Source organism: Haemaphysalis longicornis, unplaced genomic scaffold, assembly GCF_048455015.1.
Source record: "Haemaphysalis longicornis isolate Haplotype H1 unplaced genomic scaffold, Haemaphysalis longicornis Haplotype H1 scaffold_9, whole genome shotgun sequence".
Lineage (NCBI taxonomy): Eukaryota > Metazoa > Arthropoda > Arachnida > Ixodida > Ixodidae > Haemaphysalis > Haemaphysalis longicornis.
The window spans coordinates 24,933,055-25,077,233 of NW_027526460.1; the positions used below are offsets into that span (position 1 = coordinate 24,933,055).

General features: G+C 46.7%; 1 protein-coding gene across 1 annotated transcript; it reads left to right on the forward strand.

The window, feature by feature from the left end:
- The first annotated feature begins 14,333 nt into the window (after nucleotides 1–14,333).
- LOC144151842 (beta-1,4-N-acetylgalactosaminyltransferase bre-4-like) lies at nucleotides 14,334–80,170 on the forward strand. Its single transcript, XM_077683006.1, has 6 exons — nucleotides 14,334–15,346; nucleotides 68,562–68,860; nucleotides 71,043–71,230; nucleotides 76,186–76,308; nucleotides 76,969–77,070; nucleotides 79,129–80,170. Exons 1-6 carry the CDS (start codon nucleotides 14,620–14,622, stop codon nucleotides 79,301–79,303), a joined length of 1,614 nt encoding a protein of 537 aa, XP_077539132.1. The 5' UTR covers nucleotides 14,334–14,619; the 3' UTR covers nucleotides 79,304–80,170.
- Nucleotides 80,171–144,179: the final 64,009 nt, after the last annotated feature.

Sequence of the window (144,179 nt, forward strand, 5' to 3'; positions counted from 1 at the left end):
CGCCCATTTTCTGTGGCGTTTTCGTGTGATATCAGGAGGAAATGACTTGGCTTGACTGCGCTACTGCATGGCTCGCCGACCTTCTGACAGAGTCAGTCGGCCCAGCGTTTAGTCCGCCGGCCCAGCGTTTAGTCCGCCGGCCGCCAACGGGTCGTCGCAACTCGTTCGCTCAGTTGAAAGTAAGCACGACATGTTTGTGAATGGAAGAATGTGCCTTTGTTTACTTTGTTTGTACACTGCATCAAGCTCCAAGTCCAGGTCGCTCCACACAAGGGCTGCACAAGCTCACATACGACGCTTCGCTGACTGGTACCCTAGTAGGAAAATCTAAGGCCACTTGAAGGCGGGAGAAGAGTCAGCGAAGTCAATATAGGTACTAAGGAAATAAAATTAACTGAAACATTTACCGTACAGCGTAAATGGGAGCAGGAAGCACTTATATGCGCTGGGTGAACAAGCACAGCGGTTAGCACCACGACCACACATCTGCGAACGCTTTTCCGTCTAAGAAACGCAATTGCTAGACGTCAAAATCTACCTGCCTCTGGTTTGCTCACCAAGTAGGACATTTCCCTCATCAAGAAATGAGTAGACGGCCACCAAGAATGGGAGCTTTACTGAAACATCAGTAGACCTGGCAATTCTGCTGGTTATCATCATCATCAGCATAACCAGCCTATCTACGCCCACTGCAGGGCAAATGCCTCTCCCATTAATATCCAATTACCCCGGTCCTGTGCTAACTGCGACCACTTTATCCACGCAAACTTGATCTCATCTGCCCATCTAACTTTCTGCCGCCCCCTGCAACGCTTGCCTTCTCTGGGGATCCACTCTGTTACCCTTAAAGGAGCCATGAAGACAAAATACACGTTTGTTTTATTCGAAAGATTTCGTGTTTTAAAGTGTCGCCAGCACTTGCGCGGCAGCAAATGATGCCGTATTCCCCGAAATATTCATGAATTTAGGTTAAAAGTTTGATTCTCACTAAAATTGTGCAAGCAATAATAACGAGCAGAATTACGTATGGAACGCCATATCTAGCTCTGAAAGATTACGAAAAAAAAACTCAATCTCTTGATCCAAAAAGCCTACAAGTTTTCTCTCGGTTTTCCCCTCACTGCTTCTAATTATTGCAATTAGGCCTGCACAACACTTGGGAGGAATTGGCTGAAGACCACAAAACTAGCCAATCGAAATGCCTAAAAGTCACTAAGACGGGAAGAAACACCCTACGAAAACTGGGTTACGAAGTCCAGAAAGAAAATAGCGCTAAACAACGCATTCTTCTACATGTTAGAGAGAACATCACTGTGGCCCCGGTACCAAGATCTATGCATCCGATCCCCAACGAAGTACGACGCAAGGCAAGAGTTCAAGCTCTTCGAACTGCATACGGGAAACGGCCTGACGTTAGGTACGCAGACCCATCACTATACGCCAGTCGACGAGCCCACGCCATCAGCAAAGTCAATAATCAGGAACTGGAGCTAGCTTCAGCTTCAATACCTATTAAGGACATCGACACCACCGAAGATGCAGCCATTTCTCTTGCAGCTCCCACTGGCAAAGATAATGTCACCATCCTCTCAGACACCCAGACGGCGTGTCGAAACTTTCAAATTGGACGCATTTCATAAACAGCAGCAAAAATTTTACCAGCCCACCCTGATTTACCCGAAATTTTCATCATATGGTCATCACTGCAAGGAAAGGAGGTGGCTCATGCCGCAGCCCGAGCTTATACTCACTTGGCGCCTCCTTCTGGGATGTCAGCCAGTCCTTCCATAAGCCCAACCAGAGAAATAATCCCCAGAAGGTACAGTGACATCCTGGCCCACTACCGCTTGGGACGAAGAACCTTTCCACCTCCACATCTCAACATGTCTCGCGAAGACACGGTCATCTACAGACAGCTACAAACTAACACATTTCCACATGGTACATTACTACACTCAATGCATCCTACATTGTACACATACACTTGTAAATTCTGCATGGAGCAATGCACTCTCTACCACATGGTATGGGAGTGCCGCCACACACCGTCCCTTGCCCCAAATCCAAATCCCTCATTTGAGCAGTGGGAGGGTCGGTTGACCAGCTCTACCCGGATCACCAACAACATCTGGTAGACCAGGCGAGACAGGCCGCCAATACCTAGGGCTTCCTGGACTAAGGAGGTCCCCCACCTGTCGGTCAACCCGACAACATTTACTGCTCAATTAAATGTTTATTCTCCTCCTCTTCCGCAAAACGTGTGTTTTGGTGACGTCTACAGTGAAGTCATAACGGCGAGTATACAAAAGAACTTCCACTGCGCATTTCGGCTCTGCAGCCTTGCTTGCCATCAAACCTCCCAGATGGCGCTAGCATACGCAGCACTCCGCCGTTGCTTTGTTTTTGACCGTATTTCCCCTTTGCTTGTTTTTGTTGCGCTAGAGAGTAATCGCTTCGTGAAACATGGGGTATGCTTGACAAACAGGGCGACAGTAGGCAACGTCGCTTACACCAATCGGCCAGCGTCGCATAAGACAACTCCAAAGCGTCGGACTGCTGTGCAGTTAAAACAAGCATGGTGCGCCCAGTACCAACAGCAGTGTGCATCGGTACTTCTATGTTTACGTGTATTTTCGTAACTTTTGCTGTTTACTGCACCATTCTTACTGCTGTAAAATGGATATGCATTGCATTTAGGCGCAAATAGCTCGTTCGACAAGCGTATAAGCTCTGCTTAATTCGCGTTTGCTTTTTTCCGGCCTCTGCCTATCGCAGATCAGGCTGGTATGACATCATAGGTTCTGCTGCGGGAAATGAGCTAGTGGGTCGCATGGCTATTTCATTTTTTCCTAATTATATAGCTTGTTTGAGCGAAGTTTAAGTTAAAAGTGGACTCATTATGATTCTAACGAGGCAATCTTTTGAATGAACCAAACTAGTGTTTTGTCTTCATGGCTCCTTTAATGACCACCGGTTATCATGCCTTCGCATTACATGCCCTGCCCACGTTCATTTCTTTTTCTTAATTTCTACTGATATGTCCTTAACATGTGTTTGTTCCCTGACCCACTCCGCTCTCTTATTGTCCCTTAATGTTACACCTATCATCATACGTTCCATTGCTCGCTGAGTCGTCCTCAGTTTAAGTTGAATCCACTTAGTGAGCCTCCAAGTTTAATCCCCGTAGGTGAGTACCGGTAAGATGCAGCTGTGATGCACTTTTTCTTCAGGGACAATGGTAGGCTGCCATTCATTATCTGAGAATGCCTGCCGTATGAACTCCACCCCATTCTTATCCTTCTAATTATCTCTGCCTCATGGTTGGGATCCGGGGTCCCAACTTGGCCTAAGTAGATATATTCGCTTACCACTTCCACTGCCTCGCCACCTATCTCAAACCACTGTGCTGTCCCGAGGTTATTGATCATTACTTTAGTTTTCTGCATATTAATTTTCAGGCCCACGGTTCTACTCTGTTTGTCCAGTGCGGAAAGCATGTTTTGCAATTCGTCCCCAGAAGTACTTAGTAAGGCAACTTCATCAGCAAATCTGAGGTTACTGAGGTATTCTCCATTAATCCTAACTCCCATCTGTTCCCAATCTAATGTTCTGAATGCCTCTCATAGACATACTGTGAATAACATTGGAGAAATTGTGTTTCCTTGTCTGACGCCCTTCCTTATAAGTATTTTACTGTTCTCCTTATGGTAGCTGTGGACCCATTGTAAATATCCTCTAGTATTCTTATATAATGCTCATCTACACCCTGGTTCCGTAATGCCTAAATAACTGCTGAGGTTTCGACCGAGTCGAATGTTTTGTCATAATCTATGAAGGCTATATATAGGGGTTCATTATACTCAGCGCACTTCTCTATCACCTGATGGATCGTGTGAATATGGTCCGTTGTTGAATAGCCTTTACGGAACCCTGCTTGTTCTTTAGGTTGACTGAAATCTAGGGTGGCAGAAATTCTGTTAGCGATTACCTTGGTAAGTAACTTGTAGACGACTGACAGTAAGCTGATCGGCCTGTAATTTTTCAAGTCCTTCATGTCACCTTTCTTATGGATTAGGATGATGTTCGCGTTCTTCCAAGATTCCGGTACACTCGCGGTCATTAGGCATTGCGTATTCAGGTTTGCCAGTTTTTGAAGTAGAATGGCTTCGCCATCCTTCAAGAGGTCTGCTGTTATCTGATCCTCACCAGGTGCTTTGCCCCCTTTCATTTCTTTCAAAGCCTTCCTTACTTCTTCTGTCGTTACTGGTGGGATGTCTATATCCTCCGAAATACTTTCTCGTTCGGCATTATCCTGGATGTCCCGGCTACTGTACAGATCTCTATAGAACTCCTGGGCTAGTATGACTATTTTATTCCTATTTGTGATGACATTGCCTTGCTTGTCTTTAAGTGCATACATCTGATTTTTCCCCACGCCAAGACGCCACTTAGTGCTTTCAGGCTGCCTCCGTTCTTTACAGCATTTTCGATCCTTTCCATATTACACTTCCGTATGTCAGCTGTCTTACGCTTATCGATTAACTTCGAAAGGTCCGCTAGTTCTATTCTGTCAGCTGGGGTGAAAATTGTCATGGATTGCCGTTTCCTAATTAGATCTTTCGCCTCCTGTGAAAATTTACCATTATCCTGTCTAGCCATCGTGCCCCCGATTTCTACTGCACACTCCGGGATAATGCGCGTAAGATTGTCGCTGGCTTCATATGTCGTAAACTCTGCTTTCTCGGTAAGCGCTGAATATCGGTTCTGCAGCGCGATCCTGAATTCTTCTACTTTACATCTTACTTTTAGCTCATTAATCGGCATCTTTCGCACTAGCTTTTTACGGTCCCTCCTCAAATCTAGCCTAAATCGAGATCTTCCATATGGTTGTCACTACACCTTACCCTTCCGAGCACTTCCTCATTCTGCACGACGATTGTTGCAGTGGTGCCGTAGAGGTAGAGCTTCCGCCTCGCGTGCAGAATGACCGTGGTTCGAATGCCGGTGCCGGACAATTCCTACCGAATTTTAAAAAAATCCGCGTATTAAATGGAACTGCAGAAGGAGGCTTGGGGTGCGGCCTGACCCCGTCGACCATTGCCGGTAACACACTCCCTCACCAGAGCAGGATTTGCCACCCTAGTGTAGTAACGGCCGCAACATCCCATGAATACGCCAATTAACCCACGACCCTCAGTCTCCAGTGGATGCGAAGCAACTGACCACGGTGGCGGTCAGACCTGTGACGCACTAGAGGGTGCTAAGAATCCCTGGAGCCGGACAGGTCGCCATTGGAATTTGAACCTGGCAACGTTTAACGCGAGGACCTTATCTAGCGAATCGAGTCTAGAGGTGTTGTTCGAAGAATTAAAAGGCATTAAATGGGATGTCATAGGGCTCAGTGAGGTAAGGAGGACAGGTGAAGCCTTTATGGTGCTGAAAACTGGACGCGTCCTATGTTACCGTGGTCTAGTGGACGAAAGAGAACTGGGAGTGGGATTTCTAGTCAATAAAAGCATAGCTAGCAACATATAACAATACTATAGCATTAACGAAAGGGTAGCAGGTCTTTTAATTAGGCTCAATAAGAGGTACAAACTCAAGGTGGTACAGGGCTACGCGCCCACATCCAGCGACGACGGCCAACTAGTTGAACGCTTGTATGAAGATGTGGAATCGGCAATGGCTAAAGTAAAAACACAGTATACTGTAGTTTGGGAGACTTCAATGCTAAAATAGGGAAGAATCAGGCTGGAGACAAGGTACTTGGGAACTATGGTCTGGTCTGTAGAAATAGCAGGGGGGACCTACTAGTCGAGTTCGCAGAACGGAATAACCTACGCATAATGAATACCTTCTTCTGCAAACGGGAGAGCCTTAGGACGTGGAGGAGCCCGAATTGGGAGCATAAAAATGAAATAGACTTCATATTATGCGATAACCCTGGCAAGGTGTATGATGCCCCAAAAGCAACGTGATACAGTGTAGCTTGAGAAAGGATGTGCTGTGTATTCCGGTTGGCCGCATTTGGGACAGGAAGAGTCCTTGGTTACTGTCCCGCGAAATAATCTGTCTTTTGTGTGAAGAATTCACCAAGATTTTTGCTACTGGATGTTTTTGGCGTTATCGGGGGCCTGATTGAAGTCAGACGCACTGAGGGAAAATCTATTGGATCTATTTTTGAACACGGCCTGGAAGGTATAGTTCATTCACAATATCAATATAGGCATGCAGTGCACGAATTTCTTTAACTAATAATGACCGTCAAGTGTCCCTATGGGATAGTTGCACAGGAGTGCAGGTTGCTGACCATAGTTGGACAAAGAATCCGTCTAAAGGGATTGAGAAAGTAGAGAACCAAAGGTCTGCCAGCACCTTCTACACCTCTGAATATTGAATAGACGGTTCTGAGGGCCAATAACTGGATCATGAGGTCGATGCAAAGATTATACCCCCGAGCGGCGTGGTAGGAGCAGGGCAACTCTCGCTAAACGCTCGGTGCTTTCATACCAAGAGAAAGAAAAAAAATGTCGCGGGGTATTTTGTGCGTAGCAGGATAGGGAGGCAGCATAATCCTCGAGACAAAGAAGAATTTAGCAAAAAAACGCATTTAATCAGATACGATTTCTCGGAGAAAGAGAAGTTGAAAGTTTTAGCTTTGACGACATTCCTTTGAATGTCTTCAAAATAGCTCGGGCCACATGCCTTGTGAAACAAACGCCTTCTTCGGTGAATTTGAGGCCGAGTATCTTCAATTCCTGAACTCTTTAAAGACGATAGTCTTTCTTGGACTACTTAAACCCAGAAATTTTGGTCTGTCTGTATGTCTGTCTGTCTGTCTGTGACTCGATTCAGCCACCCGGCCAAACTAAAACAATGCCTGCGCAATAGTCTTATATAGTCACAGCTAAATCTACCCGTCTAAGTCGGGTGTAATGTTCATACTTGTCAAGACTGTTGAAGAAGAACAAGACATTACGCAAATATAAGGCAACAAATTAATAAAGAAGTGATATTTGCAGTGTTCCTTTATAAAAAAATTATACACGCTTGACTTTTGCGAGATTAAATACTTCATAAACTGCAGAAAAAAATTCCCTCCGCCATCGCCTGCTGTCGCCCGCGCCACTATAGCTTCTGGCGCCATTTTAAGAAATCAACCGGCAACAGTTACGAAAGGTTCCACTAGATAGGTTCCACGTTCTGCTTGCAACGCACGTGGCGTAGGGAAACGTGGTTCTATAAACATTGAAGTAGGCCGCCTCGATTCACGCGCGTTTTCGCCGTACGGCAGCGTTGGCATCGAGACACCCGGTTCGGAGCAGTGGAACGCGAGAAATTTAAAATGATTTAAGCAAACATTTGGCGTCTTTACCTTGGGAGGAGCGCGACGCAAGAGGAACAACATGAGAGGTGAGCGGGAAAGCGAAGGGAGGCATTTACTTGGCAAAAGGCGATAAAGATGTCGTCTTTTGACGACATTTGCAACGAAAGGAGCAGATATGCGGTCAATTTTTTAACTTATGATTTGGGGTGAGTGTTGCATTTCCCAGAGGAAGGTCTCGATTCAGCTGGTCGGGCAATAGGTAAAAGAATGTTGGAACGAGACGTTTGTATAGGCAAATCATTTCTAATCTACCAAATCGGGTGGCAATGCTCGTACTTGCCAACATTGCTGAGAAGAATGAAAGCATTGGGCATATTTAAGGCAAGACATCAATACTTACGTGATATTTGCATTGGTATCTTTATTAAAAACATTTGGCTGCTTGATTTTTGCGACAGTAAATAAAAATACCGCTTGAAAAAAAAATGTTTCGACGTCAAAATTAGGAAAGCGCTCGCGGCGTCCCCTCGTGGTAGTGTTTCAAGTTAGAAGTAGCCCAAGGTTCCAGTAGATGGCGCGAGCAGTGGAACGCGCAAAAATTGAATTTAGTTCAGCCCACCTCCACTGCGTTTATGGTGGGAGGAATGAAACGGGAGCGGAAGAGCGGGATAGGTGGGCAGGAAAGAGTAGAGGTATTTACGTGGCCAAGGTGGCAGAAGACCATTTTCTTTGGACGACATCTGCAGTGCAGATACGCGGCCAGATTTTTTTAAACACGAAAGTGTTTTATTCCCGGATACACGAAGATTTCGCTGACGTCATATCCGTCACGGAAGTGACGCCAGTACAACGAAGCAAGCGGCCTGTAAAGAGTTCACCCCCGCACACAAGGTCTTCTTGCGGGGAAGCAACCGTTAGTACTAAAGAGTACTTTATACTTAGGGTTGTTCGTTTTCGGGTTTTATGTTTTAACACAAAAGTGTTTTACGCCGGCATACACCAAGATTTCGCTGACGTCATATCCGTCACGGAAATGACGGCAGTACACCTTTGCCGATGTGACCCGCCAGCAGGACGCCGCTCCCCAAGCACACCCACAAGACAGCCGCCGACCCGGAAATCATGCTCAGCTGCAGATTTCGCGCCACATTTCACTTTCGTGTTTTACCGATTCCTATAACAGAGGAATCAACCACAGTTTTTTGTGTAGCAATTGCTATTAGCTTTTCATTCCATCGTTTATTCGCAGGAGGTCCTACCACAAAGTCGCGATGCTATACCTCTTCATGCACTATTATTTTATGGACGGCACATATATTACCAGCAATAACAAACAGAAACCCAGACAATTTTTGTTTATTAATTACGTGTAATGCCTTTTTTTCTCGCTGAGGTTATTTTGCAGCAAATGACTTACGCGTTCAAATTCTCACTGGCACCAACATTGTCCCATTCGTCGCCAGTTAACCATTGAACAAGAACACGCCAGTTGCCTTTGGTATATATGTAGGCATCGACTATTGTAGTATTCTTCGAGCGCCAGCTGTAATTCCTTTTCTCCACACTATCGTGTTTTCTCATTTAAGCTGCTCAGAGAAACGATACCCCGTCATCTGCGCATGGTTCATACTCAACTACAGCATTCTTGACTTGTGGCGAGACAAATGCATAACTTTTAAGGGTTACTTTCGTAAAGACACATTGCCCGGACAACGTGCGCGTCGTCACTATCACAGCACGCTCTGTGGGTCCCTATGTGGTAGGTGCCGGGAAAGCCCCTCAAGCTCGACGACAACATGCAAATGCAGCCATAGCGCTGGGTAGCTTGAGAGGTTTGGGCGGCCAGCTGTTGCTCTAGTTGAGCAACTCCAACAGGTTGCCATAATTTCTTTTTCCCGTTTTTTGTCAATCGTGTGGTAGCGAAGAATCGAAAATTTAGAGGTGTCGACAGTAATTTTCACGGTACTCCGCCTCACCTTTAACCTCGCCTCTCTTCCGTGTCCGCGCGAGAATTAAGAAGACGCCCCTGTCAGCACGCTTTCCCGCGAAACCGAGCGTTTGTTCCATCGTGACAGCTACGCCTTCCGCCAGCGCCCGGCGAAAGAAATCATGGGCGTAAATTTCTTTTTCTTTTGTTATGCCCGACAGGACTCGTTAATTAAAGTGTCCCAGCCAGCGTCTCAAAAGCTTAACAAGCTGTTTGGCTCGGGGCTAATTAGAAGCTGTCGCCGGAGCTTTTTTTTTCCTCTTTGCGTCTTTATCGCGCTTTCCGCGTATTTCCCGCGACCTGCACCGCGACGCAACTGTAAATATAACAAAGCAAGCAAGGAGGTCTTACGCGACTTCCAAGGTATGGGAATCCTAAGAAACCGTAGCCTCGTGAAAGGAAACCTGAAAAATTAGAACAATGTGTGCAGCTCCAAATTTATCTTGAAAAGGTCTGAGTAGCGCCTTATGGGAATACACTCTTGCGGCTTGTGATTGTTTGTAAGGTTTTACACGCTTCTTCAGGTGTCTTTAGTAAAGTGTAGGATGCCAATTTACATTTTGAACTTAAGAAATCTGTGTTATTAAACAGCTACAACTGCCGCGAGTGCGAGCTTTTATGTTTGGAATGGCAATAAAGTGACATAAGCTAATTTTCACTTATATTTTATAGCACTTTTACTCAACGTTTATTACTGAGTTCTGCAAGCTAAAAAGGTAAATTGGTAAATACAGTGCGCTGGAACGTGTTTGTTTATTTCCCTCGCCATCTGAGCTAAATAAGAGGCTGGTCGTAGGCGGAAGGAGAGAGAATTGGTCGTCACCTCAAGGCAAGGGTCGCTGCTCGTCTAATATTATGCAAAGCACCATACGTAAGAGAAAATCTTAAGTCGATATAAAAAAGATAAAAATTTACCCAATCTGCCGTTATGGCCGGAATAAACTCCCCGTACTCAGGTTAAGTAGCACAATGCATTAGCCACTGACCCACAGTGGCGGGAGCAACGATGCCGGCGAGACAGTAAATGCCTTAATGGCACAAAGGCTTCACCACTAGGCTCATTGCGAAATTTCTTTGACATCGGCCCGGCCCAAGACTATAGGCATATGCGCCTGAAGACACGGCTTGTTATGTCAGCCGAGTGCTCAGCGACACTTGAAGACTGCGCCAACTCTTTGGAGTAAACGAGTCCACAGTAAGAATAAACGAAAAAAATGACAATGGCTCCCGGCAGTTCGCCAAGAAGTGTAAGAGCGAGCCTTTTCTCCAGAACCGAGTAGCTCGCTTGTTCCACAGTAACACCTCTCAGAGTGAGACCTACGTACCACTTCTTTGGCCTCGCGAGCTGTGTGGGAGCTCTCTTGGTCCGCAAGATATTTATGAACACATGGTTCCGCCATGTGTCCACCATCCTCTTGTGGGAGGACCGCTGGCATATTAAGGCCTAGCCTCCCTTTTTGCCTCAATTCTCTAGGTCCTAAACAAGCTGATCCAACCCGATCTTCTCCCTTACATTAATTGGCCGGTAATGGTTGCCTGTTTGCCTGGCTTGAGAATCGCCCCGATCCGGGAGATCTTCCAGCGAGCCTCAAGACGTCGGATCTGCCAGGATTGGCTGCACAGGGAAAGCAACTGCTGTAGAGCCTTGTGTGGCCCAAGTGGCGTAAAGCTAAACGCGTGATTCCATCAGCGCCAGTAGAGGAAGACAAGTTGAGATTTCCCAACGCTCTGGTGAACTCTTCAATGGTGAATGGTTCATTCATCGACGTCGCGTTCATGGTGGAGTAGCAGAACGCGGACACCTCGGAGATTACCATGTTACTAAGTTCAGGAGAGGACGTAGCAGTGTAGAAAACATCCTTTCCTTAGTGTCAGATATCGCCCGACAAGAAGCATCTGGAAACACCGCTATAACTGTCGTCTTTGACCTCAAGGCAGAATTTGACAGCGTCGCCCACGAAGCCATCCGACGAGAGATGACATGCATAGGTCGTCGAGGACGCATGTTGAAGTGGCTATGTGAATACTCACAAGAGCGATACGTCCGAATGGGCACCAGTCATGGCGAAACAACCAAACATACCGTTACAGAAGGCGACGTCTTGGACCCGACGCTTTTTAGCATGTGTCTCATGCGCTTCCCAAAAGCCCTGCCCAAAAATGCAACATTGAACTCTACGCAGACGACATCTGTGTCTGGTCTTCAGGCAGGAACCGTCTAAACATTCGTGCGACACTCCAGAAGGCCATTCTGAAGGTGAGAAAATATTTCAGAGGCTGCGTTCTGACATTTCCCCCTGGAAGTGTGCTGCGATGAGCAATGATGCGGCATGCCGTTTTGCGTTATACCCTCACCGTACAAGGTACTCCAATACCTTATGTCAAGTCCCACAACTTTCTCGGTGTCACGCTCCACAGCTCTATGTCATGGGATCCACATGTTTGGCGAGACAGCGGAAATTCCTCGGGCTGCTCTGTATCCTCACTCTTTTGCAATATAAAGACCTTTTGTCGGCCTCTTGCGTTACAGCCTACCGGCCTTCAATCAGCTATCGCCTACTAACCTGAAAGTCAGACTGAGCGATGGTAAAAAACTATGCCCACCTGCCTGGGTCTACCTAGATGCACATCGACGGTTAGAACTCTATGCGATGCACGGTGCTTTTCCGGCACAGTGCTACAACGCCAAGAGGTTCTTCGAACGTCTGTGCGCCCTTTGACTCGGTGTCATGGGCATCCTTTTGCAGACATCTCTACACAGGAAGTAATACTTCTGCTTCCAGTGAATTTTCATAGACCTCTCAAAAGTTGATATGAGCACTGTGTTTACTGCCGTCGTAGAGAATATGCATCACAATTCCCGGAATCAGCCAAAATTCTACTATGCCCATGGCCATGCTGAAGTTCTTCACACTCGAGTATATCGAGTATATATATCGAGTATATCGAGTACATGCATCTGTAAGGGCTGCACTTCATTACATCGGCGGACGTCATGCCCAGCAATGGGTAATATTTCTCGACTTGTGTAACACCTTACAAGCCCTCCGAAAGCTTTATAACAACCGCAGTCAGCTTGTATGCGAAATTTGCGAAATTCACACAATGGAAGTGCGCGAAGGTCCTGACATCATTTTTCAGTGGCTGCCTGATCACTCGGGTATACAAGGCAACATTAGATCCGACGCAGCCGCCAGCGCAGACCACTATCTGCGCAACACGACTTAGTTTCCTTTCTCCCCAGAGGACATTAACGCCCTTATCCTGCACAGTGGATTGACTGCACAAATGCTGGAGTGGCAGGAACCTCACCGCAGGTATCCATTTCTGCAGGGTATTGGCCCGCACTGTGACTTCCACTTTTTTACTTCCAACAGGCGGTGTGAAGGAGTACTGCACCGAATGCGCCTGAACGTAGCGTTTAGTCGAAGTTTGAAGTTTAAGATAGGTTGGGACAATTTACCCTCCCTCCCGACTACCACTTCTCTTCCTTCATTATATTTATTTTCTTAAGGCAAGTGTAGCGCAGCTACACTTTATTTCGCATGCAAATCCAGGTGCTATTTTGCTATTTATAAAATTCTTAGCTTGCCATGCTGTCAAAAAACGGTGTTTTGCACTTAAAAAAAACACTCCCTAACGCGAAATTTGTGCCCAGCGCGAACTGCAGTCTTCGCTGTCACGGCGCACATTTGCTGCGTCTCAGGAAGTGACCGTGTGCTCAGCGAACGCACGGCGGCGCGCGCTCCTCTGCTGTTATGTCGCAGCGCGTCGCCGCCGACGGTGAGCATGTTGTTGCAAATTGTGTTTAAACCTCCCGCGCAAACGTCACGTGGTTCGGATGAGCCACGCATGGAAGCGCAGCGCCTGGCAAAAGTGTCAGGGGGAGGCAGTGAGAAATATGATTCCATAGCAGCGCGTGCCGCCCTCCCCTCACACTTTCCCCAGAGCTCCGACGACCGTCTCGTGCAGGCCCAGCATACTGCCTTTCCCCTCCCACTTTCACCACACCTTCTCCAGCGTTTTCTTTCTGTCTTTGCTCGCTCGATTACAACGCCGTTGAGGTCACCATCGCCGCCACCAAACCAAAAGCTGCGTTTACATTAATGCGATAGAATGCGACAGTAGCGCGTCACATTTTCTAGCGCATCATGAGTAATGCGATGCGCTAGCGTTTACCCCGGGTGCGATGGTGGCGCCATACGGTGTCGCACATCGAAGGCAAAGCAGTGTTTCTGGTGCTTTCGGTGACTCCGGCACGGCTGGTTCGCGTTAATTCTCCTCAAATCGCATGGTTTGGCGTCTCACACCCGAGTAAGACGTTTTTAAATGCACAGGTGCGTTTGCATGTCTTATTGATGTTGTCGACATAATTCCTAATATGATGCGCTTGCGTTTACATGCACTTCAAAAGTCGACTTACGCGTCTAAATCCACCCCTGTCTGGCGAATTAATGCGACGCGCTCTCCTAGCGCATTAGCCCCGTTTACATGGATGCGATGCGCTAGAAAGTTGATGCGATGCGATGCGCCAATTGTCGCATTCTTGTAAACGCGGGCAGTAACGTCGCCAAAGTGCTGGCTCACTAAAATTTGCGTTTGGTCAACCTCACCTGGGAGCCACCACGTGAATACCGCCATGCGACTACCATAGAAGAAATTTTGGGCAAGGAAGCTCCGCTGCTTTTATTCCTTCTAAAAGCTCTTAAGTACAAATATTTACTCTATTTGCTTTGTCATTAAGGCGCCATCAGCTAGTCAATCTTCACTGAAGAAAACATCGTAGCGATTCAGCTGCTACAAAAGATATCTCACAAAGTTTCGCGGCCATGGGGCCAACTCACATTTTAATTCGCCTTTATACCGTGACAACGACAGTGTAAACAGGCATTTTCATACCAACTAAGTCCCCGTTGGGGATCGCAATTAGCCCAAGGCAGGTCGATCCAACTGCTTCGCGTTCAACGAACCGCAAGGGACCAGTCGCGCGAACGCAGTCCGATGCTTCCCCCTGGCGGCCGGCCCCGGAGACGGCGTCATTCAGACTCGGTGGTCGGCGTGGGACGGGCCACGCCGGGATGCTGATCTCCAAGGCAACGCTAAGGCAATTGGGTGGCAGCCCCGAGCTGTGGCAGCCGGTGGCGTTCGCCCCCTTTCCTCCTCGCATCGATCGGCCCACAGAGAAGGGGACACGACTCCGCGCAACGTGGCTCCACAAGACTCAGAAGGCGACAGGGATGCGGCGGTCGCGCACGCTGCCCTCCGCTGCCCGGAGCAGCAGGAGCGTCGTCCTCCCAACGCCGTCATGGTCCGCGTGGCAGCGCCTCACCACGTGGTCTACCCCGCCGTCTGCTGCTCCGTGAAGCGGGTCGTGCGCCTGCTCCCGTCCGCGCTGCTGCTCATCTTCGTGCTCTCGCTCATTCTCGTCACACTCGTCCAGATCGCAGTCGTCCACTCGCAGAGGCGAGCCATCTACATACAGAGACGCCTCTCGAGCGCCCCGTCCCGGACTCCCACTGCCCCGGCGAGTCTGCAAGCCGCCGTAGTTGCGGTAGCTTCTGGACAGTTACAGTCTGCAACTTCCGACGCGTCCGGATCGCCGACGTCAAACTTTCACGCCTGGTCGGCGACACACCGGGCGAGGGAGTCGCAAAAAAAGCCGAACGCGAGCCACAACCGGGCGCAGTCCAAGCTACGCCCCAATGCGCTTCACGTCGAGGCGCTTCTCGACCGCAACGCACCCACGGTAGAAAATAATATCAAGATCCTTACTGGACTCGCAAACGCTGCCAGGATACGCGATATTTTTGCGGGTGCCCGGAACGTGTCGAGGACACTGGAGAGGAGTCGTGCGCTGTTTTCGGCTGCGCCTGTGAGAACGTTGGGGAATTTGAGGTCTCATAGTGAGGGTGATGTTCCACAGGAACTGGTGAGCGATGATGTTTACCGAAGAGCGGGCAGTGGTGCGTTGGCCGCTTCCCAGGATATCGCACAACGCACGCCGCTTTGTCCCGAAGTGCCTCCCGGACTCGGTGAGTTATTTTTGAATCACGTAGGAGTGAGGATCGCCAACGCTTTTCTCCAGTACTCGGCCACATTTCTTAGCCATTGTTTTTTCTAGAGACTCCTTTGGCACGTTCGGGAACACGATTTTGCAGAATAAGAATGTAAGAATTTTAATGTATCTTTCAAAGTCCTACAGTTGCCAATGCTTCAGATTTTTTGTCAAGGCGCTTCGAAGATGAGTTTCCGCACTTAAGTGCACAAAATGTTATGATGAAACTTAATTAAAACGCTGTTCTATCTTTTTCCTTCTAACAGCTGAGCTATTTAAGCCTCAACTTAGTGCGGTGGCGTTAGCAAAAAAAAAACAAACGAAGAAAAAACCGCGCAGCCTGTAAAGGGTGCACCACCACGGATAGGCTATTATACCAGTAAATGCGACTTTCGCGTCTGCTCGACTGTGAGCACAAGGGGAATATGCATATGCGCACCCCTTACTATACCATTTTAAAAGTGATAGTCAATCCTGGGCTACTAAAACGCAAAAATATGGGCGCATCTTGCCTTAGTGCTGCAAGGTTGTAGAAACAGCAGAGCTGGGGGGTCGACCTAGCTTCTTCTCCATGGGATCCGCTGTCAGTAAGAGGAACCAACCGCAACGGCCTTGCAAATTTTGGCTATTGGCCCTGCTCCAAGCACTTATTCTATCCCATCAAGAAGATCGGACAATGTAACAAAACTTAGCAGGGCCTAGCAAAACCTAGCAAACCGCCGCGGTGCCTCAGTGGCTATGGCGTTTTGCTGCTGAGCCCAAGGACGCAGGTTCGATTCCCGACCGCAGCGGCCGCTTTTCTGGAAGAGGAGAAAAGCAAAAACGCCCGTATGTTCAATATTTCGGCGCGCGTTAAAGATCCCCGAGGGGTCAAAATTATTCCTCAGCCCTCCGCTACGGCGTGTCTCAGAACCTGTGTAGTGTCGGCACGTTAAATCGCATATTCATTCAAAATCAGCAAAACTTAGCAAAACTTAACAAGAACCAAAAGAAGCTAGGTCGACCTCAAGCTCCGCAGTTTCTCCATCCTTGCACCCTTAGTGCAAGCTGTGCCACTTTCTTTATCATCTTTAGGGATAGTGGTCCGAGTACGTGCCTGTGACTGCAATAGCGGGAGCAATGGTCATTTGTCTTGACTAGTCTTCGGGTTTCAAGCAAACAACCCAGTCCCTGGATCATATAAGAGCCCCGGAACATGCTACACTTCGGTTAAAAATCATCCTTCGAATTCCCCGCTTTCTTTTCGTTTATTATGAGACACGTGCGAAATTGATTTGTAGGATTCACGCCCGTGTGAAGACCGGTTCCACATCCATGATTCATGAGCAAGAGTAATCTGGAATGCGGAATTTATTCCAGCCGGAGTGAACCCCGTCGTTAGGGCCATGCGAATGAATCGACGGTCATAATTCTAGGCTAAAAAAGTTGATTACCGGCGCCGCATTACACGATCTTGCCCCGCTTTTTCCTCTGTAAACAAAGCGGTTTCCCACCAAAATGCGCGTTAAGTTATCCGTTGTCAAGACAGGGAATATTTTATTTTGTCACAACGTTCCAAATTAGACGACATACATTGTGGCATGTGACTTGTAGGCTTGCTGCCCCTTCAAAGCACGCAAAACAAACCCACCTATTTTGACAGACTCAACGTTATCAGTATTGCACCCTACAACCAAAATTTTCACAATGATTCAAAGAATTTCACCATAACTTCGCATCCTTGTAACCAAGGGCGACATTCCAATAGCGCACTCGCATGCATTGATCAAACTGATTGTTACCTCAACATTAAAATATATTTTATTATTTTATACCGCTCTCGGCCATCGCATTAGCGGTGGTGCACGCCCCGACGTCCAACATTACCGTGCTTACAGACAAACAGCCTGCCGACGGTTTGCAACGGGGAACATCACCGGCCTTGGAGCTTCCGTCCTCCCAAAACGACGAGAACTGCCAGAGACCCGCATTGTATGAACCAGCCCATACGTCCCTAACCGGGAATGAAGTGTCGCATGCCACTGCTCGCGACCTTACCCACCGGGCATTCCCAGAAGGGGAAGAAGACGACCCACTTAGCGGCCCTCCGGTCTTGCACCCACTCCCACAGAACTACTCCGACATCCTTAATCACTACAGAGCTTCCCGCAGGGTTTCACCGCCCCCACATCCTTCCCTAGGTGTGGCCGACGCACACATTTGGCGACGACTCCAGACCGATACTTACCACAACCACACTTTCCCCCAGCGGATTTCCCCAACCGCATCGCATACTTCTCCCCCCCCCCCCCCCCCCAACTGCCCATATTGCCCCGGGGCACCCGAAATACAACTCATTTGGTTTGGATGTGCCCTGCTACCCCCCCCCCCCCCTTCCCCCACAACCACACACACCCTTGAGAAGTGGGGGAGCTTGCTGTGCAGTGGCCAGCTCACGGATCAGGAGTTTCTTGTGACGCGCGCCCGGGCCGCCGCAGCACAGCGTGGACTACCAGACTAGGATAACCACCCACCGCCCAAGGTAGCACTCAATGCGATAATAAAAAAACGTTTTCCACTCCACTCCACTGACACAAAGATTTCGGAATTAGGAGAAAGGAAATACAGCAAGTACATCGGCTGCTCGCAATCTTTCACATCACATAAGCGGCCTGGGTACATAAAACAAGAGAGAGCGCCAACGCGGTGACTAGAATTTCCTTCCATGCTTGGTCGTTTACTTAACCGTCTGTGGCCTTCAGACAAACGCGAAGCGAACCTTTTTGTTTACTGCCGCACGGCTAGTTAAACAAGCATTGTGGACTCACGCATCCAAGCGCATGTTCTTAGACGATTAAGCTTGTTCTTCAAGCGAGTTCCGCGGGCACGCAAAAGATTATCAGACCTGCCGGTCAGGGAAGCGCCGTGTGTGAAGGAAGTAAAACGGGTTGTAAATTTGCAGATATTCTAAACAAGCGCTTTTGTTAAATACGCGAAAACTGATGGTTATCCTGCCAACTAGCAATTACCTTGAGGTGCACCGGTTGTGAACGCGTGGGTGATATTTGTTCTGTTTATTCGCATAACTGATAACCAATCTTGCGAAGAAGAATCTTGCGAAGCAATCTTGCGTGTGTAGATTAGCCCAAGGAGAGTGAAGTAGTTCGGAACAGGCAGGTACCGGTAGACTCCCAGCATTACTAAACCCTCTAACTTTCGGGACTTACAGCGGTGTAGCTGATTCCACTCTTAAGTATAACATTCTTTAAAACACTTTTTGGATGTAGAACGATATAAGCGATGTGAAATGTAGTGTAAGTGTTAAAGTTTACATGCCGTCGAAGTCACTTTTCCAACCTCGCTATATGCACTAACTTTTGGGAATTAGAACGGTACAACCAATTCCACCTTTAAGTATAAATTTTTATAATACTTTTGGAAATTTGGGAGCTGTGACCTGTGAAAAACCTAGTCTAAGTTTGTCGAGTTCATATCATGATGAGATCATTTATTTCGTAATTGAGACATGACAAAACGTATGTCCCTGGAAAGCCACGTAGGGCTGAAAGTGGCAGAGCCTGGCAATCAAAGAAACCAAAGACGGTAAGAAACTACATGGCAAAAAAAAAGCAGATAAGGGAACAACAAAGTTGGGCAATCTAAGTGTAGATAAAGATACGTGGAAAGTACACACAGAGGGTAAAGCTGGCAGTGCATTTTGTATGCCATTGTAATTACTCGGTGTAACACAGGTCTGCGCACACACGAGAATTCGCGTTAAAAATACACTTCCGAAGTGAAACTGCCAGGCGTGTGAATTTTATGGTATTGCAGAAGTGAAATGGCAGCTTTCACTACTTCACGCGCAGTTGTTCTCTCATCAAGAGCGCGCTACCGAACACAGCCTCTTCGGCACTAGATAAACTAAAAGAAATCAGGGGCACACTTAGAACCAGTTTGTCGTAAAAACGTTTTTCCGAATGGGTACAAAATGCCCCAAACATGCTTAGGGTACTGTAACAGCACCTGCCACTGCACTCTTTTTCTACTATAATTTTTTCAGGCGGAGGCAACTTTAATAATGTACAAATTTCAGAATTTTCACATGACTTATGTCGATTTTCATTGGCTGATTGTTGGATTTTTTTGGCGCAAGGTCAGCTAGGGCAAAGAGCGCTAGCTGATTTATGTCATTAAGAAGTCAAGTGAGTGAAATAATAATGCATCATGTTTGATATACCTCAACTGGAGCCAGAAAATGCAAAAATACAGGCCGTGGCTTGATGAAAGTACAGGTTCGTCTATAGCGTCGTAAAACTGGCGCTAGCCCTATCCTAAACTACATAGCCACCTGGCTGGTTGGCATAGAAATGGTCGAAGTAATGTGGTTGCTCGCAGTCTGCCTAGCGACCAAATTACCTCGACCATCCCTACGCCAACCCCCCGCGTGGTTATGTAGTTTAGTTTGGAGGCCAGGCAGATTGCGAGGCGAGAGCTGGCGTAAGGAAGACAAAACGGCCGCGTGTAGTCTAGCGCAATGAAAAGGACAAGCGGCTGGCATGCCGCATTCCCATGTGTGGGGGATTGGCCAATAACAAATAAACGCTTCAAGCAATTCACTCGAAGTGCCGGTGTCCTCCTTGCTTGCTCAGTTGCTCTATGTCATAAAAGTGAAGTGCCTTTGTCTTGTGAGAGCTGAAAGCCACGGCCCGTAGTGCAAAGGCGGTCTTGTGTCTGTGAATAGCTGCGCATTGAAGCGCTTTCACTAGAACGCCTTCGGCGGGAGCACTAGACTAGTAAAAATGACCAAAATCTAGTGGCACGTCTGCGGGGCAAACACGGGCAGAAATTCAACCCCATCCGCCCACTGGTTCATTTCCCTTCTCTTCGTCCCGTTTCCCTGCACGAGGCATTCGGCCTCTCCCTTCTAAACGAAGTCATTCATTCAGGACGTCTACTCAGACAAATGCAGAGCCCGAAGCCCCTTTCGGACTCATTTCCTGGGAAAACAGCTCTTGCACAACTTGGTGGGAAACCACGTTTAGTGGCACGAACTTATTTCGTGGCTTGAAACAGGGTTAGGCAAACGCAAACCATTGTGTTCTCTCTATGTGACGAAAATTGCATTCTGCCGGCCGCGGTCAGACGAAAATGAATCGGAGGGGCACAATAGCGAATCGCCTGGAAAAACGAAGTAGTGAGGCAGCAGAAACGGGATGTAAAACATTGCATACATAGTCAATAGGGAACGTAAAGTTGGTGTTAAGGCAATTTTTTTCCCTGTTTATCTTCCGCGCGATGTCTTGTTACCAGTCTTCTTGAAGCGGAGGTGCCCTTACGGGTCTCCTGACGGTCCGTTAGTGTGTGTCTCCGCTTGTTAGCACAGCCAATAGGGTTTTTTTTGCGCTCGCAATTTCATTTTTCGCTTTTCGTGCTGTTCTCCGTCCTTCTAGGGAAATCCCGCGACAAGAGCGGAGGCTACTTACAAGCTTGGGCCTTGCTCTTTAACGAAGCCTTATCGGCCTACTTTCCACCCTTAGGGGAAACTCCGTTTCTTTTGTGTTCGATCTTGCTCTTTTTACTTGTTTTTGAAAAGGAAAAGAAAAAAGTTCCAAAGTCTTTCATGCTTCGAGAAGCGAATGTCCCACATATTCGAATCTTCTGCCTGCAACCGTGTCCCCCTTGCTTGGTGCCTTTAATGTAGCTGGAATGTAATAATAAGCGTAGCGGAAGGGGAACGGAGCTTTTGCCATGACCCAATGAACGTTAATGATATGCGGCAATATTTCTCAGCAGGATGAACCCATGGGATTCCCGTTTCTTGATCTTTCTCAATAATTCAGGCCGCGCAGATGATTTCCTGTTCTTTAAATGCGGCCTCCGTGGCATAAAATATCCCATATGAGACGAGGCAAAAAACGTTGACTTCGAAGTAGGCCTTCGCCTTTCACTACTTTTTTTTGCGTGTGCTTCAATCGTTTATTTCAGGAAGGTGATTTCATTTGTAGTTTGCACTTTTTACGGGACAAGCTTTCTCGGTAAAAGTTACGAGGATCTTAGACTCATCAGGTCGAGAGAGAAATTCACATCTCTTCCAAAAAAGAAATTAAAGATCGCTATAGATTGCCATGGGCTGTACAAGTACTCAATAGCGGGAAGGGGAACTAGAGGGAAGCCGTTACCAGCAATTGCAATTTTTAAACAGCGCAACATGCATAAAAATGCATAATTTCTTGTTACTTGAGCGAAAGACAGATTTCTATGTTTTACTGTGTAAACCACTTTGGTGGTACATGAAAACGGATCGCAAGCAGAGGACGTGCAGAGAAAGGGAAACAGAAACGCCTTAGCAGGGTTTTGAGAAAGGAGGACGGACCGTAGAACGATCTAGACGCGGCTTAAGTACGACGCCCCGTGGGCTCGGAGATTCACACCACATCGGTATAAAGGACGACGCACCAAGCGTGACGAGTGGGGAAGAGCGAGAAAGAAAGTACGGCACGGAGGAAGAGGCTAAAGCAGCTGGAGATGCCCCTCGTGGTATACCCGGCGTCGGGAGGAAGCCGCTATGGCACCGGCCTGATGGCAGCAACATGGAAGTTCAGCAGAAAGTTCCACAAACGAAGACTCATGACATCACCTACGGGAAGGGACCAGGTTGTGTTGCCTTTCTCAGTTCGCTTTCACTGCGCATAGATGCCGCTAAGCAACAACTCAGCCCATACATAATCGCGTGGACGTAAAATGTGGCTGCACCTTTTTTTTACCCTACTCTTGGGCAGTTTCCGTGACAGAAATACAGAAAAAAGCGCGGATGTTGTCTTGCTCCAACATTTTTTTCTAACCGTTTATTCTACAACGATTAACTGATATCTTTACCTTAGGCAAAACTTTAGCAAGCGGCGTGAGCTGTTTAACCTGTTCCGTGCATGGTTCGAGGTTTTTTACGAGGCATGCACCAAAAATTGTCTAGTTCTGAAGCTCTTTGGCTCAAACGTTTTATAAATGTAAATATAAAAATAATACTCCCAGTAGTTCTGGACAAAGCTGCGTACCTCTTTTGTTCCCGTTTTTCACGGACCTTATTTAGTGCTATCAGTTCCATCCGTAAACGTGAACAACCACAACAAAAGAGAACGCCGTTCATCACACGTGAGGACACATCCTTCGGAGGAGAGCGTTACGACACAGCTGGCTCCGATATGGGCACACACCCACACGTAAAAAAAAAAATGCGCCATTTCTTCTGTCGATATTGTTCACCACTAAAGTAGCCGCGGAAAGAACGTGATGGAAAATAGAGCGCAGAGGAAACAAAACTTCTGCCACACTTGGTCGTTTGGAATAAATATATCCCAAGCCAAGGCAATGATGAAAACACCAGAACGCAGCTGCGTGTTATAGGCGGCCCTCCCGGCGTACCATCTGGCCATTACAAGCGGCGCTAGGCCTGGCGATTCTCACAGTGTTTTCGTACCGCCGTACTAGCTCCAAGCTGTTGAGGGGAACGATACAATTCCTGTGAGCAGTTTTCGCGCTGAAGTAACGAAACAAAACTTGTTACAATACCTCCCGCTACTTTCCTGAGCTCGTAAAACCGTGGTGACGCCAGGCGGCGATTACTTGGTAAGCGACATTTGTAAAGAAAGAGAAAAAAGAAAGCAAAAGCCTGGTTACGAAGGCACTAAGAAAGAGTAAGGTCGACTTCATTTCGCTTTTTTTCAGCTCCCCTGAAAACGGTATATCGGAATGATGATGTGGTGCTTTACGGAGGAACATCGTTTCATCGCCAAATAAAGTAAAATTTGTCGTCGAAATTGCGCCGAACCCCTCCCAAGTAAAAACTAGCCTCATTCAATCTGCTGAAAGCAATAACGGGAGCGGGAAAAATTGCTACTTTTGTTCACTCTCTGTCAACAAAGTGTTTGAACAAACGTTCAAGACATCATATACTAGGTTTTTTTAACCTGTTTTGGCTTTATTGGTTTTGTTTTTAACGTCATAAGCCGCATGTGAGGACGCAGTGCGTGGTTTTGGGTGTTAAATTTCTGCATTTGACTTGCCTTTCTTTTCTTGGTTGGTGTTATTATCCGATAAATGCTTCAGTTATATACTAATGTTGTGTTTCTACTTAACATAAATGTCACTGATGCTAAGAGAAGCATGCACACGGTAAACAAGGTCAATATCTGCACCTGCCTCGGAGGCATATCGCCAGGCATTTTGCCACCATCCACAAACTTGGTTATTGAAAGCAATGCTGGCTATTTTTCGGCAGTATGTCGAAAATGAGTACACAGGCTTGCTTGGCATTGCGCCCGTAATAATGAATACCAGGCAGTGTCAATTGTACCAGTTCTCCCCACAACTCGTTGACACCTCAATGCCCAGGTGCAGATCGCCGGCTCAAATCTCGAATCACAAGCCGGAATTTTGATAGTCAGCCAGTCACAGTCAGCCATGCACAGGGAAAAGCGGCACAAGCTGCCGAACAGGGCGGAGTAGCTCAAAATTTCTTAAAGGAACGCTGAAGGCAACCAGCAAGTTGGTTTCAAACGGAAGTCCGACCTTTCCGTAACCACTTGACCGTTAATTCAGTGCCAAAGATGCCCTAACTGCTGAGAAATCGCTCATAAAACACTGACCAAACATGACGCAAACAGCGCCAAACGCGAAGCAAGCGAGACAGCGGTGATGTGTAGCGGTATAGAAGCATCTGAATACAATGCTACCACGTACCGAGTGGTTTGATCAGCTTCGGTCAAATCAGTCGTGCCTTCACGAACTCTCACATCCACTACAGCTCCGGACCCCTATGTTCCTTGTTCCTTCTGTGAGCCGAGTTCAGTATTCACGCTTTGTTGAAGAAAAACATTGCGCTTTTGAGGTCCCGCATATGTTGGTGTCGAACCAACCGCTCGTGCGTAGCTCGCACGCTTCCTCGAAAAGCGGCACGCCGCCTAAAGTACGGACGAGTAGTGCCATCCAGCGGCAGCCAGGAAAGACGTTTCGCAGGCCAGACGTTTTCACTACTTCGTTTTCAGTACTTCACTACTTCGGCTGCAAGTTGCGTGGTACGGCCAGTTACGGCGGCACCTGTCTTCACATTTTCTCTCTTTTCTACCTTATTTTAAGACAAAGGTATGCGTAAGAGTAATATATTTGTGTTCTCGCTGAGCTAATCTAGCATTCTAAAGAAACCTGCATTCTCCTTTAATTCGAGGACTTTCTCACGGCTCCCTTTACACTCACTTTTAATAACCACGCGGCTGATGGCATACTTATGTAACAAATTCTGCTTACTCAATTACTTACTACACAGCCTACTAGTTGTAGTTTGCGTGCCGTCGTTTCGAAACATACTATAGAATTTTTATCTCTACTGTTTAGACACACGCAGACCAAAATTGCAAGCTTGCAAGAAATATTTTTGTATAGGATATGGCTTCTCTATCTCTCGGTAACTACACGTTTTTCTGCCGGTGTGAAGAGCAAGAAATAATATTTTGCGGCAAAAAAGGAACGCACGAAATTCCACGCAAATGGCCTCGTAGCGGGGATAGCCGTTCAGTCGAGGAATAGGACAGTAACCGCGAGATAGGAATTTCACTCGGCCGCCTGACTCGGCGCATATTTTTTCCTATTCGAGAAGATTTAGCAATCTGGGGTTTTGCAAGTGTGCCACTTTTAACTTTCAGGGAGCACGGATCTCATATTTGGGCAAAAAAGGTAAAAAAATAAAATAAAACAGAACACTACGTGACGCTGGAGACGCTATCAGCGACATTAAAGGGCCATGCAGACAAAACACGTTTAGTTCATTCGAAAGATTGCCTCGTTAGAATCATACTGATAAGACTTCTAACGTAAACTTCGCTGGCTATGCGACACACTAGCTCATTTCCCGCAAGAGAACCTATGATGTTATACGCCCAGTTGTGCGATTGGCTGAGGCCGGCAAAAGCACACACAAATTAGGCAGTGCTTATAAGCTTGCCGAACGAGCTATTTGTGCTTAAACTTAGGGCACATCCTTTATATAGCAGTAATATTGTGGCGTGAACAGTGGGAGTTACGAACGAACATGTAAACATCGAAGCAGTTAGTGCGGCACCTAACACAGCCTAACACAGCTGTCGGACGCGTTAGACTTGTCTGACACAACGCTGACCAACTGACGTTAGCGGCACGCTCAGTTACATGGCCATGTTTGTCGAGCCATAGCTTACCTTTTAGGAAATGATTAGTATGAACCGTAATAAAAATACCGCAGGTATAGTAGTGCAGGTATAGAAGCTAAATGCGAACACTGGCACTTCAGCGGTATTGCAGTGAAATCTATGAAAGTTGGCGATAAACAAGATACCCAAACGGCCGTTTGTGAGCTTGTAGCAGCCCGGGTTAGCAGGCTATATTTAGTTTTAAGGCCCTGGTCTGGATACGTTGTTGTCTAACTCACGAAAACACACGATTTAGCGGGAGATTTGAAATTCAGCCTTAAAATGTTTAATTTCTCAGTGAAGAAAGCATCGCTTGCTGCCGGACAAGCGTTGAGGGCATAATAAAACACTAAACCTTTCGCATAAAACACACTTGCATTTTATCTGCATGGCCCCTTAGGCTTTTTAGCCTCGTACTATAATACACGCACGAAATAAGAAAAGTGCACGCACACACACGCACACACACACACACACACACACACACACACATACGCACGCACTTGCACACATACACACGCGACCACAAACACAGTCACACACGCAAGCACATGCACACCCAAAGGCGCGCACGCAAACACGCACACACGCGCGCACGCACCAACACGCACACACGCACTCACGCACACATAATTTGATGCTAAAGATTTCGATAAGGAGTACAAAATGACGAGGACGGCTACACTATGCACGCTCGCCATCGCATCACGCAGTGACGGTCATTCCTGGAAATGCGACGGCCTGTAAACGTTCCATCGAGATGTGCGAAATTGTGTCCACGGACAGTATGTCCTACAATGTGATACTCAACGCAAGTTGGCTGGATGGGAATGCCGGAAGCGTCGCGTACGGCAGGAAAAGGGCTCCCATTGGTACGCTTTATATCACCCAGTCGAACCGAAGGAGGCAAATGGGCGCTCGAGCAGGTATCAGAATGCACCGCCCTATGCGATTGGAATGCGTCTAGCTGGAACACGCAAAGCGCAAGATACAATAAAAGACATACTAGGGCAAGGAGTGATGGAAATTCTTTCGGACAGGGAGTCGCTTTCCTACGTTTATTGAGCCAGGTATGTGAAGGGGTGATCTAAGACAGAATTCAATCACTCAACGCACAGCACCACCTTGCAGGAAGTGCAGGCAAAGCATGCCTGCAACTTGCCTGCTCTCAATATGAACCTCGTGGTAGTATACGACAGGACCATGCCTTTCGTGTGTTAATTTTTTTTCTGGGGGGGGGGGGGGGGGGGGGAGGGAGAGTTAGGGGGGGGCGGGGTCGGAAGGGGGGGGGGGGATGGAGGGTTAGAAGAAATCAACGAGTTGCCTGAAGCAGATCAAATCTGTTCCAATGTCTGTCAGGGATATTATGTCTTTGTGAATTGATACATCCAGTTCTTCCTTTGCTTACTAGAAGAAAAGGGGTAGTCTAAATTCTGTTGTTGTCCGCATATTTTTTTTCGATGCTTTTTGGGGTTTTAGCAAGAAATTTCTAAAATTATTTAATTTGTAGTATTATCTTTTCAACCTAAAAACGACATTTCCCACCAAATTGAGACACTGGGCACAGATGTCTTTCGGCACATGGTGACTAATGCATGGCAAAAAAAGAACCCATTTGGCAATTTTCTTTTGATGCTTTCGCATGCATCACATCATAAGGAATGCTTGGGTGTCTGTGTTATAACTGATGACCTGGGCTGGACAATCAGGTCAATAGCGAAACTTTGTTGTATCTCCCTTATGCAAAGCGTGATTTGTTCATTGAAAAGAGATCTTGTAGATTTTCTTTCAAAGCTGAGAATGTTGGCGAATCGCCTTTTTCTGCCATGCTCATTTCCCGTTTACAGCGGAGCTATAGTGGCTACAGTAACATGAAATTGTCGTGTCCTTGGGCAAAAACTCCCGTAGGTATATTTTAAAAGCAGGTCATTGTTGTTGGTTGCATGTCATCCATCACCAGGCTTTCACAGCTGTCAGCGTTCTGCGAGCGGCGAGCTCATTGATGGACGTCACGGCGTCGATTTCCTGCTCAATGCCGTCTTGAGAGAGATACCTCTGTTGTGTCTCCCAGAAACGTGGATAGGTGCACTGTTTTAAGTCAATGACCACCGTGTGATCATTTGCGACAAGCGCGCGTACTCGCTATGGGGTGACATCACTGTATACATAAAGGACAGAGCGTGTGCGCGTCCGTGTGCCAAAGACTTGCAAAACAATGAGGACATTGAACTCGGTGATGTCTGCAGCAGTGAGAGCCATTGTCGAATTGTGATATCCACGGCGAACTTTTAACCAGACAACTTCATGCGTTATGTTGAGAGGTTCGATGACTCCACTATTTGCGTGCGTCGCTCGTTACGACACCACCCCTGTTGTGGTTGTAAGAGATTTCAATGTAGATATTTCGGGACCGCAGAGAAGATGGCTCACGTCATTCGGGCTGGAGGAGTTTGGTTTACGATCTTACACTCGAGCCAATCAACAACACAGCGGCAGTCGTGCATAGACCTGACCTTGCCAAAGATTGTGTCATTAGTAATCATCACGGCGTTATTTCCAGAGGGACGCTGACCTGCTTGCTGCAAGTTATCTGATACTCTCGAAACGTAAAACGGAAAGTTCAGCTACTATATAATATGAAAGTACCCATTAGTAGTTGGGCTACAAAGTAGTCCGCCCTAATCCCTAATTGTACGTCAGATCAAATTACTTATAAGCGATTTCACTGAACTTTTGCTGTACACGCTTGGCATTTTTCTCGTCCAACGGAGCCTAAACTCTCTCGGTGATTCAAAATTATACTTTACCACTGGGTGTTAGGATAAATGGCGCGAGAGGAGTGAGAAAATTGTTCAACAAATGGCACGGGGGCTGGAGTTGCGTTTCCACCGTACGCGCCAACATAAAACGGACGTGCCGCCGCCTGCGCACCGCTGTTGAGCCGGCGGCACGAGTCAGCAGCCGGGAAAGCCATTTCGCCACCGTAATAGGTGGCGCCATTTCACACGTGCGCAATGGGCCATTTAGTATGCAATGTCGTAAATGGTGCCACTGTGCGGCTCCAAAGAAACTGCTCTGCACGGTCGACTTCCTTGAAGAAGTCCCGCTATAGCTTAGACTGTCACAGGGTGGCGAACCATGAAGCTCGCAGGATGGCGCATGCTTTAGCTCGCGCCTGTAAAGCGATCTAAAAGTCTGCACGGACAAGTGAGAGTCTTTTTACGGCCAGCACTTTGAGCTGGTTCTGCTTTAGTGATTTCACCCACTAGGGATTGCCGTTGTCTGCCTGCCATGCTCTTTTGTTGGTTGATATAAGTGTGCTTGTTTGTTGCACTTGAAAAGTTTTTTTCAGCTCCTCGTATGCTTACGAAAACTGTGTTGTGCACCTTAGTCCCGTGCGAGTTATTTGTTAGTATGCACCCATGGTTTTTTGTTAGGCCACCAGACTGGGCTGAGCTTCAAACGGACAAACGGCTTTTATATGGCACTTTGTATGGGATGCACACGCCCCTCACATCAAACAATCCCCGCAGACAAAAAAATGTAACTTAAGTTATCTATGAAGTAATCAACTTCCCTTCCTCCACGCTTCCTGGTCTCTCCAATTAGGCGCCACTCCTACTATATTGTTTTCGGCCTACAGTTTACGTTTCCTTGTTGCATTTTCTATTGGGACGTAACAATTTGAGAAATACGACTTTATCAATACAGCAAGTAAAAACCTTCAAGGATGATTGAAGGTAACGAACAATTCATCTTGTATTCTTATTGAGGAATTTGTTTCGAAAAAATTTGTGTATTTTAACGAGCGCATCACGCTGAATATCTCCAATTATATGTTGCACATAGTTTACGCACCCATATTGCCATTTGTAATTCCCCATACGATGTGCTGATAACTAAATGATATCACGTTAACAAGCGGGTCTGCGCTTCAAATTAGACGCCACCCCTCTCCGCCATCATACGAAGCCTGAATAAATGACGTCCCACTAATTATCCTCCGTTCTTTGAAGCCCATTATTCGAGGAGGGAAGATCACTTTAAATGACTGGTTATTGTGCGAGCAGCACGCCTGAATTATATTCTACGTTAACGCCCCAATGGGGAGACGAGTCCTCTCAACTTTTTACCTTACGCTACGCGTTAATAAGGATTTTTTTTTCTGGACTGCACCGTTTTAGAGTGACAGCTTTAAAAGGTTTAATTCGTGAAGTGCAGTATCTTGATAAACTAGAACCGGGGAGGACTGTTTGCAGGTTCATTAACAGCAACACGCGCTCAAAAAGGCTTAATACAATGCAACCTAACCCAACCTAACCTAACGAAAAGCTACTCTTACATACCTTAACCCAACGTAACAGTAACTTAAACCTTACCTAATATTATTTGATGTCAGTAGAGTTTCCTCAAGTTCACTTCACTTTAAACAGTGTTATAGTGCGGAACGATCTGCAAAAAGGTCGGTCCGCAGGTGAATATGGAATTCGCGTGACCTGTGACGTTATGTGCACGCACACCCGCACACGCAACTGCATACGCACGAACGTCTTAAAAAGAAACAGAAGGCAGGTCGATTTTAGTCTCCACAATCTACCTATCCAATTTACCACCTGCCACGTGCACGTCTTTCTTTGATGACTGCATACTTACGACATCTCTGACAAAAGAGGCCTCAGTAAGTATATGAAAGGAAACAGTTTTAAATATGCATTGTTTTCCCTAGCCTAATTTCTGATGCTCTTCTGCCTTCGTTGACGCACCTGCAGCCTCTGGTTTTAATTCAACCACACACAACCCACCTAACAAAGCAACGACACAAAATGAGAGCTAAACATTTCCTTGCTTGCGGTCTTACAGTCCTGAAACAAAATATTTTAAGTAGAGTGTACCCGGACCGGTCATCCTGGAAGGCTATAAAAACAGCGGGTTCAATTAAAACAAATACATTTCCAGCGAAACTGCTGCGAAACATACAAAAGGTGAAGCAGCGTTGATGCAGCCACGCGTAAATCACCTGTAATACGCAGTTACAAGAGGAGTGTCTTCTTTCAACGTTACATCACATAGAAAAGCAACCAACTGAAACATCAGTGCGTGTATACCTACCCCAAACCTCTGTAGGGACGGCGTTTAAGAGGCGGAAAATTGCTCGGGCCGGGTAAGAGCTCCGATGAGCCGCTGCCTCCCGTGGCACTTACCTGAAAAGCCCCCGCGTTTATCCTCGTTACGCTGAAAGCTGCTTCCGCGCAACTCCCTCCAGCTCTCTGCTACCGGCGTGTCGCGGTTTAACCCCGCTGTTCGCTCTGCTCCCTAGAGGCCCCCCTCGTGCACACCGCCGCGCAGTTGGAGCGCCATCAGTGACACCAAGCAAGTGTGTGTATGTGTATATATATTGTAGCGTTGATTATGGACGCAATTGATGTAATTGTTACAGGCGTTCATGCAAGGACAATTCCCCGTTGGAGATATTCGGCTTGGTGCACACCCGACGACGAGAAGGCAGAAACATCGCTTGGCGCACGGGCCGATCGAGTATCGCGTCGGACATAGCTTGCTTAGCACGAAGAACCTCAGCTTCTCCGTAGCTCTAACTGCTCGTTAGTGGTCCAACAAACCACACTTCAGTTTGGTGCAGTGTGCGGGTTCGTTCCCAGCGTGACCCCGCCTTGGCACCGCAAGACTCCGATACCCCATCATGGAGTGACGAAGCAGACGGCTACAGCCCGTAATGCAGCTGAACACCGGTCGGGACATGGCACCATCCTCGCCGCCGCCCATCATGTGTTCGGGCGCGCTTCGCCAGCGAGACCCCCCTAACTTCGACGGAACGGATGACAACGACCTGGAGGAGTGGCTGTCGCAGCACGAACGAGTGAGCACGCACAACAGATGGGACAATCGCATGAAGCTTAATGACGTTGAGTTTCATTTGGACCACCTAGCCAAGAAGTGGTTCCACAACAACGCAGCCACCATGCTACCTTGGCTGAATTCAAAAACCGTATTGTCGAGGTCTTCGGCCGTCCCGCCGTGAGGAAGCTTCTTGCTGAGCAGCGTCTCCGCACCCGAGCACAGCGTCCTGGAGAGACCTTCACAAGTTATATCGAGGATGTTGTACACCTATGCAACCGTGTTGATTCAGCTATGGTGGAAGCAGAGAAAATTAGGCACCTGATGAAAGGAATCGATGATGATGTTTTCCAGATGCTGTTAGTGAAAGATCTGCGCAGCGTTGCTGACATCATCACCCAGTCCCGAAGCTACGAAGAACTCCTCAGGCAGAGGGCGCTTACCCGGGGCTCTTTTGTCCAGGGAGAGCGGCTGTCTAGCTTGGCAGAAGCGGGGGCCGACGCATCCTTGATGCGGCAGCTTCAACAGTTTGTTCGCGAAGAAGTCGCTCGGCAAGTGTCACTTCTTACCCTGGAGCCTGGATCAACGATGCCACCGTCTGTTCCTGGGCCATCTCCACGATGCTGAGTGCCTCCGCAGCCTGCGAAAGTGACTCCTTCCGTTGTCTCGGCGACACTTCCAGCGCTTCGCCACATAATCAAGGAACAGGTGGCTGTCACCCACTCTGTATTATGTACCCCTCACGTATGCCGAAGCCATGGGGAGACCGGTACAGCCAGCTGGGACGTCTTTTCGGGCCATGCCGCCAACCCCGCCACGCTCTGCGGTACACAGGAATCCACCACCTGGGAATCCGTGGCGCACGGCTGATAATCGCCCCATCTGTTTCGCCTGCCGACTTGCAGGCCATGTGGCCCGAAGCGGGTGCATTAGCCCTTCTCACGCCCGATTCTTGGCCAATCGCCCTAAGTAGGTATGTGCTAAAGAAATTAGGAACTCTTCTTGGCCAATCGCCCTAAGTGGGTATGTGGTGCGGACGGACGGACGGCGGTGGACGCGTGATTCAGATTACTTGGCCAATCGCGCTAAGTGGGTATGTGCTGAAGAAATTAGGAACTCTTCTTGGCCAATCGCCCTAAGTGGGTATGTGGTGCGGACGGACGGACGGTGGTGGACGCGTGATTCAGGGTCGCTTAAGAAGTGCATTCGCACTTAAAAAAAAACAATTAGTTCTGCTCACTGTGAAAGCTGACGGAGGTGCGGAGCAGTGATTCGCCATAATGGGCTATGGAGCCATTATCCGATGAGTGCTGCCACCCATCACGCTTTTCTCCGCCCTGTCTCACTCCTCTTCTGATGAATTGAATGGAGGTTTGTCCAATGCATTTCAAATTTCCCGGCTTCGCAGTGCTTGCACGCCCCCTGCCCGAAACAGCGTTAGCGGGAGTATTTTTTGTGTGTATGTGTGTGTGCTTGCTTTTCATTCCGGACGTGCCGACGCCTTACTGCGCAGTTTGGAACGCGCCATTTTTTTCTTGCACTGCCGATTTTTCCAGCTTACTATCGTAAAAACCAACCCAAAGAGCGCTCCTGACTAAATGAACGTGATGGCTGCCGGTTAGTTGCAGGCATTTTGCCTCACTTGTACCTGCAGTTTTCTTTTTGTTTGCGCTAAAGAACGAGGAGATGTATGACAAGCACCAGCGGTTCACGAGTTTCGAGTGGTTATGACTATATAAACCGATTGTTTTTCGAAGCTTCTGTGGGACGCCGTGACGACGGTACGCCGTAGGGCGAGACATGACGATGAGGGGAGCCTCTTAAGTGCTCTGCACTTAAAAATATGGGTTAATAAAACGTATGAAATCTGGGCAGAATTGCGCTAAATCAAACCTTCCTCCAGCTACTCGGGGGTGGTCGTCGTTTGTTCAGTTATTTTGCCACGTCGTCCCTTCAGTTATTCGTGCCTTTCCCTTGTTTAAACTCGAGCATTGTTAGACAGACTCAATACGTGCTACTTCTTATTCGCACGTTGATAGAATTACTTAAGACGGAGCATCGCAAGGGCAGTGTCCATCGCGTTTGCTTCTTCTTTCTTCCAACTGAGTTAGCTTGCACGAATGCAGAACTCAAATCTGGGGTTCGTAGACAGATCGTTGGTCTGACATTTATTTCGTCCATTTTTTGTTCAATCATTTCGCCCGGCATCTAACTCGTTCACTTCGGGACAATTCCAATATTCCTGTTGCATTCAGGGCTAAGGGCGGGGGTGCTTCCTTTGTTTATTTGAAGATGTTATTTTTCTTTTTTTTTTTTTGCCCAAAAACTCTATTTTCACGAAGAAAGACTACTAAGGGTACGGGAGCAAAAGGTACACATAAGTACCTGACTGGGTCCCCGCTCCCTTTGCACTTTGCTCCCTTTAATTCTGGACACTTTGTAAATGGACGATTGAGTGCAAACGTCAGCTTCGCTTTGTCTGGTGATTGTGAATAGCAGCGTTGAAGCGTGAGGAACGCCGCAGGGCTGTTCTGGGTTAACCACAACAGCAAATTTCTCCAAGAAATACGGGGCTGCGACTGCGGTGTCGCGGGTATTGGCCGTATCTAATCTCGAGCACATCACAAGAGTCACGTCTAAAACTCTCGCGCGAATTCCCGTCATATCTCCGGGGGTCTCCTAACCTGATGAAACTTGTCTTAACTATCAAGGAGAACGGCAAGGTCAGGAACGTATTTGCCAGAAAAGTAGGTGCGCCTTCGTCTTTCTTTCTTAGTCACCATTGCTTCGCTAAGAATGACTGCGTATTGGATGGGCTTTTCCGCTTTTGAGCTGAAAGAGCTACTATCTATACCTACAAAAATTTCAATACTTCGCATGTATTAATAATCATTTAAAATATTATTAGCGATAAAGTATCCGATGCTCTGCGTTAACGTAAACGACTATTGTATGTTTCCTCGTTATGATGGAAGCGGAATCAAAAAACGCCGTGTGTACGAAATTTCGGCACACGTTTAATATACCCAGGTAGTCAAAATTAATCTTGAGCCCACTACTACGGCGTGCCTCATCGCCTGCGTTGCGTCGGCGCGTTAAACCCTACAATCAATCCATGTTTGCTCGCTAGTGAAGTGATTTTTTTTTTTTTCATTTTGAAGATTGGTTAAGCAGGAAACTGCGCATAGGGTCATCATTTAAAAGGACGGAGCATCGCCCGAAGCCATGCGAAAGATTACACAGAGGAGAGTTTGAAGCACGATTCGTCGGGGATCCAGATGAACAAAACAATCCACCAGTGTCAGCTTAGTTGAAGCGACAAATACTCTGAAACAAAAAACTGGTTATCGCAGGTGGCTCCATGTCACGCATTGTCTCTCCTCCCGTCGTCGACTACTCGCGCACATTCTTGTTCACTGCGTTTAAGGAGGGACTAACGTCTATCTGCGGATGAACTTCCAGCCTCGAGAAGTGGCGGTGGTTCATTCCTTTAAAACAAGGCGAAAAGAGGTTAAATAGGAAAAAAATGCACAGGAACCATTTTTTCTGCGTGCACTCTATTTTCTGTCCCTTGCATGTTTGTTTTTTCACTCTTTGAATGGTATTTATGCGTGTTAGCTTATCTAAGCAGCGTACCATGCCGCATACCAGCACTACGATTTTGTCTCCGTACCGAGATGAACAAATTCGAAAAGACAAAAAGTACATAAATGGCAATGCTTCAAATGGAAGACTCCAGTGGCACGTCCAGCCAATCAGATGCAGCCATCAGCGTGGAACACTTTCGCGCTTTCAGGCCGGACCCATTTCCGGAACGATCGGCTCGCGGGCGTATCCAAACATCCATAGAAACGGCGCAAGGGCTTTCGATGGCAGCAGATGTGACTTTTTGCTATATTTGCTTCGTATGTGGCAAGCTACCAGCGTAACACGCTCAACGACGAAGTTGTCAAAAAATAACAAGCAACCCTAACCGTTGCTACTTATCGGCGACGACGATTCGGAGCCCGTCGTTGGGAGGGGAAAAATTCAGCGTGCCAGGCAATGGACCCTGATGGTCCGTTCCCTAATGTTCCCTCTTAAAGTATGCTCTTAGGAAGGGCTCTCGCGTTTATCCTTATTACGCCGAAAGCCAGGCGCCCTGACATGTCTCCCTCGGATTCAAACCACCGGCGTGTCGTGGTTGAACCGACCCTCCCGTGCTCCTTAAAATTCCACTTTTTATGCGATGCGCCGAAAAAGATCGCGGTGTTTAGCCTTTACCCCGGATACATTCTTCTCGTTAGATGGGGAAACAGGCCCCCGGTTTAATTCCCAGGACTTTTTTTTTCAGCTTCATTATGTTACTTTGAGTCTCTTTACGCCATCAGCCATTTCTTCTGCCATCTCTCCGTCGTGGCAACGGAAGGATTTCGGCCTAGCAAGTCAACTGAAGTTATCAAATTAGAGAAAAAAAAGCTTCACTGTTGAGTTTTTCTACGCAGCTTCGACCTGACCTAAAATAATTTTATATTATCGCCACAATGTAACAAAACACTGCTGTTTAGCACAATGGTCTACAAGACTTCTCAGAATTTAGTTGTAGTCCCTAGCAAGCGCTGACTGCGTACCCGGTATAGAAATATTATAGGTCTGCACGCCCATGAACACTGGGGCGGGGTAACGTTGAAGGATCTAGGTGTTTCGGTACCCGAAACGTCTCTGTGTTCTTACGTCTCTTGGTCAGTGACCGTATCTTCGTCCTCTTCAATCAATATTGTACGCAAATGGACAGATATCAAAGTATAAAAAATCCCAGACCCCTTATTAACACGTTAACAAACAGGAGCGGAGTGAACGCGATGAGCTGTAATGTTATCGTGTGGTTGTGCCAGTAACAATAAACTTTCTTATCAGCTTCGGCCTGAAGGTGCTGTTGCCCAGGTATGAGGTCCCAGATATGAGGCAGAGACGAGAACATATTATTCCAATAATATAGAAACAATAAAAACAATAAAAAGTTCGTGAGTTAGTGACGGGGGAGATGGTTCTTTATCTCCGAAGTTCTGAAATAGTCCACTAGGCAGCTTTAAATTGCTCCCGGTCGATGCTCCCACGATCACCTTCAAATTAATCGGCACTGTACGTCAAGCTACCGTGGCCCGTTCACGTCGCTAAGGCTCGTAGCGTAACGTTAGGCCAAAGGCCCGGCCGCATACCCTCATCCCACTCCCTCTGCTGCGAATGCACTAAAGAAAAAAAATTATTCGTGCACCCGTTGGTCAACACACTCATCTGCAAGAATGTTCTGGTCTGCGGGTTGATTATGAAAATTTCGGGTCCCGCACAGGCGAAATAAAAAAAATTCGGCCTCCTTCGTATAACTGGGAGGTGAAGGCTGAGAAAACAGCGGGGCTCGTAGTCTTAACTATCTTTAACTTGCTTTTTTCTATAGCTTTACTTTTCATCTTTATAGCTGTTAACTTGGGTTTTCTTTGCTGTTAACTGCCTCTTCTTATCTTTATATTAGCTGTTCGCTAGCTTTAACTTGCCTCTTGTGTATCGTAAAAATTGGCTGTCTAGTAGCTTCCCCCACACCCATCACAACTATATCCATTTCTTCTAGTAAGGCTGGTGGTATTGCTGGTTGCAAAGACCACCAGCTCCGCTGTTTCCTCACTCTTCGCATCTCAATTTTATTAGCTTTTTATTTTATTTAGCTTCGGAAGCCTTCACCCGGAATTGCAGATCTTCTCGACCCCGCTTGACAAGCTCACGGTCGGCTTCCCGCTTCCTTCACACACGTTCCTCTTCTTCCTCGGCCGGGAGCGCTTTCTTTGCTCTGCCCATCTTATTGGTAGATCGGACACTGACGTCGCCTAGCGCACGCCGCCTCTTTCAACTAGGAGAACACTTGCATGTCAGAGCTCACGTCATAACTAGGAGCATCCAATCCCTGACGCGCGCATTCCCACCCGAACATCTGCGCCGTGACGTGCACTCCCCACACCTGCTCGTCCGCTCGTTGGCTCATCGGCACTACCACTCACGCTTCTCTCCACTTTGCTGCGCCGGTTTTTGAGCGACGCCCGGCACGGCTGGAACACAAGCTTCAACAGATTCGCACTTAAAAATACCGGGGAGTGGGTGACACGCCTCTTACGCGCTCAGAAATTGAAACCTGCATACAATCAATGATTTTTCCAGTTGCGTTGGCCAACATGAATGCGAATCGTTTGAAACTTTGAGGGGCTTCGTTAGAAAAAAAAAACTAAACCTCCACCGAAACCATTAATACGCTTAGCATCCCCCTCCCCTTCGTGTTCCGACTCACTCCTTGACACTCCCTTGCAGTTGTTGGCAATATAAGTGGCCCGCTCGGCAAATAATGCTTTTAGTTACATTACCTCATTTATGATAGCGGAAACTTCGAGGCGTCCAGCGAGATTGAGCTCCTTAATACGAAGTTTAGAAAATTCGGAATGATAGCAGCGACGGTAGCGTTCCCCCAGCCTGTTTAAAACAGGCTTTCTCTGTTGGAAACCCCGAAAGAAAGATTTCGCTTTCTTCAAAACGATAATAGCGGTTTGCCGCTTTTGCAATAACCGTAAAAGCAATGTATTCCTTTTCCCCTCTCGCTCGCTGTGGGAAGGCATGAGCGCCGACTGCGCCATTTGCATGGGTCGGCGGTAGTGTAAAGGGATTTTCATCTCGTGCTTTTAGTCTTGGACACCAGCCAAATTGTCGCAACGGCGAAAAAGTTTCCATCGTGTCCTTACGAGGCGCCTTCCCTGGGCGCTATACAAAGCTCAAGGAAAACATTGAAAGAATACGAACACCCCATTAGAGTTTGGTGTGCGCTCAAGATTTCTTCCCCCTTTGGCAAGCGCTGTTTGGCCATTCCCTTGGCGATAAGACGAAAGTAAAATAGAGGAAACGCGCTGTTTCGTGTCTTCTGGTGGCCTCTCCAAAGCATGATAAATAAAGGCAGCCCTGCAGGCGTATATCATCGCGCATTTGAAACTTTGCACTGGCGTGGATCGAGTGCATTGTGTCGTGTCTCCGGACGCACCAGAGGATCTTCGTTACAGAAACAGACACTTTGTTGCAGCAACGTGAAAATCGTTTTGAGCGCACCCGGTAAATAAAGTAAACGGCATTGTAAAGACGTAAGGTCTAGAAGAAAGGGAAGGCCGTCAACACGATGGAGGGACGAAATAGGGAATTTCGGGGGTAAACAGTGGACTCAATTAGCACAGACAAGAGTGGTTGGAGATTAATGGAAGACGCCTTCGTCCTGCAGTGGACCTGAACAGGTTGATGATGAAGGTAAACCTCTGTGCATAGTAGGATTGGCATTCGGCCAGTGTTGGCGGGAACCTAATACGTTTTAGTGTGTCACGCGTGCGCTTACGCAGCACTAATATAGAGGCGTGACCCCAACGATTACGCTCGTAGTAGATTTTGTCGATCTCCGCAATCAGTTAACTACAAGAAACAAAAACAACGGGCACTCAACACACCGAAGCTATATGACTTGCTTGGGATCCGGGATTTAGTTGATACATTCACAGTAGTTTAGACTAATTAATTTCTGTCTTTAACTGTAGTGCCCTCGGGCATTGCGATATCTCACTTGTGTCGAAAGTATATCTCACTCGGGAGGGATGCGCATCAATGCCGTCATGCGATGCAATAGAGTCTCCGTGATGAATGAAATCAAGACCGAAATAGTCCCAATGCTGAATTAAGAGCGGAAATCCCTGTTGCGCTAATTGGCTACGGAGTTATAGAGAGACGTGGGGAATAACAGTACTGTATAATTTTTGCTACCGGTACCTCGTTAGCCTTGGCGCTCTTTGTGGCCAATCGTAGATACACATTAGGTTTTAAATAGCTACGGCAAGAGAGACGGGCCTCCTCGAGAGGCTGCTTTCCCTTTCCCTGCTACAGCTCCCACTTTTCTGCCAGCGTGGGTTTCTTTTACAATAAAACATTTTACAACAACAAATGTTTTCCGGGCAGAATTGATATACATTACATTTGTACATTTCGCTTGTTTATTACAATAAGGACGCAAAGCGTACGTATTTCAGTAATTCACGCTTACTCTGAGTCATTGTGGGTGGGGTTACAAACAGATATGTGGCTTTGAATACGTAATTTAAGTGAGATAAACGTAGGCCAAGGTTTTTACATAACATTACATCTACATTTCATATGTGAAAGTTCTGGCAGTGCTTATCGTAATGTGTCCTTTTAGTGCCAACAGCGCAGTTTTCTTTTTCATGGCTGCTGTTACCCACAAGATTTAAAAAAAAAAAACATTTCTGTATTTTGTTCACGCTTTTTTTGTTCGATTGCCGGCGCCTAACTTACATTTTCATAGTAAAAATTTGAACGTGGTTTTGGTCTTTAAACCTTGATTTAAAAGTGGAAGGGCCAAGATACCATATCCCGAGGATTAACGATGTCAAAATCAAAACGGGCTCTTCAAAACCGTGAGCCGAATGCAAGTTGACATAAGTGCTGCCCCTCAGCCTGCCTCAACAGCCTTACATTACTCGAGACCCTTCTGGTACTTCGAGAAAATACAAACAGCTACAAACTCTCTTTCCTGCGTGGAAATATAATTTGGCTCGGCGCTTCGGAGAATTCCCTCCCGGTTCATTCCAAAAAAAGCCGCACTCCATAGTTTGGATTTGCCGGCTCCTCAAAGTTGGGAAATCTACAAACACTGACGCAATCCGCATAAATAGGGGCCGTTAAAACGATTCGAGTGCACACTTTAAACAAAGTTCGAGATTTTTATGGCATGCACTCAAGCTTGATGCTAAAACCCGAAGGAATATTCATAACTGCAGTTTTCGTCTCGAAACAGGCTGAGAGTGGTGTTGCACAATTTAATTAGGACTGAGCATTGCAGCGTGGCTTTTTTCATGCCACGAAGTATATGTACCTGGCCCTTACAAACTGGCTCGCAATTTGCGAGCTTGTTAAGTGCCCCCCACCTAGTTTGCACGAGAGGGCTTGGGAGGACCTGAGGCAGAAACTTTGCTTTCATCTCGCACTCTACTTCCATTCGCACACCACACACCGTTTGTCAAAACTTCGCCAAATGGAAGCAGCGAGTAACAAGAGATGTTCTTCGTTTCGCGATGCTCGTGACGGGGAAGTAAAATAGAGCCGTCCGCACAAATATTCAATGACGTGCTCTTCAGAATGGTAGTGCCTCCGGCGCGGCTCAATTCACCGTTGGCTGCGTTGGTATTTGTTGGTGAAAATGGAGCACCACGACGTTGATAACTGCATCACGGAGTTGTAAATATCTGGATGTTATAGATCACTTGAGACTATGCGACATTTTTTTTACGTCTAGCATGTGTACCACTCTTTTCGACTTTTTTGTAAACTCTGTCTAGTTGCCGTGTTTTTCCATAGCTCCATTCCTGTTTATATTATCAGCAGACTTGGCAAAATTAGCAGTACTAATCACCTTGTCGACTAGCCAGATGTGGGAAAGTTGATTGATTGATTGATTGATTGATTGATTGATTGATTGATTGATTGATTGATTGATTGATTGATTGATTGATTGATTGATTGATTGATTGATTGATTGATTGATTGATTGATTGTAGGGTTTAACGCGCCGACGCCACGCAGGCGATGAGGCGCGCCGTAGTGGAGGGTTCCGGATTAATTGTGACCACCTGGGTATCTTTAACGTGCGCCGGAATCTCGTGCACACGGGCGTTTTTTGCAGATGTGGAAAAGTAATCGTTCTGGCTAGAAAAAGACAATGCGCACATTCTAAGCAAAGAACAAAGGTAGTTGTCACACTTCAGTAAAAAATTATCGCGACAGTTAACTCGCTTTAACTCATCCTTAGACTTGTCCATAGGTAATGATTAGCGGAAAAGCAGGTTAATAGAGAACAAGCGAAATTTCTTTGTCGTTATCTGTCTCACAAATTCTGGTACAAAATGTCACCAGTGGATGGCAAAAGGCGTCGAAAAGAAAATAGTCTAATGGCATTCCCTGGCACGGCTATTTGTTTGCTGCGTTAAACGCTGCAGATAGTAAACCTCAATTCGCTCACACAAGGAGTGCCTCATTCGTGGGTTAGAGACATCGCGAATGGCCCCTACAACAATCTTTCTTAAGAAGTAGAGTATACTAGTCATTAATAATTGAGATGTCTAGGCGTGCAGGGAAAATACCTTTATTAGACCATATCCTGCGTTATGCATTTCGGCATAAAGTTGCTTTGACAGCGCGCAACCCTTCCTAGAATGTTTGCGTGTGCGCTTGCGCGTGGGAGCGTACGTGAAGACTTTGACGCTTGACATCGCCGCACCCTACTTTCAGCCGAACTCTTAATCAAAATTCACTGGTCAGTGCTAGGGATAAAATTCAGTCTCACGGGTTTTGAAGCGAAAATCACAGCAACTGGGAAAAAGAACGCTATTTGCAGTAAGAGAAATTTGGGGGTTTTGTTAATATAGTTATGACTCATGAGGAAGTGTTTGAAGGAAAAGGAGGAGGAAGAGGAGGAGGAGGAGGAGGAGGAGTAAACGTTATTCAGGCGAGCCATAGGTGCTCATGTCCGGGCACCCGCCTGGTGGGGGTTTCCTCTAGTCCGGATAGCCTGGCTTGCGTTGGCCACCCAGGCCCCCTCCACCAGGCTACGCCGGGAGGAGAGGTCGGAGCTGGTCAGCTTCAGCCATGCCCCCACAGCTCGAATGTAGGTTGGGGATTCTGAGTAAGGGACGGGGTTTGTTGACACCCCTAACTGATCGTACAGGGGGCAACAAAAAATTTGTCGTGGTTTTTATAATACGCCGTACAACCAGAAACGGCGAAAATGCGGACCTTTGCTAGATCTCTCCCCAGGTTTCCCTGACCTAAAAACAAACCAAAGACTGCCCGAGGATTACGGCACACAACTACGCGAACGATTAGGCAACGGGTTTGACCAAGGCCAACTGCATGCTGGACAGGTTTGAATGTTGGTTTAGTGTGGAGAAGACAGAACTGCACCCAGTCATATAGTTATCCGAGTATGCGCTTGCTTGCTTGCTCGCATGCTATCTCGCTCAGTAATGGGGATCCTTTCCTCAGATCATGTACTCAAGTGCTTTCCTGAGAAAAGGCCGACTGTCTTCCTTTTTCAACTAAAAAAATGTACGCAAGTGGCAGTAAGTAGAGAGTAGATACATGATGTAGTGGTTGACATGCGTGACATACACATATTTAGGCACGGAGGGAAAACGTTCTTTGTTCGCACTTGTACGTACATAGAAATGGCGTCTTCTGGACAAATATCGACTTTTGGCTAAATATAGAAACCTATTCAGATGGTGGGGGCCGTGGTTCTAATTGAAGCTCGACTCAGATCACACTACACCGCTACCATCCAACCGACGGCAAGACCAATAGCTTCTTTTCCTCATTTGGGGAGCGATCTCGCTGAAGCGCGAGACCGGGGACCAATTCGGAGCTATTTTTAGCAACAGCGTTCAGAGGATCACGCTGAGCGCACACCTCATTTGCTTCTTCCTTTTAATACAAGCAGCGTTTCGTCCCTAAACGCTCTTTTCACTTTTCTTTAGTTCCTTCGCAGTGCCTGAGAGTGTAATTATCTTTTTTTTTCGCTTTGAGCCTATTTCCTTCGCCATAGAACTTCCCGCTTTTCAGTCTTTTTCCCGTGGACGGAAATCAGTTCCAGCGCCGTAATAACCGATTCAGGGGCTCCTTTTGAGCCCATCATTTGCTCAGAAGCAAGAAGACTTCATTAGAAGACGACTTTGTGCGCGCATTGTGCTTGCTCTGGCACAAATGGAACTGAATCATATAGCGACGGTTGGCCCCCAGCAGTGTTCGAAGCTTTTTGGGGCTCTCGCGTAACGGCCCCAAATTTGAACACGCCCATAACATTCCGCAAATGCCCGCATCGTTGCGCCTGTGATGCGTTTTGAAAGACTCTAGAATTTCAATGCATGCTCGTTACTGGCATGAATGGGATGGTCATACAAGCGCTAAAAGTAATATAATCTCCGTTAATCCAAAAATACTGCTACAACAGGAAATTGTGTATTCTGTGCAATATCAATTAGAAGTCTACGAGAAGTCTTACCCGTGCACTCAGATACGTTGAAAGATCATGGTGGTGGTGATGATCATAATGAGTGTGGCTTCCTTCCTGCCACGTCTCTGTATTGTAGTTGACACGCAGTTATCGAAACATGAAGGAGGATCAGGCTATCTTAACAATAAGGGTACCTAAGTGTGCCATGAATTATACCCGATTTGACAATCAGCGTAGACTTGCTGTGGCAAGAAATAAATGCAGCAAATAACGAAGAGTCATGCTTGCATCTAAAGTGAAATGACTGAACGTTCAGGTATTTTCTAAGCTTTCTTTTTTCAGGAATGTAAGCAAAGCGATGACAAAAAGCGAAAAGCGTTCGTACTACTATTTTTTACAGATTTTGTAGAGCAACACAAAACTAGGGCGTAAGGCCGAGTAAAAGAGAGGCATCTGTTTGGTCCGTTGTGACACATTACAGTTACAGATTTGGCCAACAAAATACGCGTTGAAGGTAACTTTGCGGGTCATTAAAGTGGTCAACTGGTCAACTGGAGGGAGCGAATCTACAATTTAAATTTCGGTGGTTTAGCGCGCCGAAGCTACATCTCGGCTATGAGGGTCTGCGTACTGGACGGCTCCAGTATAATTTTTGCTCACCTGGGCATCCTAAGCGGTGCGCCGAAATCTCGACACACGGGCTTTTCTCGTTTATTTTGACTGTATTACGGGTCAGCCTACAAAATAAAGTTACACAGACATCAAAAGCGGCTACGCAGAGGGCTTACACACAACAAGTCGCTTTTGTTGCCTGTGTAACGTTATTTTGTATGATAACCGCTAAAATGTTCAATATGAACCAACAAGCTCAGGTTATGCCTATTCTGCTTCTTTTTTCTTTTTTCTTTTCTCTACCTAAAAGGAAGCCACCGCGACCGCGAACCAAGCCCGTGTTCTTGGGCTGAGCGTCAATTTCCGGGTGAAATAAGCTAAACCGGCTCCTGGTTGGGAAGGAACCGGTCTGAAGCATTCTAAAGGCTGCTGACTGTGGGTGTGTGAGAGCAGGGTGGGCCAGCGGGAGTGTTCTTCGCGTAAGTTGGTAGTGTGTGACTACCTCGTTGAACGTGAGTAATGCGTCTCGGAACTCTCTGGGGGCCTCGGGAGCTCGGCCTGTTCGATCGCCGCGGCAGACGGTTTCTCGCGCGCGGTCGTGAGCGAACTCGTTGGCGTTGGGGAAGGTGTCGTGGACTCCGTGGCCCATGTGGGCCGGGAACCATGTGATGTTATGGAACGTCTCTTGTTTTCTTCCCTCTAGAATCCTGGCTGCCTCTTTGGCAATAGTTCCTTTGAGGAAGGCTCTTGCCGCCGAGCGGGAGTCCGTGTAGATGTGCTTAAACCGGGTTTCCGTCATGGCGATAGATAAGGCGATTTGTTCGGCCGTAGTGGCCTTTGGTGCATAGAAGGACGCCGAGGTGACGAGGTTTCCTTTGACATCCACCGCTGCCATGCCAAACCTGCCCGAGCGGCCGTACTGGGCGACATCCACGAACAGAGCTTTGGCCGATCCTGTATTTGCGAGCTGTAAGATGGTTCGGGCCCTGGCTCGCCTTCTCCCCTCGTTATATTGGGGATGTACATTCCTCGGTAACGGGTCTACCTGGAACGTTTCCCTCACCGTTGCGGGGATCTGTGCAGTGTGATCCACAAAATCTTCGTTCAGGTAGCCGATGTCTCCAAGAATCTTCCTGCCGGCCTTGGTGGAAAGCAGCCTCTGTTCTTGCGCGGTTCTTTGCGCTTCTGCGATTTCGACCTGTCCTCTCTGCGACGCAGCTTACTGTAACTTAGACCATATGCTATGGCAGTGCCCGGCGTTACAAGAGGACGCCGAACTCATCACAGAGGAAGAATGGACCATGGCGCTCCACAGCGAAGATTACTACACACAACTCCGAGCTGTCCAGAAGGCCTGCGTTAGGGCGGAGGTCCTAAACCTCCCGCCACCCGCGCAGGTGCGGCCCGCGTCTACTCTAGACGGTCCTCTGGGCCGCTAGGTTTGACCTTCCGGACCTAATAAAGTTCAATGTCTATCTGTCTGTCTTGGGCTGAGCCACACAACGTCTTATCCACTGAGCCACCATTGCGAGTCATGTGACCAGACCTGCTTCACTGGTTAGAGTATACTTGAGCCGCTGGCCGGGGTGGTTGAGTGATAGCTCTTCTACAGGGAAGGAAACACGAGCAGTGTTGCGCAACCGGTACAATGGCTCGCGGCCCCACGTCTACGAATGCTGTCGGGAGATCGGCATCACGCCACTTCCGGAAAACAGAAAAGTGGTTTGATTGATGGGCGTATTGAAAATAGTGTGACGTGGATGAGCACAACAGACGAGCCTTTCAACCATGTGCGTTGTACCGTTGTCCAGAGCGAAGGAGGTCCGAATGGTGTTATCTAAGAACGTCGTCCATTCCGAGTCGGTACTTCACTAGAAATAAGCAACATGCACTAGCAAGACGCAGAGTCAGCCATAAGTTGAACCGAATAGACTGGCCCAATTCTACAGAGCAGTCGAGATGTGTACTTGCGCAGCAAGTTCTTCCTGTACGGCTTCAACAACCTTTCAGTCGATTGCGAGCGATTCCCTGCGCTGGTTAAGTCCCTCCTATATTTGGTGAAGAGGTAATCGCTCGCTACCTGCCAGACAGTCTTCCATAGTTACCGAGAGAATGAGACCTTCCCTCTCCAGATGTACAGATCTTGACTAAGAGCGAGACTATTAACATTTAAAAGGAGCAAGCACACCTAAAAAAAAAAAAAAAAAGAAGAGAAACAAGGAAAGGGCGTGTAACTACCCTGAAGGAGCAGCCCACTCAATCGAAACAATTTCATCGCCGAAGGTAGGGTAGCAAAGAATGGGCAGCCGACGAAACATACGTTTTTGAGGGCCAGATGTAAGAGAAAGTGACCCTAAATGGCGCTGAGTGGGCGGTCTGGTAATCGTGCCCATAAGGTTATACCCGGGGCGAGCCAACGGGCCGCCGCTCATGGGATTAGTGCCAAGACCGTGTTCGCTGTCGCCGGTGGTCGATCGGAGCAGGTGGGATATGGCTTGAAGGACTGGCTGTCTATGTAGCTCATGTCAAGATTTCATTTGTTTTTTTTTTATGCGGGTTCTATAGCAGAGGCGGAAAAAAAGGCGCCGGCAGCGGGCTTGCAAAAAAGGATTCGGGTGTATAAATTGCCCGTCGCGTTTCAAGAGAGAGAGAAATAACTTTTATTTGTCCAATTTGTGGAGGAGAGCTAGACCTCCACCCTAGGCGTCAGCCAGGAGCCCTTGGGTCCTAGCAGCGTCTTCGGCTCACTGGACAGCCCAGACTTGAAATCAGAATCTCTTAGAATCAAATGCCAGAATCACAAGCACGAATTTTCCGGAAATAATTGCAAAGAACCATCAAAGCAACTATGTGACGGAGAAGACAATCGAAGGCAGGAAGGTAAAACAATGGACCCCGGATATCTCTTCCTTACAAAAATATGTGCAAACCTGACATTTCTAAGTTAACGGAGTGTAAACAGCTGAAAGTTTAAATTTTTTGTTGTAGTGACATAATCCTTGAAAATCGGCCTTCAAGAAGCGAGACTGTCAACGCACCACTGAACCGAACTTCTATTTCCAGAGGCGACGTCCGTTGCTCGAAGAGGCGGAACCGGCCCTCGTTACTGCCAAAGCATTAAGGATTGCGCAGCCTCTACGCAAGAGCGACTGCGCGACAGGAGAGGGCTCTCACTTACAAGAGCCCATTCGTCTTACTAGGTTACGAAATATAGCTTCTCAGGTCGCTTACCAGACTCGGCTTTTCGAAAGCCGTGATACGTAATATGGTGAAAGCATTCATTGCCGAGTACCTTAACCGCTAAAAAGATGAACGCCTTGCGCCTGTACAAAATTGTAAAAAGGTGAAGTAAATATATTTAATTGTCGTGAAAGTGTAATTGTAGTTTATTTGTCCCAGAAAAACAATAGAAAAACTTCAATTTATTACGACACCGTAAGGGCCTATTAAACCCACCGAACTCGCGAGTAAGATATAAAAGGAACGAGAAAATACATAAACGGGAAAATACCTCGTATTTTCGGAAAAATCCCAAATCGTAAAGTTAAAACATTCATTCGCTCTAAAAGCAAATGTAGAATGTTGATAAAGAGAGGCAGAGAAACTAAACCAAAGTACGAGGAAAGGAATCAAGATTTGGCCAATGCAGCCAAATATTGCCAAACGGTAAATAAAAACAGCGAAATGTTGTGGGCTTGGGTTACTTATAGCCTAACCTGGATGCGAAAAAGCGCAATAAAAAATAAAATCAGAGAGGTTTACGCAGTCTAGCTCCATAACCCGAACAGCGAAAGAAAAGTGACGGGATGCCACCAAGGAACCAGAAAGTTTGTTAACAGGGAAGCGTGGATCGATTGATCGATGGATCGATTGAACGATCGACTGATCGATCAATTGATCGACTGACTGACTGACTGACTGACTGACTGATAATGGCCGCCCGTTTGTAGCAAGGTGACGTCATCTCAACGATGAAGCTTATTCGTCGGAAAGTACCTCTAAAGAGTACTTCGCCGCTACAAGTTGGTTGCTGAAGCTGATCTTTCTATTGCCTTTTCTATGCGAAAGAACTCAAAGCAAGGCTCTGTGGATTTCTTTGCAAACTCGCGATGCTGCTTCTCGAACCCTCAATCATAAAGCCGCATATGTGCACCCTCGCGGTTTTTCCTTCATGCAACGTCGTCAACTGGTATCCGCACCTTGACGAACGATGACAGCACGTTGCTGGGCATGTCGTTAAGCTAAACGTTAGGTTATCTATTGTTAAGACAAAATATTCGACGTCAGGCCTAGCGTCACGCTTTAGGTTCGAACGTCGTCAAGGTTACCCATTGGAACAGTACACAGTTCACCCTTAGTGCTGAAGCTGCCAGTCGAAGTCGTAAGGCCACAAGCGTCACGTTATGCCTTAGCTCCTAAACTCCGGCGCATACCCTACAGTTGATGCTGTTAGTCTAGCGAAGTGGTGTTATATACCCGCAGTGGCCATCGCTTCATAAAAAAAAAAATGCGAGCGCGCTCTGAATACTCTGCGCGGGAGACAAGCTTGTCTTGATGTTTAAGGCGATAAAGAAGATGGGGGTTAGGGGACGCCGTATTACCCAGAACTTTGCTTTCACTGAAGCATACATACTAATATTTGATGTACATTTTCTAAAGGGATGTTCAGGCTATTCGATACAAGAAATGATTCGGAATATTCAAGTTCGATATAACCGCGTTCAGCCGTTTAAAAGCAAGTCATGAGTCGGTTTGCTTGCCTTTTCGAATGCTTCCTTAATTGGCGCTTGCTGAGCAAGATTTCCTCTGTGTACTGTTGGTGCTTTTTATGTCGCGAAAAAATGTACCAAGCTACGTAATGTTTGTCATTAAAAAACAATAATGTTTGTTATTAAAAAACAAAAACGGAAAAGTTCCGGGTTTTTTTCTTTTACATAAGTGTGTGAATGCTACCAGTCTAGATTGTCCTGGACACTCGTACGTTTTAAGCGCATTTTTGTGGGGAGAGGAAGCGGTGCAACCACGCGAGAAGCTCTAGATTGGGATAAATGTCTTTGCGCAAAGCGAGAATGCCGAACAATGGCATTGCATCAGCAGCTGGCTCACCCACTAACGGATGCGGGCATCTCACAGTACCTGGCCTGACCAGCGGACGAGACCCCAACGAGGACTGTTGTATCCGATTTCGAAATGAATGAATGAGTGTGGACCGGAATAACCTTTTATGGATATTAATGGCCGCCTTGGTCAAATTAGGGCAACTGGACAGAACAAACAGCCCCACACACATGTGAACGAACGTAGTACGCGTACACACAGACGCAAACCGACCCACGCACACACGCATACACGCACAAACAAGGGGATAGGAAGAAATACGAACAACGAAGCGCATGCCCTTCGATACATGCTGCTCCATCTAGTGCTCGATTTAGAAGCTGCGGTTATGCGCAGGTTTTCAGAGTGGCTGAGAATACGGCAAACTTCTAATTAGAATGCCTGCCAAATGATGTGACGTTTCATAGTTATTTCGTTGCACCTTGGAGGCCCTTGAAAGGCGCCGTGTGTGTCTGTCCTCACTTCGTCCGTGTCCCCCTTTTTGGCGCAATTTATTTTTAACAATGACCGAGGAAAGCCGGAAGGAGGCAGCCACCCCAAAAGAGTGGCAGACGAGGTCGACCAAAGGGAGTGGTGAGGCCACGTCCGGAGTAAAGGTGCCAAAAGCCGGGAAGACGTCATGGCTGCGCAACGGTGACGCCTTCCTTACGCGGGAGGGCTAATCGTTCGGCAGGCATTCTTAAAGAAGTTGCTTCGCTCGCTCACTCGCTCGCACTTTTTCACCACTGCCTGTCCAAGCGAAACTCGGCCTGCAGAATGCATCCAGTCAAATGGGTTCTTTTTAATTACGAACGTTTTATTGGTATTTAAGAGAGGAAAAAACATCAACTATAGCCTTGCGCTCAGCTTCATATTCCGCTTCGGAGTAAACGTGCATCAGCATGGTAACATTCATTCGGGGCTCTTATCGATAACGTAGAAACCGTCCTGTATTTCGCCCTTGAATAATGGACGTTGTCAGGTGGGAAATGTTGGGATCACAACTTGCTTCTTGCTCAGCTGCGCATTGGTGTTGAAATGTGCTACTAAATAAATATGCAGCGTCGGGGTAAAGAGCAGGCATGCGATCTAGTGGCAGCCAGCGCATGTGCAGAGCTTTCGAACCTGGCAGCCAGATGGCGCTGCTTGTACCGGAGACTTTTTGAGGCTAGAGAAAGTTGCCTGCGAACTAACAGCTTTGTGAGGAAGTATACACAAAATGATGAGGCATGCGTGGTCTGCGGAAAAGAAAGAGCAACTATGCGGCACATAGTGTTAGAATGTGAGGGTATCCATCCAAATCTAGAGGGAAATATCCGGCTTCCATAAGACCTAGGATTTAAGGGTAGCACAAAAACAATTAACTTCAAGTCTGTGAATGCGGGAAAAGGAGATTAGAATGCTGGTCAACGAAACCCAGAGAGGGGGATACTGCGTCGGACAGCTACCACCTGTATCAGAAAAAATAAGGGTTTTGTGCCTACTAAGTTTTTTTGTGCCTGCCCTAACAGAAGCGCTAGTATTAAAAGAAGAGTTTAAAACATACGTGTATTAGTTTCGTTTTAGTTTTTATGATAAGATGACGCGTCATCACCCCGCTAAAAAATGGATACCACAATCAATCATCATCCACAGAAGCAGCTGCACGCTCCGCTGTTCGCGTTTCGTTGTATCCACCTTGTGCACACACTCGCACGCACGGACGCATGTAATCCGCAAGTGGCCAATTAGCTACAGTTGAACCTCGTTATAACGAACACTGATATAGCGAATTAGCGGCTATAGCGAACCAAATACAAACTTTGGTTGGTCACGCTTTATTTTAATGACACTTATTCTTTTATAACAAAACTGTTCCCTTAAAATCGCTCGCGGTATCGGATGTAACGAATAAATACTTGACCAGGAGGCTAACAAGCTACTTGAAAAAAAAAAAAGAAACACCGCAGTTGGAAACTGCAGAAGTATAAAGGCCCTTTTGTTCGTAGACGCAGTTTAAATAAAACTTCATCCTGCTTAATGCTGCGAGTAGCCGTCAGACGAAGATCGCATCGTTCATCAAAAAAAAAAAAAAGGACGTAGGCCTGTTTTGTGAAGTGAACTATGTTCTGTTATAATTTCACGTACTCATGTTCCGGTTCATTTAGGTTGTAATGCAACAAAAAAAAAAACGTAAGGGTCACGTTCTTTACAGTGGATTCGAAGCCTAAAAATGCATTTCTATGTCAAGTATTTTTGCGCGAACCAGATTTTCGATTTGTTAAAGCCGATTTTTACGTCTACTGTTACAACGGATATCGGATATAACTAACTAATTTGCTGACCCAATACTTCTTCGTTATAATGAGGTTCGACTGTATCACAACGCGTGCTTTTGATGAGGCTTGCGGTAATCCTTTCGTAACATGTTTTAACCATTTGAAGCCCCATTTCGCACAAAATAATTTTTATACTTCAGACACTTTCTTTTCAGGTCTCTATTATTTGGTAATCTTTAAACATTCACGAACAGATCATCCGGTACATTCCCATGCGAAAGTGCGCACCGTCTACAAGAGGCGAAGTGAAGTAGCGCATCATGACGCTAATAACGCTAATGAGCGCCGACAGTTGGCGCCTCGATGCCGGTGCCTTCGTGTACGGGGAACGCGCGTGAATTAAGCCCCCCACCCCCTTCCCCCTTTTTTTTTTTTTTTGTTTGTTGCGTGTCGGTGCCACTTCGTCTGGCGGGGTCAGGCTCGCGAACCCTTCGCACAAGAAGGAAATTCCTTTAACATTCAACAGGCCCCTCTCACTTTCGTGTTTTGGCGATTCCTGTGAAAGAGGGATCAACCACATTTATTTTTTTTATCATGTTCATGAGACCTACCTTAATGCATGCTTTCCTTTTATGTGCTCAGAAGGTATTCGCGAAAAATTTACCCCACGTAATTAACGAACCCCTAAATTTGCATCAAATGTTTTGGAAAAAAAGTCGGATCGTTACGCGAGTAAATACGGTATTTTAGGTGGCACACTATTCGAGAAGAATAAACGCAATGTTTTTATACCACGCTAAGGCGTTTAAGTAAGTTAACCTACTTTGTGGGTGACTACACTGGTGATATCTTTGAGGAGCGGGAAACACCAAGCTAAAAGAACCCTGGGGGAATAATTGGCCGCGTATCTGCTCCTTTCGTTGCAAATGTCCGCGAAAGAAAGCATTTCGTCGACGTTTGCTAAGTAAATGCTTCCTTTCGCTTTCCCGCTAACCTCTCATGCTGTTTTTCTTCCGTCACGCTCCTCCAAAGGTAAACACACTAAAGGTTTGCTCAAGTCAATTTAAACTTACTGCGTCCCACTGCTCCAGGCGGGGTTCTTCGATGCCAGCGCTGCCGTACGGCGGAGACGCCCGTGAATCTACGCACCCTACTTCAACGTTTATAGAACGATGTGCGTTCCAAGCGGAACTGGGAACCTATCTAGCGGAAACTTTCGTAACTGTTCCCGTTTGATTTCATAAAATGCCGCCAGAAGCTATAATGGCGCGGGCGACAGCAGGCGACAGAGTGAAAGCATTTGATGTAGTATTTCATTTGCTATTGCCGAAATCAAGCATCCATAAATTTTTGATAAAGGAACACTGCAAATATCACTTACGTATTTATTTTATGCTTCATATTTGCGTAATGACTAGTTCTCATTCAACCATTCTGACAAGTATAAATATTGACACCGGACTTAGACGTTTAGATTTGGCTGTTAGTATATAGGACTATTGCGCAGATAATGGTTCACTTTTGCTGGGTGGATGAATAGAGTCACAGACAGACGCACATACAGACAGACAGACAGACAGACAGACAGACAGACAGACAGACAGACAGACAGACAGACAGACAGACAGACAGACAGACAGACAGACAGACAGACAGACAGACAGACAGACAGACAGACAGACAGACAAAATTTCTGCGCATAAGTAGCCCAAGACAGACTATCGTCTGTGCTTGACCGCGCAATAATTTTGTCAGGCACATATCCCCCTGTTCAGATGTATACGGTGTGGCCACACTCCTGGGTAGCCCGACATTCATCCCATCTAAGGCTTAGCTTAGTTAATTAAAGTGCTCTTGTACTTAAAATGTCCTATTTTTCCTACTGCTCACTCGGGACTGCAGCCACATTTCAATATATTTTAAAGTTTATTACTTCAACGCAATTGCTTTTATAAAAGCTACACTTTTTAGCGCAATCTCAAAGAGATTGAGTGCGTGTTTTGAAAGTTACATTGTAACCATTTCATAAAGGTTAAAGCAGTACAAAACAATTGTGTTGTGCCTAGTCTTCGAGGGTTCCCAATGTTCGTTTGGTTACAAATTCTATCAGTCTACTTGTGCAGATGACATTTCATTTTCTTATAGAGGAGCTAAATCCTGGATGTAAAATCAGCATCTATTCTCGCTTCAAACCCTCTAAAACTATTCTGGTTCCAAACCACATTACCACATGCACCAAAAAACAGGGTATAAAGACACGATAACAGTGGGTAGACCATTTGCCCCTGACCTACAATGTCACAATTCTCAAAAAGGTTTTATTTTCCGTTTTATGGCTGACCTTGTGCAGGAGCTTGAGCGCGAACTCGAGTGCAGCTCTAGTTTTATGTTCGTCCCTAACGTCACCGTTTTCGGCTGGAAGGTCTTCATAGTGCGTCGTTCCTTCTCCGAAAATGCTCGGGGTCGGCGCCCCAAAAAGGCATTAAAACTAAAAGTTGCGGCTTACATATTATCTGCTTAGCACTCGAACGTACTTAATAGCCTTCAGGCGGGTCCTAGAGGTCATTCGCAGGCAGTAAATCTTCTTATAAGGCCATCAATGCATCAGGGGCATTAACCTCCTTGCACAATGACTATGACTCAGAAATAAAACGAAACAAAGGTGATTCCAGTAAAATTTATCTCCAGAACAAAGAAGTTGCGCGAAGACAAAACGAACGCAACAAAAGCGAATTTTTTGTTGCCTGGGTTTCCAGACATCATAATTGGGGGATAAAAGGAAAGAACCGAGGTGACTGGTTCAGAGTCAAGTGCAAGGTAAGGCCATAAAAATAAATCTTCGGCGGTACGAAAGCCGCGCCTTAATCCGGTGCACGCCGGGGACGCAGTCATTTTGTACTTGCAACGCCGCTTTTACCTGAGAATGAGGTTCTAATGGACGCCGTTCTATGTATTTCTTTGTTTTAGTGTCTTCATTTCCTTCTACGAAGACAATGAATAAAAAGCAGTAGCGCCGTAGGGTAATTCGGAAGCAAGGGGGCTGTCTATTGCAGGGAGTTTAGTCTGGCTATGCTGCGGGACAGTGCATGTTGTGTGCAGAAGGCCTAAAGGCTCAGCAAGGATGCTTTTATGTACTTTTACTTTGCGTTATGGCCTTTATGAAGACTTTGAAGGAGCACTGACACCAATTTTCGGCGTTAATATTATTGCACAGTTCGCTACCTTCACTCAACAGAATACCCTGGGTGAAATATGAGCGGCCTGCGACACGAAGAACATAGTTTAATTGGATCTCATTTATCGCGCCGACGGAGCAGCGCGCGGAGCGGCACTCAGCAAATGGACATCAGCGTGACATCATCCAGTGAGAGCCAAAAGAAGTGACGCGGCAGCGCTCGTCAAAATCTCGTGACGTCACTTCATGCGCGCGGCCCCACGAGCGGCGAGCGGGCGCAACACCCTCTCAAGCGGGCGCCAGTGACGTCCGCACAAAGCGGTGAGGTCAGGCAGGGAGTCTGTCATATGCGCCGTACGGGAGGAAAGCGGGGGAATTTGAAACAAACAATTTTCAGGCCGTTCAATGTAATTAACTATCGCGCGCTGAAGTATTTGAAGTGTTGTTTCAGGTTCGCCACCCCATTAAGTATCAATAAAAGCAATAAAAGTGTAACATAAATTTTCGTGTCAGTGCTCCTTTAAATTTACGCTAACTTAGTGTTGTTCTAGCTGCGCCTGTCCGAGAAGCCCATACTTACTCTGCGGTATAGCATAGAGAAAATGGCATCATTCATAATTCACATCGCTTGAATTATGTTATTTCCAACTGTGGCTGCGATTACCGGTGTTCCGTGGCAGCACAGATCGTGTAAGACGGCGCTCCGCTGACTTCATACAACGGCAGAATAGTCGAAGCACAAACTCTACGGACCACTCAGCCTCATTCAGTTGGACTGTACTAATGCCATCGCATTCACAACTCACAACTGCGTAGGTGTCCCCGCAGGTTTCATTTTTTTCCTGACAATGGCTGATTATTAAAGACGATAGTCTTTCTTGGGCTACTTAAACGCAGAAATTTTGGTCTGTCTGTATGTTTGTCTGTCGTCTGACTCGATTCAGCCACCAGTCCAAAGTGAAACAGAGCCTGCGCAATACCCACAGCCAAATCCGAATGCCTAAGTAGGGTGGTAATGTTCATACTTGTAAACACTGTTGAACAAGAATAAGACATTACGCAAATATAATGCAGGAAATCAATGCATGAGGGATATTTGCAGTGTTCCTTCATTAAAAATTCACGGATGCTTGGTTTTTGCGATAGCAAATAAAATACTACTTCAACTGCAGAAAACCATCGCCAGCTGTTGCCCGCACTACCTGGCGGCCTCTAAAAAAAACTCCCCCAACCTCCCCGAAGGGGATCGTGCGGAAATGCGAATGCATTGGGTGCACCGATGAGTGCGCTGCGGCAAGCAGTAACGGAGAGAGGCGTGCTCTCCACTGCATTTATATACATTTTCCGAGCGCAGCGAGCGGAGAGAGGGTGCGCGGAGAGGAGAGAGAGACCCGCGCAACACGCCCGCCCCGCGCGCGAGCTCTCTCTCCCGCCGAGCTCCGCGATGCGAGCGCCCTCACACGCCCGAGCGCACTCCTCCTCTCCACTCACTCTCCGCTACTCCGCCCGAGCTCCGCGATGCGAGCGCCCTCACACGCCCGAGCGCGCTCCTCCTCTCCCCTTGCCCTCCGCTACTCCCGCCCGAGCTACCACCTGCTCCGGTTGCTAGGCGCGCCACAGCTGTTGCTAAGGGCGAGGAGGAGCACGGAGAGATAACACCTGCGGGCGCATGCCGACGGAGCACGACAACCCCAGACTAAGAAATGCATTCGCATTTACGACGACGACGACGACGACGACGAAGGCAGAACTACGAGGCGCGCGCTCACGTGCGCTCGCGCTGAGGAATGCAGGCGCACGCCGACGGAGCACGACAACCCCAGACTAAGAAATGCATTCGCATTTAAAATAAACCGGCAACGGCCGCGAAAAGTTCCACTAGATAGGTTCTACGTCCCGCTTGGAACGCTCGTGGAGTAGGGTAACATGGTTCTATAAACGTTATAGTGGATTGCCTTGATTCACGTGCGTCTCCGCCGTACGGCAGCGCTGGCATCGAGGCACCCGATTTGGAGAAGTAGAACACGGTAAATTTAAATTGACTTGAGCAAACCTCCAGCGAGTTACCTTGAGAGTAACGAGACTGAAGAGTAACAGCATGAAGGGTGATCGGGAAAGAGAAGGGAGGCATTTACTTGCCAGGGGCGCCAGTCGACAATCGTCTTTCGCCGACATTTGCAACGAAAGGAGCTGATACGCGGCCTTTTTTTTGCACTTCAGATGTTTTAGTTCCTGTTTACAATATCCGCGAGGATCGGAAACCGAAACCGCGGATCAAAAATCGGCGTATGCTGAGAAATTGAGATGGCTGGCAGCAGTTGTGATGAACTGGTCGTGAAATTGTCACTCCTTTATCGGTGCCCTAGCGTGCACTACAGGCATCTTTGTTAGTAAAAGAGGGGCTCTAGAGTGGTCTCTGTCTGGTGCAAGGGGCCCTGCGGCGTTCCGAGCCAACGGCCTACGGGGCTTACACTTAGACAAGGCGTAAATAAAAACAACCGTGATGAATGACCGACCGTTTTTTTTTACTTCGTACTTTTGCCATGCAGCATAAGAAAGGTGTAAAGATGACAAGAGCCTAGTGAAGGATGAAATCAGGAGAAAGATAAAGCAGGAAAGCAAGGGAGAGAAAGGGCACAAAAATCACATGGAGCCAGGAAACCGATAACAGTGGTCATTTCTACAAGTAAGCATGCATCCGGTTTCATGTAGAAAGTTCATCGACTTGCAGTAGCGGTCTTCTTCCACCCACCGGTTGAAGCCACCCGGTTTCTCCCACCAAAGATCAACCAACCATTCTGAGCGCATTGTCCCGAGCTCTCCTTTTTCCTGTGATATCCACAAGAGATACTTGACATCAGCTTAAGCCGCCGCAGCCGGACACTTGAGACACGTTACAGGAATTCACCGGTTCCTCCTTGCCATTTTTGCTGTCTACATCCTTACTCCTCTGCTATAATATTAGCGACTAACGTCTTGCCATCTGCGCGACCCACATAAACTGCTCGCTCACCTCGGCTTTTGTTATGACGTTAGCCAAGTTTCCCTGCTTGAATGGACACGCGTGGCTTCACTCGTGATAATTATGGCTGTTGGTATCTCTGGCAGGATGTCGACATTTACGTATATTCGATATTACAAACAGAGTCTGTGCCTAGCCTGTGCCTAGCCTAACCACAATAAAAGACGCCTTCAAACCACCATGGTATGGCCGGTATTCAATGGCGGGGAAAGTATGCAGGCAACCATGCGAGTGCGCCGCCATATCTGTGGCCAAGCGTCTGTTGCTAGGCGACGTTGTGCGCACGGCCCCCAGATCAAGCACCCCCCTTCTCCTCCATGCAACTGTGTGAGTGCGCCGTCACTCGTTACGTCGGGCTCCGCGGGATGGCGTTACTTGTCCATGTCCGTGGCGCATCGGCCATGTCTGTGGCCGTTTCCAGTGTTACCAAGCGAAGAAATTTACCGCTAAACTTTTCAACGAATACCATCTATAGGGAAAAGTTTGGGCCGCAAACATTCGTGCAATGTGCCTTACAGGAAGCATATTCACTAACCATATCCAGTAGGGGCCCGCGCCGGCTTGGAGCTCGTTTGACAGCAGAAACCTGCCTAAGGAAGATAAAACGCGTCTTACGTTAAATACTAACAGGCAAAACGAACCTAAACGGACAAAACAACCACAATGTTAGGAAATACAATCCTGAAACACAAGCATGTTCATACAGTTAGGGTTGCTGGCCTCCCCTCAGCTAGCTACGGGACAGTTGAAACTGACTGTAGGGGTCATAACCACCCATATTAAAAAAAAAAAACGTCGGTACCCAGGCCTAGCTAACCACGGATGCAATCATACTAATCTCGAAAAACGTTACCATCCCTTCCTAAAGAAAGCTGGGGGTAAGCACAAAAGCTTGCTCACACAAAACTGCGTCAAAAGTGCGACCAATCTTCGCTAAAAGTACGTCCAAGCGGTCGTCGAACCTTCAAAGTCCCAAATCGCAAACGAAGCATGAAACCATATGCGACGATTTTTCGCGCAATAAGTAAACGCATCTACAAACGGTCTAAGTGTATTCCGGTACGTGGTTTATGAGACAGAGGTATACCATTGTACTCCTTCTTAATAATAAATGCGTTTAGTTTGTTATGCAGGAACGTTTCTTCTTCTCGATTTTCCATTGTCTGTTTTGACACAATGGAAGCCCCGTTTCACGCATGCGCCATGCGTCCAGAGATCTTACTCGAGCTATTCGGTCGACCAACCGGTATTTGGGGAAATGCATTCGTTTTTTGACGGGAAACATTTGTCCCACGACGAAAGGTTTCGCTTTAAAATACTCAAGAAAAGTAGCCGAAACTGACATGGAAGAGACCAAGCCAGTGAAACGTACAAAACACTGAGGAGCTGACCTAAAGGGAAGAAAACTACCTGAAATTTCATTTATAATGCAACAGTGTGCCATACATAGATAACACACGTCTCAAAAAGAGTGTTTCACGTAAACCAAAACATTTAAAAAAATGAGTACCGGCACGTATGGGACCTGAACTTGATTCATACGAATGCTACCCATAAGCGGATCCTCTACACAGCCAGATCAGCCAACCCGAGTTCGTTTAAGCGGAGTACTAAAAGTGGATATATATAGTAAAACACGCTCTTAGATGGCCCCGTGCGTCATAGGATCGCACCGGATGTTGAATGCGGATGCGCTATCGAGAAACGGTCTAGGTGAGTTAGGGTCCGGCTAGACTTTCCCTATCAAGCAAGATATCCGGGCGCGATCGAACGACGGAAGAAACGCACGGATGCTGTGCTTGTTGAAACAGCCGTGTGCGGCCGCCCACTGATTGATTGATTGTTTGTAGGGTTTAACGCGCCGACGCAACGCAGGCGATGAGGCGCGCCGTAATGGAGGGCTACGGATTAATTAAAACCTCGTACACACGGGCGTTTTTGATTTTCGCCTCCATCAGAAAAGCGGCCGCCGCGGCCGGGAAGGCCGCCCACTGGTCACAAAACAGACAATTAAAACTGCGTTCCTTGCAATATTACCTTATTGTAGCTACTTTAATGTCCCACTAAGGTACTAGAACCCAAGGCACGTTGCGCTCATCTTTGCCGCCCAAGTTGCAGTTCCAATTTCTTTGCCTTGAAGGTTCGGGGCATCAATCCTGTTCTAAAAGGTGTACTGCTCATAACGCACCTGTGTTCTTAGCATTCAATTTACGTGCGGATTTTTACGGATGCTTGCTTTTTTGCGATAACAAAAAAAAAAATACTACGTCAACTGCAGAAAATGGTCGCCTGCTGCTGCCCGTGCTACCTGGCGGAATCCTAAAAAAAAATCAAACGGGAACAGCAACGAAAGGTTCCACTAAATAGGTTCCGCGTTCTGCTTGGAACGCTCGTGGAGTGGGGAAACGTGGTTCCACAAACGTTGTAGTCGGGTGCCTCGATTCCAGCGCGTCTCTGCGTACAGCTGCGCTGGCATCGCGCCACCCAACTAGGAGCAGTGGAGCGCGGTAAATTTAAATTTACTAAGCAAACGTCTAGCATGTAATCTTGGAAGGAACGAGACGGGAGAAAAACAGCACGAGAGTTGAGCGGGAAAGAGAATGGAGGTGTTTACTTGCCAGGGGCGCGAGTCGACTATCGTCTAGTGCCGACATTTGCAACGAAAGGAGCAGATCCGCGTCCAATTTTTTGTGGAGTACCCTGCAGGACGCTGCAGCCGCACAAAAACAATACATTGTCGATATGGTTAGCGCTAGTGTAAAAATTTTCAAACGATGTTTTAATAACCCCAGAAAGACCAAAATATACAGAAATAATATAATACAAATGAACTCGTAAATAAAACAAGAAGTCTCGTGTACTCTGCCATCACACGACGAAGACAAAAATAAGAGCCGCCCCCCACAAAACAATTGATTTTGATTGATTGTAGGGCTTACCGCTCCGTTGCAACGCAGCCGGTGAGTTGCACCGTAGTGGAGGTCCGCCACCTGGTGATCTTTAACGTGCGCGGAAATCTCGTGCACACGGGCGTTTTTGCTTTTTGTCTTCATCAGAATAGCGGCCGCCGCGGCTGGGAATCGAACCCGCGTCTTCGTGCTCAGCAGCACAAAGCCTTAGCACGACGGGTCCCCCACAAAACAAACCAAAACAGGAATGGCGAACATATTCAAACCAACCCATCGTGTAACGCCCTACATTTGCATAACGGTGTATAATTGGCAAAGTTAGCTCGCCTAATCGCTATACTGATGTAAAGGTATAGTAGTTGTCAAAACAACCTATAGTAAAGAGACGCAGCGCAGAACCTTTTGCTATTAACTGCTGTTCTTTACACAGCGACCGGCAACTATTGTCATGTACGAATTAAGCTTTATTGTCATTTTTTCCAACACCAATCTACTGTAGAGCCCATAAAAGGACTATAACCGAGCTTCTGTCGCCCACATCACCAATGTGGCCCCGTCTCGTTACTCAGCTTGGGCATCGCTGGAAAAAACCACACCGCTGGCTTGGTAAGGTTTATTACGTTGCAGCCAGTACAGTCAGCCGCAAAATTTTGCGAGATGTGCAGTGCGGAGCGGAGCTAAACTGCACTGCTGCGCCATCTTCCGCCACAGACGGCCGGGTCGAGGTTCACAAAACTTGCTCACCAGGCGCGCTTTGCGCATGCCTGTCCTTCCTTCATCAGGCATCCCTGGCCCCTCGTTCCCAGTGACATGCTTTCAGTATCCGCGGCAGCCGCTGTGGCGCCCCGTGACCATCGCCGTGGCTCTGCCTTGCTGGTGCAACACGTCGCGTAGCTCGCACCCGCCTTTTACGTGGCGAATCCCCACGTAAAAGGCGGGTGCGTTGATCTCCACTGTGGATCAACGTTGTCAAAATGTATGCTATCTTCCAAGTGATTTGCTGGTCAAGAGAGAGAGAGAGAGAGAGAGAGAGAGAGAGAGAGAGAGAGAGAGAGAGAGAGAGAGAGAGAGAGAGAGAGAGAAATTTATTACGCAACAATGTGAGAGTGGCTTCTCAGTCCAGGAAAGTTTAGATCTGGCGAGAACTGCGTGCGTTGACAGAAAGGGCAGAAGAATGCCGCATCGACAAAATTAATTATTGCCGCAAAGCAGACTTTCTAGTGAATGCTCCGTGGCTCAAATCTAATGCAACTTCGTGTGCTCGTTACCTCTTGAACTAGTTGCACGTAACGGAAAAACCGTTTTCGGGCATGTCTGGTAAATAAATGTGCGCAACAGAAAATCAAAACAAACACCGCGTTTACAGCAGCAATTCCATCCCTACTGCAATATAACCACTCACGCTGCACGAGTAGACCATTTCCCGGAATCGCAGGAAAAATGGGGCAGCCAACACTCCATTTGAATAGAACTCAATACGAAGTGATTTGCTCCTTACAGAAGAGCACAGTACGGCATAAATTGCAGGTAAACGCGTGTTAGTTGAACGAGCACCAGTAATACTGTATTCAAGCTGACAGACAGCGAGCACAGGAGTCAAAAGAGGAACAACAAGTGTTGAGCAAATGGTTTAATGATTCGATATTTTAAAAAACGCGCGAGTATACTGACACAGTGATGTTACCGGGCCAATAGCAGGTTCAGGCACTCGAGCTCAGACACGGAAAGATTAAGCGGGAAAGTGTGTCGTGGACGGGGACCCGGGAACGTCTGCCGCGTGGTAGGCCGCATTCCCTGAGAAGAGAGCAAGATAAGCGGCAGGGCCAGGAACTGAGTTCAGGACTTACCGTGAAGGGGGCCCGTGCACAACACCTGGCGGGAGGGAAGGAGGCTGGAAGAAAATGCACCACAGGAGGCGGGATGGAAGGGAATGCGGGGAAACGGCTTTATTGGCAGAACACCTGCTACAAGGGCTGGCGAGCTAGAGAAAGGACAGATTGGAGACGTGTTACTGCCTGGATTAACGCCCATAGTGCGTGTCTGCGTGAAGAGAAACGAATGAGACAGTACGCAAGAGGAGGGGAACGCTCCGCGAAACGCCCCCCCGCAGGCCAGGCTCCGAGCTGAAACAAACCGAGGACAAAGAAAGCAGGCACTCGCCTTTGCCGCGGCCCCTGGAACCACCGTTGGGGGACCGCGAACCACCGAGCAGCGATCCGTGCTTCAGTGGTGCTGGACGATTGTGGCGAGGATTCCGAACGCCGTTAACGTCGACCAGTCGCCATGCCACTGTGCTTTAGTTGTAACGCACAAATAGGCCTTTCGTCACATGACGTCCTCAGCGTCCTGTGAAAAATGACGTCCTCATTTCACATGACGTCTTCAGTCCTAACGGCGTTCGGAACGGGACATTCAGCATCGCGTAACTCTTGCGAGAGCTTACAAGCTACCCCTATCGAGGCAGCAACGCATAGGTCCTAGAAGAACACTGCCTTTCCGTCCGAGAAGCTAGCGGACCTAGGGGCAACACCGCAGAGTTCACCATAACCACTGCGGCGCTGCCTCGAAAGCTGGCACCTACCCCCCATTGCGAGGCTTGCACGACGACCGATGTCCCGCTAGTTGCGAACGAAGAAGCATTGGGATCACGAGCGAGTGATGCTCCATTTTAAATGACGAAACACGAACAGACCAAAATTAAAACTAATGCCAGCTTCTTCGCACGCAACTACTCGCCCCGCGGCTTTGCCACGGAACTCACCGCTTCGACGAGGCTCCGTACGCGCGGCGGAAGGTTGTGAAGGAACAATACAAACAGTTTCCGTGCGGTCGCCCAGTTGTGAAGCTTACGGCACACACGCACACACGCACAGAGAGAAGAAAGTTCCGATGCAGTCACCCAGTTCTGAAGCTTGCGGAACACACACACACACACGCGCGCACGCACAGAAAGAAGTTCCCTTTCAAGGAAGGCGGAACAAACGTTCGCATTGGCAACATTGACGAACGACCAGCAAGAGCGCAGAAGTCTCACTCCCGGAAGGCGTCCAGCCACGGCGCACTAAAAGCTCAAAATGGCGACGCAGCAGCAAAGCTACGTGTTTCATCCTTCGCGGCGCATTCCCAAGTGCCACCAACGGCGCACAGCTATTGGGTGCCCAGCGATTCCACTTTTACTCCTTCGTCGTGTCATCTGCTTCGAAAACGAAGCCTCTGCAAAAAAAGGATGAAAAAATCCGCAGGAGACGCCACCTAATCAACGTAGCAGTGGGCATAGGCAAGTCGCGGCCGAACCATGACTGGGCAGATTTGCTGACGTTGCATCGGTGGGGTCGGCTGCGTTCGCATGCTTCGAGCCCACAATCGCGGTGCTCAGTCCATCTACTATAAAGCTGGTCGTGGTCCGGTCTTCGGCGTTGGGTGATTTTCTGCTCGACGACATGAAGACGGTTTTTGTTAAAACGAACCTTTCTACGTCGCACTTATGTCGGTGTCGAAAAAAAAACATGCTGCAGAAAAGTCAAAGTTACTCCATAAAAGCCAAGTTTAGACGATGGGTTTCCACAAAAGACACCCGTCACAAGCCGCAGAAACAACAGAATGTTTTTAGACACACAATGGGTTCCTTTGTGGTGGACGAATGCAGTTTAACGCCATACGGTTGAGCGATGACGGTGATAATAGAAGACTCTAACAGGAGCACAAATGGCACGGTGATCACGCTACACGCCTAACCAATATGGGTTTGCCCTACTCAGCGACAACGCTGAGCCAACCGAAACAAAACACTCTAATGACCCAATCACAAATTAATAGATACAATATCAGAACATCCCATTCCTTTGGCTACGCGTTGTCGCGGGTTTGGGCTTTGGCTCATTGGATTGTGGACTTCGCATTTGTGTCGGAGAAAGCTTCGCGTTTCCACCATCTTTCTTCTGGAGAGCGACGTTAGATTTTTAAATTTCTCTTTTAGTTTTGACGTTAGCGTAAAAGAAACACAGCATTTGAATATGTCTAACTCCGCCCTTGAACCCCGCTGTTTAAATGTAATATTAGGACATTACCCGTTATGCCATCGTTAACGCAATGAGACCTTAATATTCAAAATTTAACCTTAGATAATAACTTTCCAGATTTTTCTTTAAAACTTTCTATTTTGAAACTTAAACCTCGACACGGCTCAGCCAGTAATAAACGCTGTCCAAACTCCAACTTCTATCCACACTTACCACGCCGAATACACACGCCACCAATATACGCCTCGCAATCACCGACACTTAACCTAAGCAGACTCGTTATCAAAGCACGTGTTTGTCACCTGAAAGCCATATCTAAAACTTCTGTAAGCACACGTGATCTTTGAGGAGCTAACGCAAACACCTCGACAGTAGACAGGCCTGTTTTATTTGTGTTTTTTTACAGGTCAAAACTACTTCGGAGCAGCTCTGTGTTTTTTAGCCATAGAATTTCCATTGCGAGAGCAATTTTGTACTACCCTGGAACTTGTCAGAATTGCTCTGGATAGGCAAAGAAAAGACACCATGTATTCCTTATGAGAGGCGCAAGCGGGAAAGAAAAGAGCGTTCAGGGTTGGAGAAAAGCGATAGCAGGGAGTTACGTGTCAGGGGTGGTGAAAACAATTTTTTGCGACCATTTGCGGGGAAGCAAACGGACCTGCGGCAATGTTTTTCGTATGCGCGTTCCGTTTGCAAGCTGCTACAGTTCCGCGCCGGTGTTAACGCAAGTGACCAGACCGATATTGAACTCCGGCTGATAGGAAAACGTGCGGTTGTTTTACGGAAACGAGTTTCATGAGTTGGTCGCTCAGATGCAAGAAGTGCTTTGCGGGGATGATAATGTCGGCGTGATAACGCAGTGGTTATTCTTATCACGTATTGCGTTTACCGCACTGCACATGGGTGGCGCAAACACAGGTTAGGAAACATCTAAATCGAATCGGTGAGAGTAACATCACCACTTCATCATCAGCAACGGCATTCCGCGGTCGGCGGCGTGCGGTCACTGGAATCAGCAGATAGTTTCCGGTCAATAAATTTGGTCGTTGCAGCAAATGACAGGCAACCCGGATTCATTAAAAAAAAAAAAGAACTCATGCTGCCGGATTAGCAACTTGCCCATCATTAACGACGGCCAACGAAGAAGCGCATCGTGGTTGCCAAAATCCCCCTTTTCTGCTAGAAATGGCGGGAAACTGAAGTAGCCATTAAACAACAAAAGAAAAAGACACAATAATCTCAGATAACGCCTCAGTCATTCTTGTGAGTTTTGAATGCGAAGGCGCCTCTGAGTGCTTCTTGAAGTTTGGCGCTGCGAGTAATTGCTGTTCCGTGGCTGATGAAGTCAGCAATGCGCGTGTTTATAGGCACGTTGCGCTGATGTTTGCCTGTATCCTGGTCGTTCGGGGGATCATTTCTTGTAGGAAAGATGCCACGCATATCACAGGCTCGGTTTGTAGCATTCATATTACGTAAGTGTCGGCGCCCTGTCCGAGACACCAACAGCCGGGATTATCACGAGTCAAGCACGGGCGCCCACACAAAGGAGGCATCTAAGGTAACGTCACGATAAAAAGGCCGAGAAGAACGAACAGTTTAAGTGGTGCAGGCGAAAATATCTTGTTGATATTGTAGCCGACCAGCCAGATTGCAGATCAGGCCGTCTTTGTTACATAGTGTATCAGTAGAGAGTTTTAGCTGACCGTTTTTGACGGTCCGCTCTGGTATCTCGCGGCAGCTCAGCGCAGCCGGAGCCAATGCCGTTCGCGACCGAGCACGCCACGCATGCGCAATGACGCTCCCGCTTGCTATCGGAGCGGAGCGGACCGCGAAAAACTGTTAGCTAAAACTCACTAGTGTCAACCCCTTAGATCGTTTGCACGGCGTGCTGCAGGCAGTGGGTGATAACTTCTCAAGAAATCACCACTCCTTTATCGGTGCCCCAGTGTGCGCTACAGACAACTTTAATAGGAAAAGTGCTGCGCTCACAACGGCCTCTGTCCGGTGAAACGTGCCCATATGGACATGCTGACGCCAAACACTGCCGACCACCGCCTGCACGGCCACAGCTGAAACTCTACGCTTTCCACGTATTTCTGAACATGCCCGCGTTGCGTGGCACACCGGTCCTGCAGTCGTGTTGTTATTAATAAGAACGATGCTCCTGCTATGTAACGCTTCGTGGTCGCGTATGGACCGTTTTCCGGCTGCCGATGCCGCCAGTGCCAACACCGGCTTCTTCGCTCACTGGCGCATTTAGGGCTTTCACCATAACTATTTTTGAATGTATACTAAGAAAAAAAAACTGGCGAAGCTTGCAATAAGTGACGCAAGGGTTGACCCATAGCGAAACCCGCCGCGGTGGATCAGTGGCTAAGGCGTTGAGCTGCTGAGCATGAGGTCGTGGGTTCGATTCCCGGCCGTGGCGGCCGCTTTTCTGATGGAGGCGAAAAACAAAAACGCCCGTGTGTACGAGATTTGGGCGCACGTTAAAGATCCCCAGGTGGTCAAAATTAATTCGGCGCCCTCCACAACGGCGCGCATCATCGCCTGCGTTGCGTCGGCGCGTTAAACCCCACAATCAATCAATCAATCAATGAACCATAGCGAAGCTGCAGGATTTCTTTATACGTGAGCATAGAACGAAAACATAACCACGCATTTGTGCGAGTCGGAAATTATTTATTTACATGTTCCGTCGCCGCTTTGCACTGTGCTGGTAGTAGTCATCGTCATATGCATCGATATCGTTCTGTTCCTCATGCCAAGCATTGAATGATCGGTAGCGCTTGACGACAGCTCGGACGCAGCGGCGGCCCGTAGGTGCACGGCGCATGCGAGGCGTTCCTGCCGCCGCGTCGGGGTTCCGTGGAGTAGGTATTGGGACAGCTGTGGTTTTATTGGTTGCTAAGCAACTCGAGGCGCTCGTCAAGGTTTTCGACAGTTGTTTTTCTTTTTTTTTTTTTGCTAAAGCCACTCGGCAGTTGCTGCGAGGTCACGAGAGCTCACGAGAGCTCGAGCTCACGAGCGCTCGACATTTTCTCGCTCCTCGTGTCATGTGCAGCTTTCCTGCTCATGGCAGTCCTTTCAACAGCGAATACTTTGCAGTTATTTAGCGTAAATGAAAGTTATTTTGCGCTGCTAATATTGGGGGTGAAAACTTGCTTTGCGCACAGTTTCAAGTCTTGCACGTTTTGCAGCTAGGTTCCTGAGCCATGGAAACTATCCCATAGAAATGCATGGGGAGTAAGATTTGACAGCGAATTACACATACAATATTCAGAATCCTGGAAAGCACTCCTAGTGTTTTCATCTCCACGTTGACTTCTTGCTTTGTGCCAAATATCACTTTCCTGCAGTGGTTTCCCTAGGTTCCGGAGAGGTCGGAATTTTGAGCGAGAAAGCTGGGTATGTTTTGCCTTTTTTTTTTTTTTTTTGCTACAGCGACTGCAGGTGCCGGGGACGTTCGGCGGTCGCCGCGAGGCACGTGCTCACGAGCGCTCGGCATTTTCTTGGTATTTTAAACGTGTTCCGTATTACGCGCCATACATTACGGCCAGCTACAGCAGCTGCGCTGTTAAAATTAACTCGTCATGGCGTTCGCAAACACGATGTATGGACTCTCTCGCTCTTTTCGGTGTTTCTTTTAGGTTGCATCTTGCCTATACGTCATATATTTAGCGTTGCCTTGAGTTCGGAAATGTGCTTGGCGTTGTGTTAGCGTTCTCTGTGTTGACACATGAATTGTTCGCTTATGTATGGCTTAGTTACTTATTTTCACCGCTTGTTAACTGCCCCGCAGAGAATACGCTCCTGCTTTTCTGCTCAGTTCTTTCTTTTTTGTCACCTAATAAACGACAAAAAAATGCTATCTCTCATACGCAGTAGTTTTAGCATTCCTCATCAGCATTCTTTTAACGTGAGAGAGAAAGTTGGTTGCGGCACCCCTTCCTCACAACGCTACTCCTTCTGTCGCAGTGGGCCGTGTGGAGGTGAATTTGGACTTGCGACCGAGGCGGCGGCGGGCTCACCGGTCATCAGCAAAAGCTCAGCAGTTCTCCGACGAGACCAGTGGCCAAAGCGGTGTTCCTTTAACGGCCTCAGCATCCCAGCCCACGGGTGGACTCTGGAGTCCTGTTGGGTGTGCGGCGCGCCACCGTGTGGCGCTGGTGGTTCCCTACCGTGATCGGCGGCTCCACCTGCTCCTTCTACTTAGGCACCTTCACCCCATCCTTAGGAAGCAGCTTCTCTCCTACCGCATCTACGTCGTCGAACAGGTATAGCGTAGTGACCCTCCGCTCCGCTACATCGCAGGTTAACCTATGCTTCCAAGTTCAATATGCCTATGATTCCGAGCTCCTATGCTTCCAAGTGCCAAGCTATGGGTAAAGCTGGAAACTGTGTTTGCTATAAACGATGCTTCATTAAATGTGGATGGGACTAGCTCTCAATGCAATGCAGTAAAGGCAATAAAGCACTTTGAATAAATCAACCTTTTTTAAAATTTTTTGATTGATTGATTGATTGATTGATTAATTGATTGATTGATTGATTGATTGATTGATTGATTGATTGATTGATTGATTGATTGATTGATTGATTGATTGATTGATTCCTCTATGGCTCAAGGCGTGCGAAGGGAAAGGACTTTTTCAAGAATTGATTTCCTTGAAGCGAGGTTTTATAGTACAGTTTTGGACTAATGAAATACGAACGCGAGAATATGAATCACAGCACACAAATAGGGCAATTTGTTTCCATGCAAGTCAAATTCTCGCATGGCTTTCAACCAGTAGGAAAGCTTGGAAATGTGGCTTTTCAGATATACTCCAACCACGTCATTATGTGGTTTCAACGAATCATATTCTTTAGTTTTGGGTCTTCTAGTTCGCATTTTCATTTTCAGTTTGCATTTCTCCATGACTGTACGTAGAAAATGTGGCGGATGTCTTGGTCGCACTGTCTCTCTATCTTTCTTCCTCGCGCACGTAAAAGCACACGCGCATGCACGAGCATACGTACGCAGACTTGCATATGTGCGCACAGCACAGGCAGAGCTGGCTAGCTATGTGTAGAAAAGGTGCATAAACTCACGAGTGGTAATTGTCATATATTGCGCCTGCATTCTTGCCGGCGGCACATTTTCACACAAACACTTCTACGTATGTTATCCTTGCAGGCCTTAGGCCCTGAAACCATTGGCCTATAACAATTGGGCTTAATATAGTGAATGCTTTAATATTAACAGGCCATATGGCGGTACTGTAACGTGTCGAGTCATGCGTTATTGAAGGGCGGGCAAAGATTTCAAGGGAAGTGAGTTAAGAATGCCGACACACTAAAAGTGAAGCACAGAATGGGGGACGTGTTTGTCGGAAAGTCAAGGCGTGGTTGATCGCCGGAAGGAATTCAACATCACTTTGAACTTGCGCTACTACTGATGGACACACTGCACAGCTGCTTTTGGGGAACGGTGTTTAGCGAGTGATGTTGGGGAACGAAAAACATGCATAAAAACGTCACGTAACCGCACCGCTTGTCGTGCTGTTGCTTGCACCGTGATCACGAGCACAGAAATAAAACTGGCCCGGAGGGGACGCGATACGGAGATTGGGAGACCAGTGGGTTGGTGTTCCATCCGTGCACCTTTCGCAGAAAATAATCCCTCGTCTATCGGCTGATGGCTGATACCATTGGCGTATAGCGTGGGGATTCATACGGAACTTTTTACATACTGTTTGATATTCCAATCGTGCCTCTTAAAGGGACCCTGCGACATTTCTAAAACTTTTTTTTTTTCAAAACTTTAAATGTTTGCAGAACTTCCTCCACAAACAATCAAGTGCTTATAATAAAGGTTCGCAAAGCACCTGCTGGAATTACGTCACCACAGCGGTTTAGCAGCTATTGGCCGGCTTTCCTTCTGTTGCAGAAACGAACGCATTCGATAGCCACTTTAGAAATAAAGTCAGGGAAGCAAAGCAGATAAGGAAGGCGTATCTGATGCGACGAGGAAATCACTCAGTGGCGCTCTGTGCTGGCTGTAACTATAGCTTTCACAGTGTTTCCGTACGCGAAGGAAAAAGTGAATTGTTTGAATTGTTGCAGAGTCCCTTTAATTCAAATGACCACGTCGGTGTTCATACGGGATGTGTCTTGAGATAAAAATTTAGTTGTTGTTTGTGTTGGGCACATTTCACTGTTCACTCCATAGGAAGTTTCGCTTTCCATTAACATCATGTTTTGTCAACTCACCGAAGCCCTCATACTTGTACGTAAAATGCTTGCTGCGACATTTGCACCAACGTTTCGTCGTGCCCACTGGAAGTTGCTTTGATATTACCTAAAAAGCCATGATTCACTCTTTAAGTTACATAGGCTTGCAACACGCCCAAACGTGCGATTACCTCTAACGCACTACCTCTTGTTCTGCCTCCGTGGTTACTGTTTAAAACGCAGTACGGCAACGACACATTCAACAAGGGTGTGCTGATGAACGCCGCCGTGCGGGAAGCCTTCCACGATGCCGACTACAACTGCTTCGTGTTCCACGACGTGGATTTGATCCCGGAGGACGACCGCAACATGTACAGCTGTCCGCCCAGTCCTCGGCACATGTCGGTTGCCATAGACAAGTTCAACTACTCGTAAGTCCACGCTTGAAAATGGGGTTTTGTGTTCCGAAGCTGTACACCTGAACTGTAGGTGTGCTCTGGCGGAGGGTAACAGATTAAACCTCCATGTTATGCAATCGCCTAAAACCTGATATGCGTTGGTGATTCTTCTCGGTCCTACCATTAGGACATTAGGAAAACCGTTGACACGGCTGAAAGTAGTACTCAGTAGCAGACCCGAACGGCTTGTTGTCGATCTGGCAATGTGGCGTCGTTTGTATAATTTCTGGCAACACGGAAGTAAGTTTGTGCTGGGCTCATTTGGGAGGTGTCCCCCGTTTCTTAGCAAAAAAATTCACCAAAAATAGTTTTCTTTTTTATTTGTTTTGGTAAGGAAACGTTTAGCATGCGTTACAATGCCTTCTTCTTGGAGTAACTACGTTTTGCTAAAAAAAAAAAAAAGAAATAAAGTCAGTAAGCAAAACCGCTTCCCAGGATCTTTATCCCGTCCATTATGTATTCCCGAATAATCAATTGATTTAGAGCGACTGCTATTTTTGATTTTTTTTTTGCTTCGCTTCATAGCGCAGTTTTATATATGTTCAGTGAATGGCGAGCATCAGCGAACTTAAAGTATCGGAAAACGTTCACCCGCGCATTTGGGAACAAAACCGTATGGTTCCACGTGTAATGGCAGTCTGCTTGGCTAGAAAAGTAAAGTTTTTTGTGGCTTTTTATTGAGTTTATCGGGCGTCATTATAGGCTAATGACTGTACACTGCGTGTGTAAAAAATAAAGGCAACAACCTTGAAAATTTGCAAATTGCGCATAATATTAAAACCTGACAAACGGCTTTAGATACATCAGTACGCAGAATCATATCCGTCGGTTACTATCAATCTTTTAAACTCAACTAGGAACGTTTTATTGTTGTTATTATTGTTGTTCATACTGATAAAAGTATACCGGAATGACAATACAAGACATCGGCTTAAAAAACACCCTCGAAGGAGTTTGTTTCTCTCGTACCGAAATCACAAGCGAGAATTGGTAAAGAATTCGAGAATAGAGGTTGGAACAAAAGAATAAGCTCCGCGTCTCGTGAGAGCGCCCGGCGGCACGTACTCACGTGCGGGATTGGCCAGGCTTCTGGAAGGAGCGATAATTCTCCCGCAACAAAAAACTGTAAATTAGAAACTTAAGCATTTGAATACAAAAAGAGCAAATAATCACAAAATAATTGGTAAAAAATTTCGAAGCAGACATTACAACCAAAGAATAAGCTTTTTGAACAGGAAAATAATAAAAGCTAACAGGGCAGGCGCCCAGTCTCAGATATATATCCAGGCTTGCGCGTGGGCTTGCGCCACGTGAGGGGCTCGCAAAAAGAAAAAAAAGAGCGCACATGCCATTCAGAGTTTGAGCAAGCAGCGTCTCCGACAAAACGACTGTCACCTTCCCCGGCCGTCACTCACTCCTCGTTGCTAGGGTCAACCAGCTGCGCTTATAAAACTCGGGATCGCCGCCGCGGCGCCGGAAAAACTCTCTCCAACTCTGTGCCGCGCACATGAGAGATGGAACGACCAAAGAAGATCAGGACGCCCCAAAAAGAGGCGGCTTATCAGGAAGTGCGCCGCGCTGCCAGGCGAGAATGCAATCTCCCTGAAGAACAAGACGAAGTAGTAGTGCAGGTCTTCAACGGCGGGGGAGTGCTCGACGAAAACTTTGCGGTGACTGACGATGATGTATACGAAGATTGAAAAGGCCAGTGTACAAATAAAGCACTTGTATACATTACTTTGCGGTTGATTTGGTCTCCTGCTGACGAGCGCCATATATATATACCTAGGGTAAATTGTTCGGAGGGACTTATATGGCGCTCGTAGAGTTTATCTTAGTGAGGCGAACACACGTTTAGGCTTTTTTTTAGTCAGAAAAGCTAAGTTACACATGGCGCCATCTAGGGGCATGTTTGAAGCTATATGCCCTAGCTTGGGGGACTCAATTCAATCGCTCAGAATCGTTTGGTCTCCTAGTGTCGTGGCTCCGCTCCGGCGTGGCAAACATCGAAACTCGACTTCGAAGCCCCATAGCGCTGTTTTCGTTTTGTTTTCAGTGTTTTGTCATATTTGAAGATAAATATTTTAAATGCGGAGCATTTCTTAGGCTCGCCTGGTCCTGCGTCGTTGATGGCGGCGCCGTCCACACGCTCACTGCGCATGCGCAACTCTCCTCCTTACACCCACATCTCCGCGATACTACACTATAAAAGAAAGAAATAGATAGTGGCGCCCGGTTTCGATCCCACGACTCTTGGCCGCAACGGGAGGTACGCGGTGCTCTTCCCACTACGCTACAAATCCGGGACAGGAGCAAGTGCTACGAACGTGCGTTATGTCCTTGACTCATTCAAACTACGTCAAGAAGCTACTGATACAACGAAGGCACGTGAAGCTGAACGTCAACGGAAACGACGAACTGAAAACTTTAGAGGGGGATGCTGAATTTCCCGTGGGAAAGCTGTGGCGGGAAGCGCCACGCGCCTTGCAGCTCAACCAGCCCCGTCCGCAGCGCCTCTGATGCTGATTGTGGCAGGATGCCCCTAGGGATTGGCCAACCAAAGAATCCATCACGAGATAGGTTCGAGTTCAACCACCGTCGTCATCTTCCCGTAGGGGAACCGCCGAAGAAGAAGAAGAACGAGAAGACAAAGCTGCGAAGAGGAGGGCGTGTACATTGCTCTCAGCCGGTGCACCAATGTCAACAACCTTTACCTCACCAAAGCTGACCGAGACTACCGATTCTACCACAGAGACAACATCGACAAGAACATGATGGACGAGTTTTGGCGCCTCAAGAACCACCGCCTACTCACCGTAACACAACAGCACTTGCGTGCCTTTGCCACCGGTGTGGACCCGGACGCGGAATTCCCTCTGCCGCTAGTAAAAACCAGATCCCTCAACATAACGGCAACACAATGGAACCACACGGAACCGCCACGATGCTTCGCATCCTCATCAGGGTTCCCCACGGGAAGATGGTGTAATTTTTTTATCACGCATACAATATATTTGACAGCTTTATGCATTTTAAATGAGACATCTGGTAGTTTCATTTCTTTTAGGTCCCCTTCAGCTACTGTTTTTGTACGATTTTCTGGTTGTGCCTCTTTTAGGTCATTTCGGCCTATTTTCGTTGAATATTTTTCAATGTTGTGGTTGTTTCTTTGTTGGGTGGGTTTCGGTGCGCATTTTATTTCAATGTGGGTGGTTTTGTCCCGTTTCGGTTAGTAGGCGTCTATGTACGTTATTTTTTTTATTTGGGTTGTCGCATTCATTTTACGTTCACTTTGGCTGTTATTTATTTCAATTCGTGTGGTTTTGTTTGCTTTGGGGTCTCTGCTGTAATATAACCCCAATAGCAAGATAAGGTGGCGCCCGGCTGAGCTGACTAGGAAACGCATATACGCGACGAACACAGCTCTGCTGTCATATCAGGCTTGCACCGTTGGTCACGCTCCGTACGCTTGGTGCTTTTGAAATGGTGGCTACCAGAAAATACATACAATGCTTGCAGGATACGAATTTTGAATATTGGACTTCAACAACACTCCTGTAAATAAAAAAAAATCACGCCATATCCACGGAGTGAATGATGATAAGTGGGGCGAAGCTCGAGAGGGGGAGATCATCGGTAACCGTAACTCTCCTGTGAAAGTTCGCCCATTACATCATTAAGAAAGACGTAAGACTGTGTGCGTACATTGTACAAATCAACTTTTATTTTCGGAGTCAATGCTCCCAGGCCCAGACCTGGTGAAAGACCCCGCGCCATCGAGGACTACCCCGCACCTCTACCACAATTTGTCACGTAGGATGGGACACAACGGTAAAGAAAGAACTTTTATTTAGGGCGAACTCGTGCCCGAACAAGACGAGAGGAAACGAGCAAAGGTCCTTGCGTCTCGTTCGATCTCCGAGAACGACTGCCTGCGTTCGTGGCGTGATCTCTTGCGTGATCTCCCCCTCGCAGTGCACGTGCGCTCGCGCCTCCGTTGGCGAACACAGACAAGCTCGCGCTCCCGGTGCCGAGTTTGCGCTGCCTGTTGCAGCCGGTTCTTGCGCGTGCAACGCGGCCCACTTTGCGACATCTCCGAAAGCATGCGGCGGTCACGTACCACGAGACATAAGGGATGGACAGACCCATGACTTAAGGAGCTTCGCCCCTAAAAATTCAGGGAAGCTCGCACTGACGCGCAAGACTTGAATGGCGAAGCTGTTGTAGGCGATCACTGACGGACACGAAGTTAAGTTTTAGTATCGTTGCGGTGTCGTGGTTGGCGTCGGCGGCATGCCATTTCAGTGACCTCATGTTGAGCAAGGCCAGAGTGAGCTCGTTGTTTCTGTAAGCCTGTTCGTACGCCACTCTGCAAGAGCGAGTTATCGTCTCTAGCGTATGCTTTGCACGCCGAGCCTCTTGAAGCGCGGCCTGTTCCTCGGCCGGGCGAACTATCCGCGGCTGGGCCATGTGGAGTGAACGATCACCTACAGCAGCTTCGACATTAAAGTCGCGGCTCTTCTACGGTACAGAGCGCATGACGACACGAGGACGAACGAATGATAGGCGTACGCTAATACGCGTCCTCCTCCTTCTGAGGAAGTTTTGCCATGATACGGCGAACGCTGGAGAGTTTTTGTGACCAATGTTGGCCAATCTCCTTAAGTGGGTATGCTTGGCTTGAGGAACGTGCGCTCGAGGTGCGCGTGCACGAGCGCTCGGCCTTTTCTCGTGGAGTTTTCGGCGCGCACGAACCCCGAACTTACGGCCAGTAACAACAGTTCCGCTGTTAAAAAAATAGATTCTGGTTTTGTTTCTGGCTGAATTGGCATCTCGGGAATAAAAGAAAAACAATGAATTCGGTCACGCTGTGCTAATTTATGGTTGAAAACATTTGCAATGCCTTATTTTCTGCCATATTGGTGCAGACTACCGTACGAGATGCTGGTAGGCGGTGTGTTCGCCATCAAGAAGGAGCACTTGCTGAGAGTGAACGGCTTCTCCAACCTCTACTGGGGCTGGGGAGGCGAGGACGACGACATGGCCTACAGGCAAGGCACTAACACATTACCACCACACTCCCATTCCCCCATGGTGTAAGCTTTTGTAGCCTGTAAAACAGTTGAAGCTGAGGTGCGTATTTTGGTATTCATTGTCCGTATCACAGTATGTGAGCAGCAGTCATTAAATTCCCAGCAACGGGAAATGTCCACGATGCATGGCTTCTTCTACAGTTTGAAATTGTTCAAGTTCATCCGCAAAGCACAAGACATGCCAATCTGCAGCATAATTGTGGGAAAGCCAAAAAAGGCGTTTTTGTGGTCACTAGTGTTGTTGAGTTTTATTGTTACACCAGCTGGTTGCAAACCTTTAGAGACTCGTATCAGGATTCAATGTACTTTAACGCTTGCTATGGTACTCGTTCGTAGTTTACGCTGGATTCGTTTTATGAAGTGGAGCTGACGGCAAACAACGTTGATACAAAAACTGCTCAATACCGATGCCTACATACAGCACGGGTAAATGTTTTCAACTATAATTCGTGTATATAGAACACGACCATATAGAATCACTTTGGCGTTTCAACGAGGGTTAATCCAATGAGATCATTCTACTGAAACACTGACTTAGGTGGTTCTTGCTACAGCCAAATTTTACTGATATTATTTTTCCTATGTCAGTAACAAACCATGTGCTGCTGCTTTGTGCAGAGTGAAGCACAAAAACCTGAAGATCATCCGACCACCATCCTCGATCGCGCGATACACAATGATCAAACATAGCCAGCGGCCGGAATCGCCGAACAATATCAGGTGAGCGGGATTTTGTACTTGACATCTTCGCAGTTGTGGTCGGCGGTGCGGTCATCTTTTTGTAGTTTTTCGAACCTTACCCGAAAGTTCACCCATGCCGCATTTTTCTTTTAGTATCTCTGTAGTTTGGGTGGGCGCTCTTTCGGAACTTTGTGGTACTATATATATGTATATATAGAACAATGACGCTCTAAAGATGTTTAGCAAAACGCAAACGAAACAAATTGAAGGATGGTGATTCAGCTCATCACGCAAGCGAGAAGCGGGTCGGGTAATGTTAGTAGCGATGATGACGACAGCCATGAGAATGCCAGGATGTACGAGAAGAAAAATATTTGCTCGAACTTAGCCATTCACCACATCCTATGGCAAAAAAAAAAATCGGTCGAAACTTTTATCCAAGAGCGTAGTATCACCTCGAGAAGCTTGGTTCAAAGACCGCTGTTTTAGTGCAGCTTACTTTTCAATCGGCGTGAAAGCACCCATATAAAAATCAAAGAAGAAAGCAACAGTTTTTTCATGGGGAGTTCAAGGTGAAAAAATACATTGAAAAGCACAAAAGGTAAACCATCGCGGACCATGCAATGTCGCCAGGGAAATGATCTGCGGAACATATCTGCTGAGAAAGCAACAAACAAACACACAAAAGCAGCCGGAATGGATGCCGAGTTTCGCTGTGACAAGTTTGCGCATGGTCGGGCACGAGGCGATTGTTAGCGGACTTGCTGCGGAGAAATCGCGCGACAAAGCTTTCTGCCTGGGCGCCCTTCCTGTACCGAAATCAGAAAAACCTGGTAGAAATCGACGTTCTCGGCGAGAGTCGTCCTGACAAAATCAGAAAGAGGAAACAAAAGAAAACAAAATGAAATAAACCGAAAGTTAGGAAAAGAAAGGAACACTGATCGTGACAACGACGCTTACCGGATGCGCGTGAATCTTTTTAATGTGAAACTTACTGTTTTTCATCTGTGGCTTTTTTTTTTCTCTGCTCTAGAACCCTGTTTTCTTTTTCTTTTCGATGCTCCCCCCCCCCCCCCCCCCGCCCGGGCGAGAAACATCGAACCCGGCGCCGAGACCCTTGTTCGCAATGTTGAATCGGTATTCCCGGCGCGTACGAAGGGCGTCCTGTTTAGATGGGATCAATATTTTCTATGGCCCTGTTCTTGCAAAGTGTGCGGTGTTGAAACGGCCGTAACATCCCCGGATGCTGAAGCGCTCTCGGTTGTGTAAAGCATGGTTCATTTTAATACTAAAGCGGCGAGAATATTGTACATGCAGGATATAAGCAGCTGTATATCAACATTCGGGCGCAGCTTTTGCCATTCTCGGGGTAAGAACAGGCGAGTTTAACATAATATTGGCGAAATCAGTTAGTAATACTTAGAGGGTTTACAATATCGTGTTCGTCAATATTGCCGCCTTTTTGCTTCCGGTTATTGATTATTTGAATAAAAATGTTGTTAATGGCACAAAAGGCAAGTTTATGCTAGTACAAACAGTTTTAAGCTGCGTATACCGTAGGGCCCAACTCGAGAAACGGTGTGTTTGATGCCCTTAGAATACCAGCTGACTCCGGTCGCGGAAGTTGTAGTTCCAGGAAAAACCGTGAAGATAATATGTTGAACCCTCGAATAAAAAGCGCTAATTTCCTTCACGATGTAGAGGTCGACAGATAATATTTTCACCGCGGGGGGTTTACATCAAAAGGGCGTGGGCTGCAGATTTAGTAGACAACTCGCCCTTTTTCTGGTTTGAGGAACGAGCTTGCTTAGTACGTTGGCCCCACTGGTAAATTTCAATATCACAAAAACAAAGGAAAAACACTGAAGGAATGAAGAACATTGAAGGAATGAAGTGACTCGAGATACGTAACTAGATAACGTAAAAGCTGTAAGTGACTGGAGTCATCTTTCGGAGCGGTAAATTAATAATCGCGGCTCGTTCTCAGGCCATTCTCGTTAGTTTTAGGACTACACTGCCTGCAATAATTACGTTCTTCAGCTTTACGCTCGTAAACGTTTGTGTGCACTGTCTTTTCTGTCTTTTGTTTTGCACCAGGATGGCCCTTGTGCGGATGGCATGGTACCGCATGAACCGGGACGGGCTGAGCACCGTCAAGTACCGGCTCGTGAAGAAAGAAGTCCTGCCACTCTACACGCATCTCCTTGTGGACATCGGCCACAACCACAAGTGGCACTTCTCCGGATCGCACAAACTCGTCGTTAACCTATGACCGCGGGGCCGGCCGGCCGTCAGACTCTGCCCAACGGCCGCCAGGCGGCCCGTGCTTTCGGCTCACCCTTACGCCCGCCTCGTCTACGCTCAACGCGAACACAACTGTTCGCGTCGCTCATGATGCTCCCCGCCAAGTGGCGCTCAGCCAGTCCGAAGGAAATCTCGCAGGACGGACTGTGGTGTGCTCGTTAACTAGGGTTTCCGGGCGTCGCAGCCTGGCTGGATGATCTCGCCTGAAAGTCGCCGACGACGGGACGTGGTCGGCGCAGAGCGGAGATGCGCATTAGTCCTCAAGACTTGTGCTGTGTGAATATACGCGTGCGTATGCGGGTGATTACGAGCACCTAATTACGCTTGAGTGCTTCGGTATGTGCGGCTTTTGCACGCGCATGTTTGTGCCACAAATGTTGTGTAAACGTAAAATTGCAATCTGGGAATGCAGCACTTCAACAGACAGATAACACATTCTCTCTGTACGTGAAGAATTCGCTGAGCTGCCACGGTCTTAGTATAACAACTTAATGGCAGTGGTCTGTGGGATTCTCCATGGTAAAAAGAAGGCAGATCACCAGTTTCGAGCTGGAATGTATGTTTTTGTTGCCGTCGGCATCCTTCCTTCGCCATCTCTACGCAGACAGCGGGCACCTTATAGTAAGCTTGGTCTCGGTCTTTATTCCATAGTGCAGCTGTCTGTTCACCTACGCTCCGATTTCTAAAAACCTAGGAATGTCAGTAAGAATGTGTCACCAGTAGACTTCGGCTAAAGCACACAGCTGAAACGTAGTGCTTGCTGCTAAAATTCATCATGAAGGACAGTTTTAGTAAACTACACACTTTCGGGTGTAGTATAGTTAAATACTATTGCTCAATGCTGATCTGAATTTTTTTGTCCGCTTTAGCTGGCCCGAATTATTAGAACCCTTACATGTGTTTATTTTTGGAAACAGAGGCAAGGTAGGCTTACCATTGCAACGGAGGAAGACTCCAGCCGGTTGTGTACGTGAAGATGCCACAAATATTTTTGTGTGTGTGTTTGTGTGGGAGCCTGACGCCGTGTTAGTTTATTATTGACAAATCATTGCAGTATTCATCCGGGCGTGAGGCGGTGTGCAAAAATTTCTTATTTCAATCAGGTAATCGCACAACCCTGAAAGCAACAGAATGCGCTGTTGTTTTCATGGGTGTAGCTGTTCATGGACGTACGCCTTTCAAGGCGACTCATTGCGATTAGATGCACCTGCCATAAAACACACTCAGCCAAACAAGCATGTCGTTTTACCCTGCCAGTCTTCTGATTATGGTTGCTCCTACGCGCTTGAAAAGCGCACCATCTTTCACGAAACACTCATATTCTCATTCACATCGCGCGACAACATGAAACAATCTATGTACTTTACTTACCGATACATTCATTTCCAATAATGAATGCCTGCTCCTATGTTAGCAAGCGCTTAACGCGATGATTTATTTTTGTGCTAGCGTGTTAGTTTCGGGAAGTGTCGAATTGTGGGAAAGGTAAGTGGAGTGTCGACAAAATGGTTCATTTCATCATTCGAGAGGATTCTTGTTGAAATAATTTGTGACCTTGTTAGGGGTTTAGTTGTGAAATGAACCTCTTACATTTTTGTGAACTCTTCAAGTGTACCCAAGCTCAAACCAAGAAAGCAGCATCAAGAAGTGAGCAAGAACTGGAAGAAGCCAAGATAGCGACTTCGCTTCAATGTTGTGTAACTCCAGCGGACATTTGACCGGTGACTCTACGCTTTGCGCGACAAGTTGTAAACCACGCTGTGTACTGTGGAGCAATAGTCCACGTTACAGTTGCTCCCTTCCAAGTTCTGTAAAGATGACAACTTCTTGTTGCCTTCCTTTTTTCTGCGGCGTTTCTCATTATATTCGGCCGACTCTTTCTCCTCGGAATTAAACAAAAAGCCGTCGCGGTTTTAATGCTATGCGAGTTTGGGTGCGTCATTCCTACAGATATTCTCGGGAGGTGTCTGAAACGCAGGCCAAAGGTAAAAATGTAAGAAAACACAGTTGATAATTACTACCAATCCTATAGTTTGTGGCTAGGTTACAGGAGAGCGATGGTCACCATGAGTAAAACTCTTAGGACCGCGGTTCTTTTTGTAACTAGAAGATGACAAAACGTCCACATTGGCATAATAGTTGCCCGGGGTAACAGGAACACCCTAATAAAGGGTTATTGATTAGCTTAAACGACTCAGGGTTTCATAAATAGCGTTGAAAGCCAGTTAGAGTTAATGCTTGTTGTAATATTTTAGTGTTTCTGTTTTGAGGGGAATATCTAAAAGGGAAATATCTCAGGAATATCTGAAACAGTGTGTCGAGGACCGTTGCTCCTAAAATATGTTTCTGGAGAAACCATACGAGCACCCCTGTTAAGCTCTCATTACACCTAAACGCACCAAGTAGCCTATTACTTATTCTCCTAAAAAGAATGTCTTAATAAAAACAGACGCTGTTACTTTCATTTTTCTAGCTGTGAACACTTTACAGCCTCCAAAGTATGCTGTTACACGTACCCGAAATAAAGATTCAAGTCAGCGATTAGCTTATGAAATACGATCGAACTGTTTAACAAATCCATGAAGCAAAAATAGAATTTACCCCGCAATTGTTTCCTCTCCGTGGGAAAAAAGCCAAGGCGCCAAAAATACATCTATACACTGCATGCTTCGCCCCTCCCCAGGTTTCACGCTAGCGGAGATGGTCCGGTTTCTTTTCGGTAGGGGGAGGGCTATAATAAAATGACGCTGAATCGGCGACGTATGACTCATGGCGTCCAAAAGTTTTCTCTCTGAAATTGACCCTCTAATACATATGATTACCGGTCCTAATATTGCTTTTACTCAGACGTTCTATTTGGCCTGGGAGAAGAACTCTCTGATTTCTTCAACGGTTATATATGACACAATTTAAAGACCATTGCGGTGATCGTGAAAATTGGGAGGTTGAGGGCTACAACATGCTGACCTATTTTAGGGATGTTTTTAAATGGCCGCGTGGCGCCATTCATAGTTTGCCAGACAGAGCTCCCGCCGTTGACATGGCCGCAAAAAATTCGAAAATCGATTTTAAAACTTGTGTAATTAAACGCCGCATACTCGGTTTTATATACTTATTGGCACATTTGTTGCTTTAATTCTGGATATAATCCAAGCTTTTCTTGGTTTTTGATAGCCTGTCGTTACTTTTTTCGCCCACTTTTAGCAACGTGACACAATGTTGGTCTTTGGAGTAGCGCTTTGATGCTGGCGTAAGTTGCGAGCACGGCTGGCGTCCATGTCCAGTGCCCGGGACCGGATGCCATCACCTACAGACTACTAAATAACCTATGAATATGCTGGAATATCGAAACACTGTTTGGGAGATGGGACAGCTCCCCGCTCAATGGAAAAACGGCCGAGATAAGATTCACACCCAAACCTGGGACATCTCCCCACATAGATAATTTAAGGCGAATTTCCCTGACCTCCTGTGGTGGGAAAGTCATGGAGCGGGTTGTGCTCAACCGCCTTCAGAAACACTTGGAGGACACAGAGCAAATGCCCACGACAATATTTGGATTTCGCAAACATCTAGGAACCCAGGACGTACTCCTTCAATCAAGGAGGAGGTACTCAAGTCAGCTACGCGCCGCCCCCCAGGGCCATCCTGGCCCTGGATCTCAAGCGCGTGTTTGACAACATGACTTCCCAGGCAGCACAGGACTGTTCGGCCTAAAACAGGCCGGTGTACTTTGGCCGGTGATTTTCTGTCCGGCCGTTTTCCGGCAGCCATGTTCGGCCCATGTCCAAATGTGGGCCTTTTGGCCGTATACGGCCGTACTCCGATGGCTGTCCAACGGCCAGTGTCCGTCGGCCAGTCGACCGGCTTACGGTCATACGGCCAGATTCCAGCCGTAGGGCTCCGGCCATTCCAAAGCAACCTGTGTACGGCCGAAGTACGTCCGCCGGAGGACAGCCGAGATGCGGTCGTCGGACTCCAGCCGGACTACAGCTACCGGAAATACGGCCGTGCTACGGGCATTGGAGTTGAGCCACAGTACGTTAGCTGTACTGAGGCCGGTCGCTGCATGTCGCGCAAGCAGATGACTCATTCGCGCAGTGCAGAAGCAGCACAAACCCAGCATTTTGGGTCCAATGCAGCCACATCAAAGTGAGTTCGCGCGCAAGCACCAGCCGTCAAGCTTTCAGCGCAGCTTTGCTTAATTACCAGCCTCAGTTGACAGCAAAATTCATTTATTAAACAGTGCTCACAAATTATCGGTCCTTTAATTGCTGTGCCTCTTTTACTGCCGAACACAGAAAATATTCAGTTCTTTGTAGAGCTTGAATAGATGTATTGTCCAGATCCTGATATCCTCTGTGGGGCGGCTTACCTGTAATAAACGGGGAAAGAGGAGGGGGGGGGGGGGGCGGCGGAGGGCGCATACTTTAGTGGGTTGAATTTCAGAGAGATAAATTGCGCCGCTTTTAGCCAATTTCTTTTAGGGCAATATTCCGGAACACTTTCATGCTATGACTACATAAACTATTTTTATAACAGCTGCTTGACCAATTTTGATGTATATAAAACCGGCGTGAATGCCTTTACGAAGCGTTTTGGTTCTCAACAAAACACTCAGGAGCATTTAATATAACTCCTTCACAGAAAAGTATGTCCAGTTTTTTGCCCATTTTTCTTGCAAAGACATTTTCTACTCGATCAACTTTTCTGATGATCTTGCGCAGGGCTGATCCTAAGAAGGAGCGAACAGGTACTTTCATTTTCAATCTATTTTAATGTTGTTTTCATGAGTGTACGTCCACACCACTCAATAGTCCAAAAGAACTTAATTTTCTTCTAATGTCATACTACGTTCAAAAAATTCTAGACGCGTCGCGAATGACGCCCTGCTTCAGGTGGCTGCAGTTGTATCCCTTTGTGTTCACGCAAGGAAAGGCGTAAAATTAGAGTTACATAATTTGTTTCAAACCAATAACATAGCAATGGTAGCATGTATACAGGAAACCTTGCATACTGCAACGAATAGGGCAATAAATATTTTATTGGTCAAGGTTGAATGCGTAGGGTTCTCAACCCGTCGGAGGCAAACTTGCGCCTCTGGAAGTTTATTTATTTATTTATTTATTTATTGTTTTTTATTTGTTTATTTATTTATTTATTTATTTTTATTCATTTATTTATTCATTGTTTTATTTATTTATTTATTTATTTATTTATTTATTTATTTATTTATTTATTTATTTATTCGTTTGTTTGTTTATTTGATACATGCTTTATTTTGCATGCATTACAGAAGGGAGATACATAACACTAAGCATTAAATATGAGACAAAATAACAAAATAATTCTACAAAGCGCGCTGAAAATCGTCAATAAAAACAGTTAATGCAATCATACGTCGAAGATAATTACACTGCAGCATTGATGTAAAATAAAAGGAATCGCGCAAGGCGTCACCTTTAAAGAAAAGTTAATAATTTGCTTTAAGCTAGCGGTCCCACTTTGAGATATGTAGAATGGCGCTTGGACATACTTCTCCCCTTCTACAACAGTTTTCGAATAATAGATATTACTAAAAAAGTTAAACCTGTGGTTTCGTCTGTGATCTTTCACGTCCTGCCATTTCAGTTTACTTTTACTTTCTCTCATGCTAAGTTGAGCGTGCCAATTACCTAATACGAATTGCACTGACATATTCTGTATGTTTTCGAGCGTATCAACGAGCTCTTTGGTGTAGGGATCCACGAAAACACATGCGTACTCCAAGATTGAGCGCACATGAGTGAAATACGGTTGTTCTTTTCAGTTAGATGGAGGTTCACTGAAATTTCGTCTCAGAAAGCCAAAAACATATGCAGCTGTAACTTTTATGGTGTGAACCTGCCTATTTAACCTCTAACCACTCCCTAAATAAACTCCTAGGTATTTATATTCCTCGGCCGTTGTCACAGCAGCATAATTTACGGTATACGTATCCAATTGGAATGAAGGTTTTCTTGTAAAGGTGCCGTTAACACACTGTTTAACATCCAAAAACTTTTCTGAATCAGCACACCAGGATGTTATTAAATGCGAATAAAGCTGCAGGTATACGGAATCACGTTCATTCGCTATAGTCCGGTTAACTACACAGTACTTTTGAACAAAGCTATAGGGCCAATAGTAATAACAATGCAAAAACCGATTCATTCAGTTCATAGGATGAAATGTACTACGCAGAAGGTGATATGCAACACCATCATTTGCTTTTCTGCAGTCCAAGAATATACAGTCAATTACTTTAAACTTATCTATTGCAAGAGCCAAATCGTGCGTGAACTCAACAATCTGCGTTGAGCAAGAAAATCCTGACAAAATCCGTGTTTGCTAGGATGCTGGCGATTATGTTTACCCAGATGAGTCATGTCCCAAGAGTAGCTAAGCTCACCTTCAAACATCGGAACTAAATTAACAGCTAGGCTTCGTCAGTGACAAGGCTCTGTTGTTATCGCAAACTTAAAATAATTTTTTTTCTAAATAGGCAGTCGTAAAATCCCCTGAAGTAACATAGTGCAGGGCATGAAGTTGATCCTACCAATGCACGAGCGAGTCTCTTCTACGTTTATCACCAACAACATAGTGCAACATTGCTTGTCGCAGTTTAATTGTAAGCAGAATAACTTGCGCTTTTGCTCGCACTTGCCTTTCTTTGGTGGGGAGTCCTTGACATGGTGGCGGTTTAGCTCCTGCGTGGTTGCCGCTTGCTCGACGCCCTTGAAGGCCAGTTATTTGGGTGAACCATCTCCATCTCGGATCGGACATCTCTGGTGGATCGATGTCTCCAATGCTCTCCATTTCTTGAGCGGGCGAATAGCCTCGAGATGATGCGTCGACGAAGCCGGAGGCAGAAGCGTGGTAGCGGCGATGACTGGCGAGGCTTAGCTCACCCGTTGGTGTGGCACAGTCTTCTTGTGGCAATAAATGACATTTCGATGGCCTAAAAGGTTCCCTGCTAATGTCCAGTGAGTCTTTGTACCTTGCCCGTTCACCGAGAACACTCATTACTGTTTGACAAACGATGTTCGTTCATTTAAAACGTAGAAACACGGAGCGGATGAAAAACGCGTCCCCGTCGTTCGGCTCCCTAACGGCTCTTTGTCCCCCCAGAAAAAAACCGGTCGGTCTCCTTCCAAACACGTCTGTGCATGAATTCTCGGCGCCCAGGCGCGAGCCGTTGTTCGGCTGGATGCCGTTTGCCGAAAAAAGGACGTATAACCAGATACCTTACGTAGGCCGGTCTCCTCTTGAACACCGGTTGCCAAATATTCTGTGGCCATTCGCTGGCCGTAATTCGGCCGAAGACAGCTAACCGAATGCAAAACGTATATTCTGGGGCCGTACGTCCGCCGGACGCGCGGTTCACCGTTGAAACAACGAATGCACGGCAGCCGCGCTCCGGCCGGTCTCCTTTCGAACACCAACTGCCGCAAGAATACGCATATTCTGTGGCCGGTCGCTTGCCGTGCTTCGGCCGATTACCGCTTCCCGAAGAAAAAACGGATGCCCTAAGGCCGTACTTCGGCCGTTCTCTTTTTCAACATCGGCAGCCGTAAGAGAACTGAATATCTGGCAGCCGGTTAGCTGCCGTTGTGCGTCCGGACACGGGCGGACGGAAAAATGCCGAAGCGCTGGTTGCCGAATGTTGGCCGTTCAACGCATGATCAGTGGCTGCCAGAACCTGGATGCTGGCCGGACATGCCAGAAAGCGGCCATAGACGGGCCGGTCTTGGGGCACACTTTCTGTGCCGCCTGGGTTACGCAAGTATATTGAGGAACCTCAATTGTACGGACTGCGGAACGCGGACGTACGAGTACATCCCCAACCTCCTTTCGGACCACACTGCCGCACTCAGGATAGGAGATGCCACATCCGGCCCCATAAAACCCGGAGCTAGAGGCACGCCCCTGGGATTTGTGCTGTCACCGTTGTTATTTAATGTCGCCTTGCTGGACATCCCCAGAAGACTTGACGCCATAGATAACCTTGGGCATGCTTTCCATTCTGACGATATCACAGTCTGTACGGGAATCTGCTCCCTCATAGAAAATCAAGACACACTTCAGAGGGCAACGGACGTCATAAATCAATACGCCAAGGCCCGTGACCTCCAATGTTCTCCACAAAAGTCTGAACTTCTCGTTGTCCGCCCCAAAGCCAAGAAGAACGTCAAGGAAGACATCCAAGTTCAACTAGAGGGACATGCGGTAATTCCTAGTCCCAGAATGAAAATCCCAGGATTTCACCTACAACCAGATACCAAGAGTGACATCTCCCTAAAAAAAAAAAAAACTGAAGCAACCTACCGATAAAATAATGCACATGTTTAGGAGGGTGTCCACCAGGAAGCGAGGAATGAAAGAGGCAGATGCTCTGCGTTTGGTAGAAGCATTCGCCGTTTCAAGAATTACTTACATCACGCCGTACCTCTCAGTGAACAAGACGGACATAAATCTCCTCAATACACTCATACGAAAGTCAGTCAAGCATGCCATAGGACTACCCATGAGCGCGTCCACAGAGAAGCTCCTCAGGATGGGCCTACGCAACATCGCAGACGAATTGATCGATGGTCATCCAGCCAAAAGGCCAGACTCAGCCGAACTAAAAATGGGCGAAAAAGTCTCCTCAAGATAGGGTGGGTGGCCCTCGACGCGATCCCGCAGGTGCAGATACCAACCCCCTGGCGCCAGTCTTTAAAATAGTCACCCATTGCCCAGAAACATGCACCCCACCCATCACGAGGCCAGAAGAGCAGCGAGAGCCCGAACGCTCAACACGAACGTTGGAAACGACCCCGAAGTCGTATACACGGACGCCTCCCGCTGCAGAGGCAAGCCGCACGCAACGATAGTGGTATCGACCAAGAACAGTCTCCTTGTAAGCGCAACAGTCAAGACCTCGGACATCACTGAAGCGGAGGAGATGGCAATTTCTTTGTCCCTCACAAGCAGGGAGTTCCGCAGGTAGTTCCGCATATCGGAACTACCGATCGGGAAGCGTGCCTCCAGCGACCCTGAGATTGCTGCAGAACAAAATAGCAAATAGAAAAATCAAATTGCTGCGGACGCCTGCTCACGCCTCCATGGAGGTTAACGAGTTTGCCCACCAACAAGCCTGCGCAGTCGCACCCCAGGCTACGGAGGAAGGCGCGGAGTACTGCCCGCTCATCTCTTTTAAGGAAATCACGCAGCACTATCGGCTAGAAAGGCAGACACTCCCTCCACCTCATCCTAGCCTCTCTAGGGAACAGCAGTCAGTCTTTCGCCTCATTCAATCTGGATCCTTCCCAAACCCAACAAGGCTACACCTCATGTTCTCGGAGCAACACTCGGCCGAATGCAAATTTTGTAAAAAACCAGAATCACTCCGCCACATCATTGGGAAGTGCGACTTTAGCTTAGAAAATCCAACCGTTCTCTATCCCCCCACCCCCTCTTTTAGAGAGCAATGGGAGATGTTGATGTCCGGCGCCTCACTGGCGACCCAGCTAGCACTGGTCGGCCGGGCGCAGACGGCCATGACGTCATATGGGCTGCAGTTAATAAGGAACCACTCCCAACGGGCCACAAGACCCAATTTAGACGCCCAATAAATGTACTCTCTCTCTCTCTCTCTCTCTCTCTCTCTCTCTCTCTCTCTCTCTCTCTCTCTCTCTCTGCCAAATATGAGACTACACACAGCGCGTAGAAAGTACATCACTGCGCAGTCGCGGCACCTGCGGAAATCACGTATCTTTTCTTTTGTCTCGGCCGTAATATCATTGTCCGTCTTTCCACAATCCGCCGCTGGTCTGTACTCGCGGCGTGCCCTCGCATCTGCCTGCCTCAGTTGTAGTTTCCTGTTAGCCCAGATGACTTACTTCCGCGGGCGCTGGATGAGCACGGCTGATAGCGGGCGGTTGGCAGGCCACGGCAAAATCGAAAAATGAGCCAATGACGCTATCGCTTTAATAATCGGGATACCAATAAAAGCACATCGAACAGTGGCTGCTCCCCCAGCCACTTCCGGCGATTCCTCTATGTCGTCACAGAATCTTGTTTGTGTGATTGGCGGCAGCCGTTTTGAGCCACCACCAAAATACATGACTCGGCGATTGTGGTGGGGCTGGTTCGCTGGAATGGTAATCTGCAGTTAACACACCGATAACTGTTTTTAGTGCCGTAGTATGTTTTGTAACCCCGGCCTATATTACGTCTCTGAGGCGCGATACAAGGTTTTTCAAACTTTCTTGCGTTTTTTTTTTTGTTAAAAACGTGGTTTGTGGTTGTAGTGTATCGGAGTGAGCTACCAAAGCATAGTTTTTTTTTTAACTGTACAAAGGTATACTTTGTCTTCGTGGCCCCTTTCAAAGCATGTACGCTGTACGAACACGAGTCATGACATTTGATCTTCCACAGTCAATGTTGGAAAAAATTAAAGGTACAAAGTGCTTCGTTGCGCGCTGGAAGTACTATACAGTCCAATCTCGTTACTACGAACACCACTATAACGAACACCACTATGAATTTCTCAAATTTGCGAGTATTCTAAGATTCCCCATCGGACTGGCAATATTTTCAAAGTTAAAATATATCAGAACTACGAATTTCTATATAGCGCATATTTCAGAATAACGCTCGTAATTTATTTTCCCCTTTATCAGTATTACGAATTCGAATACGAATACGTATCAGTGTTACAAATTCGGATAAAAGTAACAGCACCGCAAGTCTCGCGTGAAACAGGAACCGCCGTTACTCTGTGTATTCCCGAGTGCAGTAGCTGTAATCATCGCCATTTCGAAACCCAACATCTGGCGCCATTAAAAAGCTCTAGTTTAATGTGCAGTTGCCTAGCAGGCCTAGCCGAGTTTGCCTTTTTTCTCTCTCGTTGTGTTGGGTGTTGTTGGCCAGTCGGTCGTTCTTCACGCTAATCACGTGTGTGCGCAGGTGTTTCTTGGCTGGGGGTGATTTTGCTGCGAAGTTCGGGTGAGATTCAAAGATGAATACAGCTAGCGACAAAGCAAAGAAGAAGCGAGAACAGTCATGATATTTAGTTCAAAGACGACGCGAAAGGTTACGACTGTGTTTCACTGAACACAGGAGATGACATCGTGTCGAACATTGATGTGTTAGTGCATATGATCAAAGTCGGCACTTTCCTAACTCAGTGCAGCGACGTACTCGATGAGGTGCTGTGCAAGGTGGAATATGTGTAGGCATTCCTAATCGGACGTGTTTGCTGCACGCGCCAGAAGAAAATGACTGATTTCTTCAAATAAAGCAGCTTTAAAGTGAGCCCAACATTTTATTCTTGAGTTTGCCGGCATGCACACGCGTCTACTACTTACGTACCGCGTCATTTTCATTCCTAAGTTTAGCACTGGCTTATAATCGCCAGTTTTTCATTACACCGATTTTCGAAATAACCAACTATTTTAGGCGGTCCCGCGTGATTCGTTGTATCGAGATTTGACTGTACTAATCGAACTAGACAAACAGCCGTGCTAGGATTTGACGAAGAGCCCAGCAACCACGTTCTTCCCCAGGTTTGCGGTGGCTCAATTTCGAAAACGGGCCCCGTCTCGTGCGTACGGAGTGGTCCACTGCTGCTTTTTTCTCAGTGGTAAGTAGTGGGAAAGGCGATTATCGAACTCGAGCATAATTTGCTTTTCTGAAAAACAGACGATTTCTCGCTCACTCGAGCTATTGGCCCCGGGATCGAGACAAAGCAAAGAAATCCGTAGAGACGCGTTCGCGATAATGGGGATCTGTCTCGTTGCGTGAGGCTTGTGCAACCGTTACAGTAGCACTAGTTATTGGCTTCGGGTGCAGCCGCACAACATCTAGGCTTCAATAAAAGGTTGACGATTGCAATAACGAGTGCGGCGGACTGGGCGAGTTGGTGTGCGCTCATGGTTACAACAGCGCAAAACGAAGATGAAGGCTACGAAGATAAAACACACACACTGCGTTGTGTTAGTGTTTTATCTTCGTCTTCTTTTGCGCTCTCTTAAGCTTGATTTAGGGTTGCAGCAACAGAGCAATGCAGTGAAGCGAAGTCTAAATGTTGAGAGGTCCTGCTATTCCCAAAACAAAAGAAGGATTTAGTTGCTAGCCGTTGAACGTGGTGGGAATTTTTCTCGCAACTTGTTCTCACGGGGGAGTGAAAAAGTGTGAAAAAAGCTCCAATCCAAAATCAGGTTTGGTGCAGATGTAGACACGAGTTTGTTACAGGATTTATGGACATCCTGGTTTTACGTAAGCTAAACATATTGATTCAAGAAGGAAAAAATGTGTATATGTCGTGTCCTTTTTTTGCTATGTTACTAAAATATTGGTATATTCACGTATGTAATTTTAATGTAGGCCTGCGCGATACTGCTAAAGAGCTTAAACCGTCTATTTCTTCCTCGGCAGCTTTTTTGAGCAAACAGTGGCCTTTTCTGTCGCAACGACAATGATCGTTCGGGTGTAACTTCCCAGAAACCCGGATATTACATTCTTCTCAACCATGCGGGTCGTACACGGCAGTTGTCGGAGACGTAAAAAAGATTTTGAAACAAACCATTCCAAAATGAACCAAATATATTGGAAGGTAGCGCGAGAACCAGTCGAGGCGAAAAAAAATTTGCTTTTTTTTTGCCGTAAAGGTTAAAAGTTTTTATTACCAGCACCCAGAATTTCGCCTCGGTAGCCACTTTTCTAAACAGCAAAGGAGCTTGTAAATTACAGCACTAGTTGAGTGAGCGCTACTATTTTATGCAACGTCCATCGATGCGCAGTCGTTATATTGGGTAATTACGGCCAACATCGGAGCGTAACGGCACCGCGATTTAATCGGTTCTCAACAGCGACGGGGAAAAGAGTAATCGACCAATAACGTACGCGATTTTCCGCGGGAAGACTCTGATGACCGCTTTGTTTGTCCAAAGATGACGCAAATAGGCTCCCCTGATGAGGTAAGCTTTAACGAGAGCACGTGACGACTCTACAGCGGGAGCCCTTCGTAACAAGCTGACGCGGCTGGGGATCGCGGTGCGCTAGTGGCTGAGGCAATTAACGGCATCCGCAAAGTGATCAGGCTTAATTAATATCGGCGCAGGCCGGCGTGGATATTACGGGATCCGCCTACCGCTGTGGTCCCCCGTGGCAGCAAACGGCTGCTACGTGTTATTATACCGCCCCGAACCTTGTTCAAAATACCACTAATAGCTGTGAACGTGGTTAAAAGCAGTGAAGTCTATCAACCAGTAATGGTTATCTCCTTTTGGCGTACATATACCTGCGTATTCGACTGAACTTGACAAAGTTTATGTACGCCTCGGTGGGGCTTGATATCCGGGTGGATTTTCAGTGGTCTTGGGGAGGGTGTCTGTAATCTTTGGAGTGCTATACAAGTTGGAAATCACAGGTTACTGCTGTGGCTTGTAAGAACATACGGTAGTGTGATATTTCAGATACTGACAGGATGGTCGGAAGCTTAATGAAAACAATAGTTTCCTAGCACTTGGCACACCTCTTTACTCTCTGCCCTTAGCTTTCGCCTTCTTTTTCTGTTTTCTTTATTTCCTCAATTCTTCCCCTTTCCCACGTGTAGGATTGCAAACTAGGCCATCGCCTGGTTAAGATTCCTGCTTTTTTTACCGTTTCTCCTTCCTTTCATAAATGCTTCGTACACTTTGTGGAAACCGAGCTTAGCATCTTTCATTTCAAATCCTTGGCCATGTTCAAGCCTAACCGTACAAAGCATTACGTTTTACACAATCAGAACAAGTAAAAAACGCAGCCCTCCAAGTAAAGAATGAAAAAACATAAAAATTGTACCTTTTATTGTACCTTCATGGAAAGGCAAAAGCGAGGGGGCGAAAGCCCTCCACTTTTTTATATAATGAACATCGATATAGTCTCATTCCTGGTTGCTGCTACGCAGCATTCATGGGAATCAAATCGACATGCTGATTGGCCACTTAGGTTTGCTGCATATTAAATACATCGCAAGAATTTTTAGTGGCGGAAGGCCGGGAAAGCAAGCGGGTCGTCGTAAATTCTGTTATGTTTGTGACAATGTCGTTGTTGCACGTTAATTTAAGTTTTAGTGAAGCAAGGACTGCTTCTTCTTCTCACGACTGCTGCAATATGCCGGAGCGCCTGCACCGACACGGACGCAAGGACACCCCTACATATGCGGACAGTTCGGAACCAGAGACGCTGGAGCACCTACTCGGCTTCTGAATCCCCCCCCCGCCCTCCTCCCCGTGGCGCCGAGAGCAGAGCTCCAGTGTCAAGGCCTCCCCAGCACCGGTATGAAGGACCTTCCGCTGCCGGAGGGACCTGGGGCAACCCAACGGGACGTCTTCGCCCATCTGCGCCAAACTTCTTGATCTCATCTGCCCATCTAACTTTCTGCCGCCCCCTGCAACGTTTGCCGTCTCTAGGGATCCACTCTGTTACCCTCAATGACCAGCGGTTATCTTGCCTTCGCATTACATGCCCTGCCCACGTCCATTTCTTTTTCTTAATTTCTACTAATACGTCCTTAACACGGCTTTGTTCCCTGACCCACTCCGCTCTCTTCTTGTCCCTTAATGTTACACCTATCATTTTCCGCTCCATTGCACGCTGAGTCGTTCTCAATTTAAGTTGAACCCTCTTAGTGAGCCTCCAGGTTTCTACCCCGTAGGTATACGCTATATACCTTTGTTTATCTCTCTAACACACTAATTTATCCTTGCAGCCTCACCCCCCTCCCTTCTACTTCTCTTCCCCTGCAATGGTTTTTATTTAGGTGAGCTCCCTGTAGAGCTCAAAAATATCCCCAGCACACTCTCTTTCCTTTTCCTTCACCACAAACCACAAACAACAACAACACGGGGGAGCCAACTTCGCGATCTTTTCAGAAGCATCAAATGTTCATTTTAATTATTTATATTGGCACGCCACAAAGCCGCGTTTACTATCAGCTTTTAGCTTGATTGAAAGATGCGGCATAGCGAAGCCAACTGCATGTTATTTAAAAATTGTAAATCTGTATCCCAAGTGGGCTGAGGCTTGCCCAGGCGGATAGAATACGATAACGTGTAAACTGAAAAAAATATAAAAACCCCTTTTCCTCCAAATCTCGACGTGTTGAACCCAACCCACTACCTGGGACTGGCACACGGCACGCAGCTGAATCACAAGCAAGACCACGGGGTCGATAGAGATGACAGAGTGAGAAAAACTGAGGAAGTGGAGCGTTTGTCGCTATGCTTGTTGTTTCGTTGTCGCGGTGCTTCTTTGCGTCTGTCGTTGAGGAAGACTTATTCCAGATTCTCGCACAACACTTTCGGTTCTGCGTTCATTCTCCTTGACACCCAGGAGCTCCAGGGAACGCAGACTGTCGAGTGTGCCACGCGGCCACGCCACGAAGCATCAACTCCAGTTGTGAATCGTAACGCTGGTGATGTGACAGGTCGCGCGGTTCTAAATCCCCGTGGTCCCGGTGGATTGAGGCTGCTCTTCACGATGCAAGCATGAACGCAGCGGAAAAAGAATTGTCGCCTCTTTTGCGAAGGTGTGTGAGGCCCTAAGAATCTACGTGCCAGAGCCTGCTGGAAAATTGTGAACTGAGGTTTCTTCTTACTCAAATTTTCTGTTAAAAGAAAATGAAATACAAACCAGTTTTATGATTTATCTCGCGTGTTACTGAAAAAATAGAATCTTAGGGAAACTTACAGTAACCACAAAAGAAAAATAGATTTCATTAATTTGTTTTGCAAATCTTGATTCTGCGACAACTTTTGTGTACGCAATTACTCTCGGTATTTTCTTCAAGCGAATAGGAAAGTAAACGTTGGGAACCACTCTGCACCGCTTGAAGTATTGGGGCCTAAAATTCGGAGTTATAGCTTCTCAAGAACTTCCTTGTAAAAGCAGAAACGCACGGATAACACCAGCAAAGTCCGAATAACACCGCCAAAGATTTGCAACTTCGCCTTAGACTCGAGTGGGGCCTGTTCAATCCGCTGTTCTACATTCCGGCCCAGTAGCACTTTCAGAAGTTGGGGGCCATATTAAAGAAATATAAACTTATATTGCGATTACATGAAAGTTTGTAGATGTATAATTTAACAAATATAGCAGACACGTTTTTTTTTTTTTTCAGTTGACCATACGAAACACTCAAGATAATCTTTCGGGGTCAGCGATTGTAGGAAGGGCCAGCAAACAATTCCCCAGAGCGCCTAAGTCTGCCTAGCTGAGTTGAATGTGAAAGCCTGGTGCCACTGATTGCTTTCCCGTTCTGGCTGCAGTTTTGCGATGGGTGCCTTTTATATACACGTCCACCCGTTGACAAAGCACCGCGGCTTTTATATCGTTTTACTATTTTGCCCTCTCCTTGGACCCTGGCAAAATCGCGAGGAGGCAGTGCTCGGTACAAAAACACTGCTTACTTTTTTTGCGGAAACAGGGCTAGAAGAGGTTCTGTGAACTCTCTGAGCTTGTACAATTTGTACATGTGTGCATTTCCCCTCTTACTCCCCTTTCTTACTTTCCTTTTCTTTTTCTGTCTATTTTTCACTGTCACCTCACTGTATTCACCCCATCTGGAGTAGCAAGCCCTACCGTTAGTGGGGCTGACCTCTTCAGCTTTCATTAAAGGCGTTCTCTCTCTCTCTCTCTCTCTCTCTCTCTCTCTCTCTCTCTCTCTCTCTCTCTCTCTCTCTCTCTCTCTCTCTCTCTCTCAACGGTTTATCGGCGTACCCTCACACCCACCTTAAACCCACCCGAATTCATCTTAATTTATCTTAATCCCCCCTTATTTTTAACGTTATACGTGGTGGCATGCTTTGGTTTGCCTCATGCCTTCCAGAATGCACGTTGTTTTCTGTACCGTTCGTGTCGACGGCGGCGTAATTCAGGTCACTTTCTATTGAGACACACAGGGCTTTTGCTTAAAGACAGAACAATGGGCTAGAATGTAGAAAGGAAGCGAACAACTGAGTGGCATGCATACTTTCGAATGAAGCTGATTCAAAGACCGTCAGAGAAGCCAGGTAATGGGATGGGACATTTAAGATGTGACGATGGAGGCGAGAACGTGGCGTATTGCAGCCCCCTCCAGGAAACAAAAATCTTACCCTATGTAACATGACACATGACCCTATATAACATTACCCTATGTTACATGACATGACCATGTAAAATGACACTGCGGTGGAAATTGCACACAAAGAATCTACAAAAATCGTATGAACGCGTCATTTTATGGCGCCAGACCGACGCGCGCTTTAACTTAGCTGTCAAGCGATTCAGAATTTCGCCACCGAATGTCACTGCCGTGGCTCCAGGCAGAAAACGTTCGGCACGTGCGTATAAATAAACGTTGGAATAAATTTTAGTGCTTGATATTTGCGCCACCCTCGCGATTGGAACAATGTTTCTGCTTGTGTGCTTTGGTACTGAATTTTTTTTTTTTGAAACGCCGGAAAAGCAGTTTTATCTTCTCCATTTTTTTTACAATATTCCGTTTAAGCTTTGTGCATAGCTGACGTGGTCCGCATTGGTTCATTTGAAAGTTGGTCCGACGGGAGTTGTTATAGAGCAATACCACAAAGGATAACAGCCCTTGGATCACCGTGCATCAAAGACATGTATTTTATTCATAGTATAGAATATATTAATATTATGAAGATGCTGATACTGATTGCGAGACTGATTCAGAAAACTGACGTACTGGTAAAAGACCACAAAGTTTGTTTCTTTCCCCTAGACTTAAGCGTCCATAATGCCCCTCGACGATCGGACCCTAGGAAAAATGAGGTGCTTCTCAACTGTCACCCAGCATTCACAAAACTACTTGCCCCTGCCTCTGTAACGTGCCTCTAAGCTTCACACATTCCTGGCTGCCATTTCTTCATCTCGTGAGCTGCACACCCTGCCAGCTAATTACTTACTTACTTCCCAACCTGTTTGCTACTCTATGTGGACGCATGTGCCATGGGCTGTCTGCACCACTCTACGTGGAATATGAAAAATTTTCTATCCCGGGTCAACCTTGACGTATTTTGTGCGGAGTCATGTCCACATATTTTGTGGCAATCCCAATCCAGTGTACACAAATAGGTCTGCCACTTCGGTCTCGCCAGCTATCGGCGTATAAATACGGTTGCAGATTCTCTGTTAAAGAGAACCTAAACACCAAAACGTCTGCCACTACCACTAAGCTAGCAGCTATCAGTGCAGCACCCTGTTATGTTATGTAACGGTAAATACTGCCGGTAATCCTTTCGGATCCTCTGACTACCTTGCAAACACTGAATAAGCCACCGGACTGCCGTTGTCAACTCGTGTGTGCTTTGAACGAAATACGCACACAAAAGTGGCACACGAATTCGGTGAAATCCGTCTTTAGAGGCTACCAGCGTTGACTCCTATGCGACGGCCAGTGAAGACCTCCTACAATGCCGTGTTGGAATCCGTCTTGCCAACGAAGTTAGCAAAGCAGTCCTACTTGGCCTTGAATGAAAAATCTAGCTGTCCACAAAACAAGAATCTGTGAGAAGGTACGTTCCTCTCCATGTGATGGATTCCTAGTGTAATTTCCTTCTGCGAGGTGGGTCCACACCCGCCACGGTGGCTCAGTGGCTAAGGCGTTGTGCTGCAGAGCACGAGTTCGCGGGGTCGACTCGCGGCGTCGGCGGCCGCTTTTCTGATGGAGGCGAAGATCGAAAACACCCGTGTGTACGAGATTTCGGCGCACGTTAAAGATCCCCAGGTGGACAAAGTAAATCCGGGGCCCTCTACTACGGCGCACCTCACCGCCTGCGTTGCGTCGATGCGTTATGCCCTACATCAATCAATCAATCAATCAATCAATCAATCAATCAATCAATCAATCAATCAATCAATCAATCAATCAATCAATCAATCAATCAATCAATCAATCAATCGATCAATCAATCAATCAATCAATCAATCAAGCAATCAATCAATCAATCAATCAATCAATCACGACTGGACGTTGCATACAGTGGCAGTCTTTTGTTTAAGCCAGGCTGGGCAGAACTGTCATTGTACCCACCGCGGCGGATCAGTGGCCACATCTTATGCTGCTGAACACATTCTCCCACGAACGGACAACAGCGTCAAAAGCAATCGTGGGAGTTCGATGAGGGGGATGAGTCGAGCTTTGGACTGCCTTAGACCCTGGCGTAATCATGTCGACGTGGCGCTAGGGGCAAAATTTGACTTTCATCATGGCTTCAGAGATGAATCATTCCCTGCGATAACTTTGTGCATATATTCTGCGCTTTCGCATATTTCAAATGTGTGTACGTCTTGGAACGGACCCAGGTTTCCGATTGCTACATCACATTTTGTGCAGTGATGATTTAGTTTGATTTATCATCATGTTTGCCGGTGTTGGATGTACGTACAGCGCTTTATTACTGCTGTCCTTTCTTTTTTTTTCTGTTTCATCTCACTTGTTCAACACTCATTTGAACTTAAAAGCCCTTTCATTAGCGGGGCTGAACTTTTCAGTTTTCATTAAAGTTCTTTCGCTCCCTTTTTCTCTATCTCTAGAATTTTAATCATGCCGCACAAGCGTTCTTAGAATGCACGTTGCAATCTCGAACCAAGTGACGCATTCTAAGCGCGAATCCCCTGTGAATAGGCTCGGCTCTTTCGCTTTCATACATTTCGTGGTAAACTTTTACGAACAACGGCAACGCAATCGCACTTTTCTTTATCGCGAAGATTTCGAGACCAATGGTAAAAGAGGAAAACGCGCAACGCTGTGCCTTAGCAACATCGCAGCCCTTTTCTCATCCAGGAGAAATAAAAGCATTCTTAGGCAAAAGCTGGCGGAAGCAAACTACAATCGCACGCGCGCGCAAAAAAAAGAAGATTTTGTGCCATGGTCGCCCGCAGATTGAGTAGGAACCAATTCTTGCGAATGCATTTTCTCGCTTTCCGACGAAAAAAAAAATACTTTTTTTATTAGGATCGGTGCCTCTCAGCTTCTGCGTGCGGTAAATATTCTTTCTAGCTGCCTGTCGCATCCGTAAAAATAGGCCACAAAGCAGCGGCTACAACCGTAGCTGAGAGCGACAGAAAGAATATCTTTCTGGTGTTTAAATTTGCACGCGTCCGAAGCCAGTGCCTGAACTCGAGAAAGTTGATATCAAAAGTCTCACTGGATGCATTGCCACCAATAAAAAATCTAGAAGCGGAGGGGTAGGGAGGGGGGGGGGGGGGCGCATCTTGGCGGCGAGCCGCATATGAGCTGTGAGAATAAAGTACGAAAGTTGGCGTTCAACTTCGGTATACGGGAAGGCCATCGTTCACCGAAGCGTGCTAGCACTTGATTTGCCCAATACCGCCACGTTTGCCGCATGTTCAGGCTCCTGTTATCTTCTTTCTTTCGCTGCGTAATGGGAAAACATTGCCTGTCACTATACTCTTTCTTTTTTCTATTTCGTTCCGAGAGCCCGTCAAGAACTATAAATGCAGGAACGTTCACAAGTAGGCCTGCGCAAGCGACGCTGCGCGGTCGTCTTATTTTGACGGAGAAGTTTGCGTCACGGTGTATTGGCGTCCAACGCGGCGGTGTGCCGAGTCAAACCGTTCACACGCAAACAATGCACACTAAGGTTAGGAAGGAACTCTTTTAAAGGGACCGTGCAACACTTCTTTCAACTTTTTTCTAAATCTTAAATGCTTGCAGAACGTAGTCACCCAACACACCCACTACTTAGATTAGGGGGTAACAAAGTACCCCAGCCAGAAATTACTGCTCTATGCCCATCAGATAACTTGGAAGCTCCCTCAAAAGATTTTTCCCTCTTTCCCGGTCTTGACGCTCTTCGACGGCCTGAATGACGTCACTGAGGCCAAGTAGGGTCTGTTGGCCGGTTTTTCTTCAGTTGCAGCGATGAACGCTTTTCGATAGCAACTTTAAAAATAAAGCCACAAAAACAAAGCAGAAACGGCAGGCGTATCTGCTGCGACGAACAAAGCACGCAGTGCCGCTCCATGCTGGCGATAACTGTAGCCGTCGCAGTGCTTCCAGACGCGAAGGGAAGAGTGAAATCATTTATCGAAACTGTTGCAGGGTCCCTTTAACTTATTCCTGCTGCGCGTAGGTGGCCCGTAGCCAAAATGGGCAGAATGTGCTGAATGGCTACGGAGAGGGGGTTCTAGATGAAGGGGAAGACCACTAACTACATGGAGGGACGAAATAAGAAAATTAGAGGCACAGAATCGACTCCGGCAGCGCAGGACAGGAGCGGTTAGAGGGCTTGCAATGGGAGATGCCTTCGTCCTGTAGTGGACCTAAATAGGCTGTTGTTGTTGATTATGGTGATGATGACCCTGAGCGGCATTGTAGCCTTGGGGTCTCTAGATTTCTTTGTAAAGTTTGGATATTTTGTTATTCTGACTACTTCATTCGTCATTTTTCTCTGACTTTCAATTATTCTTTAACCGTAATTCGAACGTCCTAATTACTCGATTGACCTGTCGAGGAACAAAAATAGCAATATTTGGTGGTATAGACAACCCGTAACTCCAGCTCCCACCACCAGAGTGACATGGGTGTATATCCTTGTTGCAAGATATAGGCTAGATACACACAAAACAAGCGCATATCCGGGCTGCACTAGACAGCTCTATATTTTCTTCCTTTGCATCAACAAAACGGATCTATCAGGACTTTCCACTGCTCCTTTATTTTTCACTGCTCCTTTCCCCGGAAGCTGAATCGCCTGACTACATATTGACTTTCACTTCGAAGCATCATCTGGACACAAGAAGTTCACAATTTGAAACTACACAAAGATATCATTATGTTTTCAAATCCACTGAGTTAGAGCATTTGAATAAATATAGACGTACCTCATACAAGCTACACCAATCATTCCAAGCTTTTAATCCCACCTCATTGTCCGAGTGCAGAGTTATTTTGCTTTTCTTTCATAGCACGCGTAAACTAGCCTTCGTGAACAATGCTTCAAATCTTGTTTTTACGATGCCAGTAGCAAGCTGTTGAAACTTTTGCATGGCTGACGGCGGCACTATATTTCTTCACGTTGACACTATGTATAAACAAGATAAACCCGGGAATTTGCATGAAGACCATGAGTCCATAAAATGCAACCTGGGTAGATGGTAAGCTGAATAAATGTTCCCTCAGCCGGGCACGCTTAAAATAGGAACATTCGGAACGAGAAGAACCAGACCCGCAGGCGCCCCCCTCCTCTCCCGACCTTCTTCCTCTTTCATGGGCCAATCCCATGATATTCCCGAGAGCTCTCATGCTCGAGGGAGCAATTAATTTTCCTGTCGACGAGAAAAGGTGTGCACGGGTGCTTTCGTGTTTCTCGCGGATTGGGCGCTTGGCCGGCAGGCATTCGTTCATATTTAAACAAAAGCTGGGGTTTTTCATACCACATTTTATTCAGTTTCTATTTTGCATTTTACCTACTAACTTGACCATTTTTTAGAGCTGTCTCACGTTTCACGAACAAAACGAAATCGAAGGGTGAGCAACTATGTGTCTCTTCCTTGTAGGTATCAAGTCCAAACGCCCAAAATAGGGTAATTGTTGTGTGGTTTTAAATTTTTAATTTTGAGGGGAGGCTGGCGGGACGCAATAAAGGAGGACGGGTGGGGAAAAGCCGCCCTACGCTTTCCTTGTATGACCACCTGTGGGGAGATGTTGATATTAGTTTTTACCGTCTTTGCTAACACAGGATAATTACAGCACTTTTTCCAGCAGGATAATTCCAGCACTTCTGTTCTTTTTTTGCAAATACAAACCATTGCAGCTTTTTATTCCTAACTTTTTGTTCCACTGTGCATTTTCTTTTTTCATGTTTTTTTTTCTTTTACTTTTCCGTAGTAGGGTGTAACAAGGCTTAGAAATGTTATCCCAGTGTTCCTGTGTATTGGTGTTATGTACATTTGGTTGTATTTTCTTTTTCTCATCTTGATCCTTGCTGTTCGCCAAGTTAGGGGTCAGCAGCTTCAGTCAAGCTGTTTTTTGGAGCGTTTACTCGAGCTTTCTTTTGAGCTTTTGCAGCTTTTACTGCGGGTCCCTGTCATCATGTAATGATGATGAAATAAACGTATTGTATTGTATTGTACTTTAATGAAAACGGTGTTTCTTTGCCCCACAAACGCGGTAAAAAAAATGTTGAACAATTCGTCCTCACCCTTCGTTTCGAGCTCAAATACATTTTTATGCATGAAAACGCAACGTTCAGCTCTTCGTTATACGTATCCAGACCCTGTGAGGCCCATCTGCCAGGTGAGATGGACCATGGTCATGCCAGCGGAAAAGGGGGCGGTACTGTCTTTTCGGTGTTATGGCTCCGGGCCTTAACTTCCTGGGCATGCAAACTCTACAAAGTCTCCTCAACAGGCGCACATCCGAGTCCAGGCCACACGACCAGGCCCCGGTGTCGCGTTTCAAAGGAATGGGTTGGTGAAACCATAAAGAACGGTTAACCAGCCTGGATGACAGACGCAGAGGGGAGGGGAGTTCGGCTATACTTTACACCTGTAGGCAAAATTAGAAATAAGACCATCCGACCGTGTAACGCTGTGCGACAACGTTCCACGCAGCGATACTAAGGATATGTAGATAAAAATATCCATATTGCACCTTCTTAAGGAGGAATAAACTTTTTATTGTGCACTCCACGATGTGCTCAGCCTCCCAAGTCCAGGAGGCCGTGAGTCTGAGCTGCGTCCAGAGCTCGTTGCACCAGGGCTTGCTGTCGCTCTGGTGCTGAGCTGGTCAGCTCGGACTCCCACTGCTCAGGGTTGGGGGATGGGATGGGGTTAGGGTGGTGAGGACAAGAGAAAACAAGGTGGTAAGTGGTGAGATGTATGTTACAGTGCGGGCAGTTGTAGGGGAAAAGGGACGGCGAGATGTGGTGTAGGATGGGGTGAATATAGAAGGTTTCAGTTTGCAGGCGGCGGTAAAGGGTGGCGTGCTGTGTTGGGAGGGAGGGGTGGGGCGGGGGGTATATTCTTTGTGTGCATTTATTTTATGAAAACACGGCCTTTGCGCTCGTACACGATAGCTATAGAAGCATGACCGATGATAAAAGTCCTTGCGCAAGCTAATTGTCTTCCAGCGTACACACAAACATTAACCATTTTTTGGCCTCATATATGAGAACCAATACGCGACGGTAACATAGTCTGTTGCCAAGCTTCTTCTAATACTCTCGACTTAACCGATACCTCCGTGAACACCTACACTCCCGAATTATGGTCATAGCTTTAGTGCGCAATCATTTGTAACTGACCCCACCAAGAATCTGTCCGTGCGTTCATCCGTACAGCGCGACTAAAGATTTAGAAACCCTATCTCTTTATGTATCAATAAAAAACTTGTTATGATTGAAACGTTTTTCAGATTTTTCATACAAAATATGTAATATAATGAACAAAATGCTGGGGCATGTGGCCTCCGACGCAACAATGCGTACATGTATTAGGAGATGAGCCCCTAGAAAGAATGCTTACGTACTATCTGACACTGCCCAGTCAGGCGTTTTAACAAACATTCTGATTCCTAAGGAGCATACTGAAGATCTCATTGAGACATCTGGAAGATCGAAGATCACGTTTTCATCTCTTTCATCGTCCTCGTTTCCGTTGTGCTGCTCCCTTCCACGCGGTCGTGGGCCAAGTAGCCCGATACAGCCTCTGAGTACTTAACGAAGCCACGAGGCAGAAAGTGGGCACGATCTCAGCATAGGTTTCGAGGAGAAGGCGTGAAACTGCATGAGACGGCCTAACGAACCGGTATAAGATTATCAGCTCACGCAGCAACGAATTTCCCCGCTTAACACTACAGGCTTGTGCCCCAGGGATCAATACCAGGGTCATCGTTAGCTATGCAAATGACGTCTACAATATCCCCAGATCGCGTAAGTTAATCATGTATGCAAATACCCGCACCTGCCTTTCTCTTTTTTTCCGGCGCAAGAAACAGGAAAATGAAGTGAACTTGAACCTCCACGTGTTTTCAGTCTGGCTGAGCCAGGAACAGCTTGGGGTACCACCAATAAAACAAAACAGATTCTCCCCTGGCTTCTTAAAAAGCCTATTCTGAGAACCTGGACAGATACGCATATTGTGTGTGCGGGGGGGGGGGGGGGGGGGGCAAGGGGAATGATGTAAGAACACATATAAATCAGAGAATGAGGGAAATGGATTGAAAAGGAATCTATCGAGGAGCATACATTGAGAAATCCACGCAGCTGAATTTCAAAAAATTGTTAGGTTCCCGCAAAATTCATTTCCCACTGCCCTTTTATTCACATTACTATACACCTAAATGTTTAGTTCAAAGCGTCCCTACCGCACGCTACAAAATAACTTCCTTCCCAAGTTACCCTAAATTTACTGCAGCACACACACACACAAAAATTAGCAGTGGCTTAGCTCGGCTATGCCAGGATATACGTAGCGTGAGCTAAGGTTCAGCTGGTTATTCTTAGGTTTCCTGGTTGTCTAGTGTTAGCTGATTATCATGCTTACTGCTGCTAAAACAATTTCCAATCCAATCCAGTCCAGTCCAGTCTTGTCGTCACTGCTCCTCGCGCATGAGCAGCACCGCTCTCCAGGAGCCAAGCGAAACGCCTATCAAGCGGCTCCGGCGCAGTGACAGACTTGGCTAATGCGCAACGGAGCCGACAGCTGGGCACGCGCCGACACCAGGGCGTCTGCCGTGGCTATGACGTCATTCCTCTGGATTGCGCAGACTGGCGAATGTAGAGACCCAATTCTCTACCCACCCGTACTACAATTGGATTGGATTTCCAATACAATCCAATTTATTCCAATCCAATCCAATCCAATCCAAGCCAAGCCAAGCCAAGCCAAGCCAAGCCAGTCCAATCTAATTCAAATCCAATCCAATCCAATCTCATGCTCTTCGCGTTTGCGCAGTACGGCCCTTCACGGCCCACGCGAAACTCCTCAACCTCGGCCAGTGTAGCTTACGCTACAAAAAGAATCCGCAGGATGCATACAATACAATAATAGAATATAGGAGATTAATGAATAGGCCTATTCATTAGCGATCAGGTAAGGCTAAGAACAAGCCAAGCCAAGCTCATCGCCCGAGGTTTACAATACCTAAAACAATGAACACCTGACACGGTTCTTTATAATCTAAATGAGCAGAATGACATTTGCAGCAGCCCTAGTAAAGGACTGAAAGCCAATGAAAAACGGCACAAGATAAGACGGCCTTCCCCTTCGCGTTCCCCTCAAGTCAAATTATTGCAAAATATTTAAAAAGAGTTACACAACAACACCCGTTAATTCTATTGTGAACAAAAAAAGCATCGAATTACATTAATATGATTATTGTGTCGATTGGTCATGCGTGGGCAACAACATGCCAGAGCGTCTACCGTAAGCAAGTTTCCCGATTTTGGGGCTCCATGTAATATCTCGCTTTTCGCGTCACATACGCAACCGGCGATTATATGTGTCATTGAATGATTCATTGTGGGGTTTAACGCGCCGAAACAACACCTGGGCTATGACACGCGCGTATTGGAGGACTCTGGATTAATTTTGACCCCCTGGAGATGCTTAACGTGCGCTGAAATGTTTCCTATAGCCCTTGAGAGGGAGCCATTGAGGAATGTAACACGGCCTGGAAAGGGCCAATGCCTGAGCGTTGCCACCTTTCCGCGCGACAAACGTCCAGGCAGCAGGCATATTCCGTGCTTCCACTTAGTAAGGTTCTTTATTAGAAGCTGCTACCTTAAACATCAACCGACACAAGCCTGCCTTATGACTAACACCGTCACTTTGGTCTTTTTGCGCGCAGGTCAGTTTATCAAATCCGTGTGGAGAGATGGTAGCCGCTGGGAGATATGCGCGGAACTGCTTCTGCAAAAAAGCCTCGTGCTGCAAATAAACAGTAAAAAAAATGAAAGCATCACGCGAGTAGGTGTCTTAAAGGAGCCATGAATACAAAATACAAGCTGGGTTTATTAGAAAGACTGATTAGTCCCGATAACAATGATACCAATACCATCGCAATCTTCGAACAAATAACGGAGATATTAAAGAAAACGTGTGAATCAGTCGCGACCCCCTAGCCAATTTCCCGCAACTTTCCTATGACGTCACGGAGCCTTGTTTGTGCGATTGGCGGCCGCCTAACTGACCTGTCGCGACGACACATGACTGGGCGTCTGTAATGGGGCCTCTAGTTCCATTTGACCGCATCACTTGAATGCTAACGTGCAGTTAACGCACTGAAAATTATGTTTTATTGTTGGCCCGTATGACGTCATTCTTGCTCATAACACGTCACTGTGGCGCAAAATTTGAAAGCTTTTAAATACTTCTTGCTTTTTTTTCGTTAAAAAACATCTTTTGTGGTTGTAATGGAGCTGAGGGAGATACTGAATCCTAGTTCTTTCAAATTAAACGAAGTTGTATTTTCTCTTCATGGCTCCTTTAACAACGTGTGAGTTCGAGCTTGTTGGTACTCCATTGTACGAACTTAAAGTGCAAAAATTAAGACAGGGGACGAACAGGACAAAGGCAAGCGCTTGTCTTTGTCCTGTTCGTGCCCTGTCTGAATTTTTGCGCTTTAAGTTCGTACAATGGAGTAGGTGGCGTCCCGCCTGTTCTTCAAGGCAACGAGTGAACGCCCCAAGCAGGTGGAGCGTTGCTGAGGCGTTATTTACAGCAGCGAAATAACGGCTCGCTACAAACAAAACATTAAAGCAGTTTCACTCAACCTGAAAGCTGGCAAGTGCGGAGCAGATGGCTGTGGCGCCCTCTGTTGACTAATTTCAGTATCAGCCCGGCGTTGGTACCGAAAGTAGTCAAGCGAGAGCGCCGAAGCCCCTGAAAATGGCTATAAAAAGACGCTGGATTGAGTTTGCATTAATTCGTGATTTTTTTTTAATTTTATGTTATTCTGTACTTTTTTTTTTGCCTAGCAACGGCAGTAGTGGCAACGGCGAATCGCGAAGATCCCTCGCAGCACTTTGCATATGAGGATTGTGTTTCTAAGTGGCCCAATGGCATTGACATCGGCATCGTAACGCAATGGACCCAGGGTTCGATTCCAAACAGGGGAAGAGGGGATTTTTTCGAAGCCCCTGTTTGGGAGCGTGACGCTGCGTTACGCGTTGCGCATTACTACGGCGGCTAGATGCCGTGACCCCAGACGAGTCACGACGACAAGCCGGACCCCCTAAAATGCTCCGCACTTGAAGAAAACAAACTAAGCACTTTCGTGATAAGTATGGCCTGAAAAATCTTCATTGTCAGGGTTCTATTGTGAGAACCCCTTCGATTCGCTTCTTAAGGGGCCTTCTTAATGACCGAAATATTTTCTTGGTTTCTGCAGGCACGTTCGACACCTACGATGAGGGCAAGCAAATGTGTTTAAAATGAATATCCACTGTCACAGTAAAACCGTCCTAACTTGTTCCCTCTACTCCTCAGTATTTCATTTCGTGCGCATACTGTCGAATAACAAAATTGGTTAAAAGAAGGGATAGTAAGATTGTTTTCAATTACAGGAAGTGCTCCTATATTGCTTGTACGTTCACTTCCAGGCTTATTATGCTGTACAGACACATGGGCTAAACTGTTATAGGAGCGAAAGACCAATTATGACAAAGCCTGCAGATTTAGCTTCGATATTTTTAATGAAAAGAAAAGAAACCAATAAAAGACATCCCAAAGTGCGGTAAGTTAGCTTATCCTCCGAGAAGAAAAAACACAGCGTAAATCTAAAATCATTATTACCCTACAACGCTCCTTTCTTGCATTTCGCGCTGCCTTCTTTCGCACTTTCCTTGAAACCTGCTGACGAAGTCAAGAACTAACCATCCGACGCAGTTAACCACCAAACACATACTTAACTATCAAACACACAGCCTCTGGTTCAGTGCCGGTACGCATCTAATTGCGTGCCTCTACTCCAGTAAGTTGTAGTGGCACGCGGGACTTAATCACTGCGAATGCAATAAGTGGCTTATCGAGCGAAAAAGCCGCCATCGCTCGAACAATGCCAATAAACTCCCGTTGCCATCGGTGCGTTCTACAGCACGTGCCGCAGAAATATAACTCCAAGAAAAGGACTGCCTCTCGTGGCTCTGCAGCTCGTGGCTCAGGAATAAACCATAAACCGAAACATCTCGAGGCATTCCACTTGTGAGGGAGTTGGTTATCCACCTTCACTTGCATCCGATGCAGACGATGTATGCAGACGATGTACGCAGACGATGTATGCAGGCGATGTATGCAGACGATGCAGGCGGGCACCAGGCAGACGATGTACACGATTTAGACTTTTTAGGGGAAAGGTATTAACAAATTTTGTTTCTCTTGAACATCTAAAACGTTCACCTCTAAAAAAGACGTAAAGATGCAAAACGGCGCCTATATATTAGTGAAGCTTTCTATGCCTTACTGGTGCCGTCAATCGTTATGACGAAACATACTGCAAGAAAGCCAACTTGCAAAATCTACACCTCAAGAAAAAAAACCGTTTTCTAAGGCCGGAATCGAACCTGGGTCTCTCTCGTATGAAGCCGACTTTTAACCGATTGCGCCATTCCCACCTGGTCAAAGCAGTTTATCTTTGTCTGTCTATTGGACTTTGACTTTCACTCAGGTTGCATGGGAGAACGCTTCGCGTTTCAAACATCTTTCTCTTAGCAAAGGAGCTATAATTCTTACTAATCTGTTATAAAGGGCCTCCAAGATGTCACCCGTGTATGCTTGTGGTCTAGGCCGACTGTTTATATTGAAAATATTGCCTGTTATCAAATAAACTACTCAGGACGCATGCGCAAGTTTAAAATCCAAATCATCGTTTGAACGGCGGGCTGATTCGGTGGCGATCGTGCGCTAGTAGCACACACACCTGGACGTTCGCTTTTCAATACCTCGCGCCGTAGAACGCCCTGCACTTCAAAGGCCAGTGGCACCGAAGTTGTTTTGTTGACGGACAGGAAAAATAGATGCAACCCTAGCCACGTTAGCTTCGCTTAAGAAGCGCGCCATAGCGCAGGTGTAGCGAACGCCTTTAGAACCCTAAAATAAAAGGACGCGTCACACTAAATACCCACTCTTCTACTCCCTTAGTGAGGTCACCTATGCCACCAACATGTTCGAAACGCCGCTGAAATCGCTAATTCAGGCCTCGTTCGGTATAAATGCGGCGAAACGAGCCACGAGGGCTGGAGAACACAAGAAAATAAATTGCCATCAACAAAGAAAGGGGAACGGGTAGTGACGAAACGTATCAAGCGAGAGCGAAACCAGACCCTGTGGCAGCGAGTGAGGAGGGGAAGCTCCGCTGATTGCAACACGAAGCTCCGAAATTGGTGCATCAAGCGGAAATTAGGCGGTTCGTCGAGACATTCCTCTCCGTAGCACGAGCAACATATGCGTGCAAGGGTTAAGGCTTGGGCGAGTTGGTGAGTGCCCGGGCAGCACGAGCATGTGCGGCCAATCTTTGGCCAAAGAACATTGGCCAGCCCTTTTCCTTCCGGCCAATCTTCGGCCAAAGTGTTGGGCCCTTAGTCCAAAATGGTCCTTGGCCGTGTAAGGCCCGACCTTGGCTGTCATTCATTGGCCAATCTACTATGGCCGCTAATACCATTGGCTGACCGACCATTGGCCGAAGAAGTATGGCCTATTGTTGGCCAAGCATATATGGCCTACCATTGGCCGAGCATGTATGGCCTACCATTGGCCGAGCATGTATGGCCTACCATTGGCCAATGATGTATGGCCTACCCTTGGCCTGATTCAGATTATTCTCTGCAGGCCAGAGGAAGCCCGCCCAAGGCTTCTGCCATGCATGCCCTACAGCAGGCCGTTAACCTTGGATTAACATCGAAAATATATATTTAATGAATTTTAATTGCATCAAAAATGCTCAGAAAATGTCATTTTAAATACGTCCAAAATGCATTAGTAGTGCATTTTAAATGCACAGAAAATACTACGTCAAATATACTCAAAATGTGTTACTAGTGTATAGAAAATAAAATCATGAATAGATTGAGAGATGCCTTGCAATGTGTCTTTGGGGGAATTGTTAACGTTCAACTAGAAAAGTTCATGTTGTGGTTTCGAAAAGTTTAATAGGCTGTAGCCTCAAGGTATGCTCCATTGTGAAAATGTAAACCGGCCATGCTCTGATTGCGGGCCAGCAAATGACTGAAAAGAACAGCATGTATGAGCAAATTTGGCAGTTTGAAAGTTGTTTATTGTACACCTCAGCAAAGTGGCCAATTTCGCCATTACTAAGCAGCAGGAATGAATGCCTTTCAGCCACCTCTGCAGCCAGCGCAGATGCAGCGTTGTGCATCGGAGTCCTCGTACTTCGGATTCTCCACGCGGGAAATTTCACCAGCACCTGCAGTGAAAAGAAAAGAAAACAGGGGAAAATATTAGGGAAACACTTCTTTTTTAGAGGCAAATAAATGTCAAATCAATCAGGCCTTTTCCCTAGCCGTACCAACGCTCCTCGTGAGCAAGGATTTTTTAGTTTCCCCTTCAAAGAAAAAAAAACCGTCATGAAAACAATGCCCATTTGAAGGACGTAAGGAAGTTAAGCATAGTTTATATCGTCATGCGGCAGCGACATTGGATCTTCAATACCATTATAAAAAAAGGATGGTGGTTGGGGGGGAGGCTTATGTATGGAGATTGTCTAGGGATGAAAATTAGCAAAAATTAGTACAAAAAAAGACACAGCTAACAACGTTACCAAACATGCAACAGAGTTCTTAGCGTTACGCTGCTTCTCTTTCTTAGGCGCTTGAGTTAACTTGATATGGTGGCCATTCTAGTTTTTTCAATTAACTTGGACAAAACTTGTCTGTGACCTCACAAGACGCTAATAAAATAAGATAAATAGTAATCTTATTAACTGTAATTATTGTTATGTGTTCCGTATTTCGGCGTCAACTTCTTCGGAGATTACGTGCTAAAAAATAGTGCGAAGCAAAACAGTTTAAAAATGCATGGGCAGGATTGTAGTAGAAAGCTTACATAAAAGTCATTAGATTGGCGTAAGCACTCAACAATGCCTTCAAAGGAACGGCAAAGTAAGTTTATTTCGAAAAAGAAAGAAAACTTTCAAGCCGTCCTTAAAATTACAAGCTCTGATATGGTAGGCACCTAACCAAAGCGATTAAAACAAGCAAAGCAAGAAAAATTGTATTTTTGCCTACACACATAAGTAATTTTCTTGCTCTCCGTCGCACATAACCGGTAATTTTATAGGGAGCGACGCGGAAAATAATTGTAAATTCTCGCGTCGTTTACATACAAAAAACAGATAAACACCTGTTAGCGTCAGGGACTATCAAGTAAAAAGTAGTGGCTTCATAAATACTCGAGACAATTAAAAGGAACTCGTTTAAGTAGACCCTTTAGACGCAAATGAACAATTGCGGCTGCTAAACACACACAACTGCCAAGCAGCCCACGCGCATCCGCTCTAGACTTGCTGTTTTGCGGTGCCTTTGGCACATTTTTGAAATTCTCACTCGACCACGAGCGGCCTAAGGGCTCCTCGAAACGCGCACACGTGTTCGTGAATGCGCGACAAAATGAACACAGCAAGGAGGGGAAAAGTTGCTACGAAACACAAAAGAGGAAGGGTGGAACGTCCTGAAGTTTCACGAAGTTTTGGGGGAGCGATCAAAGGAACAAAAAGAGACGAACCCGGCCGGGGGACCCGTTCTGGGAACCGAGGGGTCTCGTGCGGGGAACTGGTTGCCCCCCTCTCATCCCCCTTCCTTCTCTGTCCTTCCTTGGCTGGTTCTTGGTTCTGGGAACGGAAACTGATTGTAATACCCCTGTCACACGGGCACTTTCAATCGCGATTGAGTCGATCCGGATCGAGCTCAATCCGGATCGGGCACCTGCTACACGGCAGTTTCAATCGCGATCGAGCTCGATCCCGCTCGAACTCAATCCTGGTTCCTCAAGCGCGATCGAGGCTTCCAAGCGCGATCGAACGAAAGCGGCGATACTCTCGTCCCCGCTCAGTAATGGCACAGAATGTGACAACTTCAACTAACGCCACAAATTGTGTCAAATAACTTGACCCAAATAAGCGTGAGGTAATATTTACATAGTTACGTATACCTACGACCGCGCGAAGTTACCAGACGCCGGCCGCAAGTACATGGTTAGCGCCATCTGGCGAACGCGAGTGCAACCCGTGCAACTTCTCAATCGCGATTGAAACGTGCCGTGTAGCAGCGGCAGTACGTCGAGCGCGCTTGAAAACTCGATCGCGATTCACTTCAATCGCGATTGAAAGTGCCCGTGTGACAGGGGTATAACTTAGCGGCGACTCTCATACAGTTTGTCTTAGATGGACAAATCTTTTTAAGTCCCTGGGCATGAAGCACTTAGTGTCGCTACAGCCACTTGCACCGAAGATTACGTGTGTGGCTTTTAACACTTTTGGTCACTTCCAAACAGACGGCACAAACTCTTTCATGGCTTTAGTTGACAGAATGGCGACATGCGACGGACAAAAATCGCGAAGGCTACCCGGCTTCTCGCCGTATGGCCCGGGCATGCGCATTAATCGAATGCATGTGTGCCACAAACCGGGTTCCTTCCCCGTACGGCGGCTGCTGTCAACATGCGCAGCTGTGAGCGGCTGCTGCGAACAGAAAAAAAAAGCTGCGTCCCTGAATATCTGATTTGATTGTTTGTAGGGTGCGATACTTATGTAGTGCAGGCGGGGAACCTCTTCCCCTTTCACACTCTGTTAGTAGGGTTTAACGCGCCGACGGAAGGCTCCGGATTAATTTCGACCACCTGGGGGTCTTCAACGTGCGTCGAAATCTCGTACACACGGGCGTTTTTGCTTTTCGTCTTCATCAGAAAAGCGGCCGCCGCGGCCGGGAATCGAACCCGTGACCTCGTGCTCAGCATGAATACACTTCGCAAATTTCTCAAACGCGTAAACGTGGACGGCGGACTTTCTGTGAACCGGCTGTGTTTAAAACGTTCCTGGCTGTTATGTGTTTACTGCAAGTGTTATTCCTAAATAAGCTCACAAAGGAATAACTCTATCTACAGAAAAACTCGTAGCAACAGTCCCCCGGCCGCTCAGCAAGACCCGAGCTAAAAATTAGGCGCAAAAAGGGTAGCATTAAAATCCTTTTTTTACGTCTTCTTGCTGTCGTCGATTTGTGAGTACATTCCCTTGCACGGAGTAGTTACGGTAGGAAATCTTGCTCGCAGGTAAAGGTAAGCTTGAAAACCACGTGCGGATTTCAAAAAAGGCGTTAACACACTTTGATTGCAAGGCAAACATACATCGATTAATTGTTGTGCGACACCGTACGCGCAAATAGCTGGTAAATGGTGCTTACCTTGGCTACACGGCAATCCTGATAAAAACGCCGCTGCAACGCGCCGTCCAAGCAGAGGCTTCGTCCGCACGACGACCGCGCGTTGAGGAGTCCGAAAACTTGTAACACCACAAGACAGGCAAAAGAAACGAAGCGAGGGCAGACAAAACGTGAAAGAGGGGTGCGCCGCTCCCCGCAGGTACCGGGCACAAAGGAGGAGGTAGTGAGCGGCAGTGAGAGGCGCCGAGCTGCTCGCCCTCGCAAGCATAGCCAGCGTTGTCCATCTAAGGCCGATATTTTTCAGAAAAAGAAAATTTTCAAATCCTCCACAGAGATACCGTCGTAACAACGCTGGCAAAGTGCAAGTGTTTTCATACATATATATACTCTTTAAATTAGATGTTTTTGCTTTGCCGATTACGTTGGAACACCGCCGCTTACATATTTGTACGCCGTGTTTCTCTGTAATACAGAGAGCTTATATGTATGCCTGTCTTAGACAGCGCAGTAAGTGAAAGTATCTCCCTCAGTTTCTTTTATTATAAGTAAACATCGAGGAGAAATTCTCAGTACGTTTATTCATTTGAGATTTATTTTATCCGGCACTTCAGATATGCTTTACGTGAATCTTACGCTTCAGCAACTGAAGCAGCGCCTCTAGTGTACTCGAAATGTATTTCGGCAAAGCTTTTATAATACATTTAAAATTTACTTTCAATGAATATTTTTCCTGCATTGAGAGTGTATCTCTACCATGTTCGTTCCACAAACGTGCAATGCATTTGAAATATATTTCGAATATATTCGGAGTATATTTCTATGCTTCAGCACACTTTTAAAGTATACTCAGAGTGCTGCTCCAAATGTAGTTAGGTAAGCGTATTTTTTAAATATTTACAGTGCATTTGGACCTAGATCGTTTGGCGGGAAGAAATACATTTTCAATATATTCTGAATGCCTTAAGCGCGCAGTCATGAGGTTCAGTACATACCTAATCTATTTGTAGGGTACTTAAAAGCACTGTATTTTTTCCGCTTTTTGAATAATGTATTTTCAATATTTACTAAAAATTAAGAAAATGCAATTTTTAATGCACTTGAAATACATGTACAAATACAAGGCATATTTGAAGTGCACTTCAAGCATACTCGTAGGTATTTCAAACGTATTACTTTTCGCTAAGAGCCCTTATCCTCCCTCTGCTACCCCTCCTCTTTCCTGAGTTACACTCAGCCTGACGTTTGAGCCGACAGTAAACTTTCGATTGATTGATTGTAGGGTTTAACGCGCCGACACAACTCAGGCGGTGAGGCGCGCCGTAGTGGAGGGCTCCGGATTAAATTTGACCACCTGGGGATCTTTTACGAGCACCGAAATCTCGTATACACGGGCATTTTTGCTTTTCGCCCCATCAGAAAAGCGGCCGCCGTGGCCAGGAATCGAACCCATGACCTCGTGCTCAGCAGCGCAACGCCTTAGCCACTGAGCCATCGCGGCGGGTGACAGCAGACTTTCACTTCCTGCCTAAGTTTTTAAACAAGCATATAGTCCCGCACAGAACCTGCGCTTCTTTTTTCTATCTTTCGAGTAAGGAAAAATCCATAGAAGTAGCTCAAAAGCGTTTTAGTAACCACGAAGGTCCGCTAGGCCGGAAATGTTCGTGAAAAAATAGCAAGCGACCGGTGCAAGAGTAGAGCGCATGTGGGAGAAACCTGATGGGGGTGACGGAGGCGTAGGGGCAAACATTTTTGTGTTTAGTCAAGACGCGACCTCATGCCGGATCTTCCTTCAGCAGTGTCACCAGTAACCTCCACTGGTGTGTTGTTCAGTTTATAGATGGCTTGTCGCTGACGATATTGAATATACTATTGAAGTACTTGGCCAACTGTTAGCCTCACAAGGAAATTGTACGGAAGTAATTCTTCGTCATGCTCTCGTAATAATTCATTTTGGAGACAGACTGATCACCTCGACTGCGTAAAAGTGGCGGCACTGAAAATCGTGAAGAAAGCTTTCAAATGCGCTAGATTTGCTACTTTGAAAAAAAAAGCTGTCATACATACGTTGCCTGTGTGAAAATATGTTTGTGGTAACGACATGGACAAGATTATTAAAGCGATAATTGAAAGCATGCTTTGACGTTGCAGGAAAACACCGCGTAACGTTCCTTTAAATCTCCATGTTATAACACGCATACGCGTTTCATCACACCCACGGAATACATTATTTCCAAATTCAGGACGCGCCCAGCACGTGATTTCGTACTATTAAGGTATTCACAATCGTCGTATGCATAGCTTGGATTCAACAACTTGCGTGCAACCTCGTAACGCTTGTATTATTCTCTGTGCATGTCAGGAGAGTTCTTATGCCCGGGGTGCCAGAAATATAGGGCTTCGCAACTTCCTTGGTTCCCACAACTTTTGATGAATAACTCACGTCGTTTCAGAGCATTCGCGTTTCATATAATTGTACATTAGAGCGTAAAACCTCAGCATATCCTGTAGCTATCGTAAAATACATATTTCGAATGCTCGAAGGGTTCTTTTTTTGTCCAGGTACTGAACTCTATGGGAAATATACCCCAAATGAAGCGTCAAGGATGTTCCACTCACCAATGACGAAACATCGTGTTTTCGGCGAAGTAGCTGCGGTCACAAGACATTGTGGCACAGGGAAGTATGTAGTCATGTATAGCAGAGCTAAGGGGTATGTTGTTATTACGACGCAAATTTAATAATATTTATTAACACAGCACATGTCTCAAATGAAAGGCTGATGTGAATCAGTAGCGCCACGTGTATCACGGGCACTTAGCTGTATGCTAGGGACATATGCATTTGCTTGGTAGGCTGGGAAAAAGAAAATTAATGACTTGTCTACATGCTCATTGCCTGTTTTTGGTTTTATTCACGGGTAACACCCCTAATGTAACCAGAGTGGCACGGTGCTTCCAAACACCACACGAATGCTAGTTAGATCAATTGCAACAGCTGCCGTTTTTTTTTTCGTTTAGTTTAAAAGAATGTGCTGACGTCGCCTTTGCGGCGCTAACTTAATACCCTCGTGTGATGTAAATGTAGCATTTAGGTATACCTTTTTGTTTAAGCCAGCTTCGGCGCGAAAAAAATGTTTGAAGTTGAATTTAGCGTCCCACACACTAACATTTCAGTTAAAGCAAGTCTCATGTCAGCAGCCCTACTTGCTTTATCAGAGCTTAGAAACTAAAGGAGAAATTTTTCTGCCTATAATGGCCTTCGTTAGCTGACTCACAGAAAGGGAGATTCGCCGTAGAGGTTACTGCCACCGCCAGGCCCTCGCGAAACTACATACCATGCTGCTGCATGCCATTGAGTCTCCGCGGACAAGCGGCTCGTTCTCCCGCACCATTGTATTTCCCGTCCACCGCGACCCCTCCTTCCAGAGGTCGTCACGTATACACGCAGTTCTCTGTCCGGAGATCTTTTCTACATGGGTGGCCGCAGAGAAAACGAGTATTCCGCGTCCAGATGCTTGTCGTTCGTCTTCGGACCTTCGTTGGCCAAACAGGAAATAAGTAATTCGTGGCCAGACTGTTGCCGTTCGTGTTCCGCCTTCCGCTGGCCAAATGGGAAACGATTATTGCGTGGCCAGACGCTCTTTGTTCGTCATCAGACGTATGGTGGCCATGGAGAAAGCGTGTATACGTGGGCAGATGCTTGCCGTTCATCTGGGGACCTAGACTGGCCAAACAGACAACGCGGCCCCCGTGGCCAGTCACTTGCAGTTCGTCTTCCGACCTCAGCTGGCCAAAAAGGAAACAAGTAATCTGTGGCCGGACGCGTGCTGTTCGTATTCGGACGTGTGGTGACCAATGAAAAAACATGTTCTCTGTGGCCAGATGCTTGCCTTTGGTGTAAAGACCTCGGCTGGCCGAACAGACAACAAGTATTCCGTGACCAAATGCATGCCAAAGAACATACGTTCTCTGGCAGTCCAAACTTTGCCAATGGCCAAACAGGCCAAGCATCGGCCAAAAATAAGCCAAAGGCTGGCCACGTTTTCTGTGCTGCCTGGGTGATTACAAATAGGGGAACAGCGCAAACTCGGACAAAACACAAGAAGAAGAAGGTGACAAACACGAGCGCTCGTGTTTGTCACCTTCTTTTTTGTGTGTTTTGTCTGAGTTGGCGCTGTTCCCCTATTTGCAACATATGCGCTCTAATATTGTTCAAGTACGAAATGACGCCAGGACTCGATTGAACTCACGACTCCCTCCTGAAGGAATTCTCAACGGAGAACGTGTCAAGGTTGTAACTCTGCCGCGCATGCCTCACGACGGTGACATGTGGCACGGCGCGAATGCTTTCGCATTCTTTCACATTCAGAACATGATAGGAAGTCTTTAAGTGTCCTTGTACTTCTTATTGCTTCGACATTTTTTTCGGTGCACCCCAGACACGGAAAGTGCCTTGTGAAAATGCCTTTTCTCTTGTAATGCCTTCTATCTGCATTAAAATACGCAATTCACGAAGTTATTACGTGTAATTGCTATATTAAAAATTTAAAATAATTATAAAACAATTCAACATCCTAAAAGTGAACTGACAAAAAACAAAGGTATATCTAATCAACCGCCCTCACGTTGTTAAGACAAAAATGGGATGCAAGAGACCAAACAGAAAAAAGACCGCCAAAAAGCACCCACCATGTAATGCTACGCACCCGCAAAAGAAAAATGGATAATTGAGGAGTTATCACTATTTTATTGCTATGAAGGCGTAAATGCAGAATATTTGGTGAAATAATAAGGACGTAAATAGAAGCAATGCAAAGAAACTAATAATAAGCTAACCAAAACGGCCAAGGTGTACCTAATCTAGAACTACCGAGTGATCAATGCGAAATTATAAAAACCAAAAACTGAACAAGAACGTAAAAATATCTGAGAAAGCACGACCGTCCAATACCTTGCATCGGCAGAAAAGGCTTAATTGGCGAAGTGAAAATATTTGATCGTTACAATAGTCTAAACGTAAATACTTGGTTACAAAACAAAAACGAAAATTAAAAAAAATCGCTAGAAGTTCGGCAATATAGCATAACGCAAAATAAAAACTACGAAAAGTCACCCAATTTGGCTTAGCCGAATCTGGCCATAAAAAACTCGAAGAAAAGTAATCAAATCACAAAGGCTTACCTAATGCAATGCCCTAACGCTATTAACTCGAAAACAAGAAAAACGTGCGTGTGTTCGAGATTTCGGCGCACGTTAAAGATCCCCAGGGGGTCAAAATTAATCCGGAGCCCTCCAGTACGGCGCGCCTCATTGGCTATGTAGTGTCGGCGCGTTAAACCCTGCAATCATTAAATAACAACAAGAAGAAGGAACAAAAATTTACATTCATGACAACACCAAGGAAACGAAAGGTGTGTGAAACGAAAAATTGCGGCAAAATGAATAAGTTCATGTATGTTCATGGTGAAAACAGCGCAGAAAAGACGAATACAGAGATAGGATCATAGAACCTAACCTAACCTAACCACAGCGCCGTGTTTGTGTTCGTCGTATCTCTGCCTTCGTCTTTTCTGCGCTGTTTTCATCATATAACGAAGAAGCTTTGTAAGATGGCTTACGCTGGTGAACAGCTTTAGAAATATCTGCCCAATATTTTAGGTATAGGAAGCAATACGTGTTTCATTCAGACACTCCGCTTTGAAGCCTGGCATTTGAAATAGGAGTTCTTTTAAAGTAGGAGAATTCCAGAAACTCCGTTTATTCACGGAATTGCGGACGCTTCTGTTCTTGGCAGGATCACTGCAGGCTTAAAATTGCTTAGACTAGGGGTCACATTCACGTCTCTCCGTAATGACATGCCCACGTGTGCGAAATGAGAGGGATTAGGGCATAAGGCTTACCAACGGGCTTAGAGGAACAATGTATCAGTAGCGGGGGTTTTCAGCCAACGACGAGTTTCGTCTCCTCCCCCCAATTCTGCTCGTAAAATGTGATAGACAAAAGAGGCGGCCGGGCCGGCTCATGTCTTTTGGAGCCGCTAATTAGTTCCGTCAATCAGAGCGCGGTGCGCTGCTGTGTTGGCGCCGTATACTGATTAACGGCGATCCATACGTTGGCGGCCCAGGAGCTCTAATCTAAAATCTGCTCACGGCAGCTCTCTGCCGCCAGTTTTGAGGTCTTTATCCGGAGTGTACACAAAGGGTGCTTGATGAGATGGTACGCTAGTCAGAAAGTTATCTTGCGTACATTCTGTTATATCGGCGGAACTCTAGGAACATTGCGTATGCAACGATTCTAGTTGAATAGATCAAGAACCGGCGTACTGAAGATTATATCCTTTGATCAGCACCCTCGTAAGGGGATCAGCAAATATTGATTCTTAATAACTGATTCGCTTGTAGTTTTTGTATTTGTTGAGCTTCTCTTGCACTACACTGCCAATTTAAGATATATTTTTATACCTTTCTTGGTCATTTTTTTGTCCATAAGCACTTTGCAAAGGCTCTAGAGGCATGACAGGGTCAACCACTGTAAAAGGGGTGGTAATATTGTGAATCCTTTTGTAGTAAAGCTATCCGGTTTTTACAGGCACGTCCGCGCCACTTCTACAGCAACAAGCCACAGCAAGATCACGTTCCTAGAGAATGCGTGCATCGCAAAATCTTTTTACACCCCTCTTCGCCCCCGCAATAAAAAAAACGGTTTTATTCAATCAAATCAAGAATTTAAGTCCGAGAATCAAATATTGGGGGAAATAAAAAAAATGCCCTAGCTCGATGTAGCCCGCAACCGACATCGTGAATGAGACTAAACCTGCCGATTAATCTATGCGTAGGTTTGTAATACACAAAATGTAGAGTCACCCGTTATCAGCGCCTGCAAAAGGGGATAGGGAAATATGAGGGGAAGAAGATCGGCACGCCATGGCGGTTGAGCTTTCTCGCGAGATCGAAAATGCGGGCAGTGCTGAGCATATAGCTGAGTAAGAAAATAGAATAGTTTTGATGTGCAAGAGATGCTGCCGAAGGAAAAGTTTTACTCGCATTGCCTGAACGCTGAGTGTAGCAAATATAGCTCAGACCGATTTATACCATTCGCAAACATCCGCAAGCATGGGGTTGTAATACACCAAAGACGCAGAGGTATGCGGTGCACATACACCAGCTGACAAAGGCTCCGTCCAAGTAAAGCGTGACGGGGTATACGCCACGCAAGATGACTATGCCAGCAAGGTGGCTTTCACGCAAAGCTTGGAAAATTGAAGCCGAGGGTAGGTGCCTTTATTCCTTTATTAATTCCGTGTTCCCCATAGTAAAAAAAAACAAAAAAAAAATCGGGGAACGAAACCCGCTCTAGCGAAGCTATGGCAGGTTAACAGCCAATAAAAAATAAATAAAAAGGAGCGATAGCCCAAAAATATTTTTTTTGTAGAAACCAATTTGTAGATGAGAAAAAAAATGGTACTTAGCACCAAACCAAACTCTCCACGCTTACCCAAATCACAGGGAGCAAGCTAATAGCGAACTGGTTAAGCACTAATGACAAAAAAAAATCAGAATCAGTACAAATAAAACATACACACTAAGGCAGCCCCGCACACTGCGAAAAGAAAAAAGGTAAACAGTGCACATATTATGTGGCATCGCACAGTATCGAAAAGCGGTCTACAACGCTATATAGCTGACACCAGTCAACAAAAAGTGGCACCTATGACTGGCTTGTGAAAGCATATCTCGCAAAGTTTTAAAAGCGGGGAGAAACAGCATGACGCTATATCTTTGTACACTGCATAAGAAAAAGACAGACAAAACTCAGTGCATGTTGCGCTTGCACGAGAGAACTCCAGTCCCACAGCGAATCAGGATACGGTAGCCAGCACAATTCTGCAGCCCCGCACACTGCACACATCATACTAGAAAATGCTGTTCATGTGATATTGCAGCCCCGCACACTGCAAAGAACAAAAGCCAGTCACACTAACACGGAAAAAAAAAAAACTGAGCACATCACACGCGGAAAAGTACATCTTGACTCGGGTTGCTGGATATCTGTCACACTTCAGGCAGTGCCTTTGAAATAAACTCAACGAGTTCCGTTAAAATTTTTACTGCTACACAGTCATTCAATACTGTCCGTAAATGAGGTGGTTCCAGTGCTTTTCTTATTACATTGTGGAGTCGTCGAACGTACACAACTGTTCTTGTACAATCTTGTAAATAGTGAGAAATGGAAGGTGCGTCTTGTCCACAGAAGCATCGACATGTTACCGTCAGTTGTAACCTATAAAAATAATGTGGGAACCGTTCATGTCCAGTGATCAATTGAGTTAGCTTTTTTGGTGGAGGGAAGGAGGAGGGAATGTCCAATACATTGGGTATCCATCTGTACAGTTCTGTGTCGGTATTTTCCGTCGACCACCTTCGCTGCCATTGCAGGTGACCCTCTTTTGTTAATCGAGATCTCATCATGCGTTTGGACAGTTTACCGCGGGCATCTTCTCCTCTCGTAGCCGCACTTGCCGCCACCGTGTCCGCCAGCTCGTTACCCCAAACACCTGAGTGTCCCGGTACGTGATAAAGATGTACAGAAACGACATTCGCGAGAGAAAGGATGGCTATTTTCAATTGGTGAACTACGGTGGATTGATTAAACGGGTTGTCAAGGGTGGTTAGGACAGAGAGGCTGTCAGTGTAGATGTGAACCGGAGAAGAAGGTGGATTATCAAGCAAAAACTGAAGTAGTTTGTTCAGGGCTAGTGCTTCTACGTCGAACGAAGAGGTTGGGGTAACGAGCCGGTAACGGCGCACTGCTGTAATAGAATCAGGCCCAGACATGATAACAAAGCCAGCACCAGCTGAAGTAGAAGTATGCGACCCATCTGTGTAGGCGTGTAGGCCAGGGATTCGTAATCTTTGGTTAGCATCGGCAGCATTAAGCCTCCCGCTGCTAATTCGAATCAATCTGGCTGGATGAGTGAGAGAGACAATGGGAAGGTCTACGTCGGATGGTTCGCAATTAATCGAGTTGAACGTGATGGATTGCCGCTCAGAAAACAGGAGAAACATAAGTACTTGGATATCTAGGTGTATGTCTAGAGGTAACGTATTAGCTATTACCTCTAGAGCAGCCGTTCTTGTTGTCGTGTACGCTCCTGTGACCGCAAACAGTGTAGATCTGAGAAGCGAGCGTACTCTTGCCCGAAGCATGGAGTGTTGACTCGTATACCACCATGCAGGAGCGGCGTACGAAACGGCTGGCATCACAACCAAATGATGTAATAGGCGAAGATGCTGTCTATTTACAATGGTGTGCATATGACTGAAGCGTATCATGGAGAACGCAAGGTTTTCGACAATGGTTCTGAGGTGATTAACGTGAGCGACAATGGTTAAATGGTTGTCGAAAACAACCCCAAGGAGCCTCATCTCAGGCACATATCGTAATGACGTCCCGTAAAGTCTCACTGTGGGTTTTCGGCTTGCTCCTCGTTCTCCTCTCGAAACCAGTAAGCAGGAACATTTCGTCGGATTAATCCGAAGTTTGGCGTTGTTGCTCCAAGTGGTAATTCTCTCCAAGGCTTGGCGAGCCGCTGTCTCAAGCTGCCTTCGCGTATCGCCATGTATGACAACGATCGTGTCATCCGCGTATGCCTGAAGATATACGTTATCAGGCATCGGAAGAGAGAGCAGACCATGGATATAAGCATTCCATAAAAGCGGGCTTAAAGGAGAACCTTGGGGGCTTCCCTTTGTAGCTGCATGGGTAATGCTTCCGGACTGGGAAAGAAATGACATTGTTCGGCCCTCCAAAAAGGAATGCAATAGCCGGTATATATTGCTAGGGCACCGTTGTGACCGGAAGAAATATAGAAGCCCTGGATGCCAAATTGAGTCAAAGGCGCCGGCAAAGTCCAAAGATATGACCAAAGATAAATCACCTTTATCCCTGCGTTCTTGCAGGGAGCGACGGAGATCCACCAAGGCAGTTGTCGTATTCTTCCCCTTAGTAAAACCATACTGGTGAGGATGGAGGAGACCAGATTGATAAAGGAAGAAGTACAAACGGGAATTTAGCATCCTCTCCAGCAGCTTCCCCAGCATAGATGTAACACAAATTGTTCGGTATGACGAGGGTTGATGTCGTGGCCTTCCAGGTTTTAAAAGGAACGTAATCCGGGCAATTTTCCACTGGGACGGGAAGTGTCCAAGCTGAAGGCAGGTGTTAAACAGATTGAGGAAGAATGGGGAAATGTGGGTAATTAATAGCTGAGTCATAAGAGTAGTAATACCGTCAAATCCAGGGGCTGAATTAGGGTTCAGGCTGCGGGCGGCTGCTCGTAATTCGGTTTGGGTGAAGTGGACGTCTTGGTGATCCGTCTGATATGGTGTCTGGGCAACAAACGTGCGTAACGCCATGTGAGCCAACGTATCAGTCTCCCTCGTATCCTCTGATATAAGTGTCTTTAGAAGAAGCTCGGCAGATTGTATGGTGCCAGTTGTAGAGCTGCCGTCAGCTTGCAGAAGAGGAGGCAATACTGTTGGAACTGTATAGCGGCTAAATGCGGCTTCAAAGGGACGCCCGAATAAGCTTCTTCTTGTTTCCCATGAACATGCCTGTCTTGCTGCAGTAACCCTCGCTTCTTCTATGTGAATCCTGTAGTCACTGAGGGCTTTGTAATAGGTAAACTTGAGATGTGCTCGCTGAAGCGCATCCTTGCATCGCTGAAAATGCCGACGTAGAACACGGACTGCAGACCTCTCCTTAGCAAGGGAATCGGTCCACCACATGTTTCCACTGTGTTTTTTTGGGACGCTCTCGTACTTCTTTTTGACACGATCAAACTTTGTATAAAATGCATTAACTGCAGAATCGAGGGCTTCGGGCGTGGCAAAGCATAGCGGATCGATATCGTGAAACCAAGGATCACTTGTCAAGTGCTCAATCATGTGACGTGTAGCCGCTTTCGTTAGGCGTCTCTTACGAGGAAATGTAACTGACAGAGGGCTAAAAACTATTAAGCGATGATCTGACAAAGAAAACGTGTCATGGACTTTCCAATGATGACCACCTTCCCAAACAGGGCCAAGCACCATCGTCAGGTCAATCCACGACTCTGCATACTGATTCAGAAATGTCGGCGGCGATGTCGGATCATTCAGTAGCTGCAGTCCAGTGGCAAGCAAAAAATGTGCTAACTGCTGCCCACGAGTGTTTTATACGGTGCCACCCCACAAGGGGTTTCGGGAATTGAAATCCCCTGCCAGTACCATATTGACACAATTGTAGCGCTCGATGACATCATTCAGTAGAGTGAGTATGTAATCTAGTGGAACGGACGGCGCAGCATATGCAGCAATCAAAAGCATAATAAATTCCTTGTGTTGTATTTTGATTGCAACCACGTAAGGAGCCAAATAAACAGGAAAGACGTCAAAGTTTCGTCGAGGTAATAAAATCATACAATGAGGAGCCTCCTGATTGAAAAACGTGAGGTAATGGTGGTACAGTTGACCCCCGGGCGTATGGATCAGAAATAAAAGCCACGTCAATGTGATGCGCCTCGATGAAGTCAACTAAATGAGAAGTTGCAGTGCGCGTGTGGTTGAGGTTAGCTTGCAGGAAATTTAGCGTAGCCATAATAAATAAATGAAGTGAAAGGGCTTGTTGAAGTACTTTAGGCGGTGGATGGAACGCAGAGAGCGGGCGTAGAAGGCAGGTCGTAAGTTGTTTTCGCTTTTAGCCTAGAGATTCGAAACGCAACCGTGAAGCAACATGGCGCATTAAAAGCGTGGTCGAACCGCCGACCCGCTGCTCGACACTCCCTGCACACCACTTTTTCCTGATCAGTCACTGGGCACTCTGCCGACGCATGAGAATCCGCACAATAAGCACAGCAAAGAATCTGCGCATTGCATCTTGTTGCGACATGTCGGTATGTGCAGCACTTATCACAGGCAGCCACATAGAAGTTTTCTTTAATTGGACAAGAAGTCCAACCAACCAAGATTCGTTCCCTGTCCTTCAATAATCTATAGACCGATGGAGATACTTCTACAATGTGCACATTATTACCAGACCGGTCTTTGAAATATGTACGATGCTTGAACTCTTGCTCAGAAATGTTGAGATTGTTTCTGGCATTTATGTTACTCCTTAGCAACGCAGGAACTGCACTGGGGTCCACCCCAGATATCTTGAATTGAGGTAGGCGGCGAGGAGGTCGGGATGTCTTCAGTGCAGTCTTTAGGTGAGCATGGGATTCTATTGCCCTTTGTAGGTTGCCTATTGAAGCTTGATCGGCTGATACGACTGTCAGACCAGAGCGTGTGGGGATGAGCTTTACTTGCTTCACTCCGATTTCAGAGGGGTCATTTCCAAAAGTAGATTTGAGCATGGCAGTAATCTCGGGGCCTGGGTTAACTGTTGGAAGTAGAGGAGCGAGGTGTAGAACGTAGTTTGGATTGTTCGTTGGAGTTGAGGGTCTAGCAGCAGCTTCATTGTCCTTATGACTAAATGGACGCGGCACAGGCAACGAGGAACTGCCAGAATGAACAGCCGCTTGTGAACTGCGTATGGCCTCCACATACGATTGCTTCGCGATGAGTGGGGAATCCTGGGCCTCGGCATTCTTGCGAAAAGAATCCGCAAGTTGAGTGCGTAGTTCTTTGATCTGGCCTTCAGAACGTGAGAGCCGCATGCATAACACTGTCATCATGTGCTGCAATCTCTCGAAAGTTTCGAGTACCTTCCTTCGGGCACTGACAGGTATTTTGTTGCCTGGGTCGTTTAAAATGGTCTATAGCTCTACAATGTCGCTCCCAAAAAGGCGAGATACGTCTTCCTCTGGCGTGGTTGATAAAGCCGAGTTGTTCTGGCCATCCTGCAGCGTTTCTATTGGCAATTGTCCCTGATGGCGGTTATCCTGACTATCTCCTTCTTCATGACGTTGATAGATTTGGAGCTCAGGGCTTGAAGTACGCTCCGGGCTAGCTGAGGTACGTGCCTAAGTTAATATCCTCGCGGACACTGCCGATGTGCCCATCGCGCACAGGGCCGACAAGACCACCCAGTTTCTATATTTCCGCTCAAGGCAAATCAAGCGCAGTAGTATGACCATAGTCAGTTCTTCAGTAGAGACAAAATTTGCCACCACCGTTGAAAATATCAGCAACCTGATCTCACGCCTGGTCAAAGGACCTCGGATTAACATTGGCTACGAAAGCCAAGCGGTGGGCCTCATCGCCGCAAGTATTACACCATGCAGGCAGCCACTTCACCACAGTGGTGTGCAAAACGCTGGGAGGTTGGGTGTACGGGAGACAAACTTCATGTCCCAGGGCTTCGTACGAGAGTACAGGCAAGCGCAGTCTCAAACGCTGTCTGCTAGTACACCAGATTAACGGCCCTTGAAACGGCCTAGTTTTTTGTGCCATTGCTCCGGTTACGTTAGCCTGCCTACAAAGTCAGCATTCCTGATTCTTTGAGAGCTGGAAGATTGCGACGTTGTAATCGAAGACAAGTTCTGTGCATCCGCAACCTCGTCTTCGTGTTAGTTCCCTTGGACGTCCCTTTCCGCATGGCAAACGTGAATAAAGAGGACAGGAGAGTATTTTTAATGATATTGGCAACGTTATCTTAATAAAGCGCTTAACTTGCAGCGTGTGATGAACTCCAATTTGAGAGAAAGCTGAATGAGAAAGCAAAAAAAAAAGAGGTGGCAGTTGAGATGATGCTGTTTCATATATAAATGAAAAACAAACTAATTATTCTGATGTGGTAAGCCTGGCAGCAATGTGCTCACGTTAGGCCGCAATTGTCTAAGGGAAGGCGGAAAGCTCGAGCGTGTTCTCATGTCGACGCTATCAAGACGGCTTCTCGGGACTCAAGTATGTCTCCAGTTAAGCTTGTGCGAAGTTCTACGCGCAGTCCACGCGCGTCTGGTAATTAAAAATAAAGAAAGATTGAACACCCGCGTTACGGCTGCAGCAGCCCGCAATCACATTATACAAAAGTTCTCAGATAACGCCCAGAATCCATTAACGCATTGTGAACGGGCAGAAGCCTAAATAGGCAACATTGTCCGGGGGCGCGACCATTTTCAACACTTCGTGCGCGGACGCGAGGCATACTTTCAGTCGGCAGCCCGTGCATCCCGTAGAGCTAGGTCATGCAGGAAATTGCAAGTCTGGGCTGCCGCTGACAAATGGGAGTGTGCCGGACGTAGAGCTTTGGGTCTGGCCTACTGGCGGCCGCTTGCAAGGGGACTGGGTCCAGCGCCTGGATTAGGCTGATTGGACGTGGCGCCGGGACGCGGGAAAGAAGGGATAAGAGAAACGCGTGGCCCCTGTATACGAGATTAGCCAGGGCTGAGAATAGGGCACGCAGAAGCTTACGAGTGAGGCAGAACGCCTTGTGCCCAGTAAGGAGAGTCTCCTAAACTGTGCATCTTTTATTAGTTGTTTTTGATTTGTTGATGTTTTCTTTCGTGCGTCCGCCGCTTTCATTTGGAGGCACAACGCTGCTGAGTGAAGTCGGTTGACCTTCCTGAGAAGTCAATGGTGTAGCCAAGAGTTTCGTTCCAGGGTGCGCTCCTCTCTTGCTTAGGACGTGTAAAATAGTCGAGAAGTAAGGAACTCTGAGTACGAATAATTATTGCATACTTTAATCTGATAAAGTAATTAGAATAACATGATTCCTGCCCTCAGTGTGTCTTTAAGGGTTATCTCATGAGACGTTAAACAATGTAATTTTGAGCACGAAATTTCCTTTTACCTAGCTCCACACGACAGGTGACCCGGTAGCACGGTAATACATGTTTACAGGAATTTCCGTTTAGAAAGAGATGAAGTAAAGCGCAAATCATGAAATAAAAAGAAATTCTTGGGGGCACTTCAGTTTGCTAACGGGCTTTATTGAGAAAGCATTGTCACTTTCCCAAGCAATCCGTATCAAAGACTTCTGTACTGCTTCTGCGTACTTGCATTTCTTTCTTCGCTTTCGTTTTTCCGTTCTTGTATGCCAACTACTTCGGCAGGTGTAGACAGCTGCATCCTACCGGCACTCACCTACGGGGCAGAAACTTGGAGGCTCACTAAGAGGGTTCAACTTAAATTGAGGATGATTCAGCGAGCAATGGAGCGGTAGATGACAGGTGTAACTTTAAGGGAAAAGAAAAGAGCAGACTGGGCTGGGAACAAACGCGTGTTAAGGACATATGCGTAGAAATTGAGAAAAAGAAATGGGTGTGGCTAAGGTTTGTAATGCGAAGGCAAGATAACTGTTGTGCAGTAAGGGCAACAGAGTGGGTCCCTAGAGAAGGCAAGCGTTGCAGGGGGCGGCAGGAAGTTTGATGGGTAGATGAGATCAAGAAGTTTGTGGGGATAAATTGGTCGCAGTTAGCACAGGACCGGAATAATTGGAGATCCATGGGAGAGGCCTTTGTCCTGCCGTGGGCTTAGATATGGTCATGATGATGATGATGACGATGATGATGACGACGACGACGACGACGACTTCGACAAGCACACAGACGACACTTTATACCGCTGCTACCTCAGAAACACAATTCTTTGTGGCTGGCGTGCACTTCGCCTACTTATGTACCATCACGTTCACTTGTTGCGGCCATATAACTTCAGCGCCGCACCCAATAAGTAAACTCCACGTCCGCAGCTGGCAGCATGCTGAGGTGGCGGTTCGAGTCTCCGGGACTTCACGTTATTTTTAATCGAAAGCCCTAATTGCCCCATTGTGTAGAAATAAAAACCCGTCGGCATTGCTGTCCGGCACAAAAAATAGGCGTTGCCGTGAAGATTAAATAGACGCATTTGAGCGCATCTTCGAATTGAAGCGTAGTCTTCAGAGTAGGAGTTGAGTGCTGTAACCCAGCGCCACCTTTGCAGGTTTTCTGGGGTGGAACAACCGCAAGCGTGGTAGGTTCCGCGTGATGGGTCAACTTGATTGATGACTGTGGGTAGAATAGGTGCACCTCCGCCAAGAAGAACTGGGGTTCTGGGGAAAGTGTGGAGTGGCATGCCAGCAGTCTACTGTTTGTTCAATTACATTGCGCCAAGATATGAAGAAACAAACGCGCACAAATAGACGCAAATGCGTCGTAACAGTGAGGAAGTTGTGACGACGTTTATAAGTATTGCCAGGATTTCGTCTTCAGGGCATCTACGCACACTCAAACGCCCTCAAGAACTTTTGTAGCGTACGCTACGCTGGCCAAGGTTGAGCAGTTTCGCGTGGACCTTGAAGGGCAGTGCTGCGCAAGCGCGAGGAGCATTGCATTGCGTTGGATTAAATTGGATTGGATTGGATTGGATTTGAAATCCAATTCAATTGGAGTACGGGTGTGTAGAGAATTGGGTCTGCACATTCGCCGGTCTGCGCATTCCAGAGGAGTGACGTCATATCCGCGGCAGACGCACTGGCGCCGGCGCGTGCCCATCTGTGCGCCTCCGTTGCGCAATAGCCAAGTCTGACGTTGCGCCGGAGCCGGTTGATAGCCGTTTCGCGTGGCTCCTGGGGAGTCGTGCTGCGCATGCGCGAGGAGTAGTTACTGGACTGGACTGGACTGGACTGGACCGGACCGGACCGGACCGGACCGGACCGGACTGGACTGGACTGGACTGGACTGGACTGGAAAGGACTGGACTGGACTGGACTAGATTGGATTGGATTGGATTGGATTGTAAATCGTTTTAGCAGCAATAAGCATGATAATCAGCTGATCCTAGACAACCAGGAAACCTAAGAATAACCAGCTGAACCTTAGCTCACGCCACGTATATCCTGGCATAGCCGATCTAAGCCACTGCTAATTTTATTTACTCTTTGCGGCGGTGGCTGTTTTCTGTACCAGGCAGAAACAAAAAACATCGCGGTTTTTTGCACAGCCTGGCCCTTGAGGGTTTGGCATCAAAACAAATAAATGAACACAACTATTACTAGACACAGGGATCCACAGAGAATAAGAAAAGCCGGCCATTGAAACCACTGAAGGCAGCGTCTAATATAAACCTGCCAGTGTGGAGTTATCTAATATGGTCTACAGTAATGGTAAACTCCAGGAGCCGGAAAAACAACTGTCCATTCCACCCACTTTTCTATATGAACGCAACACTAAGGGTAAAGTGAAAAGCCAGTGTGAGCATCAACGTACTCTGGTGAAGACAGCTACTGCGGACGTATCGACAGCTGGATGCGCCTTGTTTAATGCGCCACGCAGGAAGTGAATTAGGCCACGGCGAGCGTTTTTTTGTCTGGTCTAATGTTTTCTATCGAAAGCAGAGGAAGCATGCGCTAGAGGCCGGCAGTTGGCTGCTCGCAGAGAGAAGCGTTTCTCGTCTTCAAAATGCCATTACGGGGAGGTTAGCTTTGATAAAGAGCGCTGTTAAGGTAATTATCCGTTGCTTCTTTGGTCTGGTCATACTACTAGAAACAACGCAAAAATCTGCGTCTACGACGAGTCCAACTTCTTTGACGTCCTGCTCGATGGTGTACATGTGCAGGCACTAATTGATACCGGGCGACAAAAGTCCCCCGCATTTCCCCGAGGGGGAGAATGTGAAAGTGCGAATGCACGGTTGTCGGCCCGCTTGCGGCGCTTGCGCTCGGCCCCCGCAGCCCACCGCCTCGCCGCCTTCTCTTCCATCTCTTCCATCGGGTTTGTAGTATCACGTGTACACCACGCAGTTATCAAGCCGCTATAACGCCGCTGAGTCGCCAACGCACGCCGCTGACGACGTAGTTTGAATGCGTTAAAGATATAAGGCGCGTCACTAACACTGATATCACCGTCGCGTCCGTGGCTTGGTCGGTAGAGCGTCGCGCTGCGGCCGCAAAGTCCTCGGATCGAAACCTGGCGCCGGATGCTGTTTCTTTTTTAAATATAGAGGAGCACTGCGGACGCCGACGCCGCCGCCGCCGCCGCCGGCGGTGGATGGTTTGGGGTCGCTTATAAAGTGCATTCGCACTTAATAAATTTCTCCAGCTTTTTGTGGCTGGTGATGCTCATTTACCGACGTCCGCGTGCTTAGTTGAAGTTTATGATGCGCAATGTAGTTAGGACCCTGGGCCATGAGTGGGGCATGAGTATACCTTCATGCAATATATAAATGTATACACGTGCAAGAATAATTTGAGTCGGCCAGTTCCTGCCGGTTCTATTAATTATTAAAGACGATAGTCTTTCTTGGGCTACTTAAACCCAGACATTTTGGTCTGTCTGTCTGTCTGTCCATCTGTCTGTCTGTGACTCGATTCAGCCACCCGGTCAAAGTAAAACAATGCCTGCGCAATAGTCTTATATAGTCACAGCTAAATTTTCCAGTCTAAGTCCGGTGTAATGTTCATACTTGTCAATATTGTTGAAGAACAACAAGATATTACGCATATATAAGACAATAAATGAATACTGAAGTGATATTTGCAGTGTTCCTTTATAAAAAATCGTACATGTTTGATTTTGGCGAGATTAAATACTTCATCAACTGAAGAAAAAAATATCACTCCGCCGTCGCCTGCTGTCGCCAGCGCCATATAGCGTCTGGCGGCATTTGAAGAAATCAAGTGGCAAGAGTTACGAAAGGTTCCACTAGATAGGTTCCACGTTCTGCTTGGAAGGCACGTGGAATCTGGGAAACGCGGTTCTATAAACGTTGAAGTATGGCGCCTCGATTCACACGCGTCTTCGCCGTACGGCAGCGTTGGCATCGAGACACCCGGTTTGGAGCAGTGGAACGCGGGAAATTTAAAATGATTTAAGCACACCTTTGGCGTCTTACCTTGGCAGGAGCGCGACGCAAGAGGAACAACATGAGAGGTGAGCGGGAAAGCGAAGGGAGGCATTTACTTGGCAAAAGTCGATAAAGACTATCGTCTCTTGAGGACATTTGCAACGAAAGGAGCAGATACGCGGCCAATTTTTTGACTGGTGTTACGCTGCGTACAGGTGGCCCTGCCTGCCTGAGTCGCCGCACTTTGCGTGCTCCCATGAACTTTACGAACACGCAGTGGCAGTGAAATAACAGTATTCGGCTGAGCGAGTACGACAACTTCGGCGAGAACGAACATATCCCGCAATGAGGAGCTTGTTTTTTGTTGGTCTCTTTTGTTTTTGACAGAGCTAAGATTACTTGTATGGGTGTCACAACGTGTGACAGGATTGAGGTGTATCAGATGCATAAACACGGTCACAAAGAGTACGTGAGTCATCATAATCACCATCATCATCATCCTATTTAGCTGCACTACAGGACGAGTGTACTCTCCCATTATCGTTATCAGAGAATGAAGCCACTCATTTAAAAACGCGCATGTTTTGAAGCGTATCCTGAAGTGGCTCTTACATGGCACCACCATCGCTCAGCAAGCGATATTACAACGCGCAAATAAACAGACTCGCTTTCTTTCTTGTTTACGCTACGGGGTGGCCGCGCGCTACGTAGCATGTTTACAAAACCGATGGTTCGTGTGAGGCATTACGCCTCTCTCGCTCGACTGCAGCAGGCTGCTGGCATTGCTATCGTTTGTTTCGAAGGAAAACTGGGGACTCTGTAAGAAAGAAAACAAAAAGAACCTCACAACAGCAGTGCGGATATCCAGCTCTCATTACCCAGAATTCCTCGAGCCACCCGAAACGCGGCGCTCTACTGAAACAGAGATAAAAGGCGGGAAATTAAGCCTGGGAAGATTGGAAAATTCGACCTGTTTTGTTTTGCGCAGAAGGGGGCTGCTTCCGTCGGCTTAAAAGGTTTGATTAGAAAGCTCTGTTTACGAAGCTCTCGTGTGCTCCTGGCAAGGACGGTTTCATTAAACAAGCAATGAACAACAAGACTGCAAAACACGTCGACGCCTAAAAAGCCTTGTTTTCCGTTCTGGGATTCAGTGTGGCAATTGCGTAGAAATGACAAGCGAAACAGTCGAAACAACGCACTGGAAGGTAAACGAGTGCCAGAGCTTTTCATTCACTTCCAAAATCGATAATAGAGAGAATTGTCTACAAATAAAAAATAGTACGCGTTCTGATAGCCGAAAAATGTCCCTTGAAAAAGTAAAATAATGCACTAATGTAGTGGGATAAAACTGGTGTAAGGGCTTTTAGTTTTCTTTCCCATTAGACAATAACAAATGTTTGTGTTAACTAACACAAATGGTTGCTCAAAAATTGTGTTGTACTGATCGAATACTGAGCTTCCAGCACTTAAAAGCAGCCATAGGGACAGCCTGCGTCAAAAAAAATGCGATGCTTGTCTTGTGGGGTACGCGCTATATTTTTTTGCTTACACAATTCCCCAACAAAACATTTCTCTTGCACATTTATCGTGTTCGTTTTCTTTGCTATCCATTCCTTTCCCTTCCTTATCGCCGGTCCCGTGCGAACGTCTCTCACAGTGCGTAGATGGTTTTTATACTCTGCTTAGGCCTTTGCTGCCTTTGAACAAAATTGTGTACATTAGAGAGCGGCAAGTAATCAGAATTCAAACTTTCTTTATTTTCTTCGGGTTTAGTGATGTCGGCGCCGTCTCTAGAGCGGCGTAATAAATTATCCGCCACAACAACATATTTTCGCCTGCGGATGTCTAGGACTCATGCGGAAAACCTTCATTTGGCATTCATACGGCCGTTTCACAAGTTGAAGCTGCATTTGAGCTATGAGGTGTAACTCAGTGGAAGGATACAAATTTATTCAAACCACCTGAAGTTTTAAACCGCCGGCCGCGAGACCTCGAACAAACAGGCGTTATTGTTTTCCACTTTCTTCAAAAATGGCAGCAGCGGCCAATTGCCGTATCCGAGACCTCGTAATCAGTAGCGTAATGCCTTAAAACAGTCTTTCAAAAGAGCTCGGCTGTCTTGTTAGTTTAACGGGGCGTCCTTTATTTAAAACACGAACATTTCGCCGTTGCCGCATAGAACGCTTTCTACATTACAAAATTAATAGATTTAGGTGAAATAAGGCCACCTGGAGTTGTTGGAGAAAGGCGAGATAAGTTCGCTTAAAGGCGCGGTTTTCTCAGTAGTTTCGCAATTAGGAGTGGTTTCGTGCTGGTTCATTTAAAAGGGTGACCACTACACTAAGAAGCTGTGAAGTGCAACGAAAAACTGAACTGCACACAGCCCATATTCCCCTCCACCTCAATTCCGACCACGCACTCGTTGGCTCCTGCCTTCCTGTCCAATGAATCCTACAACCAACTTTTAGCAAGGTTTTTGTCCAAAATACATCACAATAAATGATTATGTTGCTTACATACTTTAATGCTGTTTATGTTTGGTAGTAAAAAGTAGCAACAGTAACGGTACAAAATAGAGACTCAAAGGTAAGTAAAGAGTGACCTGAATTTCATTTCTTTCAACCGTTACATTTCAACAGCTTTTTGATAACTTCGCCTTTGTTGCACCCGTCACAACGAGCCTACAGGGTGTGCCAAGAATAACCTCCCTTGAAAGAAATAAAAAATATATATTCGTTCGTCTTGGTCAGCCAATAAACTGTCGCAACGCTCTCTGAAGACGCTACTTTACGCAAGCAAAAATATTTAAGAAACGACAAAAAATATAGAACAGTGACAGGTGACAAGCGAGAAAGTACAACGCAGCATATCCATCGCGAAAAAACACAGCGCCCAAAGCTATCGCTCGAAATAGAAAAACCAATAAAGGCTCCGTGAAGGAAAGGCCATGCCAACTGAGAGCGACAGCAGCTGATAAAGTTGACGACGCAAAAAAAAAAGAAAGAAAACCACAGAAAAGGCGAAATATTGTCTTTTCGTTCCCCTATTTAACCTGTTTTTGTTCTGCTTTGTTGCCCATGGGATGTAATGAGCTTTCCTTATCGTTCAGTTCTGTTTATTTTCCCTTTGAAAGAAATGGCGAAACCCTGTATAGAGCGCCCAGCCCACGCCTGGCCGTAAAGAAACATTGAACCCGATCCCGAGACAGGATTGGTAGGCCGCCGATGTGGCAGGCCGCCCGAATAAAGGTCCGTAAGACCCAGGAGGATTGCCTGCTTCCCTGTCACCGCATGGTAGGAGAGGAAAAGCCCAGCTCCTGTCGTCTGTCGAGTAGTGACGAAAGTTCGTGGTTCAGGCTTTGATCTGAGAACTGAACTTGCCGTATGTCAGGTTGGACTTGTACGTCTTATTTTACCCGCGAAACACAGAAAGACATGTTGTTTTTTTCTCTCAAAACATTCTCTTCATTGTCTTTTTTGTATTGGATTCATTCACTCGACGTATCTACCGCCCCTTCTCCAAACTCAACCCATCCCTATACCATGGAGTCAGCCGAGTTTAAAGATGAATAAACTTTGTAAACGATCAAACTTGTGACCTCGAGGTCTTTCACTCGTTCATGCTTTGTTTTGGCACTGCATTTTATTACTGTCGGCTACAAACACCCTGTATATGAAACGAAGATGTAAAGTTCGAATGTCTGCCGCTCTCGCTGTCTTTTGTCCCAAAAACTGTGTTTGTTTTTTGCTTTACCCCTTTTTTTCGGACGCCCGTACAGTGCTGTTATGCTTACGCCCCGGAGTTGTTAGAAAAAGCACTCTTTTGAAATAAAAAAAAGACCAACGACTACGGAATGCTGAAAATCACTTCGCTAAAAATAATAGCCGCAGGACACCCGATGACAGCGTCAAATAAATAAGATCCATGCTTCTGTTTGTGTCGTCACTTTTTGCGAGGCTGTTCGGCGTCGCTAACCGATTCTAAGTCCCTGCCCACACGTTCTGCCGTTCTTGTGAAGTCTTGCTTCTCGTAAAGAACTCAGATCGTATTCCAACTGAATTTATCTACTGTTTCCTCCGCAACTACTACTTAGAGGTGTGAGGGCAGTTGCTCTAATCAGCTGACGTCTTTTCAGATTTCTGGCTGAATATGGTGCCCAAGGCTAGAGCTAAATATCCAATGTACCCTGCGGTGCAAACTAAACATCGCGCGGAGAAACAGACATATCTTGCCGGTAGCTGATGGCAATTACGTTACTGCTTCGCTTTGCTTTGAGGTTCTTGGGGGGGGGGGGGTGGAAGGGGGAGGAAATGGGCCCGAAACTGTCTGACTGGCGGGTTGTCGACACCTCATCAAGCCCGCTAGAGGAAGGGGGAGGGGGTATGAAAGGGGGTATAGCAGGAAGGGCGCAAGATGAATGTGGACGGGAACATGGTTAATTTACCTACATCAGTGATTGCACAAAGAGACCGAAATTAATTGGAAAGTGACAACTCGAAGAAACGTGTAAAAGACGTGACCGCTGACATCACAACGAAGAAAAAACAGTCCCGTTTCATAATGCCGTTCTGCTCTACTTCTGTGGTGAATTAGAACTCTGCGACGGGTTAAGCTGCCACTGCTAGGCAACAAAACATCCCAGAAGCGCTGGTTCGAACCTTGTACAGTTCTTGTTGCCTTCATTTTTTCAGCTTTGAAGAATCTCAGGTTTCTCCAGCCCCGTCGTACAATTGGTAAAACCTGTGGTATGATGCATGCAAGCAAGTTGTGCGCGCTGTTATAAGGTAGAGCGCTGCCAGCGGCCGCTCAATGGCTCACTTAATTGGGACAAAAAGGCAACGTTTATCGGCCCACTTCTGAATAATAGGATGCAAAATTCCCTGACCATCACAACCAGCGCCGTCACCTAGAATGCGTGGTTTTTACTACGGAAAATACGGCTAGGTACACCTATTATTACGGCTCTTTGTATATAGTTCACGTTGCACAATTTTCCACAGTACCCGATTTCCGTATGCAGTTAATCTTCCATATAGCGAAGTCCTCGGGAAAAAAAACGAGCTTCGTTATAAGCGATGCTTTCTTCAAACCGCAAGTAATTCGTTCTCTGTCCACCCTAGTGGGGATCATTAAACACTTCGAATTAAGTAAGATTTTGCGTAAAGCCATTCTATTTTGCGAGACTTTACTGCATAACTCTTAATTACATCTCCTTCGGCTGTATGAGCCATTGCATAAACAAAAATTATTTAGCAGCGCCAACGAAACTTAGTTGCGTTATCGAGTTTTCGCTTTACGGAGTTCTGCCGAGAAGCTTGTAAGGAGCCGCACTAGTCAAGTAACTGACTTCTTTATAACCAGCGTGCCATAACTTGAACGTATAACGTATTCATACCCCGAGCAAGCACATACGCAGGCCTTGCGATAGAAACGTTATGTCCCTCTTTAAATCACGGCGCTTATTTGAGAAGAAAAATAACTTAATTTTACTGGTTTTGGTTGCGTTAACTCTTACACCACGGGGCTGGCTCTCTCCGCTCCCTTTCCGTTGTGTAGTATATCTTCATTCGTTGTTTTTTGTGTGTCACACGGTATTATCACCAAGGTGTGCGCGTGGGCTTCTATCCCTGTTTTATCGGCCTAATTTCGTTCCCTGCTTTCGCGTGTTCTTTTTTACCCGCAGCGGTCCTCTGATAAAAATGGTATGCATCGCTCGAAATAAATTTCCTCGTCTTTAGAAAGAGAAGAGGTCTTAAACCAGTTCGTGGTCGCATTAAATCGTAAGGCTCGGTGCTTGGTGTTTTCTCTCGGCTTCCTGTTTAAAAGACTATCATTCGTTGTTAGAGCGGGGCTGTTATACGCTTCTTTCTAGGAGATAGGTGCGTGAGTAGGAAGTAACGCGTAGAGCGGAAAACCGCCTCACAACTCCTGTGCACCCTCCCCTCAAACCGCTTGTGCGCCGTCGCTCACGCGTCTCGCACGTTATATCAGTCACGTTCCGGCCGCGCAATGGGTAGGCCGCGTATTGTGCCGACCGATGAAGAACAGCGTGCCTAGGAAGAGCGACGGCATGAGCAGAAGTGGGGATGGGCGCGACAAGACGTAAAGTCGCTCTTAGCGTATCGGTTGTAACGGTTTCGTATGCAGTATTCGATAAACACGGGTGGTTACTAGACGTCATCGCTCCTGTATAGAGGTGACGTCACTGAACTCAAAAGGGTGGTTACTGAACTCGAAAAAGTTAACCATAGCGGCTTTAAAACTGTATTGACTTCGGTGACAAAATAAATAAATAAATAAATAAATAAATAAATAAATAAATAAATAAATAAATAAATAAATAAATAAATAAATAAATAAATAAACGTATGTGTGTTTGTATATGCTTAAAAAATTTCGACGATTTTCTAGCTATTTTACGCGATCAGATGAGAGCATCTATAAATCTTCTCTTTCGCACTGTGGCGTTCATCTATTTATTTTTCTTAGGTTGGTGTTGTTACTTTTTTTCCCGTCGTTTACTTTTCATTTTGTTTCAGCATTTCCATTAACGATTTTCTTTTCAATTGTATTTTTATGTCCAGACTCTGTTGGCAGCATTCTCTTGTTTTTCTTGCTCTTCTTTTTTTTTTCTTTTTTTTAACGCTTCATGTTTGTCTTCTTCCTGCTGTAACCCTGATGTCTGATATGCACCACTCATAAACGTAGTCACCCCCCATCTGGTGTAGCAAGCCTTGTCCCTTGCAGGGCTGACCTCACCAGTTCACATTAAAGAGCATTCTCTCTTTCTCTCTCTCTCTCTCTCTCTAAACCAACTGCGCTAACTGCAAAGCTTTTCTTCAAAGCAGCGACCGACAAAGTCATTTCGAAATCTGTTCTAACTTTTCAGCGACTGTTTTCTTGTGTACATTATTATCTGCGTAATAACGATTGAGAGGGCCCAATTATAAGAGCAAAATATTAAGGCTAAATTTACTACCTGCTATCTTTTCAGGCTGAAGCTTTGGGTGGATCATTGCAACTCTAAATCTTCCCGTACGTTTGTAAGAAAAAAATCATTCTGCTTTAATGTGAGTTTTTCACAGGGCAATGACAAAAGAGTTATAGCGACAAAGTGGTAATTGAAGGGTTCCGAAAGCTCAGAGAAAAATAAGAACAGAAAGAAATACGCTGTCTTTACGAATTTCCACTGGGCTAGTGTCCGCTTTATAACGAAGGGAGAACGAGGCGAACTCGTTAACGGAAACCGATGGAAACGAACCGCCGCGTGCCTGGCTTTCACGTTTCGCGCGGTAGGCCGAACACGCTGCCCTGTAGCAGGCAGCGCAGGTCGGTCGTCCGGGAGCCCACATCGTGCACGCGCGGGGCGGCCCCATTGCACTCCGGCAGCTATTCGAGTGGTACTAAACCCCTGCAGTTTGTTCCCCGTTGTTTTTCCCTCGTTAAAGAGGTATACCCGGGCCAGCATCTGCACCCCACGTTTATCGTGGCAAGCTGTTCGAGCACCCTCAGGGCTTCGAGCGATGTTTACTAGAATGGCCCGGCACTTTCTCTGATGGCCGGACATGCTCGGTTTGTCGCTAAAAAATATACAAATTTCAGACGTACGAAGCACGTCTGCGTTTCCCGTTAGTCGCGGCGGGGCTGTCGGTGCGTTGAGGGCAGTTTGAACGATTTGTCATGTAGCCAGATCGCGAACGAACAAAATGTCTGTTTGTTGAGGATCCCGGACAAAGATGAGCCATAATAGTGCCGACGCGGGAGGGTCAGAGTACTATAAAAATCTACGCACGGCTAGCCTTGGATTACCAAGAATGATTAAGACGTGGTTCAGAAAGATTACAGGCCTTTCTATTACAGATACAGGAACATTTTCGCAGTACGCACGTGCCACTACTGGGTACATCGGCCTCCTTTGAAGCGCATAGCATGAGAGTTCAATTCAATCGCAATGCGACAATGACGGCAATATCTGAGTGATCGTGCCTCTAGAGACTGGATGTAAATTACATAAAGGGTTAAAGGGTCCCTGCAACACTTTCGATGAACGCTATTACTCTTTCCTTCGCGTCTGGAACGACTGAGGAAGCTATAGTTATCGTCAGCACAGAGCGGCACTGCGTGATTTGCTTGTCGTACCAGATACGCCTTCTATTTGTGCTCTGTTTTTGTGGCCTTTTTTAAAGCTGCTATCAAAAGCGTTCATTGCTGCAACTGAACGAAATTCGACCAACAGCCGCTACATGGCCTTAGTGACGTAATTCTAGCCGGCGAAGAACATCAAGACCTGGAAGTAGAGAAAAATCTTCTGTCTGAGTTTACAAGTTATATGACGGGTATAGAGCAGTAATTTTTGGCTGAGGTACTTTGTCGACCCCCTAATCTAAGTACTGGGTGTGTTCGGTGACAACGTTCTGCAAGAATTTAAGATATGAAAAAAAAAAAAACGCTGAAGAAAGTGTTGCAGGGTCCCTTTATGAAGCAAAGCTTAAAATGCTATGATCTGATTGTAAGCATTGGAGGCGCCGCTAGAAAAAAGCTTTTTCGTAATGTTAAACAGTCCCCCCCCCCCCCCCTTTTTTTTTCGAGAAGCAGGCAGGAGTGCTGAGGCTTGCTATTTAACCTTCAAACAAAAGAGGGTGAATGAAGAGGAAAATGGAGAGAGGAAGAGAACAGGGGAAATTAAAGGGATGGACAAGTTTTGTCTTCAAACAGAGCAGGGAGGCGAGGGTGGTGTGAGATACTGCAACAACTGGAGAGTTGAAGTAAATTTATTGAGACGCGTCTCTCCAGTAGCTTGGGTCTCGTCAAAACGGTTTGCCTGATGAAGCTTTTTCCCCAGGCCGAGCGCCAAATTTTGACAAGTCTAAAAACAGAAGACGTTTTAGTCTACCCGAAGCCTCTGGGCAGCTAAGATGGAGGAGGCTCGCGCTGCCATACATGAATGAACGCGGGTATAATGTGGGACCGAAGAGCCTCCCAAACTCCCCAAGAAAGGGACGTCGTTCCTTTGTGTCCACGTTCCCATTCGAGATTAACTTAAATAATAACCCTTTCTAGGCCACGTTTGTACAGTGTCGTTGACAAGTTCCGCTTCTCCATGGGCACGATACATGATGCACAATGTCATCTCCTAGTAAAAAGCAAAGAATGTTTTGCATTAAATTTCGCACAGCTCGAGTTGTTTCCTCTTAATTTCCTTTTTGTTTTGCGTGAATCGGTTCATCTTCACAGAGTGAGCATCCGGAAATGGCTTGATCCTTTTGAAACATGAAATTGCGCAGTGCGAATTCTCGATTAGGCAGCTTTCACCAGCAGCGCATCACGCGGAAGCCTCATGAACTTACCATAATGACCAGCAGTGGTAATAAAACCAATCGCAAAATGCACCTTGAGGATTATGAATTCGCTTGAGAACATTATAGTGCTATAAGAATAGCATAAAAGGGTTATCCTGTGCAAACTACCGGCCAACAGAAGGGTAAGCTAAGGAAGACAAAGAAATTAAAATGTCGTGCGAGCACATGTCGGCGTAAAAGCATGACGGCGTGTAAACATGACAGGTAAAGTGACTCCCAGGATGTGAAGTCTTGAGTGGCACTATCCGTGCTAGTACCAATAACACACACACACACACACACACACACACACACACACACACACACACACACGCGCACACACACACACACACACACACACACGCACACGCAAACGCATGCGCACACGCACACGCACACGCACGCACGCACACACACGCACGCACGCACGCGCACACACGCACACACACACGCAACGCACGCACGCACACACACACACGCACACGCAAACGCATGCGCACACGCACACGCACACGCACGCACACACACACACACACGCACACACACACACGCACACGCACACGCACACGCACACAGACACACAACAAAACATTTATCCTCGGGAGACGGTTTACTTTTACCGCATTATATAATACTCTTCTCGTGATGAATTTTGTAGTGTCTCATAGTGACTCACTTCTCACAATGCAGTTAAAGATGAACCCTGCGAGAATCTTTACACCCAAATTATGAATTACAGCTTTTTTTGCAAACGGCACTTTCACACTGCTGCAAAAAGCAAATGCAACCGCCGAAGAAAAAACGGCGTGAAAAGTTTCACGGGATAATTACAAAGTTGACGGGATAATAATACTCGCACTCGAAGTATCTTTTTGAAGTTCGTATTAATATAGCAGTCAACTGTTGAAGGCCATACGAAGGCTCTAAAATCCATTCAGTTTGCTTCAACTCGGTTTTAGTGTAGTGAAATTAGGTACAAAGAGCGTTATTGCGGAGATTGTTTATTTTATGATGCTTCACGCGTTTATCAAAAAGCTGATCCGCAGGACTGCACTTGTGGCTCTTTTTATTTCATCAATGCAAGGTGTAAAAAGGCACATCACTGCAGCCTCTGTGGTTTTGTTGACCATATCCTAAGCATGCGGAATAATGTTTTACGAGCAAGCGCCTCAAAAGAAGAGCAGATCGGAGCGTTCCAAGCAATTTATAAAAAGAAAATAAAGACTTCATCCACTTGCATGCGGTCGAAATCTTGCAAGCGGGTCACGATCCCGCCGATATTTCAGACCAGGAAAGGGGGCTATCGATTCGAGTGCAGACATGTGCTTCCAAAGTTGTGCATTCAACTTCGACTGTTTTTCTCAATCGTTTAATTTGATTGAAGTCGTCGGAACTTCTGACATCCAGTCAAGTTATAGTGCGTGTTCATTTGACGCATGGCTGTTATAAAAATGGTATTTTTGACACACGATCGTGAGGTCATGAGCGAAGCTCTAGGGTGCAATGAAAGCCGAGGAGCTTCAAGCGCGATAAATACTGTGGATTCGAGTTGACAAGTCGAAGCCCGTGTATTTTTCTTCGACATGAACGACTTCTTGGAGTAACTTTTTAATGTTCTAAACTTGTGATGAAAATGTTGTGGATATTGTGCTGTGCTTTTTTATACAATTCTGTCGCTGTTCCGCATTAAAGCGGCACTTGAACTGCACGCGGGTGGAAATTTATGGTTTCGGTGATGTGGGGGGGGGGGGGGCAGGGGGGGGGGGTGACGCACCGACACTACACAGGTGATGAGGCGCGCCGTAGTGGAGGGCTCCGGATTAGTTTTGACCTCCTGCGGATCTTTAACGCACGCCGAAATCTTGAACAAGCGGACTTTTTTGCTTTCGCCTCCATCAGAAAAGCAGCCACCGCGACCGGGAATCGGACCCGCGTCCCTGGGCTCAACAGCACAACGCGATAGCCACTGAGCCACCGCGGCGGGGCATTAATGTTTTCATGTGTGCTTTTTATTATTAAGGGCTGCGCCTTGCCGAAAAAATCTGAAATGGCCTACTACGTAACACGGCATTAGTTGATTGCCATCAAAGCTTGCGCCTATGCATACACTAGAAGGAAAAACTTGTTATAACAGGTAGTGTGGCTCCGGGAAGAAGTCCCTCTGTATGCATGACATTATGGGCAAATAAAATAAACAAACAAATAAATAACCTTCACTGAGGTAATGGCACGAATTTTGCATATAAAATTCTACCGCTTTAAAGGGGCCATGAAGACAAAATGCAAGTTTGTTTTATTCGAATGATTTCGTGTTCTATAGTGCCCCAAGCGCTTGTCGGAAACAAATAATGC

Excerpts from the sequence above, each read along its gene's own strand:
- LOC144151842 (XM_077683006.1), top strand. The coding sequence starts at position 14,620 with ATGGTCCGCGTGGCAGCGCCTCACCACGTGGTCTACCCCGCCGTCTGC. Across the intron at positions 15,347-68,561 it reads CGAAGTGCCTCCCGGACTCG|TGGGCCGTGTGGAGGTGAAT; the intron begins GTGAGTTATTTT and ends CTTCTGTCGCAG. Across the intron at positions 71,231-76,185 it reads ATAGACAAGTTCAACTACTC|ACTACCGTACGAGATGCTGG; the intron begins GTAAGTCCACGC and ends ATATTGGTGCAG.